Here is a 142,090-nt window from a genome sequence, read left to right on the forward strand (position 1 = left end):
TTAGAATTTAGAGTTAAATAAGTTTTTGGTCCATTTAATTAAGTCCTAAAATTTTATTCAAACAATAGTCCTCATAATATTTTTCATCAACATTACCTCAAAAAAAAAAAAAAAAATTTCATCAACGTACTTAGTCGTCATTGACACCAAAATTCGATGATGGAAAATACTTGGATAACGATTGTTTGAAAAAAAAAAAGAGGATAGAAAATGAAAAACAATATTTGTATAGGGAAAAAATTATTTAACCTTATAATCTATGTGTCTAGAATCACTTTAATTAGCACGAATTGAAGACTTGAACTTTTCATTAACAACCAGTACCGTTTGATCAAAGTCAAAAAATTAAAAACTAATGAAATAAAATGAAAATCATAGCAGACTATATAGTTTTAGATGTAAACTAAACCAACACGAACATACATCTGTAAACTATGATAATTGAGAAACAAATTAAAGCATGATAGAGGTACACTAATTAACCTGATTTGGTGTCAATGCTCCATTGGATTTCATGGTTGAACTTGAAACAATAATCAAGAGGAGAAAACTATGTTAAAAATAAAGATGACAGATTTAAATTAGGACTAATTAGGGGACGGCACATTAAGTAGAGAACAAGAAAGGGAAATAAGACAATATGGGAATTGTTGGAGACTCCGAAACAAACTGTGGTTTATTATATAGAGAAGTGTAAACCAACAAACATAAAAACAAAAAGGGAAATGATAAAAGAAACTCATCCAATCTTAATTCGGCGGAACGACTTCGATATAGGAATTTGAGTTTTGGAGAATAGTTCTCTCGTTCTCTCTCACTATGTCTGCCATGAAGCCATCGTCATCATCGACAAATCTGTGGTGGAGGAGGATCGGAGCATGTCATCATATCTGGTCGGTGAGAGGACGAATGAGAGGATCGGAGCAAAGATTCAAAGGACCGGGGTGGAGGAGGACGGCGGTCACCAGATCGGGTAGGTGGAATAGCGATGGAGATTTAGAGGACCAGGGTGCAGGAAGAGGTCAGAACATAGTGAGAGAAAACTCTTCATCATACAACCTAGCTTGACACGGATTATTCGCAATCCGTTCCTTATTGCTAACTTGATTGAAAAATAAATGAATCAAGGAAACAAAAAAGACTCTTTTTTTACTTGAATGCTTTCCTAAGACTTTATATTTTAAAATCCCGATAGGAATTTTTCAATAAATAGCACTCGAGATTTTATTCTTCTGTATGGGAGCCCATTGGTGATTTTCAGAGAACACCAAATGGGTTATATCATTGCATGGTGGATCAGTAAATTTTTGGGCCGAGCTGGATTTGAACCAGCGTAGACATATTGCCAACGAATTTACAGTCCGTCCCCATTAACCGCTCGGGCATCGACCCAGGAAGAATCAATTTTAGTCTTTATTGATAATCCTTGATCAATTTCCTTTTGTAGTACCCTACCCCCAGGGGAAGTCGAATCCCCGTTGCCTCCTTGAAAGAGAGATGTCCTAAACCACTAGACGATGGGGGCATACTTGCCCGACCTCCATTCTACTATGTTCATACATAGTATGAACAGTTTTTTGAAATTGTCAATATAATGATATGATTCGATCAGAAGGATCTTTCAGAATTCCTTAAAATTTAGATTTCGAAATTGTTCATTCCAATCACCAATCTATAAAACTATAAAAAAATAATAATCTACTCTTAAAAAAGAATGTGAAAGAAAACAAAAGAAAGAGAGAATCCTTTCAGGGAATGATTGATTTTCTGGAACAGGCGCGGCATTAACACCTCATTTCTTTCACTTTCATTCAGTGTTAAGAAGATTGAATTAGTGGGTACATGTATCAATGAAATGAATTTTGTGTTATGATGAAGATGATTTCAATTCGAATCGGTTTTGAAAAAATCCATTCCATTGATATTTTTCAAATCCAATATCAAAAAATCCTTTTTTTAACTATACTTACTAGGTAAATCCAATTTATTGTTCGTTAAAAAGTTGCTATGTAAAAAAAAAAGATCTATTCTATATATATAATTTATATATAATTTGAGTATATGCAGTAACAAATAGATGTACTAAACTCATATCCATATTGGATGGTTCCTTATTCGGGAATTGACTCAAATGGAGCCCCTTTAACTCAGTGGTAGAGTAACGCCATGGTAAGGCGTAAGTCATCGGTTCAAATCCGATAAGGGGCTTTTTTGTCAAAAAATGACAACAGTAGTATTCCGATTTGAAGGAAGAATAGAGATATTCTTGATATTTGTAAGAAGTTTCTCTTTGTAAAAAAAACTAAGGAATAGTTGAATTTCATTAAAAAATCGAGTTTTTATTCTATTAAATTATTGTTATCATTCGAATGAATTCGAATAGAGTAAACTCATTCTAGTTAGAAAGTGAAAGAGTATTCTTTTCTATATATATTAGACTGTGATATTTCCTTTAATTATAAGATATTCCTATCCTATTTTCTATTATTCCAATCAAAAAATGGGAAAGATTCTAAAAAAAAGTAAGTGGACCTAACCTATTGAATCATAACTATATCCACTATTCTGATATTCAAATTGGATAGAAATGAAATTCGAACAGTGGATCTTTTTTGTTTTTAATATCTCTTTAGTTCGGACTCCGCAAGAATCTGTCAATATTTCGGATTAAATCTTATTGTTCCTAGGAATAAATTGATACTCCTCTTCTCCACGCAGAAGGGTTTATTCTAAGTTCCAACATATAAGTCATTTTACTTTAAAAATATCTTTATTTCCGAATACAAGAAAAGATCAAATTAAATTTCTATTATTTCTTTAAGATATAAGATATCTATAAAAAAAATAGAAAAATCCATCAAATCATGACTTCGAGTATCAAATATTTAATTTTCATATCTATGCATACTAAATTTTTAAAGCAATTAATGGACGAAACTTTCACTTAGAATCTATTATTTTTAATAAAACTCCATACAATATTAAAAAATCTGATAGATAGATAAAATAGATAGATAAAAAAATATTCGAATTTCTTACCTCGATCTGCAAAAAAGGTATACTTTGTAATTTTTTTAATCTGAACGAAAGAAAAATACAACTAAAGAGGACAATAAAAGAAATTAAAGTAAAATAGAAAGTAAAAATAGGATTCTATAGTAGTTTCCTAGACATACAAATTAGAAGAATATATTGGGAAACGGCAAACAATTGATTAGTGATTGGGATACCAAAAGAATTCCCGCTCAGGAAGTTAGGGTTTAGGCAAAAGGAGCATGCATTGTGAACTTTAGTATTATACTAGACTTTCCACCCGTGCTGCCGCACGGGTCATATACATTGTAGATATAGTAGACAAAAACAAATCTCAATGCATATCAAAGAGAATGAAATATGTGGTCCCAAATATATGTAGATGTTGGAATTCGAACCTCAGACACCACGCTTATTCACCAAAAAAATATTAATTTTTATCAATCGTGTGTTACTTCATTCTTTTGTTAAAATTATATGTCAATATTATATTATTGGTATGTTACTTCATATTTTTCTTCTTTTTTTTGAAAAAATGTTACTTCATTCTTTTGTAAAAATTATATGTTAATGTTATATTATGTACCTAAAAATAGTTCATTCGTAACCTCAACATGTAAAATGTTTTATTTAAATAATTTTCCTTTTATCGAATATTTGGCCTTTACCGTAAATGATACCCTTTAACTGTTTGTTGAAATGTTTCTTCCACCTGTTTATATAGATTGCAAAATTCAGGTGCATTTTGTGGTAAATATTTAACAAAGAGAGTTCAGTTCTAATTTGGATGAAAAGTGTAATATTAACAAAAAAAATGTTGTTATAATCTTTCAAAACCCTTTTATTCCAATAGGGCGATTTGTTTTGTTGAAGAAATAGGGCGATTTGTTTTGAAGAAATAGGGGAAATAAAGCGATGCCGATTTGCTTTGTTCATGAAAATAGGAGATTAGGTGTGAGCATTAGCGTTGTTCATGAAAATAGAAGATTAGGTGTGAGCATTAGGGTTAAAACGGTAAAATTATGCAACAGGGTTTAGGTTAAAATTAGGGCTCATGAAAATATGAGATTAGGTGTGAGCATTAGGGTTGTTCATGAAAATATAAGATTAGGTGTGAGCATTAGGGTTAAAACGGTAAAATTATGCAACAGGGTTTAGGTTAAAATTAGGGCTCATGAAAATATGAGATTAGGTGTGAGCATTAGGGTTGTTCATGAAAATATAAGATTAGGTGTGAGCATTAGGGTTAAAACGGTAAAATTATGCAATAGGATTTAGGTTAAAATTAGGGCTTACGGGTTACCTTTAATATATAAGAAGATTAGGTGAGAGCAATAGGATTGTTCATGAAAATAGGAGATTAGGTGTGAACATTAGGGTTAAAACAGTAAAATTATGCAATAGGGTTTAGGTTAAAATTAAGGCTTACATGTTAACTTTAATATATAAGAAGATTGTTCATGAAAATAGGAGATTAGGTGTGAACATTAGGGTTAAAACAGTAAAATTATGCAATAGGGTTTAGGTTAAAATTAGGGCTTACTTGTTAACTTTAATATATAAGAAGATAAGAAGATTAGGAGAGAGCATTAGGATTGTTCATGAAAATAGGAGATTAGGTGTTAACATTAGGGTTAAAACAGTAAAATTATGCAATAGGGTTTAGGTTTAAATTAGGGCTTACATGTTAACTTTAATATATAAGAAGATTGTTCATGAAAATAGGAGATTATGTGTGAACATTAGGGTTAAAACAGTAAAATTATGCAATAGGGTTTAGGTTAAAATTAGGACTTACTTGTTAACTTTAATATATAAGAAGATATTAAGACTAGAACGCTGACCCGTGCGCTGCACGAGTCTTTTTTGCTTATAGATGAACACGCACCGCACATGATTAAATTGATCAATGTCTTCACGAAATGGTTATATTAACATATTTTATGCAATTTCCTAATAGTTGATGTGCAAATATCGAGGGCAACAACTTTAGTGACTCCAAATCTTTAAATATTATTAACTTCATAATATTTTTTTTAGGAAAAGATACTTGCATTATAAATTTGTACCAGAAGTACCCTAAATTGAAAGAACAAATCTAATGTTAATTGATTTAAGTATTAATATTAGTTCCAATGGAAATATGGTGATAGAACTACTTTTCAATAATTTTTCAATATCCATCGTAAGCAATGGAGATTTTTTCATGTTTCGTTACCTAACTGCCTATGATGGTCATTGCTACATTGGTAGAATGAAGCAAGAGCAATACAAAATGAGCATAGTGAGGTGTGCAAATTGCCAAAAAAATATACAGAGGTCCTAAATAAAAAATATGAAACTGAACCACACCTATCATTATGAGGTGTCGGCCACTATTATTAGTTATTACCCTTAAAATGAAAACACACCAGCAAAAAAAATTCAAGGCATTGGAGTAAACAAAAAAAAAATCAAGGCATTGGTGTATTAACCATCATTTCTACTTAACCATCACATTTCTGTCAGCAGAATTTTCGATCAAATCAACTTGCTGCAGATGACTGATACATTCATATAAGACCAATGGCCTATTATGAAACGTCAAAGGATGTCCATAAACTGGATACTTAAAACAAAACACACAAATGGTTGAAAAAGAAATATAAAGAGGGAAAATACCGTTCAAATTACTTGTTTACCACGTGAATTAATGTGTGTGGGAAATAAATAGTTGTATGACCCAATATTCTATCCCTTATACTGATAGCTGAAATTCATTGGAAATTCCCAATTAATTAGGCGTGAGCATATACCATTTTCCAATTAAACAAAAATAATAATTCCATTTTTTACTTTTCCTTCGTCATTTTTTTTCCAGCATTTGAAGCTCAACCGTTTGTATATATCACTTCCAACAAAATAGGGAATAAACAACCATAAAAGCTCAACCGTTTGGATTTATACGCAGTAAAATCATTTATAAAATGTCTGTTTAAATGTTTGTGAGGTACTGAACCGGTTCTTTTCTTATATCCATTTGTAACTACATATGCATGTTAGGAATATAATAAGTTAATAACCATGCAATAACCAAATATGTTGGCTTCCTTTATCCATTATATATCTTGAACAATGCAGACATAACAGTCTTTTTTGAAAACATCCAATATAACATAAGCCTTGATGATTAAAGATATCATCACAACGAACTTCAGTGAACTAACACATCATAAGACAAAAGACAAACAATCATTTTCAATCTTTATAACTTTCTACTTAACATTTAGTGCAAATCATTCAACAACATAATCCTCTCCATAGAGAAAGACCCATTTTAAGAAGAGGTAGTGTTGTGATTTTTTTATTGTAGCCAAATTATTTGTCAAAGGCAATTGTACCAGCATCTTCAGCTGGCTGTCTTCACTCTAGCCACATTAAAAATTTTGTACATCAAGTCCTGACAAAGAAATGAAAGCAACCATGAATTAGTCATTATCCATTAATAGTTTCAAAATTAAAATCATGAGTATGACAACCACATACCTCATCACACCATTAGTAGGAGGCCCACAATCACATTAAGGTGTAGCATAATACACTATTTAACTTCGACCTTAAAAGGAAGGTCTTATCATCAGCCAAAATTCAAAATGTAGCAAAATCAATTTGTGTCAAAAATATCTAAAAACGAAAAGGTAGCATATTATTTTTAAAATGTTTCAAATTCTCAATGAACTTGAGGAATTGAAGAAAAAGTTGTTATTAAATAGGTACCTTAGAACTACATTCACGACATGCTCATATCAATTGCAGGCACTATACACAACTGGAAAAGAAAACGTCCTTTCCATGACTAACTTGAAAAGAAAAAAATATGTATTTTTGTCAATAATATTTGATCTTATCCAGTTTAGTTCACATTGGGGAGGAGCTGGAGAGCCATAGAGATGAGGCGAAATGGCCTCAAAAAGTCATTCATTAAAACTAAAACTCAATGAGAGATTTGAGATCACTGAAACTACTTATAGAAAATCTATAGGAAAAATCAATATTTTAAAAATAAACAGAGGAAGAAATTAGAGGAGAATATCTTCACGGACCTTTACAACCGCATACCAATAAAAAAAATGTAAAATTAATCAAATCAAACAAACATGCTTTGCACATAACATGGATCTCTTCTAGGCAAATAATATCTACCTACATATCCAAATAAACATTCAGAAAAAAGAAAAAAGAAAGTTGCTAAAAAAGTTTAAGAAGAAGTATGAAAGGACACTTACCGAGAGAGATACATTTGCTAGCAAATTCGTACGTAAAGAGGGGACGGAGAGGTTGGCAGACTTGGAAGTAGAAGAAGAGAGAAGGGTTTGCTTCATTGTAATTGTTTCTTGTTTAGAAACCACATATTTACAGATGGTTAAGTGCTTGATAGTGGACGTTGGAAACAGAAAAAACATCAATATGCATGGAGGAGGCTAAATGGCTCACGCCATTTAATGTACCAAGGGAAGATGGAAAGCCATTGGAAAAGGCATTAAGTTTAATGGGGGAATTTTGAAAATGCATCGTGTGATGTGTTGTGTGATAGCAAAGAGAAGAGCATTAAGTGTAGATAATCAATGGCTCACAACGAATGGTGCCTAAATGATCAGCATCCAATGGCTTAGAAAAGTGGAGGGAAAATATTAGGTTAAAAATTAGGGTTTCTAATAGCTTGACCAAACAAGCTTTAGTAAGAAAGATTAGGAGAATGCTAACCAATGCTCGAAGAACAATGTTTAAACATCCAAAATAAGTAAGTTTTTATGAAAAAGTTGTGTAATCATTACTTTATCAAAAGTAATATCTTATATTTTCAATGCAAAATTTCTATTTGTAGATTCCTTAACTATTGCCCCGAGGGCACTGGTTAGCAAGACCCTAGCAGATAAGCACCTACATTTTAGTTTTTCTGCTCTTTTCATTTTGTTAACGTGAATTATGAACGTTGTTTTTTATGAAATTTTGATCTGATTAGAAGTATATTTATATATGTTGTGATTTTTACAATTATAGTCTAGGTTTTTTTTTTCAATGACGTCAACGATATAGCAAATATAACATAAGTTCTTTATATATTTTTAGGCTGAATTTCTCTCTTGGTCCCTTAATTATATATTTTTTTTGTATCGCTTTGGTCCCATAATTAAATTTTGGTCCGTTTAAGTCCTTTAAGTTCATCTCTGTTTCACATTATAGTCCCTTCCGTTAAAGGGTTAACATCAAATGTCTAAAGTGGACCAACATTATAGGTGGTCGGTCGTCTACCATAAACCTCATTGATTTTTTAATCTTAACCGTTTGATATATTTGTTGCAAAATAAACCATTGGATCTTGAAGATCTATAATAAATAATAGTGCACTCTAACCACCTAATATTTTTTCTCTTTGTTCATCGTTTTCTTTCCTCTTCACCATCACCTTCATCACAAAAAAATGGCCAAAAAAAAATATCATCAACCCAGAAAAAATAAAAAATCAAATCTTCATTAATCTTAATTTCAATTTCCTTCAACTCACTCAACACGTTTTAATATCAATTTCAAGTTTTCTCTTCGTTCTCATTCTCTAGCTTCATCCAAATCATGCACTTCTCTAAATCGTCAGAGCTCAATCCCTTTGAATCCATTTGTGTTTTTTTATTTGGTTTTGAAGATTATGGTTGATTTGCCCATTTTTAGTAAATCTGAAGGAAAAAAAACTAAGAAATTAATGGGTTTCAAATTTTGGTTGATTTGGTTTATGTTTTGAAATAAAGAGAAAGTCTTGCTTGAGCACAAACCCAAATGAAAATATTTGAAGACACACATAAGCAAGAAAAAATTAAAGAAAAATAAAATTATAATATATCAATTGATGTGATTAAATACTTTTTATTTAATTTTGTTAGTTTTATGTGAGTATGTGCCTAAAATTGAGGTGTTGGTGGGTATGTGCCCAACCAAGACTTTCTCTGAAATAAAAGTGATGTTTTTTTAGTGGAAAAATTAATTATGGATTTTTTTATGAGAGGATGATGATGATGCCAAAATTGTTGTTGTTGCAGAAATTTTAAGTTTTCTTTTATGAGTTATTTCATGAGGATGAAGATGACTTATGTGATTTTTATATGAGAGGATGATGATGATGTTGAAGTTGTTGTTGTTTGTTGTTGCTGCTACTATTTGATATTGTTGTTGTATGAGAGGATTTATGGGTTAATTCATGATGATGATGATGATGTTAAAATTGTTGTTGTTGTTTCTTAATTTTGTTGATGTTGGTGTTGTTGTTCTTCCTATTTTTCCAGAAATGGATGAATGAGATGCAAGATTGATATGGAGAAGATGAAGAAAATAAATTCAATTTTCAGCCAATACTAAAATGACACGTGTACATTAGTTAATAATTTTTTCACAAAGCTAACAGAATAAACTAAAATGTGTAACAGAGATGAACTTAAGGGACTTAAGGAGATCAAAAATGAATTATGGGACCAAAACGATACCAAAAGAAATGGTCAAGGGACCAAAAGAACAATTTAGCCTATTTTTTACAAACGGATTGTCCTATGTCGTCTATCTTACTAAGGGGAAAGAATAATGTTTATAATGCAACACTCACTAAAGTTAACCATAGATATAAGCTCAGGAATACCATATGCGCCACATGTTTATATGTTCAATTCAGATTCACTAGGTATCTCACACTCCTTAGGATTCCTAATGCCATTATGACTTTTGCATATAAAAATTAAGTAAATCTCAAAACATAACCGAATAAAAGAGTTGAATTAAATTGATCTAACAAACAAAGAGAGGTTCATCTTAGGACTATACCCAATTAGAGTTTAGCTATGTATGGTAATGATGTAAGACTTTTGTACATCCTATTTTTATCTACATGTAAGTATTTAGTATTGTCTCCACATAGACTAGTGCATATCATAAAATGTTCAACATCAATTATCGTCTTAAGTTTATGGTTAAGTGTTTGTTTGTTTAAAAACTAATCTAACTAATTTACATTAAATAAAATAGATACGAGATAGTGCATATAACGATTAGGGTTAGAGTTCGTCAACCAAGCGTTAATTATATATTCTTATGACCACATAAACGGATTCTAGCTTTTACTCGATATTATCACAATCACTCGACAACATTATTCATGTCTAAATAATGACGTGAAATCGATTATATCGTTTAATCCACGATTTCTCAATCTATTAAACGATCCAATAGCATTAAGTTCATGATATTCAAAGTGATTATCAAAACCTACACCCTATGTCTAGAAAACAAGCTTTGATATATGATTATTCTAACCCTAGATTCAAAAAGTACCTTTCAATATCATTTCAAATCATACATCAACATAAAACACAAGAATAATATCAATATCAAGTAAAAATTGCTAGAACCATATATTTAAGGATCAAAACGAGTACATATTAGCTTGATCAAAAACCAATAAACCCAAGAGGGTAGATTTAGCTACATATTTTCATAGTAGCCTTGCAAAAGACGAAGAAAATATGAAGATTGTAAGACAAGATCTTTGATTTCTCTATCAATCTTGTGAAAATCCACTTCTAACACTCTTGCTTTGTGTTTCTGTCTCTAAAATGCCCTCTCTCTCTCTCTCTCTCTCTCTCTCTCTAATATATCAAAAAATATCCAAAGTTCTCCACAAAATGAGAGAAAAAAGGTATTTATTGGAGTCTAAAAAGTGACAACTCGCTTAGTGAGTTGCATCTTGCTGTGGCGAGTTTTCTTGCTGCACCACAGGAATGATGCCACATAGCCTTCTCCTTAAGCTGCCTTAACTCAACTCGCTTTGGCGAGTTGAACTTGCTATGGCTAGTTGGCCTTTAAAAATCAGGACTTTCTGGAGTTTTCTCGTTTCTTGCTCACTTTGGACTCACTGTGGCGAGTTGGCTTGTTGTGAACTCGCTTTTGGCATGTTGAGGGCGTGAAGATCTGGAACTTTCTGCCATTTTCTCGCTCTGGCGAGTTGATCTTTGCATTTTATGATTTCTTGGGTCCTTGCTTGTATTTTCCTGCACAATTGGGTAGAGTAAGGCACATAAAGCATAATTGGGATTTATTCATCAAATTGTAGCTTTTCCATGGATATCTTGCAAAACAAGTAACCAAAGTGCCTAAATTAGCGCTTAAAATATATCACTTTCTAACACTTATCAAACTCTCGTCAACTTAGCTATTTGTTTGTCCTCAAAGAAAAGATTCAAAAAGGAAATTAACAAGGATTTATAGACAAGGTTTTGAGTACATGCAAAATAGTTCAAAGTTTTAAAAATTTCTTAGATGCATGATTCAAATGTGAATGCGCGGGCAAATATGAGGTTTCCCACTAATCCAGACATATACTATGAATGTGAAACAAGTCCTAAACACAAAATTTACATCACACAGTTCAAGTTACGAAGATGATTATCTATGAACCACACCTAACACACTTTTTTGTAAGTAGATGAAACAAAGTATAATCATTGAGTGAGGGTAATGAACACACATCCAACAATCCTGCTAACATCCTGATCAAGTTATGTGTTCATCCAAATATCATCTCAAAAAACATAAAAGCATGGATCAAAAGGTCTTTCTAGGGTTATAACCTGGCTCGGATACAAAAGAAAGGACATATGTGAGATAATTGAATTCAAATGGTCAAGCATAGAGAATTATTCTTTCTATTTACAATCATAAAATAAATTTACACGATTCCCCTCAATTTCTTTGCAAACCCTTTGTGATAATCAATTAATACACTAATCTTGGCAACTTATTCTATTTTTGATTTTTCTTTTTTTTCTTCTTTTTCTCTTTTTCTTTTCTTTTTCACATGTACATTTTTTTCGTTTTTTTTTCTTTCTTTATAATTCATTGTTGTCGGATCAAAATTACAATTTACTATGTTACTTGACACAATAGTTAAAGAGCTATGATAACTGGACACAAAATTAATGACACAATATAGACACCATGTACAACACTGTTCAAAAATACCAATTGTTTTTTCTTCTCTCTTCCCTGCAACTATTTGTCCTCTCACATCTTTGGGCAACTCTTTCTCCTCTGCAAATCTTTCTCACATGAGGTCTCTCTCAAACCCGAATTCACCGGCCACTGGCATTCCACTCGTTGTCCGGTGACCGGCGTCCCACCGTAGCCATGTCTCTCTTCGACCACATACAACTCGATCCAGCCATCGCAAGATCTATCACCACCGCCATACCACCACACTGTGTCACCACCACCACGCCTATCTGATCTCATCGCCTTCTGGCATCAGCAGCGCCGTTCTCAGTTCTCACCACCATAACCACCAATTCATCCTTCTCCGACGAACTTACAAACAACCACCAATTCTTCTTCCACTTGAATCTCAACCGCCATACCTCCTCCTCCTTCTCGGATTCCACAACCATCATCATGCCTTCTTATTCTCCGGTGATTTGGGTCGTCGCCGGTGTGTGACAGAGAGAGGAGAAGAACGATAAGGTTAGGGGAAAGAAGAGAGAAGAGGTACACATGCATAAGGAAGGGATGATTTTACAAAATTGTCCTTGCACTTTAAAGGGAATAAAAAAAAATACCATTGGTGTCGTATTTGTGTCTCAAAATCTGTGTTTGTTTATCATTATTGATAGTTAAACCTCCCTTTCTCCCCCAACTTATACAAAACAACACCCTAATTGAATGTTTTCCGATCCTAGTGCTTTGTGATGATATTTTCAGGTAACAACAATAAACATTGAAAGATTGTAAGTATATAGATTTCTCGTTAACTGTTCAAAATGTTTTGAGTAGGAGCAACATCATATGATGAGTCTAGTTTAGGGTTTATGGGAAGTTTCCTTCTTCATTATAAAGTATTATTTTATTAATTGTAAACCCCTTTTACACAAAGAACAAAATGTAAATTTTCACTTTAATTCCTTTACACTTTTATGTAAAGTTATGTTAGACCACATTTTAAATTTAGTTCTTTCCCATATCTTCTATCTTCTATGAAAAACAATGATAAGAATATATACTTGAATATTATGACAATACATTTTTAAGACTGCTGTCATATAAATTGAAAGACATGAGAAACTTAAATCATATGTTGAATTAAATTATACACTATAAAGTACATATATTATGACATATAAATAAAGTTACATGCATATAGCTAACATAATTGTTTTAAACTAAATTTTTATGCCAACAAGTACTCACAAAAATCATCAATGCACATCAAAATTAGAGGATATGATATCTCCGGACAATCATTATCAAATTTACAAGGAATGGTAGCTGCATTGTCAAATAAGAAGAATAGAGTGTTACTAACATGTCATAGAATATTATGGTGTAAAAATGATGATGGTGTAAAAATTGACATACTTTTGGTATTTGTTGTACTAGTTTCAACAAGAAATAGAAAAAGAAAGGTGATCAAAGCATAAAGAAACATGATAATTTGAGCCTTTTTTTTTTTTTTTTTTTTTTTGTATTTTGTGTATAATAAACATAATATTTTTGGATGGCTTTATAAGTAAAATTCCAAGCTTTGGTAATTTCAATTAAATAGTTTTTAAGACTTAGGAGTTTCAAAAAGTCGTTGATAAAATTAAAATTAATGTTAAGTGTCTCTACTCAAATATGTCGCGTGTGTCCTTTTAGCTCATTCAAGTGGTCACATAACCTTAGTAATGATCATAGGAAAAATATCCCAAAGGAGAAACAAAAATAATTAATGATGAAAACTAACGGTACAAAAATGCCACACCCATTTATTTATAAATTAAAAATATCATATTATTAATAAAAATCATATTAATAAAATTAAAGGTTATACATCTAATAGAATTAAGAGTGGACGTAATGAAATAAAAAATATATAGCATTTGAAACAACTTTAAGTATTAAAAGTTGCGATTTTGACTCCCTAAAAAAACAATTATTTTACCACTTAATTTTACCAAATCTTGCAAAACTGCTGAGAAGACGCCACATGTCTCAAAACAGGAGTCAAAATTGCAACTTTTTGTAAAGATAACAGGCTAAAAGAACTTATTTTCCTAAAGATAGAGTACCAAAGAAGCATATTTCTCTAAAGTTAGAGGGTCAAAAAAGCATATTTCTCTAAAGATAGAGGACAAATTTTTTTTTTTTTAATCAGGGGATCAAAATCGCAACGTTTTAAAATATAAAAGGGAGAAACTGCATTTAACCCTAAAGATCACTCATCCATAAGTTGCTCCTCGTAAACTATGGTTAACAATGGAGTTTGATTCATTTATATATGCATCTTTAGGGGAGTCTTATTTTTAGCCCTTATTTTTTCCCAAAAAAAATCAACAAGTTGCAAGCATATAGATAACAAACAAAATCAAAACTGGTGCGGTTTAACTATGAATACAATGAGATTTTTTTTAAAAGGACAAGCACAAGATGTATAAAAAGAACAAAAAGACAGATACTTGAAATCATCATGAATGTTTAGGTCCTAGTAAGACCATTGTCATATCCATCTTTCTTGGTGAATTGAGTTTGCAAGGTTTGTTGAGCAGTTTTTTCAGAATCTCTTTCAATCACCAACTGTTAAAAAGTGACTCAAAATTAAAGTTTGGGAAGCTATCAAAATCGTAGTATGATTTTTTACCAGGATTGACACTTTCCATTCTGGAAAAATCGTAGTACGATCTGGAAAATCGTAGTACAATTTTTTATCTGAATTGACACTTCCCATTCTGGAAAAATCATAGTACGATCTGGAAAATCGTAGTACGATTTTACGCTGATGCATAAAAATAAAACGTATTTTCTGCGTGAGATTTGTTCCAATTTTTTAGGGATTTCTTTTACTATAAATATAGATCTTGTATCAGATAAAACCTTGAGATAGAGGGGGGCTGAAAACAAGGGTTTAGAAACAAACAACAAACTAGGGTTTTAGAGAGATTTCTCTAAGCGGGAGAAACTAGGGTTGTTGTTGATTCACCTTGGGAAACACTATTAGGATTGAGTATCTTGGTCATGGGAAAAGATTGGAACTTTGGGTAGAATTAGGTTTGGAGACTTATTCTTGTAACCCACTGATATCTCTTTTGTAAAGTTACTCATCATTATAGTGGAACGGAGGGCTGCTCTCTCCCCCATACTAGGTCAGTTTTGGACCGAACTAGGTAAACAAATTTCGTATGCTCTCTCTTTCTCTCACTGTTTTTTACTTTTGCTTGTGTTTATAACTTCCATACACTTTGTTTTGGTTGCTCGGTTATTACTTGCTCCACACATCAAGTAGTTTATTGGTGTGATTTTCATCGAATTCACAACACCAATTACATCTCATGAGCTTCAAGAGATGATTGAAATTCTTCAATCTTAAATGTCTTCACATCTTTAACTTTTTGCATGGCCACAAGTATGAAATCAAATTTAAAAGTAAGGGATCTCATGATCTTACCCACCATTTATTGATCTGTCACTTCTTCTCCATAAGCCTTCATCTGATTCACTACAAATCGCAACTTGGAGAAGTAATCACTGATTCTTTGATCATTCTCCATCAACATCAACTCATACTTCCTTCTTAGTGACTGAAGCTTCACTTGCTTCACATTATCACTACCTTCATAGTATTTTGCTAAGATATCCCAAGCTTTCTTGGATCTTGTGATCTTTGAAATCTTCTCAAAGTGACTTGAATCAACATTCCGTTGAATGTAGAACAAAGCCTTGCAATATTTTTTCCTTTCAAATCCTTGAAAGTAGCTCTCTACACATATGTAGGATTTGCACCAAGATCTTCATATTCATTCTCCACCGATTCAAGAACATCTTGTGCTCCAAAGAGTGTCTTCATCAATGCACTCCATCTTTTCCAATTGTTTCCATCTAGTGCCAGCAGATTTGATAGAACCAAACCTCCATTGGTACCCATGATTCCTACACAAGAAACTCTGAATTTTTACACACTTCACTCTGTATTTCCCATAAAATCACCCCTCACAAGTTCACCCGTGTTAATTCCCTGAATCTGAACCAGGCTCTAGATGCCAATTATTAGTGCATAAGTTGTTTCTTGCTTTGCAAGCAATCACATATTTGAAAGATTAATGGAGGAAGAAGAAGATGAAAGTAGTTAGAGGATGTTACAGAGAGAGAATAGAGTATTGGAAAGTTGTTATTGTTTCATTGATTGACGAATAGAGAAACTACAAAGTATTTATATACATAACTTAGAGAGCAAATCTTATGTAACTAACTAACGGACTTATCCAATTGTAAAGTTAAACAAAATTAACTCTACTAAACATGATTATTGGATTAATAACAAACTAATACATTCCACGATCAAGAAAGTAAAAGGTGAGATGATTTTTTTTTGTTGTTGAAATAAATAGATCAGCTATCATTAGATGTTAAGGGTAAAATAGTGCCTCTCACTGATATTCTTCCCCACTTGCCAAAATGAAATGAAAGAAAGAAACCCAGATCCTTATGGGAGGGAAGCTTGGACAAACTAAAGGAAAAAGGAAGGGGACTTTGTCTATTTTATCCCTTTAATAATTAGGGAAATGTTAACGAGTGCCCCAGAACACTCTTTAAGATCTTTAAATGGTGATTTTGTATGAAAATATGTGTAATCAATGTTTTGGAAATCGAATTATTTGACTTTTTTATGAAATAATTTATTCTTTTAGAATCCTTAAAAAGTGCCCAAAAAACACTCGTTAACAAAACCCTAATAATTAACCAAGTTTATCACCAAATTTACACTTAAATAATTTCCCCTCTGGATATTATTTGCAGAACATTTTTTATTTTTATTTTCAAAAATAGAGGCATAGCAAAGAACTATGACCTCAAAATATATTAAACCAAAAAGAAGCAAGCGGACTAGGCCAAGACCTTCTAAAAAAGATTGGAACCTATAGCTTGGAGAACCAAGCTTATCGCTAACAAGGCCGGCTCAAGGAGGCTGCCACTAAAACAAGAGCTTTAGGCCTCCAAATTTTTTAGGCCTAACATTAGGCCCCTAAATTTTTTCCGATTTGAATATATTTTCTTGAGTTGGTCTCAAAGGTAGCATTTTTTTTTGAGTGGTGATAGGTAAACCACCTTAGGTGGCAAACCATCCTATACACCTTCCAATATGTAAAAAATAATATAAAATACTCTTAAAAAGTGCCAACAAAAAAAAAAAAAAAAAAATAGATTTCATTTCTCTGTCACTTCTCTCTATCTCACCACCACAACCTCTAGACTCCTTAACCACCACCACTCCCTCTTGGCTTACCCAATATGATGAAAAACGGTGGTAGTTTGGTGATTAATTTTCAATACAGTGCTACAGTTGAAAAAAAGCCTCTTGGTTTGGTCTTGGATAGACAACAATGTCAACTGTGTCGAAAACCATACCAAACTCAGCAACCTTTTCACCTTATCACACTCATAAAACCACTTCCAATTACACAAAAAATCTCATCACCGCTTATCTTCTTCAAACAACCTCGTACAATATGTCTTCTGCATTCCACTGTCTGTGTCTTTTCATCTTTCACCAACACCACTCACAACGTAACCCAAAACCAAAATGAAAAAAAAATAACAAATTCTGCCAAATGGGTGATCTCAAAAATGCTATTGAATTACTCACAAAGTCAAAAAGTTATTAACTTGGGTTGAATAGTTACTGTTCCGTTTTGCAGATTTGTGCTGAGAAGAAATCTTTGGAAGATGGGAAAAGGGTTCATTCTGTTATTACTTCTAATGGAATGCCAATTGATGAAGCTTTAGGGGCGAAATTGGTTTTCATGTATGTGAATTCTGGTGATTTGGTTCAAGGGAGAAGAATATTTGATGAGATTATGAATGATAAGGTTTTTCTTTGGAATCTTTTGATGTCTGAATATGCAAAGATTGATAATTTTAGAGAAAGTGTGAGTTTTTTTTGTTGGAGTTGAGAGTGCACATAATCTATTTGATGAATTGAATGAACGATACGTTGGTTCGTGACGGAGGTGGTGGTGGCCGACGAGAAAGAAAGAGGGAGTGGTGGTGGTTAAGGAGTGTGGAGGTTGTGGTGGTGAGATAGAGAAGTGAGAGAAATCTGGTTGGAGATGAAAAGAGAGTTGTTGTGAGATGAAATTCCTAAAATATCCCTTGCCACATCAGCAGTGGTATAAAAGGGTGTACCAAAAGGGTGGTCTATGTATCTTTTTCCTTTTTTTTTTTTTTTTTTTTTTTTTGTGTGTGTGTTAATCTTTCAGTTCAATGTTTAAACGTTGACCGTAAGTGATACCTGTATTTACTGTTCGACATGCCTCAAATAAAATTACACATTTAAGATTCTTAATTTTTATATATTTTTGTTAACTTATTTAAATGGCCTCAGTTCAAATTCTCTTTAGATCTACATATGCAGTGGGTCGGCCCTGATCACTAATATACAAAGCATTCAAGAACAAAGGAACACTAAGCCAAATAGTAAAGGAGTGTAAGTTTAATCCAACATTTGCCAACTTGTCAGCACATTGATTTCTCTCCTCGTAAATATGAGTAACCATTAAATTCATGCTAATAGTGAGCAGTTTGCAGTTTTCCCACCTGTTTCTTACACTGCAAGGAATGATTGCAGAAGACTTGGAAGCATGAACCACATGAGATGAATCCGTCTCAATCCAAAGATTTCTTCATTGATATTGAGCAGCTATTTCAATTTCTCTCAAAGCTCCATTACACTATTAAAAAACAAAAATTAGTGAGGGAAAACATGAAACCCCTCTCTAATTCCGTCACTAAATTTGCGACCAAAGAATTTATGAGAAATTTTATTTTTTCCATCAATAATTTCCCTCGCTAATTTTACTTTTTCTAATAGTGATTTAGCTCAGCAATAAGATGCATTCACACCATTCAATTGTTCAACAAAGCAACATAAAAAGTCAGCATTGTGATTTCTAAAGAGACCTCTACATGAGGATGACATGGAGGTAGCAGCTCCATTTGTGTTACATTTAATCCAGGAAGCAATCGAACATATACCAATTATAGGTAGAGTATTAAACTCCTGTTTAAATTCCTAAGAAATTTTGATTTTGTTGAATGATAAAACAACAGATGATTTTACCCTATTTAACAAACACATAAATTATACTGGAATTTTTCTACGAAACTTTCATATATATATATATTCCACACTAAACACTTAGATAGAACATATCTAACTCACGTTATATATGTCCTCCTTTCAAAGTTTCAGGTTCCATATTCATTTATTTTTTCACAAAAAGAAAAACATAAAAAAAATATACAAATTCTAAACGACTAGACAATAAATTGACAAATCCATACTAATTAACGTATATTACGTGCCTTACATAAATAATCCAATATGTCAATTTTTTATTTCATTTTTAACCGACCTCTTTTTTTTTTAAGGAACTAAATTAATTCATTCAATCGACATCAGAGAAAATTGAACACTTGAAGAAGATCACACTCTCAAATCTTAAGTCAATACAACTAAACCGACTCAAATGAATTTTTAACCGACCTCATTATCTTCAAACTTAATGAAGACTGTTCAGTAATAGGAAAATATCTCTTTGTGAAATTTCAACCTATTGGTAGTTTGGTATGTTTCATTCATTCCATAGTTGTGATTCATTCTTTATGATGTTTGTTCCTCTCATCGTTGTTTACTGTATTCAACTCATTGATTCTAAGAACTTCACTAGTTGCAAAGTGGGAAATAAAAGATAAAAGAAAATAACAAATAACATTGGAATTTCACCAATTCCGTATTACATTTCTTCGCCATCAACTAAGAGTACAAAATCCATAACAATATTGTCCGTAAAAATAGAAAAATAAAAATAAAAATTATTAGATGCTATCATAAACTCACATACATAAAGTGGAGGTCGAGGTTTGAACTCCAATCATAACATCCGACCTAACAATTTCGACATTTTTATCAGTTGACGGCTTATCTAACTTTATAGAGTAATATTATGAGAACATCTCTCAATCACATATACATTGGGCAGTCCAGGGAGGGGGAAAAACTAATATATAAACACACTTTGGTTTAAGAGGAAACATGCACATATATTTTGGACAATCGGAATCTTGAAAGCATTTAATAACCGCTGCAAAGAAAAAAGAGGATAAATGTATGATACTAAAATGGATAAAATATTATGGAGTAACTAACTAAGAGAAAAAAAGATAAAAACGCGTACCATTAACGTTCATTGTAACAAGAAGTAGACAAAGGAAAATAATCATAACATAAATAAGCATGACTACTTCAGTCGTATTTTCTAACCTTTGCATCTATAAAATATTCTATGGTTTTGTCACTTAATAACATATAAAGCCATCGTAAATTAATAAATAAAATATAAAGTCTATCTCCTCCTAACATACCTTAATTATTTTTAGCGCTTATGGATTTAAAAAAATATTAAATATGTTTTTGGTCCCTACATTTTACGCGATTTTGAGAATAATACCTACATTTTAATAAATGTTTCTAAAATCCCTACATTTTATCTCCATTAATGCAACTGGTCCATGCCGTCTCTATTTGCCACATAAGAAAACATAATGCTGCCGTGACAATATTTTTATTTTATTTTATATTCCTTGTAAAAATTATAACCGGGTTTGAACCAAATGGTTTGATTTGACCCGGTTCAAATGGGTTTGACCCGTGTTCATCGGCGGATTTAGAAGAGTTGAGACAAGAAGAAACTACGAATCGGGTTTGGGTTTTACGGAAGTGAGTAAAGGTGAGAAGGATTGTGATGAGATCGCCATTAGAGGAAGAAGACAACAGTGAGTAGGGCGGAGGACAATGGTGGTGGTGGGGCGACGGAGGGTTGACGATTTGAGAGAATAGAGAGGTCTGTCGAGAGAGAAGAAAAAAGAGAAAGATGAAATAGAGAATAATGGTGATATGAAATTATTAAAATGCCCCTGCCATTTGCCACACAAACATCCCGTTAGAAATTTGACAGCAAGGACTATTTACACTAACAGAGAAAAAATGTAGGGATTTTAAAAACATTTATTGAAATGTAGGGACTATTCTCAAAATCGTATAAAATTTAGGGACCAATAACATATTTAACTAAAAAAAAAAAAACTAAAATTAGAATCATTATTAAATATCTTTTAAGCACATAGAAGTGTTGCATTTGTCCCTTTATCACACTTAGTCAATATGTGACATAAAAACTTAGCCATCATAATTCATTATTATTTTTACTAATGTTATGTAATTTTATAACCTTTCATGAGAGAAGAGGGGTAATCATAAAAAAGAAGAATACTATAGTTGGTGATTTCGTTGGACCTGTTAAGATGGTTTGATGGATGAGATCCATTGCGTAGATGGATTGAGCTTTACATTGCCTGATGTGAGTTCTTCTCCATCGAATAGGGATGAGGTACATGTCGTGCTCAGACGCCTAATTCAATAAGAGGTTCAATGGAGAATGTGGCTATATTATAGGCAAAAAATGTCATACCTAACCCAAGACTAAGCATAGGTATATATAATGGATAAGTAAGGTTTTGGCTGTCAAACCTTCACCTGGACAACTCTTCTTGAGGGGACAGGTGTGATTGGGGTGGTATGTAGCATGATCTCCGGATTGGTAGGGCAAGATCTATTGGTCCGGACCATAATCCAGTGGGATTTAGGGTTTATCCATCATATGGTGTCACTTGCTTTTGCGGTTCGAGTCGGACCTGAACCTAAGCTATAGGTCGAGGGAGCCATATTGTAGACAAAAGTCTCTCAGATGACCTATCTTTTGGGATGAGGGTCTTGCCGATCTTTGTGGGTTTGGATTTTATGGAGTATATGGTGTCTCCCAAAACACTATTAGTATTCAAGGGTGGAAAGATTAAGTGCAAGTATACATTGTCCAAGTTATAATATAAAAAGATATCGATCCCACGGGAATTGAGGAAGTATAACTTCCTATTAGCTTTCAAATAGAAAACTTGTTTAAAAGAAAATAAAATAATTCATTTGTGACAACTGTAAAATAAAGATAAAGGTTTGGAAAAACAATTAAAAAAACTTAGAAATTCTTAAAGATAAAAGTGTGGTTTAAACAAAGAATCAGTAATGACATAGCTTTGCTGCGATCTACAAAGCTATAACTTTCTATGGATTCCTGGAAACCTGATAACCACTAGGAGGTGTTTCACTCATTCTTAATGTTAAGCACGTGGAGTCATCCTATCAGAGTACACTCACATAATCTTAACACGCAACATTGGTAGGTTAGGTCATCACCATTTTCCACCGAAGCAGTACATGTTGAGCCTTTTGCCTATGACAAGAGTCCTAGTTAGATCTCAACGCTTATAGGCTCTTCTAAGATCAAGTACTCGTGCAAAACAATCTCTCTTGTTCATGTCGCCTTTCGATTCATAAGGACATAACTCACATCAAACAAAAATTTGCCATTCCCATACTCTTTTGGTCTTAAAGAACTATAACATCAAAAGTAAAAGAGATCAAGTTTCACTTTTAAAGGTTTTGAGTTACAACAAATTGTTTGAAAGAAGCATAAAGATGCAGCTTTATAAATCCTGAGAAAAGAATATCATCATCTCATCATGTCTAAACCACAAGAAGAGGTTTAGCTCATAATGAGCTTAATCACAAAGATGAAGGTGAAATGTAATATAGATGAAAACATGAAAAGCTAAATTAGTAGATAAAATATAGCTAGCAAGAGAATACAATTCAATAAGGAAGTAGGTGAGCTTGAAGCATAACCCAAATAATCCTAACTCTAAATCACTAAGAACTACCACTCATGCCCATCTATGGAGAAGATGACATGGAGTGAGAGCTATAGTGCTGCTAACCGTAGCTGGAACTTGTCCACTCAATTCACAATCTAAAATTTCGGCCCCCCTAGTATTACCATGTGGTTGTCCTTTTATAGTAGAAGGCCAACAACTACAAGTTGTACCCTTTAGTCATTTCCCATATGAGTTGTCCTTGTCTTATCTCATAAGCGTCAAACATATTCTTTTATTGCTTGTACTGTCAAACATTGGTGCCAGCCCACAAAACTTACTCGTTAAGCAATGATAAGAAGGGCCCCATGAGTTCCTATATCATTAGCAATGCATCTTCCTCATAAAACACTATAAATGGTCAGACCACCCTCATTGCCTTGGGGCTGATACCTCAACTATCCACCAGAAGATGCGTTATCACAACAACGAAGGTAAAGTCATGACGATATGTAGAGATATGGAGGTAGCGATAAACTGATGTCTACCAAGTATGGCACATTTAAAGGTTGCAGATATTGTTGGAACAAAGACTGCATGTAGCGTTCCATATACGCTAGAAGATTTAGGCTCAGCATAGCTCGACATCATAAACGAGTCGAAGCTAATTGACAAGGTTGACGATGGGTTCCCATTCGAGGCAAGAAAATATACCTGAATGAAAACTTTAATAATAGAATCCAACAAATAAGTTGGGGTTCATCTTGGAACCCTGATAAAGAGGTTTAGTTACTCGTGGCAACAAACATCATAACACATAAAATAGAAAAAATACCCTATAGAGAACAAGAAGAGGAAGCAATCTTGCCATCCAACTCTGATGCTTAACACTTTCCTTGAACCGTCAACTTTTTGAATGAAAAATAATGAGTGCAAGCGTATCTATTTATATTAAATGATTTCTTAGGGTTTAAGAGAAGAAAATTGAGAATTTTGCACCGATCTAGCTTGAGAAACAAATGTCGCCTACACAGTGTAAATGGTTCAAGAGGAAATGGGAAATTGCCTCATGCGCAAATGGCGCATGGTTAGGCGCAAATGGCGCATGAGGCAGTCCCTGAGGTGCAAAATCTTGAGTATTCATCTCGTTTTCGATCATTCTTCTGTTTGAAAACTCCTAGAAACTTGAAATGAATTTTCTTCACTTTGTATTATCTTAAAAAACCTTATAAGAACCATTGACTTCAATATTCATATCTTGATCCTTCACGTGATGACTTGATTTGTCGATTTACAAGATTCTCACTACAAAACACTCAAAACACCTTTAATATCAAAACACTCATATCTAGGATAAAAGTGAATTACAACGACTCGTGTGAAAAAAAATACAATATGTTCCTCAAACCATTGACAACTCCTCTATTCTCATCTTTTTGTCTTCAAATGCAAATAAAAGTACTAAAAACATAACAAAAAATGTCATATGATGCTCTGTCAACAAGTAGTACTAAGGAGGAGGACTCTATGTTAATTGGTGGGTGCTCAGAGGGGACAAGTTTGGAAAAGTGAGCATTCGACTAATGGAGAATTTCAAGTAACTAGATTTTAAGTTAACTTTTTATGAAAGTTTCAATGTATGTTTCAGTAAGACTCAAGGAGAAACTTGATGCAGTTGGTAAGTGTCAAGCGAGATATATATTTGGAAGTAGTGGTTAACTTGAGTAGTGGGACTACATGATCGAGCTAGAAACTTAGGATGAATGTAAGATCGAATATTTATAGAATTAGTGATGATTTCTGTGTTATTTGGGATATGGTAAGTGTAGAACTTGATTTGAAAAAAGACTTTGAGATTTTTATGTTTTAGTAAGAGTGTTTTGAAGAGATTATCAAATAAACTTTAGGATTGACACTGGAATTATTTGCATGTGATAAGAAAACTGAGTTCTATCGCACATGTAGAGTCTGCATTCTTGGGCTAATTGTGCATTGTAAAATCTTGTATATGGAATGCTTATCTTGATGCCATTTACCATACCATGTATGTTTTCTCGATGTATTTTTCTATGTATGTTGTTGAGTCTTATATGTTTACTTTCTTTACTTGGAAATGGGCATTAATATAAATGATATTACTATGAGAAATGGATATTCATACACTTTTTTTATGTTCTATAAAGCGTATGAGTTAATTCAAAAACACATTATATGAATACAATTTATAAAATGTGACATTTGATTCAGATCTTTGTTTTAGAAAATCTTTCGAAAGAAATATTATGCTACTCTAATTTGAAACTAAATGTGATAATTTAGTGTAAGACTTTTTATTTATTTAAAAAAATACATTCGCGCTGATAAAAATCAGGATGTTACATTAGAATTTTAGTTGAGAAAGGTTATGTATGTAGGAGGTTTTATTTTCACTACTATGATGCATATATATGTTCTGCTCGAAGTGTAATATTTTGAAGAAAAAACACTTGTTCTGTTAAAAACTGATGTGTTACAATGCATCTCCTAAGGCAACAAAGCCAAATTCTAATTTGAGATTAAACCTTAATTCTTTTCCAATGGATATTGATCCAAACCTCTCTCTATCATGTATAATTGAATGATAAATGATATTTGAACATCCATTTAGTGACAACTTTTGCAACTTTCTCTCTCATATTCATATTATTTTTTACTTTATCTCTCTATTGCTATGATTTCCGTGTCAATACCACTTTTTTCTTTGTAAAGTATGGTTGTCAAATAAGTTGTCACCAAATTGGTTGTTCAAATATCACTCCTCTAATTGAATATATGATAGATTGTAAATGAACGAAGTGACAAGTGACGCTATAAGAGTAAGGAGGTGTATTGAATCATGATTCTAAGGGATTCAATCAAGACTCTTTCAAATTTAAAAAAAAGTCTTGTGTTATTCAATCAAGATTCTTTGTCATTTAAAAAAAGTCTTGTGGTATTCAATCAAAACTCTTAATCACTTAAAAAAAGTCTAATGGTATTCAAAATCATTCAAATTTCGAAGGATTGTTTAATAAATCAGATTTTAATGGATTTTGTGGAATTTTCTAGTGAAATTTTAGCATGAAAAAGTCTTTCATGAAAACATGAGATTTCTTGGGATTGTTTTTTTCTTTTAAAGATTTTACTATATATATATATATATATATATATATGATGAAAATGGAGTTGAGCTACAATACTTGTTTAAATAATGGTTTATATAATAAATTAATATTATTTTGATGTAATTAAATAATAATATTCCCTAATTAATTATAAATTATAATAATTATTTAATGAAATATAATCAATATTCTTTGAATTTTCTTCGACTAATAAATTTTTTCCAAATTAGTTTTAAATTATTTTATTTGTTCACATTCAATAATAAATATTTTCAAACTACAAAAAAGTTTATATCTTTTTATAGGCTAAAAATTTATTTAAGAATTCTATTTATAAGATAAAATTTATTTAATATCTATTTTTATTATACGTCATAAATTTATAATAGATATTCCATTTTATAACAAATATGACTTAAAAGGGTAATGTCTCGGATTGGGCTAAGGCCCATTTCACCTAGATTTGAGTTCAATCCACACCTGAAGAGCAGGCGAGACGATATGATGGATATGTCCAAAATTCCACCAGATAATGCTCTTAACCAATAGATCTTGGTTGTCCAGTCTGGATCCAATGCCAGAGGACCACTTTGATGGTCACACCTATCCCAATATGGACATGCTGCTGCCAGTTTTTATTTTTTAGGGTTTTTTTCTGAATCGTATTTGGGATAAGTGGCTGCCTCCATTACGAGCAATTCAAGCAAACTGCAACACCAGTAGCACATCGAAACCGAAAACAATGTTTTTGTCATAAAAAAAACCCGAAAACAATGTTGAATTGAAAGAAGAAAAAAAACTACTAGATTGAGTAGCGTGTAATAAGACATTTCTATTTAAATTTCTATTATTTTGGCTGAAATGGATTGAAAAGTGCCTTCTGGATAAAACATTTTGAATCAATAGGAAACAAAAATCAAATCTGGAAACAAGAAATTAGAAACACGAGGACCAAAGAACTAAATGGAATCAACATGAAACATATCCAGAATAAAAGAAAATCCATCAAGATAGAAATCGAAAACTTAGCACAAATGATTAAAAAAATCACAAGTCAGAGTTTTAAGAAACCAGAAGACACAAAAGCAACAAAAAAAAAAAGGAATGAAACCATAAAATACCAAAATGATGAAGATGCGATCACAAAACAAAATTGTGTAATCAGTCACAAATCGGTAGTTTGAAGAAAGTCACCGATCATCGAAGAGATTTGACAAAACTCCTGAAATGGGAGAGAAGATGCAACAAAAAGAACGTTTTGAATAAGAAGGAAACAAAAATTGGAAACAAGAGGACAAAAAGAACAAAGATTCTACCCTAATTAAAGAGTGTTAGAAAAATCACTTATAAAATTTCTACCTACTTTGTTTAAGCAGTAGAATTGAGTGGATATGAGAGGATTTTGAAGGGTTTACAATGCATTTGATGGGTTTGGGAAGGGTACTGAATGGGTCTAGGGTTTCGATGGAGAAGAATAAATATATATAAATATAAATAGAAGAAATAAAAGACAGAAAGATGGAGGGAATTTTCTAAAAAAAAGAGGGAAATTAATATGTAAGTGCGCCCAAATTGAGTGTGAGCTGGAAAAAAATGTAAATAATGTTGCACATACACGGTAAAATAATAGGTTTAATATCTATACTATATATAAAAAAATAACCTCTTTCATCTCTTTCGGGCTATCTTTTTCTCTTTTAAAAAATACTTTCAATTTTCAATACGAATAACACATGTAACAAATAGATAAGAATAAATTTAAATATAAAAAAAAAATATAACAACACGACATGAATATATATATAACAAAATCTTTAATACTATGGAAAGTTCTATTTCTTAGGTGGTGGACAAGATCAAGTCAGTAACCTTTAGGTGGTTGAAGGTGAAACTCGTTATTCTTCCCTTCAATTATCATGGTTTGTGGCTCAGTCCGTTTACCATCCTCGGTATAGGCTAATATTCGTTTTCTTTCTTTTTGTTATTGTTTTTAAAATTTTCATTACATGGAGTTGCATCACACAACCTAACCTAAAACCTTTCAAATACATTCCTTCACAAATTGCTCAGATCGAACAACAATGAAGTGGAAGAGAAACTCATTCAAATCCTCACAACAGAGATGGTTTCTTCCATAGAAACAATCGCAGATTTACAATTACCAAACGAGTGTTGGGAATCAATATTAAAATTTCTCATCTGCGACAACAACCAATACCTTGAACCTCTCTCTGCTGTCTCAAAATAGTTCCTCTCTATCACTAACCGTCTTCGATTTTCTCTCACAATCTCTGATGCAACCCTACCATTCCTCCCTCGCCGATTTGACAGGTTCCCAAACCTAACCTCCCTCCATTTCACGCACTTCACCGGCCGGTAGGTTCATGTTCATGTTCCTCCTCCGACACATCTTTATATTTGGAGGATAGCACCTCTTCCGACACATCTTTATATTTGGAAGATAGCATAGTGAACATGTGGCATAAGGGGAGTGGGGGGAAATGATTTAGTAATTATATGGAGTATATTAGTGGAACAGACTTGAAGAAGGTATAAGACATTATAAATTAGGTATTGGAGGTTCAACTATGTAAACATGTGTTGATTTTACTTTGTTGTATGATTAGTCCAATTGTATCATATATAATTAATATTCTTATCCTTCAAGAATGCATCGGAATGCATTATTTTTTTTAATAACAAAATCGATTTCCTGTGCCTTTTGCTACGGAAGTACCTGCGGATTTAATACGGGCAGATAGCTCCTCGAGCACTGACCGCATGCTTCCTGCGGATCCTAAAATTCTAAGGAAACAATTACCCACGAAGGTGTTACCTGGGAACCAAATTCCTTGGCAAATTCCGTAGGAAACGTGTTTACTGTGGAATTTTCAGTGAAACCCGCAGGAAATTCCCAGGAAAATCGAGAGTTTCTAGTAGTGACATCAACTCTCTTCTCTGCCAAATCTCCACTTGCCTATTGAAACTGAAATACCTTAAATTCTCCATCCAATCCACCATTCCCGCAGAGGGGTTACGAGTTTTTTCGAAATATATTACAACCGTGACCTCTCTCACATTTTCCAATATTGATTTTCTTCATAAATACGACATGTTTATGATATCGAAGAGGTAGACGAAAATAATGAAAAACAATCACTCCATCTCTCCTACCAACCCATCATTCCCGCAAAAGGGTTACTGGCTCTCTCCAGAAAGATTACAACTGTAACCTCTCTCACATGTTACAACATTAAATCTAAATCTATCTATAGCAGTGACATGATGCTTGTATCCAATTGTTTTCCTAATTTGCAACACTTGTCATAAAATACGTAAAGAAGCTATCTATCAAATTTTAAGGAGATGTTGTAAACTAAGGCATTAAAACTTAGCCTACTGTTCAAAAATAAAACTGCGTAGAATGAACTTTGATGTTCCAAATTTAGAGGTGTTGAACTTGTCACATACAAGTGTTGATGATGAATCACTCAAATTGTTATGTCAAAATTGACTACTGGTACGTGTAGATTTATGTGGATATGATCTTCTTTGTTGGTTTGCATCGGAAAGATAACAATTTAACTGTCAAAATTGAATTATTGATTATTGATTATCCCTTCCATTGTGTTAGAGACCTGACAATATTATTGATCTGATATGTGATAACATAATTTAGCATATATCACTTAATTCAAAATATGGTATCAGAAAACTATTAAAGAGACTACTACGAAATTTGGTAGAAGAATGTCTAAAGTGTAAGACACTACAAAAATTCAGATAAACTGAGATTTTGCCAAAATAAAATTGTTTTAGAATCTCAAAAGTATCTATAGTCACCACGAACTATGTATCCTTAAGGCACTTTAAAAGTCTCACTATATTTTTATGCCTTATTGATCAAAGGGTTTATCCTTAAGAATGGACTGTTGAAACTACAAATTTTGTCATAAACATCTATCTCTGAGGGAAAGATATTTCGCATAAAAATCGAATATTAGTACTGTACAACATATACAAATTGAGTTTAGATATAGCCGCAGAGATTAGTCCTTTACAACGTGACAAATCACAGTTTGAAATTTCGAATATTTCTTAAGAGAAGCGCATATGTTTAATGTTTGACAACTCATTTTAACGAAAAGATTGCTTCTGGTGTGAATAAACCTATAAGCTTGCCTGTATAAATAATCTTCTAAGAGTTTAATGTTCCTAAAGAGAAAAGCAAAGTATGAGAGGATCTATCATATAACTTAACTATAAGACTCAAAAGTATACTCATTCTCATTATAGGCCTATTGTGTTTCTTATCACAGTCAACTAAGTTGCATAATCCTCAGAGCTATCCAAAATTCTTGATTTCATCATTATTGAAATATTTCCCAATTTATCTATCTTTACTTCTTTGCAAGGTAGTTTGAGGACTTAGGAAAACAAATTACAAAACAGGTGACCTATTAGTTTGCTGAAAATGGCAGAGCAGATCCCATCGGTAAGATTTTTGAAATGGTACGATGAACCAAGTTTCGTTAAATTAATAGGGAATTAAACAAATCATTGATAACTTAACAGATGCATGTGGCCATCCTATAGGCATGAAGTACGACAATATAAGGCAACAGAATCCTTAATTGAATTCATATGTAAAAGTATATTAGGCTAAGTGGAAGGAAGGCAGTGTTAGAAAGTTCAACAAAATAAGACTGCTCAATCAGTAACAACTAAAAAAAAATTTCCCGATCGAACAACAATAAAGCGGAAGAGAAACTCACTGAAATCTTTACAACAAATGGTTTCTCCCACAGAAAATATCGCAGATTTACAATTTCCAGACGAGTGTTGGGAATAGATATTCAAATTTCTCATCCACGACAACCACCACTACGTTGAACCTTCTCTGCTGTCTCAAAACAGTTCCTCTCTATGACTAACCGTCTTCGATTTTCTCTCACAATCTCCAATTCAACCTTCCCATTCCTCCCTCGCCTATTTGACAGGTTCCCAAACCTCACCTCCCTCCATTTCACCCACTTCTGCGGTGACCTCAACTCTCTTCTCTACCAAATCTACACTTGCGCATTGAAACTCAAATCCCTTATATTCTCCAACCAATCCACTATTCCCACAGAGGGGTTACGAGTTTTGTCCAAATACATTACAACTGTGACATCTCTCACATTTTCCAACATTGATTTTCTTCATAAAAATGACATGGTTATGATATTGATTTGTTTCCCTTTCCTTGAAGAACTTGATCATAGTAACCCTAAAAATAATGGCAATTTTGCAGCAAACTCTATGCTTTTGGAGCTTCCTAAGCTCCGTAGGGTTAATCTCTCTGATCATCACTATGCAAATGGCTCGTTGCTTTTGCACTTGTATAAAAATTGTGTGTTTCTTCAAGAGATTGTGATGTTGAACACTTACTATTTAACCGACAATGAAATTACTTCTGCTATTTGTGAGAGACCTGGATTGAGGTCTATCTCCATAACTAGAATGACGTTTGGAAATCTCAACATCTTTATTGAGTCGTTGGTGAATTTGACGGGCTTAACTTCTCTTGATTTATCATATTCGTTTATCCCAGATGAATTGCTTTCATATGTTGCAGAGAAAGCTCTTCCTATTAGGAAACTCTTCCTCCAGGGATACTTTGGCTATACTTATTTTGGAATCTTTAACTTATTGTCAAAGTGTCAATTTATTCAATATTTGGATCTTCAAAATGCTAAGTTTATGAATGATTGGAATGTCATTGAGTTGTCTTTGTTTCTTGGTGATTTGTTGTCTATAAACATTAGTAAATGTGATAGCCCTCACAAATTTATCCTTGTTTTCTCTCCTTAAGAACTGTGCTAAACTAAGTGACGTCAAAATGGAATACACAACTATTGGGAAGATGAGCATAGAGAATTCGTATACCTTGAAGGATTTTGATGTATACTGTTGAGAAATGACTCAAAATTAGTGTGCGCTGGAATTAAGTCTGAAATCGTGACACGATTTTGGCACTATGACACGATTTCGTCACGATTTTGAGGCAGTGTGGGTGTGTTTCTGCAAGCTAAATCATGACAGGATTTAGGAAATCCTGACACGATTTTGACAGATCTAAATATTGAAGATATGAATCTTGGAGAATTAAAAAAGGGAACTCTTGGGAAAGGGTTGGTTCCCTTTTGGGAAGATTCATGGGGTTGCGAAACACATTAGTGGTGAATCATTTGTGAGCAATTTGGGTGTGTCTTGTGAAACCAAAAGAGAAGATCCTTAAGAAATCGAAGTTAAGGGTTGGTTCTCTTTTGGGGGTTAGATTATAGAGTTGGGAAACAATTGTAAATACCTTGGGAGAGTGAAAATCAATGAGTGTCTTGTTCATAGGTGAGATTGGAAAAAAGAGTAGAAATTATGGTTTGTTCTTTGTGAACTTTTTGAAGCTAATTTCTTGTAACCCTTTTGTATCTCTTTGTAAAGAACTCATTTATAGTGGATTGGAGAGATCAATCTCTCCCAAGAGTAGGTCATTGTTGGACCGAACTAGGTGAACAATTTCTTGGTGTTGTCATCTATTTTTTCTCTACTCTCTTTATCTTGTTTAGTCTTTGGTCCGATTGTGGTTTTGCTATGCACTTAGTTTCTAGATTAGATCTAGATTGATTGTTGTTGTTGTTGCTTGTGGTTATTTTTTGTTACCGGTTGTCATTGATACTTGCTCCATGAATCTAAATTTCATTTGCGTGAAGCTTGGATTTTGACCTAATTCACAACATATACCCTCAATTGAAGTCTCTCTGTTTAGCTAACAACCCATGGTTGAGGGATGAAGACATCAATATGTTTGCTTCTGTTTTCCCCCAATTTACAACTCTTATATTTGAGCTCTTTCTATGCAATATCTAACGAAGGTATTGGTCAAGTTTTAAAGAAAAGTAGTAAGATTAGACATTTGAACTTTGCCCACTGTTCAAGACTGAAGCAACTTATAATGAACCTTAAAGTTTCCACCCTGGTGGTGTTGAACTTGTTGCATACTAGAATTTGTGACAAATCACTCTACATGATCTCAACGAGTTGCTTTGGGTTACTGCATCTTGACTTGGGACATTGCTATAATGTGACAGAGAATGGAGTCATGCAAATTGTAGAAAACTGCACACAACTGAGAGAGATAAATTTGCAGGGTTGTTGTAAAGTGGTTGCTGATGTTTTCGTTGCGGAAATTTTTCTTGCGTCATGGATGCCTTGTGTGCTAGTATGTTGGAAGTGATCTGCTAAAAATATAAAACGATGTAATGTGTATTTACTCATTAGTAGCATGGGTTTTTTTGTACTTTCTGCAGCACAAAGCTCTTATTAATGCCTGTATCTTTAACAAAAATAAGTATTTTTGTGTTAATATCTTACCAAGCCAACCATAAATTTTATATTTTTTTATTGTGCTTGTTATGAAATTATCCTTTGGTCGATATTTTGATTGTGGAATGTTATTGACTAAATATATTTCTTTTCTACTTTGATCACAGTACTTTATTGATAAAAACGAATTTTGTTCTTTATCTTCACGGTACTAATAATCCAACATAATAAATAGAATTTGTTACCCTTTCTTCCTAAACCTAACCCTCCAAGTTCTAAACCCTAAACCCTAAACAAATCGTGTATTCAATATGAAAACAAGAAACTCTCTCAATTCTGAACAACCACAACAATTATCGCTTTCTCAATCAAAATCAGCTGCAGCGATTGCAACAAAAGATCTATATTTACCTGATGAGTGTTGGGAATGTGTCATCAGATTCCTCGACAACGACGACAACCACAGCAACAGCTCCTTAAAGTCTTTCTCTGCCGTCTCAAAGCAGTTCCTCTCCATCACCAACCGTCTTCGATACTCAATAACTATCCGTCACCCAACCCGGATTTGCCCCAGTGGACTCTTCCAAAGATTCCCTAACCTCACCTCTCTCCGCCTCACTCACTACTATGGTGGTGACATATTTTGTTGGCTTTCCTCCATAGCCTTTTCTATTAGAATAAAAAACACACAAACAAATAATAGTGCAGACAATTCTAATTCCTTTGTTGTTAGTACTCAATTAAAGTCTCTCCATTTGATTTCGAGTACATGGTTACAAGATGAAAGCATCAAAAGGATTGCTTCCGTTTTCCCCAATTTGCAATTGCTTGATTTGAGTTTTTGCTATAACATATCTGAAGAAGGTATTTTCCAAGTCTTAAGGACATGTTCCGAGATTACGCATTTGAACTTAACCAGTTGTTTAGGAAGGAAGCTGCGCCGAATGAACTTTGAAGTTCCCAAACTAGAAGTGTTGAACTTGTCATATACAAATGTTGATGATGAAACACTCTCCGTAATCTCAAAGTGTTGCCGTGGGCTTTTGCAACTCTCACTGGAATGGTGCTTTTTTGTCACAGAGATGGGAGTGAAGCATGTGGTAGAAAAATGCACACAACTAAGAGAGATCGATTTGAAATATTGTCTTCAAGTGCATTGTGATGTTCTTGCCTCATTGATATTTTCAAGGCCATCATTGAGAAAGTTTACAACTCCAGATCGTTATCGTTTCAACAACAAGGAGATGGAACTCTTATCACGTCAAGGTTGCATTGTTTGCTAGTATTCTAAATTGTATTGTTTTTCATCACTTTGCCTCATTAGTAGCATCTATTTTGTTTTGCATACTTTTGTAGCATAGTTTTCTCTGCTCTCACTTTTGAGTTTTCCATAGGTCCTACCAACTTTCAAAAACTAACTTATGTTATCTTTTTTGAACAAAAGTTATAATAATTAACTTATATACTTTCCGTTCCTACTTTTTCCTGGTCATAATATGTAAGTGCACACTCAAGCGGGCTTAATACATCGGCTGCCATTATGCTCATGTGGTAGATACAAATTATTTGTGTAACTGTAAGGGTGTCACGTTGTAGTGGTACGGGGAGTTAGGATAGAGAGATATGTGGAATTTTGGTTTGCATCATAATATAATATAAGGATTATATATTTCACTTAAGACTAAGGGTTTATTGACCTGTTTTCGTATATGCAAGATAATTTTCTGGTTTTATAAGTGGATGTCCGTTGTTAATTCTATCGGCAACATCAGGGTGTTAAAATAAATTGATGGTTTGCCAATGTAGGCATGATGGTTTGCCATGTATTGTTCGTTTTTGCATCACCTGCAGATATATTACTGTTAGGATTAGCTTTAGTGTATAGGTTGGATTCTATATGGAGCCCTATGTTATCGGTTTTTGAGAACTCTTGTCCTTGTAATTGTTTTGACAGTTTGGGTGTCTAGCTCATGATAATGTAGTCCCTTTGCAATTGTACTGTTGGGATTTTATATGAGTATACTATATTAGAGAAGTGGGATACATGAACAATGCATTTTATGGATCAACGAGTCCAAAACGAGAGCATCACTTGTTGTTGGTTGATTCTGATTATTGGTGTTTCTCATTTTACTATTATTGTCTGCACTTATTTCGTGCTAGTGCTGACAATTGGTCCAGCATTGTTGATACTGTAATTGTATGTTATTAGATGTTTTTCATAATTCGGTACTTCAATATCTCTTAGGTTGGTTATTGACTTAATTAACTTCCTCTCATCATTTCCAAGATTATTATTCATTGTTCAGATCAATTTCTGGTAGCAGAGGGAAATTAATTGTTTTTAAACTCCAAGTTTCATGAGATCTTGTCACCACCATACAAAAAAGAAGTTCTTAGTATTAAACATGATATGCATTAGTCCAATTGTTCTAATGTCACAAGCATATGAAAAGTTATCAGTATTAAACATAATCTATCTCACTATAAGCTCGAGAAATCTCTAATCTCTAGTACACATTATATGAAAGTAATAGCATTTCTAGATCTTAGGCATAGGCATTCCTATTCTAAACATGCGTATTGTTTCTGGTAGCAGAAGAAAAACCATCCCACGTCGTTGGCTGATAAAAAGAAACCACTACACAAGGTTGAACCATAGCAGACCGGTTGACTTCTGGTTTCGTCTGGTTTTACTTGTTTTTAGGCTGATTTTCTGCCGTAGTGTTTATTGGTACTATCTGAACTGGATGTAGATCCGGTTTCTGATTCAGCCAGTTGAATCGGCAGATCTGATCAGGAGTTGATTATATTATGGAGTAGTAATGACTTGGTGAAAATTTTTGTACGTCCTTTAGTCTAAAATGTCAATGTGATATAGTCAATGGGTGATTGATCAGTGCTTTAAGTTGACGATGAAGCACTTTATGCAATCCCAAAAAGTTGTCGTGGGCTTTTGCAATTGTTACGACGTCATATAGAAGGGCGTGAAGCAAGTTGTATAAAACTGCACATAAGAGTGATCAATTTAAGTTGATTAATAAACTAATCGTCATCAAATGCATTCAGATGAAGTTCTATTAATATAACCCAATGTTTTCATCTCTGTATACAGCACCATTTAAAGATTCTGCAACAATTTTACTTTTTATGCTCTCAATGCTTAAATGCATGGTATCATATTAATGTCTAGTTACAACCTCACAATAAAAACTGTAATTGTGAAAGTTAATTTAGAAGGAAATGTTGTTGCAAAAATTGGTTGAATTTCATTTCATAATGCTTAACATGTGTAGTCATGTATAAACAGTTGAAACAAATCATTGAAATTATAAACTGTGAATATATTAACTTCTAAAATTTTCCAAATAGACAAAAACAAAGTCCAACATCAACTCATTCCGATAGAGTTATAAGGTCTAATGATAACCACCTCCACAGGATGAAAAAGAATTAAAATTGTAAGAACGAAACACCAAATTAGTCCTTAAGATTATAAATTCCGATCATTTTTTTATTGAAGTAGATTCCAATCATTTTAATCTCCAAAATTTGCAAATAAACAAAAATATACACAAGGCAAAATACGTCAGTTATTTGTGTATGACAGATGAAGGAAAATAACCGATGATTTAATTTTGTAGGTACTAATTTGGTGAAACTAAAATTATATAAAACTCCAACTATCACTATGCATCATTGCCATCGTCATCGCTGGAGCGATCACTGTCGTTGTCAATATCACTGTAAATGTCAATGTCACTATCATTATTGCTGTCACTGCCGCTGTCGCTGTCTGCCTCATCCATCGAAATCATGTCTTTCGTGATCACCTCTTCAAGAAGCTTACAGTTCTTGAAGAGATACGTAATGAATTGGCGATATTCTTTGATGCAATTACCAGATAAATTAATCTTGCGGAGTTTGGGAAGTGCCAGGGGTTCACGATCATCATCATCATCTGGTATAAAATCGTATTGACTAATATTCATGGGATAACTGAGGTCAAGTTCTTCTAGTAAAGGGAAACAATCAGCAATGAAGAAGAGATCACTCTTTAGCATACAAATCATTCTGGAACAAGTGAGAGAGGTCAAATTTTTCATCTTTTTGGACAAAACTACCAACACATCTGCATCAAGGTCACCTTTGTTGGAAATATTGAGCGATTTGATGCCTAATGGGAAATATTCATTGTGGCCAAGAAGCAAGTTTACGTTTCTAGCTTTCGAGAGGTCGAGGGATCTAAGGTTGGGGAACCTTTGGAAGAGGCGGTCAAGGAAAGGGATTGTTTCATCAGAGATTGCGATGGAAAATTGGAGACGGTTGGTGATGGAGAGAAATTGTTTGGAGACAATGGAGAGAGGTTCCAAGTAGCAGTTGGTGTCACCGTCGTTGAGGAATTTGAAGATGATCTCCCATATCTCATCTGGTAAATATGGACAAGCTGCTGCCAGTTTTCGTTCTTTAGGGTTTTTTTCTGCATTGGATTTGGAATATGCGGCTGCCTCCATTACAAGCTATTCAAGCAAACTACAACACCAGTACAAAAATGATAAGGATCAGAACAAAAGGGATTAATATATATATATATATATATAGATAATTTGGGATACAATACAACATAGGTTTTCGAGAGCCTGTCTCTGCACAGTTCCGACTCTTCCTAATTCCACCCATTTTTCTATTCTGGTTTTCTTCTTTTTATACTACAATTATCGCTCGTTCTTAAGAGATACAATTAATCATAATGGTTGTGACTTTTCCTATTGGTAACCGCAGACAGAACTGATGTTGTTTGGCTTTAAGGGTTGTGTCCTTTCTCCACCAGTTGTACCTTCCTGGGTCGCCCTTCTTGGCCCCGCTGGATGCGTCTCTACACCAAGGGTCATGCCTCTTTGATTCACATCTCTTAACCCTGCCCCACTTGGGTGGGTCGTGACTGTTGGATGACTTGCACCCCTTGGGTGTTGAGTGCCCTGTTGGTGGCGGTTCACTCGCTGCCTGCGGGTGTAAACCTTTGGTGATACTAACACCATGCACAATATTATTATTTTAATTATTTTTGAATAAACCATGCACATTATTATTTAAAAAAGACAAATTAGAAAATACGAGTAGTAGCCATATATATGGAGCTAAAAATCAAAGCAATAGGCCAAAATATAGAACAAATTCAGAATGATGGCAACTATCTATTTTCCCTTTGGCATAGATCAAGTATTATAAGAAAGGGTTAATAAAAATGTGTTTTCTATAGGGAAACTCTTGACAAGCTTCGGATTCGATGTGTTTTGGCTTACAAACAAATCCTTACTGATAATTAAAGAAAAATTCTGTAAATCAATACATATATTTGCACGAACAAACATTCACTACAAGATAAATAAATATGCATATGCTCAAACGTGAAAACACAAAAGGTTGAGAATAAACTTCTCATTCCTATGTCTGTAAGAATGCAATATGCCAAAAACTTAACATGTGTAGTCATGTATAAACAGTTGAAACAAATCATTGAAATTATAAACTGTGACGATTTTAAGATTATAAATTCCGATCATTTTAATCTCCAAAATTTGCAAATAGACAAAAATATACCAAAATTTTACAATTGAAAGAAAATAACCGATGTTTTACAATTGTAGGTACTAATCTGATGAAACTAAAATTTTATAAAACTCAAACTATCACTATGCATCATCGCCATTGTCATCGCTAGAGCGATCGTTGTCATTGTCACTATCACTATCCTTATAACTATCACTATTCACCATCACTTTAACTTTGATTGTCACTATCATTGTCACTTTCAATATCACTATCGCTGTCACTGCTGCCGTCGCTATCTGCCTCATCCATGAAAATCAAGTCATTCATGATGACCTCTACAAGAAGGTTACAGTTCTTGAACAGATACTTAATAAATTGGCGATATTTTTTTATGCGGTTACCAGATAAATTAATCTTGCGGAGTTTGGGAAGTGCCAAGAGTTTACGATCATGATCATCATCATCTAGTTTAAAATCGTATTTAGTAAAATTCATCGGATAACTGAGGTCAAGTTCTTCTAGTAAAGGGCAACAATCTGCAATAAAGAAGAGATCACTCTTTTGAATACTAAACATTCCGGAACAAATGAGAGAGGTCAAATTTTTCATCTGTTTGGACAAAAGTACCATCACATCTCCATGAATGCCACCTTTGTTGGAAAAATTGAGAGATTTGATGCCTAAAGGGAAATCTTCAGTGCGGCAAAGAAGCAAGTTTAGGTTTCTAGCTTTCGAGAGGTCGAGGGATCTAAGGTTGGGGAACCTTTTGAATAGGCGGTCAAGGAAAGGGATTTTTTCATCTGAGACTGCGATGGAGAATAGGAGACGGTTGGTGATGGAGAGAAATTGTTTGGAGACAATGGAGAGAGGTTTTAAATAGCAGTTGGTGACGCCGTCGTTGAGGAATTTGAAGATGATCTCCCATAACTCATCAGGTAAATATGGACATGCTGCTGCCAGTTTTCGTTTTTTAGGGTTTTTTTCTGCATTGGAATTGGAATATGCGGCTGCCTCCATTACGAGCAATTCAAGCAAAATGCAAACGAAAAGAGATGCATGACCTTCACCACATCCTGAAACAGCACATCAAAACCTCAATAAAAAGGTCAAAACCAAAAACAATGCTGAATAGAAAGAAAAAAAGTCTCTTATTGTGGCTGAAATGTATTGAAAAGTGCCTTCTGAATGAAACTTTTTGAATCAATAGGAAACGAAAATCAAATCTGTAAACAAAAAATTAGAAACACTATGACCAACGAACTAAATGGAATCAACAATAACCAGAAAAACAAAATCATAACAATCAAGACAGAAATCGCAAATTCTGCACAAAAGGAATCACAAGCCAGAGTTTAATGAAACCAGAAGGCACAAAAAAAAAAAGGAATAAAACCATAACATACGAGAAAGATGAAGATGCTATCACAAAACAAAATTTTGTTATCAATCGAAAAACTGCAGTTTGAAGGAAGCCTCGGAGCATCGAAGAGATTTGACTAAAATCCTGAAATGGGAGAGAAGATGCAACAAAAAGAACATTTGGAATGAGAAGGAAACAAAAATTGGAAACACGAGAACAAATAGAACACAAGTGATAAAAAAAAAAAATCAATGATAAAAGTTCTTCCTACCTTGTTTAAGCAGCAAAGATGAGTTGATTTGAGAGGATTTGCGATGTGTTTGGTGGGTTTGGGAAGGGTTCTGAATGGGTCTAGGGTTTTGATGGAGAAGAATAAATAAATATAAATAGAAGAAATAAAAGAAAGAAAGATGGAGGGAATTTTCTAAAAAAAGAGGGAAATCAAAATGTGTGCGCCCCAAATTGAGTGTGAGCTGGAAAAAATAATGTAAATAATGGTGTATGATGTAGTTTGAAACGATTTTGATGAAAAAAGTGATTTAATCCAAAATAAATTGTGTTCGGTTTGGATTCCTTCAACAAAAAAAAAAATTGGTTCAGTTTGGATAAACATTTTAAAATTTAAATAAGTTTTTAGATATCCAAAAATCAACATGTAAACATTTTTAATAGTAATAATATTACACATACACAGTAAAATATACAGGTTATAATGGCGATCAAGAAAAACCACCTTAACAAAATATATAGTATCTCTCAAAAAAAAAAAAATATAGTAGTAATTCAAGTGTTTTTGTATTGTTGTGGTTATCCACAACCAAGGCAACACATTACTCTTTTAATTTGGAAGTAGTATTATGCACCTACAACTCAACTTTCTGAATCCTACTCTTTATCATAACAATTAGTTGTGTTAAAAAAAATTATATAACGAGGACTGGAACCCACATCAGTAATGTGGGTCGCCTAGTGGTATTGACTTGAGACATTGAAGTGTACTCCTCTCATGTTTGATCTCTCCGATTCCAACTTCGATGGTCTAATTTGACTTAAAAAAAAGTTTGTCTTTTGCTCTTGTGATAATATGCTATGAATGCTAACTAGCATGTGCGACAATGATTCCCTTTTCGATCAAACGATTACATTGTGAAATAGACTTTGTTTCTCATCCATGGGTTCCTTGCCTACTTCAAAGAGTGTGTTGAATGAAACACTACTACCTAAGAAGACATGAAAAATAAAGGAAAGGATAAATGTAAATGTTTGCTTGAATAATCTTTTGCTTGAATGTAAATGTTTGCTTAAAGTAAGTAACTACACCATAAGTCGAGCTACAACCCAAAACAACTTTGTAAGCAAAGTGATTTACTTCCATATCACTCATCCACTCCTTCATAGACCTAGTTAATTGACCTAAAATAAATAAAAAAGTATCAAACCCTATCTTTGATTTTTTTTTACAAGCTATAGCAGAAAAAGCTTAGCCTGTAACAAAAAAAATAATACAGTTAGCCCTAGAAAACATATTATGGCATGTCCAACAATTTTTCTTTTCTGAAAAAAGAAAAAATGAGGCTTTTAAATTTTTTTTTGTGCTAACCCTTCAATTTCTAGAGGAATGGGTCCTAGTAATCTGAAGTTTGAAAGGAAAAAAGTAACGTCTAGTCAATAATTGTTTCGAATTAAACTCGAGTTCTCTCGAACAATTCGTTATAATGGAACTCATTTACCACTAGATCTCAACTACTTGGGTTGATGAGGCTTTTAAATGAACCTTTATATTACATCGTGAAAAAAAATGAACCTTCATAATAAAATATTTTATTTGTATTCGTTGATGGGACGATTTAAGGGACATTTTGTAAAGTTTTCATATGGAGTCATATTATTTTGTTTCTTCCCTACACCAATATAAATTCTTAGGTGTTTTTGATGTATTTTATTGAAAAAACATGTAGTTTGGCAAAGAAAGAAACCTTGTGACGAACTAGCGGAAAGACATGGAATAAAGTTCAAGAGTCCTCTTAAGGCATTCTAAGTTGAGGAAATTCTATCTCGAGTCCCAAAACAAGTTTGAAGGAAGAAAGTATCTCAAGTTCCGTCAAATAGCAACATTTTCCTGTTTTGCTTATACTTTGCTTGTTGATCTTAGTATTTTGTTAGTCGCCATCAAGTGTTGCAATTAATTTTATTTTAATTAAAGTGCACTTTTCCCCTCTTAACTTTCAAAAACTTGCAATTTTGGCCCCGTAAGTACAAAAACTACAATTTTGACCCCTTAAGATTTAGCCCATTTGCATCTTTGGTCATTTTGATCAATTTTGACTTATTCAACGCCTACGTGGCAGGCCACGTGTGTAATTAATTAATTAAAAAATTAAAAAAACTAAAAAATCTATTTTTAAATTAAATAAATTAAAAAAAATTAAAAAATCAGAAAAAATATTTATTTAACAACCCATTCAATCTCCCTTCTTTCTCTCTACTAACCCCAGCCACCAACACCACCTTCCAATGGCTTCTTCTTTTCAACAACCTATTCCAGATTCACCAACTCAAGAGCCTAATTTCATTTTCATTATCAAATCTCCTTTCAATTGGGTGTGAAATGAGAATGAATCATGTTCATTTACCTCAAAGTTTAATGAGAAAATTTGCAATTCCCTTTGCATATGGAGAGAGGGAACATATAAAACATCACTCTTTTTGTTTGAAGAAGCTAAAATGAAATCTATTTAAAACACTAAGAATCCTAGCATGCAGAAGGAATGCTAGGCTAGGAGACTTAAAAAGCATCATACAGAAGAAAAGTGTGATGTATATATGCGGAACACCCAAACAAACACCCATGTACAAATAGAAACTTTTACAAACAAACCAAAAACACTCTCCACTGAGAGCCCTCGAAACCAATAAAAACTAAACACCAAACCAATAAGTCATCTCCAAAAACCAAAGTCTAAACACCTTAAACAAGCCACGTCGTCTAACATCCATGTATTTGAAAACCTCATCAACAACAAACTCATAGAAGAAAACTAACAAAAATCATAACCACCACTAGCCACCACAAGCACCACAATCAACCCCAAAACTACCATTGACCACCACAAAAACTATCATTAATCCTCACCAAAAACCAGCACCAGCCACCACGAGCATCACCACCAAAACCCAAAATCAGCCACCACGACCATCACCACCAAAACATCACTCTATTCTTTTTCAAACACCAATTATAATCTAGCTCTATTAAGCAAGCTACCGGAAATTAAGTGGGAACATATGAAACATCACTCAAAGATAATATTTTTCCTGAAGTAAGTTAAGGAGAATTTTCCTTTACCAAGCACTAAAGGTGTAGCATAAATTCTAATGGAGACACACTCTCCATCAACACATCCTCAATCTAGTGGCGCATAAATGTTTAAATGCACTGGTATCTAGAATCCAGTCCGCTTTGTTGTCGACCAGTTTGATTCGACTACCACCATATCTACCCCTTCTTCAATTTTTGCTTGATTTGCTTTGAGGTGTAAATGGTGCAACATGCTTCTAGTTATAGTTTTGTTGTCATTGTTTCGTGTAAAACTGGTATGTTTTGTGGTATATATTATCGCAGACAAAGCAAGAGATTGTTCTCCTTTGAATCTCGTTATCACCTTTCTTGAGACCAATATGAGTATTATGTTGTTCATTTTTCATGATATTTTTTCCCTTTGCCATTGGACGTGTTTTTATCAACAAATTCAACAACATTAACATTAACTAAAATTTTCAGAAAAAGAAACATGCTTATCTTTAGGTCAAATCTCTCTTCTTGTGTTTGAGTTGGTTGCAGTAGTCACCGTATGATAGTGGAAATTTCTCAAGAAACACATTAGCATGTAGTACCTTAGACATCTTCATTCCTTCATTTAGCACATCACCAACTAGATTCTCATATCCATGAATCTTATCACCGCGACAATGTGCTTATTACACACCATTTGAAAATGCAGCCAATTTCATACCACATACTTCTTCTTTACAACATTAATAGCGAACAAATTTAACAAATTGTTTTCCATGAGCCAACAAATGACCCCTGGATATTTTTTTGTCCCTTTCATATTTCTTCTTAGCTTCTTTAATAGCTTTATTGGTTGTCGACGATGGTGTGACTGTATATGTAGCGGTAGTGGTAGGAGTAGATGATTCACGGGAGTCAACATCATCAGCAACAGAAGGCTCTTCATATTCCACAAAATCAACTTCTAAGGCTTCAAATAGAATCAATATTTTTTATTACCACCTTTAAAATTTTGTGCCATCAAGAGGTTCCAATTTTGACATATTTTGAATGATCTTCGGTACATTCATAGTAATCTTTGTGAAGTACTTTAATTAATGTAAAAAATAACAAATTCGGATTCATATTGTTAATAATTGAGAAGAATATAGTACGAAGCAAAAACCATAGAATTTGTTGTGTCGTGGAAAACCAATTCCCTATTGTTCCCCAAGGTTAACACAACAAACCTAGGAGCATGTACACTCGCGCCCTTAGGCTATGAGAACCATAGAACCATTGCGCAGATTATTGAGAAGGAAGGCAATGATTTTTTTTGAAGGATGAAGGAAGGCAATGATGAAAAGGATGACTTTTAACAAACACCAAAAACACATCACCCTTTACTGAAACAACCCCAACAAGGGTAGGAATGATCATACTTTTTGCAAGTATAAAATTTACCATGGTCATGATTCAGAGAATAAATTAATCATTCAAGCGAGAGTTCTTTCAATCACTAAATATATTTTATTCAAAATTGTTGTGTTTTTGTGACTTTTCTGAAAATGGTTCAAACGAGTGGAATTATGACAGTTTTCATTCTAGTATCGGTATGACACCGTTTGAGGCTTTGTATGATCGGGATGTAGAACGTCGTTGTGTTGGTATGAGTCAGGTGAAAGTGTTTTGTTAGGTCCAGAAGTTGTGCAAGAGACTACGGAAAAGGTTAAGATGATTCAAGAGAAGATGAAGGCGTCTCAAAGTAGGCAGAAGAGTTGTCATGATAAGAGGAGGAAGGACATTGAGTTTCAAGTTGGTGATCATGTGTTTTTGAGGGTGAATCATGTGACTGGTGTTGGACGTGCTTTGAAGTGTCGAAAGTTGACTCCTCGTTTTGTTGGACCGTTGGAGATTATGGAGAAGGTTGGGGTTGTAGCGTATCGGATTGCGTTACCACCGTCTTTGTCGAATCCTCATGATGTGTTTCATGTGTCTCAGTTGCGGAAGTATGTGTATGATGTGTCTCATGTGATTCAAGTGGATGATTTGGAAGTAAGGGATAATTTGACCGTTGAGACTTGACCAGTTAAGATTGAGGATTGTGAAGTGAAGCATTTGCGTGGCAAGGAGATTGTTTTGGTGAAAGTGATTTGGGTTAGACCAACTGGTGAGAGTGCCACTTGGGAATCGAAGAGTATGATGAAGGTTTCGTACCCGGAGTTATTTCCTTCAGGTAATTTTCGAGGGCGAAAATTCTTTTAGCGGGGAGAGTTGTAACAACCCGATTTTCACTATAATTATTTTAATATGTGTTTATATGTGCTTGTGTGTGATTATTTATCATTGGGTGCATTTTAATGGGTTTTAGTACAAAAAGGGTAATTTGGTCATTTTGTGAGTAAGGGTAAATTAGTAATTTTATGGTGGGGGTTATTTTGTAGTGTTTCAAGTGAGAACCATTATTTTACTAAGTTACTAGTGTGGTAATTAGTTTTGAGCCGGTAAGTGATCGTTGTTATTATTTTACCGTTAAGTGAGTAGAAACATTTTTGAATTAGTGAATGAGTGAGTTAAGTCCACTAAGGCAATAAGGGTTAAGCCCATTTGAGAGGAGCCTATATAAGTTCTAGTCTTTAGAGAAAAATAGGTTTTCATTCATTTCATAAAATTTGAGAGAGGTAGAGAGAGAAAGTTCAAGATAAGGAGCAAAAGGGTTAGAAGGGATAAAACTTGAAGAACCAAGAGGTGATAGAGATTCTAGGAGCTAAATTGAAGCTTTTGCTAGGATTATTGCTTATTGAGGTAAGGGGGTTAGATTTCAATCATAATCTCTAAGTTGTAGCTTCTTCCCTATTTCAATGCATAAGTGCTTATTTGAGATAAGTGATTATTGTGACTTAATTGTTGAAATTGGTGCTCTAGTTGTAGTGATATGTTTGGGTATGTTAATTTGTTGTTAATTGAATTGTTAATGATGAAATTGCATGTTATATATATATATATATATAGTATACTTTGTGTTTGTCTCAAAATTGATGAAGAATGTTATTCTTGTTGTTGGATTGTTGATGAATCCATGTTTAATTGATGTTGTTGTTGTTGTTGATTTATGTCATGAGTGTTCCATTTTATGAAGTTGTTGTTTTAAGAGTTTTGATGTAAATGGGTCATTCATGGTGGATTATGATTCTTGATGAATTAAGGTGAAATGTTGGTGTTGTTGTGTTGATATAAGTTTAATGAACTTCTGTTTTTGGTTATAAGATTTGGTTGTGAAAAGTTTTGGGAAGAAACTTGGGTTTTTGTATGAAGGGCTAGTTAAGTGATTTTGGAAACTAAGTTATTTTGAAATGGAAAATGATGTTTCAAGTGTTTTAAGTGGTGGTTACAAGGGGTTCAATAATGGGTTAAATTTTGGAAATGATTGGGAAGTATTGGGGTTTGATTAAGTGACTTAAAAACAATTATTTGAGAAAATTCTTATTTGAAGGTTGATTTCTGCATAGTCTGCTACTGTCAAAATCATGACGATCTTACAAATCATGAGGCGATTTTGACAGAAACAACAAATTTTCTGCATAGTCTGATGCTGTCGAAATCATGAAGCGATTTTGACAGCAACATCAAATTTTCTGCTCAGTCTGATGCTGTCATAATCATGAAGCAATTTTGACAGCTTAGAAACCTTAAAAATGCATTTTCTTCTTCAATCCAATTGTTTCCAAACTTCAAAACTAAAAGTATTAGGAGTTTAATTAAGAGGTTTAAGAGTATTTAACCTATGTCTTGTTAAATCTAACTTGGTTTTGTTTTGAAAATGAATTGGTTTTGCAATATGGTAAAATGATACAAACTTGTCATAACTTTGTGATTTTGATGATTTTGTCGTAGTCGGCCGGTGATACGCACATGTATATTCAACTATACTCATATGTGATCTAAGCTTATACATAGTTGAGGTCCTAGAGTTTATTTACTTGATTTTGGTTCAATTGTCTCAATTATTTTAAAGTTGTAATTTGAGAGACGAACTTTGTCGAAAATAATCTTTAACACCAAATACTTGGCAAATCTTTTGTGTATAGTTTGTTATGATTATATGAAGATATGTGAATGATTGTTAGGTTTTGAATATGATGTTTATCATAAAGTGTTGTATTTTCTCTTTTACTTGGATTGTGAGAAAGTATATGGAGTTGTTGAACTATATGATATAGTTGATGTTGAATAATGCATCTATGTTAATTGATGAAGATATTATTGGTGAATACATATATGTTGATTGGTTATGATATTTGTGAATACATATATGTTAATTGATTGTGATAATGTCGGTGAATGCATATATGTTAAGTAATGGCGATTTGTTGATGATTGCATATATGCTAAATGTTTGGTGATAATTATTTGATGAATGAATTGTGACAAACATGTTTATGTTTTGTTGTTGGTTGAATATGTTAAATGTTGATTGTTGGTGGTGAATAAACACATGCTAATTTGATAGTGATATTGTTGGTGAATGCATGTATGCAAATTGAAGGTGATATAGGTATTATATCCAATGGTGTTTGTGAATGTGTTGTTGAATATATGTATTGGTGTTAAGTCATATATTCATGTATACATGTCGGTGATGTTTTTGTTGCATCACGAGTTGACGACATTGTTGTAGTTGATAGATTTTATATCCGTGTTGATGATGTTTTTGTTGCATCGCGAGTTGACGACTTTGTCGTAGTTGATGGTATCGTGTACATGTAGAAGTCGCGTTTAGGTGCATAACATATCTTGGCATGAGTCATAGTTGTGTTTGTGATTGGTGTTTGATGTGATATATGGCCTATGTAATGGAGACTTGATGAATTTGTACATTGGTGAAATTTGTTGAATGTTGTGACCTATGTGGAATGGTGTATATACACATTGGTGGACTTTGTTGATGATTGAAAATAATTGAGCTATGCTCTAATTGCATGCCTTACTCGTTTGTGGTTATACACTTGGTTAATCAATTTGATGATAATATTTTGATAATAATGATGAGGTGAGAATTGCATATGTATGTATATGACTTAGTGATTCCTTTGATGATGATGATTGCTTGCTTATAACTTTGAAATGATGAATTGCATTTGTTGCGTTAAGTATGCTAAATGAAGAATAAGGTTACTAATCCTTTCATTGATTGATGTTGATAATGATGAGTTTATGTCGATGACTTGATTAGAGATTGAATATGCTTGCTATGCTATGTTAGTAATATGATAGCTTGAGGTCTATGGAATGGGGGATAATAATCATCTGATGCTAGTATTCTACAAGGGATTGTTATATATATATATATATATATATATATATATATATATATGTGTGTGTGTGTGTGTGTTGTCATGCATGAAATCCTAGAATGCTTATGTTTGTTTATGTTGATTATGATTGATGTGAAGGTTACCACCAATGGTTTCGACCGCCTACCTGTCTGTATGGATGGGTAGACGAAGTGCAGGATTAGTTTGCTTTTGGTGAGTTGCTTGGTGATTGCTTGGATAGCGGAAGCTATCTCCGTTATCGTATCTTGGAGTCTTAGATTAGGCTCTGATTAGGATGTTGGTCTTATGTCTTTGTTGGATTTATTTATTATTGAGATTTTACCCACATGTCGGTACTTGGAGAATTTATATGATGATGTATTTTGATCTCATGACATGTATACTTTGGAGATGTATGATTTATATACATTGCGACTGTTGAGGACTTTTATATATGCATGTTGTTTTGATTTTTAATGAAGACGTAGCGTCTATTTCTTGGATAAATGTTTTATTCGCGTGTTTTATCGCTTTAATAGAAATATGGCGTTACAGTTACTATGTATAATCTCTTCATTTCACATATCACAGCAGCACATCGTCTTCACACTCAAACACCCAATACAACATCATCATATATATGCATATGGAATCTCCTAACGACCTATATGATTGTGGTACCAGTCATACTCATCATTTTCCAGAGTTATGTTACTAAATTTTTCTCATCATAGTTTGCAAGATGTATGTTATTGGACTTCTCCATCAGTCATGCACTCTATCAATCTTAGGCTCTATATGAAAGCATAGAAATAAATTCGACAAGTAACACAAGTATACACATATTAATGCAAGACTCCCACTAAAATGCACGACTCTAATGCAAGGACATAAATCATCATCATATTTATCATCATCATATATCACTCTCGTCATCGTTATATATACACACATCTCTCTCATCATCATTATATACATCACTCTCATCATCATCATAGATAAACATCATCACTCTCATCATTATAAGGAGATTATGATTAGCTTCCTCAATTACTCGGAAAAGCACCTACTTCATGTCCCCTATTATAATCGTTTTACACCCCTTTTATCAAATCGTGTGTCTTTAAACTCATCATGTACCTACACAATTTGCTCTATTAAACTAAATAAACTTGATATATTTTCTCACTGTTATTATCATCCCCGACCTTACCCAATGGTTTAACTCCTACTCACAACATAACCCACTTCATCATTTACTCGTCACCCTAAACAAGATAAGTTCTCGTCATTACTCGCCATTCACAAACATCATTTATTACATCATTCATCATTCATCATCACCATTCAACAATTATGATCTTCGTATAGATCTTCATCGTACGACAGTAACTTCTCATCATTAATCAACATCTTATGCAAGCATATGTACAAATCACATTTCTTTATTATTCATTACTGCATTTTAGAATAGACTCCTATCATTCATTCTCTCCATTACTACATCTTTCATCCTGATAGTATACCCTCTTCTCCATTCTAATATAAATGTTTACCTCTTTATTAATATTCCTTATAACGTCTTCCATATTATCTCTCACTTTCTATGGCCAAGCCACCTTGACATCATTAGATTCTCACAAGCTACTATCTTCAGTTCATATTTAAGCTTGTTATTATTCTGGGGTGATCATTTCTATTTATATACCTAAACTCACTCCCTCATTTAGTTATATAGCTTAGTGTCCTTACTCGTACCTTTCACGATAACAACTTTCTTAAACTCTCTATTATTTTCTAGGATTGTTTTAAGGCTCATTGAAAAGATTATGTTGAAGTTCAATGAAAAAATGCATCATGAACTAGGTGCTGTAATTTGATCATAACTCGAGTTTTGGATGTTGAAAAGAGGTCACACCAAATCCAATGGAAAGCTAACTTCCATTTCTACAACTTTCATGTTCACGCCAAGACCTAGTTCGGGAGAGAAATAGGTGAAAAGCACCCAAAGTTGGGCACTGGGCGTCAGGAACTGACACCTGAGGTGCCAGCTCTCGAGTTGTGGGCACTAGGCGCCCTTAGTGCAGCGCAGTGCTGCGACGATTCTTGATCCTACGTTTTTGAACTATGAAATTGCTTCTAAGTTGCCCAAAACTCCCATTTTTAGAGCCCTCATGATCCCAAACTGATATGAAACAATACCTAGGATTACCATATCATCCCAACACTAATTTCTCACAGAATTTACCTAATTGCATCATTCTTCACATGGTTAAAGACTCTAATTTCGATTACACTAACTTTGTTCTTTTTGAATTTTGATTCCTCAATCATAAACATAACCCTCAACAACATTTCATACTACTTCTCAATCATCATCAATATTTCATTTTCTAAACAACAAAACAATACTCAAGCACAAGAAACATCAATAATAATATTAATCAAAACTTCACCTATTAAATATCATTGAATTAATTAAAAATTGAAAGTTGGGGTGTTACAGACACGTTTAGAATCAGGTGTGTCATGGTGTCTTACATTCATTTGATAGTTATATGACATCTGTTCGACAACTAAGACAAGCGTTCCAAATCAATTTATTTTTTCCTTTGTATCGACACTCCTTAAAACGTTGTTTGATGGATATGTGACAGTCGTAAAACACGTGTTGCATAACTCATATAAGTGTCCCAAATTTATTTATATTTTTTCTTTGGTTTAAAACTCCTTGAAAACATCTCTGACACATCTAAAGAGGTTAAAGATGTGTTGAAACAATGTTGATTTATGAGAGGTTAAAGACATTAAATTTTGATTACAACTTTTTTAGCTTTTTCTAAAAGAAAAGAGAAATGATATTTGAACATGAATTTTGTGACAACGTTCTCTCTTCTACTCACATTATTTTTTTACTTTATCTCTCTATTACTTTGATTTTTGTGCAAATACCTACTTTTTCTTTGTAAATTATGGTTGTTACATAAGTTATCAATCAAATGGTTGTTCAAATAACATTCCTCTTTCTAAAATGGATAGACAAATAAAGGTCAAATAAGACATTTTCAGGCTCATATGCATTTGAAAGTTGAAAAATTACAAAATAAACTTGAAATCGATGAAGATAACATAATGAAAAAGAACCATAAATGATATTTTGAAAAATGTTTGTATTTTCAATTGAAGTCCATCAACTTCTAATTGCTCTTCCATTACTTGTTTCTCTGAATAAGCTATCGATCTTGAAGGTGAGAAAAACACAAGAAAATGAAGGTTTGAGTTATTTTTAACGTTTTTGCAACTCTTTAAAAATACAGATATAAGTGAAAAGTAAAAAGATAATGGAAAGAGACAACACACAATTTATCTTGGTGCACCATACAACCCGGGATTACTAACGATCCTCTTGCACTTCCAATGATTTTTTTTTTACTACAATCAAATCTTGATTACAACAATACCACAAAGACAACTTTGTCCTAGATTTCCTTGTCTCAACCTATAGGACTACCTAATTTCAAACTAGAGATATAAAATAAGTTGTTTACAAAACATAATGCTTACACAAACTCTAGGAGTAGTAAACATATTGAAACTCAATACATTTAAAGTGTAACCTCACAGTTGTTTCTTTTTCTTTTGTTAGACAAGGTATGTAATATAAACAAGTATGTATGTAATTACAATAGTATATAAGAACAGGTTAGACATGAATATGCTTGAGCGTCGTGCGTATCGTTGCCGTAACCTTCTTCAATCGAACTTGGTCCTTTATATAGAGATGAAGTAGATGATCGTTGATGAAGAAATCCTTGTCTTAGAATACCTAAATGAATGTTGAGATATCTTGAAGATTTTGAGGTCAATGCTTCAGTCATTCAATTCCATCAATGATTATCTTAAAGGAGTTTGATTATGTTGCATAAGTCATAATAAATTGTCCTTCTTTGAGATACTAGCCTTTGCATACACCAATTATGAATTACTTGAATCAGATGCTTGGTACAGAAGATCCTACTCCAGAGAATTGTACATCAACATTGACTTCCACAGTTGACCTTAGTCTTGTGTAGAACTTCTTCTTTATCTATGACAGATAGATCATCAAGGTATCTAGCTTCCAACATACTTAGTGTAATGTATAGCACAAGTACAAAGCTTTGACCGATGGTGCTGAACTTTGACTTCATATCCAAAGTTGCAACTTGGTCTAGATCTTTGACTTGGTGCAAAAACAATACTTCACATGTATTTAGAATTTCCAACACACTTAAACGCATATCTAACGTGTATGCAGTCACTAAACAAAATACCAAACCTTGAGACTACTAGATAAACAAGTGATCTTATCATATCTCTATATTCCTTTGTACCTACCTTGTTAGTGGTTTCTTCTTTAACAAGTGAACAGGTTGGATGCGTTGGTGTTAGCATTTTTTTTTCAATCCACAATATCAATTATCTTCATGTGTTTTTCTTAATATTTTGTTTGATGTATGCAAACTCTGTCTGCACATTTAGATTCCAAAAGAGAACTTGAATTCTCCCATCCTATCATTTGGTCTAATTTGAAATATTGGATTATTTTTTTGTAGAAAATTGAGGCTTAATTGAAGTGAATTCAAAATGAACAAGCCGAAAAATTAAAGGGGAATTAGTCACTTTAATCCTTAAATGAGAAATAAGTCGTCACTTTAATCCTTGAATGCAAAGAAATTGCAAAACAGTCCCTAAATATAGACTTTGTTAATCAATTTTAGGGACTAAAATGACTAACAAATTCTACATTCAAGGACTAAATTGACTAACGGAGTCTACATTCAAAAACTGTTTTGCGATATATTTTCATTCAGAAACCAAAATGACGATTCATTTCTTGTTCAAAAACTAAAATGACTGATCTCCTAAAATAAAAGTAACAAATGCATGCGGTTGTACTACCACATGTAAATTTGAATATAAAAACACAATGAAATGATTACAGCTACACAAAGTAATAATGAAATCGAACCAATAGAAGCGCGAACCAATAAAAGCGCGAACCAAATCACACCCTCCCCGGTTTATGGTTTTGATTCTTAAAAAAAATATAATATAAAGTCTAAAGTATAGTATTGAATAATGCAAACTTGGTGGGGTGGGGGCTGCTATGTATATAATTCATGTCCTTATTATGTAACACCCCTTTCCTCTTTTTTTCTATCTTTTGCTTTCTCTTCCCTCCCAATTTTCTCTCTCTCTCTCTCTGACCTAATTGTCTCTCTTCTATTCACATCACCACTCATCTCCAAAAACACACCAACCACTACCTTGAGAAGAAGATCCTTCTAAATTTAGTATCTTTTTTTCATATTTTCCAACCCCATCACCTAGATCTCTATAGACTTCATTGTTTGACCAAAAAAAAAAACACTTGGGAAGTTTTTTCATAGCTAGCTAACCCTAGAGGATAATATTTTGCAATAGTAAGATCATCATCATCAAGGAAACTCAACATGACTCCAATTAATTTGGCAGGACAATTTGGTGACACAACTTACACCAAAGTTTTTGTTGGAGGATTGGCTTGGGAAACTCAAAAAGAGACTATGAAGAAGTATTTTGAGCAATTTGGTGAGATCTTGGAAGCTGTTGTTATCACTGACAAAGCCACTGGAAGATCCAAAGGCTATGGATTTGTATGTCTATCTTCTCTCTATATTTTAATTTCTTTATCATTATCATGTTTTAATTCTATATATTAGAAGGATTGATCTTTGGTGCCGGGTCTCAAACCGAGTTTCTCGAGGTTGAAGAGAGATACTCTCAACCAAGTAACTTCTCGGGAGACAGGATTGATCTAAATGATCAAGTTTATGTATGATTGATTTTTATAAATAAAAATAATCCTTATTCGAAGTTATAAATGATTAAATCTCAATGAATCGTGGTAGCAAAACAACTCAAACACTTGCAATACACATGTATATTTAAGTCATTTGCAAAGAAATGAAGCATATAGTAATCCAAGTTTAGTTTCTTTCACTAGCAAACTATATCTTATCTCAATTTTCTATACTTTATCTACCATTTTGTATTTTTTTTGTTTTTGGACAAATCCATTCTTGTATATATTGAAGTTGAAAATTTGTTTGTTTCCAATTTAGGTCACTTTTCGTGAACCTGATGCTGCTATGAGAGCTTGTGTGGATGCTGCTCCAATAATTGATGGTAGAAGAGCTAACTGCAACCTTGCTTCTTTGGGTGTCCAAAGATCTAAGCCTTCAACACCAAAACATGGTAATATTGTATAAAAAAATATTTATTATAGATTAATTTCTATGCGCTGAAAATATATCTAAATGTTAAGATATGATTGAATGCATGTATAAAAAAATATATGCCCAATTAATAAACTCATCTTATCTGATTGAGTTTATATATAATTAAATTATTCTATATTGTTATTGATATGATGTATAAGATCTCAAAGAAAAGTTACATTAAATCTTTTCATTTTCTAGTTAATCACTATTAAAAGATGCTCTAACATTTATCAACTCATTCTTGTTCACATATTCTCCACGTACAAGCTTAATGTTAATGGATATTCCTTTTGCAAATTATTATTATTTGTGTTTGAGTGAAACTCAAATCACACTGTGAAAATATTCTTTGATGAGAAAGCAAGACACACAGCTAAGTGGCAGCTAAGCTTGAATATTCTTCCAGAGTGGAAAGTTATGCTATGTTTTTTTCCATGTGTAAAGAGTTTCAATATTTCATGCATGTTTTTGGGAAACAAATTAAATGAAACAAGTGTCCCTAAGAAGTATCGAAAAAAAAAAAGCAGTCTACTCTATTGCTTTTATTCCCTTTAGTGAATTTTTTGTTTTTTTAACTTACATTTATCCTAAACTATATTTTGTTATATATATATATTTAACTTCAAACTCTTCCTAGTTCTTAAAATACTACTAGAAAAAAGTTGAATCATCAACAATAATTCATATAAGAAAAAATTATATTGATATCTATATTGAAGGTCTCTAAAGACATACACAATGAAAAAATAATTTTTTTTTTTAATGATAATTTTATTAATAACCAAATCCTTAAAAAGACGAACGGAGACCAACAAGATAGAAATCAAATCCTTATTAAAACAATGTATTTTGTATTTTTATATTATTTAAAGAGTATAACAGTAAAATCCACATGCATATTAGGGGTCTTAACATGCATCATCCTATCTCATCTAAGTTTTGCTCTTGTTTTTTTGTGGGGTGTTTCTTTGATTTTGTTATCGCTTGACCTGAATACTTCATGTATTCAAATTTAACTTCAAACTCTTCCTAGTCCTAATAACACTACTAGAAAAAGTTGAATCATTAACAATATAAGAAAAAATTATATTGATATCTACAATGAGCATCTCTAAAGACATAGACACAATGAAAAACGAATTTTATATTTTTTATATTTTTTTCAGCAACAAAATTTTATTAATACCAAATCACTGCATGAGACGAACAAAGACCGATAAGTCGAAAACCAACTATGTATTTTGTATTTTATGTTATTTTAATATGCATCCTATAACATTTCAAAAAGTAGCTTTTTATCATGTGAAATATTGAATGGTAGTATTGATTAATTTTGTTGTGTAATGATGAAAATTTGTAGGAGGAGGAGGAAGGAACATTAGGGTAATGGGTTCTTTCCAGACAGGATTTGGAGGAGTGGGATCAGCTTTTCCTTCAGCTGCAACCTTCCCTCATTATGCCATCCAGCAAGGGATACCTTATAATGTTTATGGGTATGAATATGCTTCTTGAACACTATAGTACTCTTTTTTTTTCCTCTCTTTCTCTCTTTTCTATATCACAATATTTACATTTGTACTTTAAGGTTGGATTGAATAGCACGTGCAATGCCAACTCATAAAACAACAAAACCATTCAATATAATTTAATATGCTAGCTAGGTCTATCACTAACACCAAGCAAGCATGCCTTGCCAGTTCATATGTAGTATTCTTTTTAAATAAATAAAACAAATACACCTGATTTCACATGGCCCCTTTATGTAACTTTTTCATCAACCTTACACATATTTCTCTATATGAACAAATAGAAAGAAAGAAACATATTTGTAAATGAGAGATGATTTTATATACCACTTTTGCTACTTAATAGTTTCACATGGGTTATTGTTAAAAACAAATAAATCTTTCACATGCGTTTGTACTTGTATTTCATACTTTCAAACTTGTTATTCATTGGTTGGTTTTTTTTGAAAACCTTGTTTTAATCTATATGATAGGGAGATAAAATTGGAGATAAATAAATAAAAGATTTAACTATTTATGCAAAATTATTTACACTTACATTTTTAATATTCTGTTGTTTCTCATTATTTTTAAAAAAATAGCACTCTCTTTAGTGAGAAAAAAAAATTAATATTACTTTCTTTAGTTTGTAATATAAGAAAATAAAATGGTTTTTTTAAGGGATAAGAAAATAAAATATTATAGTTTGTTTTATAAAGTAGGGTTAATGGTGCTTTACCCCCTGTAATATAGGTCTTTTTTGTTTTCCCCCCTGTAAAATATTTTTTTTGATTTACCCCCCTGTAAAATATTTTTTTTTGGAATACCCCCCTAATAGGTCATAGAAAAACGACTTTATTTTTTTTTTTTAGAATTTTTTTCGTTTTTTTTATGACCTATTAGGGGGGTATTCCAAAAAAAATATATTTTACAGGGGGTAAATAAAAAAAAATATTTTACAGGAGGAAAAACAAAAAATGACCTATATTACAGGGGTAAAGCACCATTAACCCTATAAAGTATAACTAAATTACTCAATTAATTTTACCCTATTTAATAATATTATTCCTCAAATATATTTGACTATTTAAGTTTCATAAAATATTTCTTCAAGAAAAAGTTTCATAAAATATTTCCCCAAAAAAAAAATCATAAAATATCTATACTATTAAATAAGTTTTTTTTCGTGGTGGTCGGGGGTTCAAACTTCAGACCTTACATATATTATACATTGTCTCTATCAACTGGCTGACGAAGATACTATTAAATAAGTTTATAAGAATGCATGTTATATCTTGTTTTTCTATACGTGCCGTTATATCAAAGAGAATCATAGACATAAATAATTTCTCATGTTTTTTACTTACATAAGAATAATTGTTTTTTGGCCTGCTTAATTAGACACTACTATGTATATTCACATTGAATTCTTCCTTTCTCTTTTTTCATTGTTTGAACACTATTTTCAGGTACTCTTCTTACTCACCGGATTACAGTTACCCTACGGTATGTACTTTTAACTTTTACTTTCTCTTGTCTGTTCTATATATACCTTTTACTTAGGATGCGTTTTGAAGCTTAACTTTTACGACACATTGCTTTTGATCGATCTTCCATGAAAATTCCAACTACTCTCTTTTAAATAATTAATCCTATAACAAATTAAAAATAAAAAAATTGTCTCAGATGAATTCAATATAAGTCAATTTATCTTTTTTGAGACTATGTCAAATTTTTTATTTGTCAAGTAGTTTAGTGATTAAAAATTAACTTTTTTAATGTTAATAAGTGGACTATGACAATTTATCTATAGTATAATTACTAAATTCACTAATCATGAAAGACTAAATAAAATAAATATCACCTAGACTTGCACCTACGTGAAAGATTTGTGATCTTTTATTTTCGCGATCATAATCAATTTGATTATCACTCTCAACCTAATTTTAGTATAAGTTCTAGAATTAATTTATGTGGTAGGGTTGAAAAAGAGAATAAGAAAATATCTACGCCTCCAACTTTGAAAATACCATTTGATTAATTTAAATTTCATGAAGTTATATTCATTAAATGTATTTTAAATAATTTTTACTTTTTAAAATTTTGATCAATTCTACTACATTTAATGGGATTATTTCCAAAATAGTTTTAATTAATTTTTACTTTTACAAGTTTCAGTTTTTTATTTTTCTTGACTACACAAATTTCAGTTGCCATACCAAATGATATTATTCATGAAATACTTTTTTTTAAAACAATCAATATTAGTATGTTAATATTTAATTGGTTAGTATTTGTTGGATTTGAGAATTAAACCTCAAACCACCTTTATTAATCCACCCCTTAACCCATTCATAAAATGCTTTTTTTTTTCCGGGATAAAATACTTCTATTTAACTAATTTGTATTTTATTTTTCAATAATATCTTTTATATTTATGAAACAAATTTTTGTAAAACCAAGAGTGTCAATAAAGTGATTCGAATTATTTTCATCTTAGCCATAGATTCTGGGAAAAATAGTTGTGCATGAAGGATATTCAATTTTCATTAAAAATTAAAAAAAACTGTTTTGTCAAAAAAATATATTTACTTTCAGAATATAATTAAGAAACTAAATAAGATTTATTATTTGAAAGAAGAGTTAATTTATTTTATATTTTAAAAATGAAATATTATGATAAAATAATGAATGAATAAATAAATTTATTTAAAAAATAATTAAATGGATAAATCCTATTTTAAATAAAAATAATTAACGACTTATATTAAAAGAATATTATATCTTACTTTTTTTTAAAGAGAAAATTCTATTTTTCCCAATTTGGGGGTATGTCAAAATCATAAGATATAGATGATGGCCCACAAATATAGGTATCTAAGGGGGTACAGTAGTAAATTTCTTTCAACTTTGCTTATGAATGTGGGCACCAACTTTTTTCACTACAGCTCATTATTGTACCCTACAGAATGTGGGGGTGAACGTGGTAAGTCGGTGACCTTAACAGTACTATTGCTGCATATAATTGATGATTCCATAGAAACAACAAATGATTGTGGATTGCACTAGTCAAAGTTTTCTTTCACTCCTTTGTTCTATTTCTTTCCACTTTTTAGAAAGGAAAAAACACAGTGATGTTTGTGGTCCATTTAAACTTTCACGGTCTTCTATGCATTCAAAGCCCCCCAAAATTATTTAATCTAATCCACTGCTTGATATAGTGGTCCTTAAAATATTGTTTTCATATCTACTTATAATCAAATTCATAATATATGAAAAATACAATACAAAAGTTTCCATTGGATCCTATTGTTGTAGAATTGATATTATATCTAACTACTTTTATAGCTGCAAGACAATTATGGCCAAACATATATACAAAAAAATAATATGGCCATTGATCGATATTGTTAATATATATCATTTTGGTTTGTGCAAAAAAAAATATTTACATGTATAAAGTTATGATGAAAACCACTCTAATTTTTTTTTCGTTAATTGTTTTTCCTTGTTATGCTTGATTTTAAACAAAATAGTAATTTTATGACTTTTTCAATGTGCAAAAATGACTACTAGTATATTTGAAATTATAATTAAAATTAAAATTAAGACATGGTTAGCTTTCTTTGTTATGGTCAAAGCAAATAATCTACATCCGAGAATTTCATTTTGTTGTAATTCTATTTCTTTTAAATGTAAATGAAATTTTGTTATATAGTACATAAAAGTTAAAGTTATTGATTATGTTAATGTTAATTATAACTAAATTTATATATAAAAAACTATTTTTGTGATTAGAGTAATGATATTCACCTTTGATGTGGGAAATAATAAAAATGCCTTTCAAAAAAAAAAAATGTGGTTGTAATGTAATGAAAAATGCAGAGCTACTATGGTATGTACGGTGGGGCAACAGCACAGTATCCTGTTTATGGAAATGGACCAGCTGGAGGGATGATGACTGGTGGTGCAGCAGCAGCAGCCTACTACCCATATCTTCAATATGGCGAAGGAACCGGCGGCGCAACTACCGGCGGCTACACTTCTGGCCAAGGTTATGGTGTTAACTACCCACCTCAAGTGTTTCAATATTCTCCAATTGCTTCAACTGGTGGGTATGCTCAGCACTATGGAACACCCATTTCTCTTGCACCTTCTCCTGCTGCCTTACCATCAGGTTTCTACTTCTTACTATACTCTCATTATCATGGTTTTAAATTAGGGTTACAATTATATTGCACGATTATTGACCAAACTATACTTGCGCACAAATTCACATTTTCTTCCACCGCTATTTGATAAATGTAGTCAAATCTTGACAGTTGGACTGAGGTGCAATTTAAGTTCAACTATCAAGATTTGGCTTGATCGTTGGACTGAAGTGCAATTTAAATTCAACTATTGAGATTTGACCTGATCGTTGAACTGCGGTGCAATTTAAGTTCAATACCATTTAAGTTCAACTATTGAGATTTGACTTGATAAGTTGAATAAGCACATAGTTTATCTGATTATGCAATTTGGTGATATGTATTAATGAGGTGCTAATATTGTGACAGTGTGTTTTGCTGTGCCACAGGCGTGACAATGGCTCTACAAGCTCCTATTCCTCATCGTTAGAGACTCATATCATGATCTCAAAAAATTCTAGCTGTGTCAAAACTTCCCAAGTTATTGCTTCTTGAAGTCTCTAGTATCATCAATCAACCTTTGGTCTAACCATGGTGTTTCTCTCATCACACACACACACACTCACTTTCACTAACACCAAAGAAAAAAAGCCCATCATTGGAATTTGGGCTTTTCCACTCATCATTATCATAGGCCCCCCATAGGGGCCCAAAGGTTTCCTCTCTATATAATTTGGAGAGTCATACTCATCATGCATTACCCCCCCTCCCCATTTTTTTTGTTCAAGAAAAAAAAGTTGCATTGGTTCCTTGAAAGGTACCAAAAAGATGTGTAATCACCAACAAAAGCTATAGGAAATAGCTAAGTTGGAAAAATGAATGGGAAAACTTAGCCCTTGGAAAGGCTAAGTAAAAAAAATCATCTTGTTAATTAACTTTGACCCATGAAGGGTAAAGTGAAAGTAATAAAGATTGGTTTTTCAAAAATTGTAAATTGAAGAATCTCACAAATAGGTAGCATTATAAAAAATTAAGCTAGTTTTGGAAAAACAAAATTGCTAATCACACCTCTCTGGATGAAGAGGAAAGTTTAGCAATCATGGACATTGGATGTCCCACCTTTTTTGTATGGTAACATCTAGATATATAGCCTTAGTCTTTAGTGTTAATTAGGATAAGTCATGTTTATCAAATTAATTTTCATAAAAAAGGGTTTAACCAACAAACCAAAATTAGTCATCTTCCCTTTGGGTAAGGGGAGAAAAAATACTAACTAAGTTTTTTTTTATGTAAATTCATTGTGGCTAAACTAAGGTAGTTTAAGCCCAATTTAGTTATTTTTAGGAGGGAAAGTAATTTTTTTACACTCCCAATTAGCATATGTAGTACATGTCATCATCATTTTGAGAACTACATTAATGGAATGTGTAGAACTCAAAACAAAAACAAAAAAACACTTGCATGTAACCTTGGGAGATATTTGGGTTCCCTTGGTTACTTCACTTTGCTCACCAACCATGGTTAGGACATAGGTGAATTAATGAGAATCTCATCATCACTCTTTTCTTTGTCTCTCTCTCTCTCTTTCCATTTCACAATCTCTTCCCTTTATTTAATCTCTCTCTCTATGGCAACTTTTAAATTGAGATGGACCATCATACTCTATTAATTTTATGTTTAAGTCTATATGTTATTTGGATTGTAATTAGGAAATCTAAAGTAGGAGGATCAATTCATTCTCTGCTGGATGAGAATGGATTTGCTACTTTTCTACCATGCCTTTAATTTCTTGTATTATGTTTATGTCAATCAATATGTGTTCAAGAAGTTAATGTTTTCAAGCAATGTTAGCTTTGTTATATCCCAATCGATGATATCTTACAATATTATTATAAAGTCTATTTTTAAAATTAAAAATATATATATATTGGAAGGGTGTTGGAATTAATTTATTAAATCATCAAAGAAAACATTTTTTTTCACACAGCAAAAACTTATTATTTCAAAATTTTACGATAACTACAAAATGTGATTTTCTTTTATAGAGACCAAAAACGAAATTCTAAATATTTATTAAAATTATTTACTTAATTAACCATTTTTTATTATATTCATATATCAGCATTATTTTCTGAATACTTGTGTTAGGTTACATGAATGGTACGTTATCTTCTATTTGTTTTAACTTTTTCTTTGTTCTCATCCATATTATATTACTTTATCATTTTATTTTTTTTAGCAAACTGTATAATTCTTTTGCTTTATAACTTCATTATGAATATGCTCTCATCTATCTGTTTTGTCTTATATGTAATACATTCATGTTTTCTATCATTCTGCAATTGTAAACCCGTCTTGTTTGTTTTGATCCATGTGCAATTGATTTTCTTATTATGTAAACCTATGTTATCAAATAACTTTCAACCAGTGACGGAGCCAAAAAAATTTTTCGGTGGACCATAAAAACAAACTCTTGATAATAAACACTAAGCAAAAAATTATTTATAGAAAAATTAAACTACATAACTTACAAAATTAAAATAATTCTTTATATGATCTAACCGACTTTTTGATATAAAGGACACAATCCAACCAACTTAAAATCATCATTAACTAACTTATATTCGAAACCTCCATCCCATCTTATTTCTTAACCTAGTATCCAGACACCCACCGAAAAGGAACCATAATTGGCGGCACGTGGGTAAGCATACGGAGGATATTTTATGGGATCTAGCAGGTTTTGGCGAGGCAGGGTTGATCGTGACTAGGGGCGGACCCACCGTATGGTTGAGTGTGGCTATAGTCACACCAGATTATCACCTAACTTTTTTTTTTTTAATATACTAGATTCAAAATATTAGTTATATATATATAATATATGTCGCCGGAATAACATGTTCGGTTGTGTGTCCTAGCGGCAACAAGTCTTTAAGTAAGTGGCGCGTATGTGATTCAACTCGTATTAAAATTACAATTTATCATAAAGATGGGTTGTTGGGAATCGAACTTGAACCATTTGGTGAAATGGATACGCCCGAAGACATCATAACCTCACTTTTTTAATATATATATATAATATTATAATTTGCATCATAGTTTTTGGGTCCGCCTCTGACCGTGACGATGGTATTTAAAAAAAACATTATATATATGTAAAAATTACTTAGAACAACGTCACATAATACAACGAACAACACAACAACGTACTTAGACAAAAGAATCACGAAGATAAAAAAAAAAAAACATAAATTTATGTAAAAATCACTTATTTAAAACTTTTACAAAAACATTTATACAGTGTCAATGTAGATTTTATTGCACAGATGTGCTCACTAGATAATCAATTCTTGGACAACTTTCTTGACGATTGGTCGTGCTTTACACATTGCTTCTAATGGAATAAGCTTTTCCATGACAACCCCTGTACTATTTTCTGCCATATCTATTTCTTCATCATTTAATCGTTTCCATTCAAAACACTGAATCAACAATGCCAAACTCAACCACATTGTACGATATGCCAAACCTATTCCAGGACAAGCCCTTCTTCCAAAACCAAATGCAATTAACTTATTTACCTCACCTTCTTTTTCAAATCTCTCTGGATTAAAACATGCAGCATTATTCCAAGTTTCATCGTCTCTTTGAATGGCCCATGCATTAATCAAAACTATAGTGTCACGTGGAATAGTATAACCTTCGATATTACATTCATCCGAAGAAAAACGAGGTAATAGTAATGGAGCAGGAGAGTATAATCTTAGTGTCTCGTAGATAATGTTTTGAATGTATGGAAGATTTGAAATGTCTGACTCATCTACCAAACGATCATTGCCTATTTTGGTGTATAATTCATCCTTTGCTTTTTTTAATATCTCTGGGTTATTTAATAAAGCAGACATTGCCCACTCTAGAGTCGTAACTATTGTGTCTGTTCCACCAAGGAATGTTCCCTGCAATACAATGAAGTAAAATATTGATTTTATAACCAACTAATTAGGTTAAAGTGATTAATGAACTCGCAAATGATGAATTGTTTGGGAGAATTTAAAATTAATTTTTGAATAAAACAATTTTTTATTAAATTTTGTTTATTTCACAGCCGAACTCTAAATTATTAGGTTTCCTGAAATGTTGGATTAACAAAAAAAAATTGATTTTATTCAACAATTGCAAACATTTGAAATATTATATAGGCTAAAATATGGTTTTGGTCCCTGCAAATATGACTCGTTTAAGTTTTAGTCCCTGTAAAAAAAATTTGTTGTTTTTCTGTCCTTGCAAAATATTTTACTTTTCAAAAGTAAAATATTTTGCAGGGACCTTTTTAAAAATCAAAAGATTTTGCAGAGACTATCTTTCTAATAAATGAGTTCAGTCATCGTGTGCCACGAGTGCAAATCATCACAAAAGTGGGGTCAGAGACCAAAACCAAAACGAAACATATTTGCAGGAACCAAAAACAACAAATAAAAATTACAGGGACCAAAACCAAAACGAGACATATTTGCAGGGACCAAAACCATATTTTAGCCTAGTATTATATATTTTTCAAAAAAAACACTTTTTAATAGTCTTGTTTAAGACAATCTCTCCGATTTGTCTTAAATGAAAAATTAAAACAAGAAGAAATCTTGACTACAGAAGAGTTCTTTTAACATTTTTTCTAATGTTTTTTATTTACATTGTTTTTATGAAGGCTTAAATATGTAGTTTGTAACCAAAAAAAAATGTAGTTAGTTCTTGTAATTTAGTGAGTGTTTAGTTTTCGCCATGTATCTTTTTTTTTTTAAAAAAAAACAATCCCTAAAAGATCAAATATTTTTGGTTTTAGTCCTTGACGTTAAAAGTATGTTAAAAACGCATGATGTGGTTTAATGTGGCATTTGAAGCACTTTCTTTGAACAATGTTGATAAACTTAAAACTAGATACAATAAGCTATTAAGATTCAAAGAGCAAATATTTTCTTTTGTTGTTTTTTTTCTAAATCTTTAATGTTTTTTTTTTTCAAAATCATTAACATTAAAAGTTAATTTGGTGTTGGAGGTTGAAGGGAAGGAGATGGATGAGGAGTATTTGTATTGTAGGAGATTGTGAAAATTTTTTAATTTGTGCTATGTATTTGGAGGGTTAGGATCCTCTCCATTTATGTGTTTCTCCATTTCTTCAATTTGGAGAGATAAAGACACATAAAATCTTGAAAAAAGTAAAATATAATTAATGATGGTGGGACCCACCATCTAATTTTTGTGTCTATCTCTCTCCAACTTGCAAAACTCCATTTATTTTGCCAAATGGAGAGGATCTTCACCCGTATTTGGAAGTATTTCAATGGTTTATTAGATTGAATAGGATGATCCTAAATCTCTGGGTTCAAATTTTTTTTTACATTGAAGACGTTGATGTTAATTTTGTGGATTCAAAGTTTTTGTTTATGAAATTGTTCTAAATTGAAAGCTAAGAATTTTGTTGGAGCGGAGTTAGAAACTAATGATGAAGACATGTTTAGAAAAATTGGTGGATATTGGTAAGAAGAATAGTGGAAGGCATGAGATGAAGATTAAGATGAAAGGAGAGAGAAGACGAAGATGAAGATTTTGTAGATTTCGAATGTTTTAGATTTGGTCCTTTTGTCAATTTTCATTTTTTTGGTTTTGGTCCCTTTTACTTATTGACTCATCATCTCCTTTGCCACGTGTCCTTCGCACAAATTCTACCTTTTCTATAATCACTACAAACCCTTCCCAAATCATTTTTTGAGAGTTATTATTGAATTGAACATTTATTTTGAATTGAGATTGGATTTAGAGTTGTTTTTGAATTTAGTGTGAATGGTTCAATTGAGACAGAAAGGGGCTGAGTTGTAGGAGAGGGAGAGGGAGAGAGAGAGGGGTTGGTGAGGAGAGTAGAATTGAAGTTGCAGAGATGATACGAGTGAAATGAAAGGTGAGAGTGGAAATAGATGGGTTGTGGGTAGGGATGGGAATAGGTCAGGCCGGCCTACCATGGGCCTATGCCTAGCCTACGATAGGTCAGGCCATGCCAGACTTTTTTCTAAATAGAGATGGCCTGGGCTTTTTTAGAAGCCTATTTAACAAAAAGGTCAGGCCACATGCCATTCAAAAAGCCTCTTCGGCCTATTAGGCCGGCCTATTTAAGTAATTTTGAACAATATTATTTATTATTATATTATATCTTGTATTTTGAATTAAAATAAAAATTTGTTAACATTTAGAGTGATTTAAGCTTATTAGTATACATTAATTTTTTTTGCATATTTAAATGTATTATTATAAATTAGAATTTTTTTCCTTAAAAGCTTGTGTTGATTATCAAAAGAGAGTTTAATCTAACTGAGCTATTAGTTCTCTAGACTATTTAAACTTCAATCGCATTGTTTATTTAAAGATGTTCATATGAAATAGGCTTTTAAACAGGCTAGAAGGCCGTATCAGGCTTTAAGAATGCCAGGCTCAGGCCTAAAAAGTAAGCCTATGACAGACCGCAGGTTAGGCTTAGGTCTTAAAAAAAATTGGCAGGCCAGGTTTAGGCCTTGCAAAGCCTAGTTCACCCTAGCCTATTCCTATCCCTAGTTGGGGGAGAAAGTGGGTTGTTTAATTGTGGTCACGGTTGTGGTGGTAGTGGTGGTAGTGGTGGTGGTAACGGTAACGGTGGTAGTGTTGGATTTTTTCCTAAGTTATATTCTTTTATTTTTTTGGATTTTTTTCTTTAAGTTGATGAATATGGTATGAAGTTTATATGAAGATCAATAAGGAGAAGAAATGTAAGGTAGAAGATGAAGAAAAGGAAAGAAAAATTATGTATTGATGGTTCACTATTAGATTAAATGACCTTGCATGATTCAATGGTCTATTTTATTTTAAAATGATCAAAGGATTAAAATCAAATTTGGATCACGTATAATGTTGATCCACCTTAAATATTTTGAGTTAAAATTAACATAATGGGACTAAATTGATAAACATAGATGAAATTAAAGGACTAAAACAAAACTTTTATTAATTAAGGACCAAAATGAACTCATAAATTAATTACAGGATCAGCCAATTTTTGTTTTCATTAAGTCAAAACTTACATTAATTCTTTTTGACAAAAAAGCATTTAGCAAAGTCACTGTTCAAGAATCATTATGATTGAGTAAGATTGGTCGACTATATGTCAAACTGGAATCCAAATCCAAATCCAAATAGCAGACATAATTATTTTTTTAAAATAAATTACTCAAAAATTGAACAATCGAGTTATTTTTGACAAAATTGAATAATTGAGTTGTTAATGACAAAATTGAATAATTGAGTTGTTAATGACAAAATTGAATAATTGAGATTTTATTTTTTTTAGCAATTGAATAATTGAGTTGTTAATTACCTGAATAAGCCCTTTGATAATCTCATCAGAGTAATACTCAGGTTGAGATTTCTGCAAAGTCAATAGATGTTGTATCATTGTATTTTCATTGTGCTTCCCACTTTTAATCTCTTCAACAATTCCTTGCAAAAACAAATCACCTCTCTTCCCAATATCCTTCATCTTCTTAACCATACCATCAAAATCAAACAACCTAAGTAAAGGAACAAAATCTCCCTTATTATTCGCCCCGAACAACGGCATCATCTCCGATACCATCTCTTTAAACTTTTTAAATTCCGCGGCATCACCAACAACCATTGCCGTCATATTATCAAACATCATATCGGTTAGCCTCGTCCTTAGCTCAACTCGTGTAAACCCATCACACGAGTCGCGGACTAGATTTGTTATAAGCTTCAACGTCCCTTTCCTTCGTGTTTCTCTGAAGGAGTTGAGACGTTGCGTTGAGAGGATGTCGAGGGTGATGATTTTACGAAGGTTACGCCAATGGTCTCCGTAAGGGGCGGAGTCTAAGCTAGTGTAATTGTAGAAAAGATATTTTCCGGTGAGGAAATGAGGTCGGTTTGATAAAACAACGTCGTGTTTGGCTAAGCATTGTTGAAGTAGGGCTTGGGAGGAGATAACAACAACACGACGTGACCCGAACCATAAAGAGAAGATGTTGCCGTATTTTTGTGAAAGGTTGTGAAGGGAACGGTGGAGTGGGAGGTTGATGTAGTGGAGGTGTCCTATTAAGGGAAGAGTTATTGATGGACTTGGTGGAAGGTTTTTAAACTTTCTTCTTTGTAGTAAAAGTTTCAAGGTAAAAATGAAACTAAGGGAAAGGAGGGAATAATATAACAAAGGAGACATGATGTATTATCGTGTATTTAGATGAGTTTGGAGATGCATAAGCTTTTATAGTGATAGTGAAAATAAAAATTGAGCTGAAATTTTAAACTAGTGGAGATGAAAGAGACTGATTACCAACAAAAGAAAATTAATCAACCGAAATAGAAAGTCAGATATGTCGTAGTTGTTGTTGTTGCGAGACTGGGATATAATTTACAATATTAAATAGAGTGATGGCATGTCCCGTATGGTAGAGACCATATATATCCTATTTTTTTCGTATTTAAAATGTGTCAATTTTAGTCACTAACCTACTTGATCAAAAATAAAAAATAGAATGATGTTATTTTTTTTGTTAAGGAGGAATGCTATGGACAAACTCTCTAACAAACTCCTTTAAACACTCTCATTCATTGGTCCACGTCACCACCTTTTAAAAATCACTTGACTGGAAACTGGCTTGGCAGGTTATCAAACTTTTAATCTGAAAAGGGAAAACTGTTCCGATAAACTTCCCCACCCCACCAGCCCCAGAGTCAATGAACTTCTTCGTTCCCACCCCACTATCAACACCTCTTTAACATTTCTTTTAAAATTTTGATGATCAATTCCATTTCATTTACTAGAGATTGTGCTTGAGTACGAAAGGCCACCATTAATTTTTTGGATGACGCCAAAAGGTTCAAACCAATTGCAACTTCCAATTACTCAATGATTATTGTCAAGTCGAGTGAAATCATAAGAATGGCATATGATGTTTATCTATACAAAACAGTTTGTACATTGATTCTTTGGCAAGATCAGAAATTGAATATTATGTATGGCATTCTTTACTAAATCTGTCAAACAAAATCACAAAGGGGTTTCAGATCCAGAGGTGTAGCATAAAATTAAAAATAAAACTAGTTATTATCTTGTTGAGATAAGATGTGAAGAAAAATGGGTTAAAAGAGTCAAGGGAGATAAGAGGTAGAAGAAATAGATAAGCAATTTTTAGATCTTTGCTGTAAAAAAACTAGAGGACATGTTCTGTGTTTTCTTGCAACATGTGAAACTAGTTATTAGGTAGAATGTTTAAAAGATATGGTGACGTGGACCAATGGTTGAGGGAGTGTTCAAAAGAGTGTGTTAGAGAGTTTGTCCTTAGCATTCCTCGTTAACATAATATTTCGTTATTTTTATTGAAAGGAACATAATATTTCTTTATTAAATACAACTCTTATATTTAAATACCTTAAATTTACACTACCAAAAAAAGATACCCTTAAGTTTTATAAATTTATTCAATATCTTATTTTATCTCCATCTCTTTCTTTCTTCCTATTACATCAACAATATATTATATTTTCTTCAAATAAGTATCAACATATCACATCTATTATATCACTCCTTTTATCTCTATATCTTTTAAAGTGTAGATAGATTGAGTGTCTACCCCTCAAAAAAAAAAGTTTTAGATGTTTACCAATCTTTTCCCTTAAAATATTTTGTTGCGACTATTTTAGAATAAACTAATTATTTTTTTTACGATTTTTAATAAAATAATTAACAATATATTAGCCACAAATTATTTCACCACAAGAGAGCTGCAGCAACCGCCACGTACCACATTTAAACCTGAACAAGGTCCATCTACTCTCATATTACTTTCACGTAGCAATGTATTTTATTAAGTGGATTAGGGACAATAAATGATGGTAGCAATGTTCACACCACATATTTCTACCTAAATATGTCTCACGTAGTTCTGGTACACAAACGGCATTGAAAATAATTTATGTTGCATAATTGCAATGTGCATAAATGTGATTCATACATCTGATGTGACTTATGTGAGATATAATGCAGAGAAGGTTCCAGCAATGTCCAATTTTGCGGCAGTTGCCGATCACATTCCGATGCGACAGCTCCTTAGACAAATCTTAGACCATCCCCAATGGTTTATGCCGTTCAACATCCACATTTTCGATTCCCAACACTCCACATCATTTTCTCTCTCTTATTCAACACTCATTCAACTTTTATCTTTTTCAATGGTTTTTCATTCAACACTCTACCTCACCATTTTTTATTTTTTATTCTTATTTAATTTTTATTTTTATAATTACATAAAATTACGATTATAATTAAATTAAAATAATACAATTAACTATATTTTTTATTATTTTTGGAAAAACAAAATTTTGTAAAATAATTTATTTTTATTTTCTTAATTTAAAATGCAAGTACAACAAACTAAGCACGCGGCACACAAATAACTTAAAATGCAATACAAAAAATTAAGCATACAGCACACAAGTAATTTATTTAGTACGTACAAATCATCTTCAATCACGATACATTCCAAACTTTGTCCATATGTGTTTCACTAGATCTGCTTGCAATTCATGATGAACATCTGGATCACGCAACTCGGATCTAGCACGCACATGATTTGCAAATGCTGGTAGCACCTTGGTCGAGTATGGTTGCGATGTACTAGATCCACTTCCCCAGGTTGCTCAAAATCGGTCCAACGTTGAGCATATGTATCTCGTTTATCCTCAACAATCATATTATGTAATATGATGCATGACCTCATGATGATACCCAAATCGGCTATGTCCCACAAGCGAGCTGGTTCACGGATGATTTTAAATCGAGCTTGAAGCACTTCAAAAGCATGTTCGATGTCTTTCCGACATCCCTCTTGATGTTTTGCAAATAACTTATAGGGTTCACTTTGAGGAAGTCTAATTGATTTGACAAAAGTTGGATAAGAAGGGTAGATACCATCAGCTAGATAGTATGTCATATTATAGGGACGTTGATTCACAAAGTAATTCACCCTTGAAGCCTTTCCATGTTCCACATCATCAAACACTGGTGACCGGTCTAAAACGTTTATATCGTTCAACGTTCCCGAACATCCAAAAAAGGCATGCCAGATCCATAGATCATGAGATCCAAATCAAATGAACCAAGTCTCTATTTATAGAGAGAAAAAAAAAATAATGAATTTTGGTATTTTTTATTTATTTTTAAATTAATTTACAACGAAATAATTGAGGTCAAATTATTAAAATGATAAGAATCCGGACAACCAATTAAAACGCACCACGTGTCCCTATCTATCCAAAACGCGTTTTCTCTCTCTGCCTTCTGAACAGTCACACGCCCTGTCGGCACGTGTGATGCACACGCCCGTTTTCAAGCAATAGCAGCGTGCCGCGTGGCATGAGACAATATTCAATTGTGTTGAATGCATTCATCCTCTCTCTCTTCTATTCCCCAATTCAACAGCCATTAAACATACCATTGAAGACAAAAATCATGTTGAATGGCCCATTAAACACACCATTGGACATGGTCTTATGCAGTTCCTTAAACACAATTGTTACGGCTGGGTTGGAAGGTTGTAAGAATCGTCCTCACCGACGTAATCAAATTCCTACCGCAAGTTTTAGATCAGTTGGACTCATAGATTTATGGGATTAAATAGGTCAAACACCTAATTTGTTTTATTGATACGCACAACTGCATAAACTCTAATCACTCAACATAGATAAGACACAAGTAACACAAGGATAAGATCCAATTTACATGTAAGCATAAAAAGTAGTGGTAATAGTCGTAGTAATCAACAAAATTAGTATGCAATTAAATTCTAAACATACGTTTACTGTTTTATATCGAAAGAACAGTAGTCCATCAATTCTCCCAAAAACATCATATGATTGAACCAAACAGTGGTTGAACCATACAATCAGATAACTACAATCGAAGTCATTTCATTTCCTACTAGATGAGAGTAAACGATAAAATGGATCAAACTATACTGTAATGTTCTATATCATGAACCACACAGAGAACTAAAGATAAAACATATGGTGATCATGACAAAATGCTACCTTTTAAGTGGTAACTAACCATATGATCTTGTTTCAAAGTAACGGCAGCATAGGCTAAATGCCAAAAATATACAATGGCAGTTAATGTGACACAAAAAACCGCTTGTTTATGACGCTTCTTCATGATAAAGGTGCAGCCCCAACCCAAAGCGTGCACAAGCTCTTCGAAAAGCCATTGCTTCTGCCTTCTGTACAGGATCTCCATAATTTGTATCATCTGTTGAAGCAGTACCAGTTGATTCCCTAAATATCTAGAGAAATAAACGGTGTTTAGAGATGACTAAAACAGAATTGAAAATAATCTGTAGACAGAAAGAACAGGAGCTAACTAACAACTGAAGTCTGCTTGTTTCATTTTTCTGACTCAATCACCGTAGCTATATTATATCTACATCATGTTTAAATATCGATATCCAAAGACTTCAAAAGCAATAGCAAAAAGTTGAAATCAACAATGATTGTAAATAAACTCGAGAAAAAGATGCAAAAGCAATCTGCAGTCATATAAATGTAAATTTTGTTGAACTATAGAGCTTCTAAAGCTCTACTAGTCTAGCTCCACTGCCAAGAAAGCTGAACAACTCTTAACCTAGTTCATATACCAATTAGTCAAACATTTTCGCGTGTTTACAAGACTCCAAGGACATAGCTAGCTCAAGATTTCTTGGCATCTATTAATTTTTTTTCAGCAGTTTGACGTCTTGTAAATGTTCGTAGATTGAGCACATTGAACATTTAGTTCCTTAAAAGTCACTCAACTGACATGTATGCATGATGAACAAACTGAATTGTGTGTAGTTTATAATGTAGGGAAGATAGATTGGCTCAACTTTCCAGGATTCTGTTCTATATACTGATGGCTTGTGAAGGTATTGTTATTGTGTCTAGAAAGTGGAAGATATTCGATATATACTTGTCCTTTTAACCAACACAATACCAGGCAAAGGTTAACACTATCAAAAGGCAGTAAAATGTGAGAATCAAAGTATTGATGCAAATCAAAGATTCAATGTGTGTGATAGGTAAACCATCTAGTTTATTAATTGAGTTTAAAGATCTATTATGAAGTTTCGATCACCACAAACATCAAGTATAAGTAGTATTTTATTAGTGTATGTTTATATGGGCAATGGAAGAGGTAAATTGCGATGTCAAGTATAAAGATCACAGGCAGAAGCTATTTCAAGCAGCGTCTGCAGAACCAAAACTACATCGGTAGTTCTAACTGCTAAGTCAAATAAAACAGTAAATCAAGCTGAGCAGAACGTCAGAACTTGATGTCTCTATCGAAGAAAGAAAACATACAAGTTAAACTTCTTCTCCTAATATATAAAACCGAGAGCTGTGAAAAATTGCTTTTATACCCCAAGTACAGAATTTCTATTCATACCCCCTAGTAATTTGAAAATTGACAAAACTTAGGTGTATTTCCTCAAGTGATTCTCGTGTTTTCCTCCACTTAAAATACACATAATGACCCATGATTTCCTCAATCAATAATTTTCTCAAAGATTATTTTAACTGCTAAAGTGTATATTAAGATAAAAACAACACAAAAAACACCCAAAAACTATGCACCTAAGTTTAGTCATTTGAAAATTACAGTCAAGATGGTAGATACCGGTTAAAAATATAAAAAAAAAAATATATATATTGTTTATTGAAAGAAAACTCAATTACATTCTGATTCCCGAGAGACCTCTTCACAAGAATGCAAGGGTACCAGTACCAACACGAGTACTGATAACGGATTTGACAATTTTTTAGAAAACAAAGGTATGGTTACATCAATAAAAATATAAAAGATAAGAATTTTTTATTATAATATAACATGAAAGTTGTTCAAATGACAACAAAAACAATACAATAAAAATACAATATCTGCTCGACAACAAAACATCACAATAATAATAGAATATTGTTCGACAACTCAAAATCATAGCATGGCTATACAAATCACGCTCTAACCGTACCAATATCACAATAATTATCATTAACAACTCAATACATTCGACTCTATCCTCTCCAAAATCAAAGACAGACCTCTCTAATTTTCCTTTCATCTAATTTACAGGGAATGAGATTCCAACTAAGGGGGCTAGTGAACAAAAGACTGTCATTTAGTGAAGCGGTATAGAAGTAGAATGAATGAAGAATCCAGACCAATCTCATACCAAGACATATAAGTAGTAAATATAAAACAACACATGCATGATGTTGCTTTTTGAGACTGTAAAATGTTGGTGAGATTATTATAGATGGTTCATGAATAACATGTTAGCATATACTAGTAAAGATCTCAGACAAGACTATACAAATATGGGGGAAATGCAGAAAGCATAGATATGAAATACCACCAAGTGCATTAACGGAAAACTTTAAATAGATAGAAGATGCAAGTACCTCAGCATCAGTCCCATAAAGAGTAACTCGATAAACAACAGAAACAGATTTGGCATCAGCAGAATAGGCGATATTCCGAACCTCACCAGACCACTCTAGCATAAGAAAAACAAATAAGTAAATTTAACATTGAAACAAAAATAAAAAAATTAATCAAAAGGGTTACATGTACGTGTGTATATACCGGGAGCGTGTAAGTTCAAAACGCGGTTCACAGTATGCCTGCAATAATATTCATAATAACAAAGGGTTAAATATATTTAGTTTCTATAATTATCTCAAATTTTGTTTTCAATACACATGTACCCACTTTTTAGAGTCTATTTGGATTTGGATTGACTTATTTGAGTTTAGCTTTGTTTGGATAAACAGCTTAATTAAGCGTTTACAGCATGAGCATTTATCATATATGTACTTTTGTAAAAGTTGCTTCTATAACAAACATAAAATAAAGTCAAATTATTTTCATACAGCTTATGTCATAAGCTTTTTTCATAAGTCATTTCAAAGAGTACTTATATGATCCAAAGATAAACTCAAATAAGTCAATCCAAACATTTGGGTAAATAGTCAGTTTCGTCATTGAATGTGTTACGAGTAACCACAATAGTCTTCAATGTATCGAAATTTCAAAATAATCCTTGAATGCATTATGTTAGTCAAAATAGTCACTACAGTTAAAATGTTTCGTTAATAATGTCATATCAGGCCCTAACTATATTGACTAACATGATGCACAATCAGAGACTATTTTGGAATTTCGATACATTGAAGACTATTGTCGTTACTTGTAACACATTCAGTGACAAAAAGACTATTTACCCAATAATGATGACAATAATGTTACAAGAATACGAGGATAACAAAGTAGTTTATTAGGGTTAGGGTTAAGAAAAAGTACCAAGGAATGTATCGAATATGAAACCCATCTTTCTCAACACGAGTTTTAACAAGAGAATCAGGAACTTTCTTGTTCAGCTCTTTCAGTATTTCAGACAAAGGTCTACAGATTCCTGAGGTTGGTACATCGTCTGCCACTTTCTCAAAATCTGCTGCTGATGATGATGTTGTTTTTGCATGTTTTAACTTTGAATAACACCGATTTTGTTTCAGAAAATAGGACAAGGTTGTTCTTAGGTGGTTCTGTTTTAGGGCAGAAGAAAAAGACAGTGATGATGTTGCCATTTGAATTGAGTCAAATGAGTCGTTTGATTTCAGTTGTGGAGGTCAGGTGGGGTTATATAACTTTGTAATTTAATGGGCCTGGCTTTTTTGTACTCAATAAATAGGTGTAGCTATTAACACCCATACAAATTGGTTAAACACCTATGAAGCGCTAAAACGGACACCGGACACAACATTAACATATTAACATTGTTAATAATTTGTGAAAATGACATAATTGAATGTAACTGTATGTGTTGGTATTGTTTTGGTTTTCAGCACTGATATGTGTCGAACATCGGACAGCTTTCGATCAAAAGTGTCGGTACTACGGAGGTAGACACGTTTCCTTTTTTTTTTATTATCCAAAATGTCAAAAAAGGTAGTTTATGAGAAGCAGTGCTTTAAAATTTGAACCGGAGATTGAAAAGTGAGACTTTTGGATCATGGTTAAATCAACGTTGGAGTTGATCTAATTCAACTAAATTACAATTTAATCAAGGATGAACTAACGTGGGAATTGATGTTATTAACATAGATACATGAATGGATGATACGCAACAAAAGATAAAAAAAAAAAAAAAAAAAAAAACCTTCTACAACACTTCAAGAACCAACATGTTCCTACCTCGTAAATAAACTGAGTGTCGATGCGCTCCATTGCCGTATGTGTTAATCAACTTTTGGATACCTACCATGTAGTTCATATTTGCAGGGACCTCATTTTAATCAGATAGGCTCCCCCCACCCTATCTCGAATTCGGTTACTCCAAACATCTGGATAACCCTCGTAACAAATCGCGTTAAATCCTAAGAGGAAAGATAACAACAACCAAAAAGCTTAACACCCAGACACATACTATAAATAGGGGTCTCGTCCTCATGAATGATCACTCAATATATATCTCATTTACTCACTTTACTACCTACTAACATTTGAGCATCGGAGTGTCATTTGCATGCACACCTCCCACCACTTGAAAAATAAGCATATGACCCATCGCAATGAGTTCAACCAATTGAAAAAGGAGCACACCCCTTCTTAGGAGGTAAACCCCATATGTTCATACATAAACAAGGACTTTGAAAAAGGTATATCAACAATACAAAACTCTAGTGATCTTTGTAATAAAATATCAAATATTATATTTCACATCAATTTTGATACATTATCTGTTTCATAAAGGAAACAACAGTAATTACAACAATACATAGAAGATTAAGTTACATTTGAGCCAATTGTTGGATATTAATTGGATAAGCATCATTCTGGGGGCCATTAACAGCTCTCCAAGCAAATACATAAGTTGCAGACTGCGTTGGGTGAAAAGCATCCCAGAACACATATTGTGCTCTGTTTGCACATGGAAATTGCATTGGGAGACATGATATTTGGCCTCTATTCCTTCCAAGACCACAACAAGCTCTATCAATAACACTGAATGCTGCAACCACAACAAAAAATCACCATTATGAACACAAATCCATCGTCTTCGGTTGAATAAACAACTTAATTAAGCTCTTATAGCAAAAGATAAAATAAAATAAAATTGTTTATATTGGTTGTAAACTATGAAGCACGGATGCAGACACCTGACACGATACGGACACTGACACGCATTAACTGAGGAGTGTTCATGTTTCATAGGTCGTAAAGTAAAACTTTACTAATTGAATTCAATTTTATTATTAGTAGTATTAAATCTTACCATAGGCAGCAGGGTTATTAAGAATATCACCAAAGACACCATAAGTGTTTCCATATACAAACTTGGCATCAGAATGGTCTCTGTTGAACTGCTCCACCATTGATCTGAGTCCTCCATTGTAAGTTCCAACCATCTGATTTACTGAATCCACACACCTTCCTGGTGGGGCAAATCCATTAGCTCTTTGATTAGGAATGCAACCAAGTGGTCCAACTCCTGCTAAGAAGAACTTCCTTAATCCCAGGCTGTATAGTGCCTTCAATACAACATATAAATTAATTAATTACACTTAGATGTCAACATGTTTGATTAGGAATATTAATCTTCATTTTAATCCTACATATCACTCTTTTTTCCCCGGTAGATAGACGAAATGACAATAGTAATTAAAAACTAACATACCAGTGGATGAGCCAAGAGCCGAAGACGGATTACTCTCTTATACTTAATTCTTAAAGTATATGAAAATAATAAACAGTCCGTAGAATATATGAAAATTTGTCCGGATCGTATACTTTAGAAATTACTTATTATTTTCGCATATTTTAGGTAGGACTATCCATGGTTGGGTTTGGGAAGGAAGATCGAACCGAAATGAACTGTTACAACATTTTGGTGTAACTTAACCAAACCCATAATAGTTCGTCCTGAACCAAATTGAACTGATGTTAAAATTTGATGGAACAGAACAATTATGTGTTTTCAAATAGTAACTACTTTTTTTCGTCCTTAATTTTCTACAAAGATAGATGCGGTTTTATTTTCCTTATCAAAAATAAAAAACAACAACTACCTTTGTAAAAAATTAAATTATACATTCTTGAACTGAACTATTTCTATGAAACTATTGAATGTTGCATTTTTCAAACCAAAGTTAAAGGCACACATTTTGAGCATTAATCGATTTTGGCCTATAAAAAAAACCAAACCGAAAAGAATTAAACCGTGAAGGATAAGTCAGTTCATGTTCGGTCCTTCACGGTTCTTTTCAATATGGTTTAGCAATTGATTTCAATTTTTTGTTTTTCTTTATCAAACTTAATATAAGGGACTAAATTGAAAGTTTACTCCACAAATTAACCTTTAGCAAAATAATTACCAGAATTTGTCGCCCAAAGGTATTGAGAAGAAGATTGCCAAATTGAGGGACAGAATAATTTCTACTAGTGCCATAATATTCAGGTCGGAGGTAATTATTTATATAATCATTACTTCCAGTCACCACAATCACTATTGACTTAGCTAAGAATTGACTCAATGCAGTTTCATTCATCATTTTCTTATATTGATTCAATGTTCTCTCAAAGTTCTGGAGTTGCCGGCTCATGCTATGCCTATCCCCCTGCATCACATCATTGAAGTTTTAATTAGAATTTTATAAGTAATAAATAAAAGACAAATCATGCTAACTTGTGTCCTTATGACACATATTAAGGTTTCTGTAAAGATTAGTATTTATTGAAAAATATTAAATTTCAATCTTGTGAAGATGCATAATTTTTATCTTTGAAATCTTAACTTGTGTCCTAAGGGCACAAGTTAGCATTTCCCATAAAAGATTGCACAATCAATTTATAAAAATTAAAAAAAAAGTGAAAATAAAAATCTAATAGAAATTTTTTAAAAGGGGTTGCATTCAGGGTGGCCGTGAACATGGGCAGAAGGGGCGGCCGTCCAAAGCACCATTTTTTTATGCATCAAAATTATTATTTTTGCTTAGTAATTAGTAGTATATATATGTATTTATTTTTAACTCAATTTTATTAATTCAATGAAAAATATTTTATTTAGACAACCTTGTTTATGATTCGTCTCAGATATCAAAAGTCTTAGGACCGACTCTGGTTGCACTCAACATTTGATTCATGGAACAAGAACATACTATCAATTTAATAGTAGGATTCTATTTAATGCCATAATATAAACTTGAGAATAATTGAGAAAGTGTGTAAAGTACATAGTGTCTCCCTGAATCATCAAGAATGCCACCAGAACCTGATGCATAATTGACTCCATTAAGTAATTTGTTCTCTGTACTAGTAGGGTCTAAAAAAGGTGGAGGAGAAGGAACACCCAACATATCACCTGTAAAATTAAAATAAATTATATACAAGAGAAAATAAAAAGAATCAAGATTAATATATTTTATAAACTAAAAATAGATTGAAAACAAAAATTTAAAATAATAAAAATCTGGAGTTTTTTTTTTTTTGTCAAGTAACCTAATGGCTAGAGCTCACACATTTTAATATGGAGAGTGGGAAGTCCGGAGTTCGAACCCCGGCCTCCTGCATATAATATGCAATATCCCTACCAACTGAGTTAAGTTCACAGGGATAAAATCTGGTGTATTTAAACCAAAAGAATATTAAAAATAAAAATAAAAAAGTAATGAGATAATTTACCAATGAAATCAATGAGGGATTTCCCATTAGAAAATCTCCCTGTAGGTCTACCATTGTAATCAATACCATATGGATAGAAATTTGATTTTGCAAAAGTACTTAGGAAATTGTTGTTACCAACTTCCACAAGTGAATCTCCAAAAACAAACATACCAGGAACCTTTTGTGAGTTCACTTTAACCACCATATTAAAACATTGCAAAACTAGAACTAGAAGCACCATATATTCAGATACACCCTTCATTTGAATTGTCTAAAAAATAATTAAGCAAAATATAATGTAAAAGTTTGAGTTGGAATAATTTGGACCAAACATCATATATATATATATATATATATATATATATATAAGGTGGTGAATTTGCTTACATCATTGTCTAAGAATGCAAGCCAAACCCATCATTTTACATGTTTTTACTTGCCTTGCCTTTCCTTGTGATTTTTCGTGATGCTTGTAACCTCACTTTTTCCATGTTTTCATTTTCTTTTTTTGGTTATGACGTGAGTTTTAGTGTGTCATAACCTCAATTTCCATGCATTAGTCGTAATTATTCCATGAATTCATGTAAATAGGGATAACCGAAAGTGATTTTCCCAATTTTGGTTAAAAGAAAGAGTTTGGGAAATCTTGTGGACATTAGTTGATCTTTTGTGAGAAATATTCAATCTTACTACATGCGTGTCTTTTAATGTTGTTTTGAACAAATTAAAAAAGATTAATAAAATAAAATAAAAATCAAATACACACTTACTTTTCTTATATAAAAAAATACACTTACTTTTCATTGGCTCAATCCCTCTTTTACATTATCTATTCATTAATAATCGATAAAATAATTTTGGCTTCTTAAAAAAAAATTTGACAAACACGTACACCTTCGGTCACTATTATAAGTAAAAATTTAAATTTTAAATTCATACAATTAATGATGTATCCATATACATCATTTAATGAATGAATCTAAAATGATCATTTTTACTTATAACAGTGACCCGAGAGTGTAAGAGTATAATTGACGAGAAAAGTAGTTAATGAAATTTGAAAAATGACATATGAAATTGATTAATTTGAACACTAAAAAGAACGACTCTGCCGAAAGTATGATTGATACATGAAAAAGGATTAAATGATCCATTTTTGTTTCCATGCCTACCATGTATCTTTTTATGTAAGCTAAAAAATTTAATAAAATTAAAGATTACATGATTTCATGTAATTGAGTAGGCAAAACCAATCTGTGCGATCATGATTTCTCTTCCAAGAGTGTATTTGGATAAGGAATGTTTTGAGGGAAAGTAATGTTTTGAGAAATTCAACTATTTTAAAGTGAATTCTGTTGTTTGAAAAAAAGGGAAAAATTTATAGAAGTCTTAATATTTTCTAGAAAGAAAAAAAAAGGTGGGAGAGGTGCAATACAAGGACTTCCCAGGAGGTCACCCATCCTAGTACTACTCTCGCTAGAATCCGGTGCATCAGTGCTTGTATGATCGCACCTAAGAGTAATACACTCTTATTGTATATATGTGTTTGTTTGTTGCGAAAAATATAAAACTTCGACAATTAAGAAAAAAAATAAAAATATATAGAAGTCTTACTATTTTCTAGAAGAAGAAAAAAAGGGAAAAATTTATAGAAGTGTTAATATTTTCCAGAAGAAGAATAAAAGGGAAAAATTTATAGAAGTCTTAATATTTTCGAGAAAGAAAAACATGGATGGGAGAGGTGCAACACAAGGACTTCCCAAAAGGTCACCCATCCTAGAACTACTCTCGCCCAAGCACGCTTAACTACGGAGTTCTGATGAAATCTGGTGCATTAGTGCTGGTACGATCACACCTGAGAGTAATACGCTCTAATTATATATATGTGTTTGTTCGTTGCGAAAAATATAAAACTTCGACAGTTAACAAAAGAATAAAAACATATAGAAGTCTTACTATTTTCTAGAAGAAGAAAAAAAGGGAAAAATTTATAGAAGTGTTAATATTTTCTAGAAAGAAAACAAAAGGTGGGAGACATCAACACAATGACTTCCCAGGAGGTCACCCATCATAGTACTACTCTCGCCCTAGCACGCTTAACTGTGGAGTTCTGATGGGATCCGGTGCATCAGTGCTGGTATAAACGAACCTGAGAGTAATACGCTCTAATTGTATATATGTGTTTGTTCGTTGCGAAAAATATAAAACTTCAACAATTAACAAAAAAATAAAAACATATAGAAGTCTTACTATTTTCTAGAAGAAGAAAAAAAGGGAAAAATTTATAGAAGTCTTAATGTTTTCTAGAAAGAAAACAAAGGATGGGAGAGGTGCAACACAAGGACTTCCCAAGAGGTCACCCATCATAGTACTACTCTCGCCCTAGCACGCTTAACTGCAGAGTTCTGATGGGATCCGGTGCATCAGTGCTGGTATGAACGCACCTGAGAGTAATATGCTCTAATTGTATATATGTGTTTGTTCGTTGCGAAAAATATAAAACTTCAACAATTAACAAAAAAATAAAAACATATAGAAGTCTTACTATTTTCTAGAAGAAGAAAAAAAGGGAAAAATTTATAGAAGTGTTAATATTTTCTAGAAAGAAAACAAAAGGTGGGAGACAGCAACACAATGACTTCCTAGGAGGTCACCCATCATAGTACTACTCTCGCCCTAGCACCCTTAACTGCGGAGTTCTGATGGGATCTGGTGCATCAGTGCTGGTATGAACGCACCTGAGAGTAATACGCTCTAATTGTATATATGTGTTTGTTCGTTGCGAAAAATATAAAACTTCAACAATTAACAAAAAAATAAAAACATATAGAAGTCTTACTATTTTCTAGAAGAAGAAAAAAAGGGAAAAATTTATAGAAGTGTTAATATTTTCTAGAAAGAAAACAAAAGGTGGGAGACAGCAACACAATGACTTCCCAGGAGGTCACCCATCATAGTACTACTCTCGCCCTAGCACACTTAACTGTGGAGTTCTTATGGGATCCGGTGCATCAGTGCTGGTATGAACGCACCTGAGAGTAATATGCTCTAATTGTATATATGTGTTTGTTCGTTGCGAAAAATATAAAACTTCAACAATTAACAAAAAAAATAAAAAGATATACAAGTCTTACTATTTTCTAGAAGAAGAAAAAAAGGGAAAAATTTATAGAAGTGTTAATTTTTTTCTAAAAGAAGAAAAAAATTAAAAAATTTATAGAAGTCTTAATATTTTCTAGAAAGAAAAAAAATGGAGGGAGAGGTGCAACTAAAGGACTTCCTAGGAGGTCACCCGTCCTAGTATTATTCTCGCCAAAGTACGCTTAAGTGCGGAGTTCTAATGGGATCCGGTGCATTAGTGTTGGTATGATTGCTGATGACATTCTGTCATTACTCTTTTAGTAGACATTTTTCATGTAATTTTAGGGGTTATTTATTGTAATTCATGGAGTTGCAAGCTACAAAAGAAGAAGAAATTGAAGTTTGCAAGATTGGAAATCGGCCACCGATTTTTGCTGCAATTTTGAGCTTTGGCATCGTGAAAAATCGGCCACCGATTTGGTACTTTCTGGGCACGCGTTCTGTTGAAATCGGCCACCGATTTTGACCTGCTTATAAATATAAAGAGGCGTTTTCAGATTAGGGGTTCACGAATTTTGAGACCTAAAGGCATATTTTGGAGCAGAGACTTGGAGATCTGGTGGGAAACCATCAAAACTAAGAGTAAATCATCCGTCACATGTATGAATCCTTTTTCTTATGTTAGTTAGCTTCTACTTTAGCTATGAGTAACTAATTCTTTTGTGGTTAATTTCTGAGATGAATCTGATGTAACCCTATTGGAACCCAAATTTGTTGAACTCCTTTGAACATCAATGAAAGTTTAGTTTTTATTCATATTACCTTGTGTTTAATGCCTTATGTATGTTTATGATAGACTATTAACCCTAGCTTTATGAATATGCATATTGATCATAGAAATTGAATGACCACTAACCCTGGCTTTTAATTCTTAATTAGGTAATAGGTTTAACCTAAGTAATCAAGCTAGAGATAGATCATTATTAGGTTATGATATAGGGATTAACGTTCGTTTAATACCTCCAATGGTTTCGAATTCACTTAAGAGATTAAGGGGTTGTCACTTGCGGGGAGAATTGTAGGTCAAGAGATTGGGTAGAATTACTAAGTTAATCCGTCGTGAAACTAAATAATCATTGATTGTATTTAGGAGTGCAAATTACCATAGGCGAGCTTCGGAAGATTCCAAGGACTTAACCATACTTCTAGAAACCAAATCTTTATTGTTTTTAATCAGTTTATGTTACTAAATCAACTCAACTGCCTAGGGCACCAATATAAATTTATACATCCTTTTTAATAATGAAATTGCTAAGTAGAAGTTAAATACAGTCCTCGTGGAAACGATCTTTTTTATTACTTCGATCGAATTTGGTTCACTTGCCAAATATCTATCAATCGCACCTGAAAGTAATACACTCTAATTGTATATATGTGTTTGTTCGTTGCGAAAAATATAAAACTTCGACAATTAACAAAAAAATAAAAACATATAGAAGTCTTACTATTTTCTAGAAGAAGAAAAAAAGGAAAAAATTTATAGAAGTGTTAATTTTTTCTAGAAGAAGAAAAAAAGGAAAAAAATTATAGAAGTCTTAATATTTTCTAGAAAGAAAAAAAACGGTGGGAGAGGTGCAATACAAGGACTTCCCAGGAGGTCACCCATCCTAGTACTACTCTCGCCCAAGCATGATGGGATCCGGTGCATTAGTGTTGGTATGATCGCACCTAAAAGTAATACGCTCTAATTGTATATATGAGTTTGTTCGTTGCGAAGAATATAAAACTTCGACAATTAACAAAAAAATAAAAACATATAGAAGTCTTACTATTTTCTAGAAGAAGAAAAAAAGGGAAAAATTTATAGAAGTGTTAATTTTTTTCTAGAAGAAGAAAAAAAGGAAAAAACTTATAGAAGTCTTAATATTTTCTAGAAAGAAAACAAAGGGTGGGAGAGGTTCAATACAAGGACTACCCAGGAGGTCATCCATCCTAGTACTACTCTCGCCCAAGCACGCTTAACTGCGGAGTTCTGATGGGATCCGGTGCATTAGTGCTGGTATGATCGCACCTGAATGTAATACGCTCTAATTGTATATATGTGTTTGTTCGTTTCGAAAAATATAAAACTTCGACAGTTAACAAAAAAATAAAAACATATGGAAGTCTTACTATTTTCTAGTAGAAGAAAAAAGGGAAAAATTTATAGAAGTGTTAATTTTTTCTAGAACAAGAAAAAAAGGAAAAAATTTATAGAAGTCTTAATATTTTCTAGAAAGAAAAAAAATGGTGGGAGATGTGCAATACAAGGACTTCCTAGGAGGTCACCCATCCTAGTACTACTCTCGCCCAAGCATGATGGGATCCTGTGCATTAGTGTTGGTATTATCGTACCTAAAAGTAATACGCTCTAATTGTATATATGTGTTTGTTCGTTGCGAAAAATATAAAACATATATACAATTAACAAAAAAATAAAAACATATAGAAGTCTTACTATTTTCTAGAAGAAGAAAAAAAGGGAAAAATTTATAGAAGTGTTAATTTTTTTCTAGAAGAAGAAAAAAAGGAAAAAACTTATAGAAGTCTTAATATTTTCTAGAAAGAAAACAAAGGGTGGGAGAGGTTCAGCACAAGGACTACCCAGGAGATCATCCATCCTAGTACTACTCTCGCCCAAACACGCTTAACTGCGGCGTTCTGATGGGATCCGGTGCATTAGTGCTGGTATGATTGCGCCTGAATGTAATACGCTCTAATTGTATATATGTGTTTGTTCATTTCGAAAAATATAAAACTTCGACAGTTAACAAAAAAATAAAAACATATAGAAGTCTTACTATTTTCTAGAAGAAGAAAAAAGGAAAAATTTTATAGAAGTGTTAATATTTTCTAGAAGAAGAAAAAAAGGGAAAAATTTATAGAAGTCTTAATATTTTCTAGAAAGAAAACAAAGGGTGGGAGAGGTTAAACACAAGGACTTTCCAGGAGGTCATCCATCCTAGTACTACTCCCGCCCAAGCACGCTTAACTGTGGAGTTTTGATGGGATCTGGTGCATTAGTGCTAGTATGATCGCACCTGAATGTAATACGTTGTAATTGTATATATGTGTTTGTTCGTTGCGAAAAATATAAAATTTCGACAGTTAACAAAAAAGTAAAAACATATAGAAGTCTTACTATTTTCTAGAAGAAGAAAAAAGGAAAAAATTTATAGAAGTGTTAATATTTTCTAGAAGAAGAAAAAAGGGAAAAATTTATAGAAGTCTTAATATTTTCTAGAAAGAAAACAAAGGGTGGGAGAGGTTAAACACAAGGACTTTCCAGGAGGTCATCCATCCTAGTACTACTCTCGCCCAAGCACGCTTAACTGCGGAGTTCTGATGGGATCCGGTGCATTAGTGCTGGTATGATCGCACCTGAATGTAATACGCTCTAATTGTATATATGTGTTTGTTCGTTTCGAAAAATATAAAACTTCGACAGTTAACAAAAAAATAAAAACATATAGAAGTCTTACTATTTTCTAGTAGAAGAAAAAAGGGAAAAATTTATAGAAGTGTTAATTTTTTCTAGAACAAGAAAAAAAGGAAAAAATTTATAGAAGTCTTAATATTTTCTAGAAAGAAAAAAAATGGTGGGAGATGTGCAATACAAGGACTTCCTAGGACGTCACCCATCCTAGTACTACTCTCGCCCAAGCATGATGGGATCCTGTGCATTAGTGTTGGTATTATCGCACCTGAAAGTAATACGCTCTAATTGTATATATGTGTTTGTTCGTTGCGAAAAATATAAAACTTCGACAATTAACAAAAAAATAAAAACATATAGAAGTCTTACTATTTTCTAGAAGAAGAAAAAAAGGGAAAAATTTATAGAAGTGTTAATTTTTTTCTAGACGAAGAAAAAAAGGAAAAAATGTATAGAAGTCTTAATATTTTCTAGAAAGAAAACAAAGGGTGGGAGAGGTTCAACACAAGGACTACCCAGGAGATCATCCATCCTAGTACTACTCTCGCCCAAGCACGCTTAACTGCGGAGTTCTGATGGGATCCGGTGCATTAGTGCTGGTATGATCGCACCTGAATGTAATACGCTCTAATTGTATATATGTGTTTGTTCGTTGCGAAAAATATAAAACTTCGACAATTAACAAAAAAATAAAAACATATAGATGTCTTACTCTTTTCTAGAAGAAGAAAATAAGGGAAAAATTTATAGAAGTGTTAATTTTTTTCTAGAAGAAGAAAAAAAGGGAAAAATTTATAGAAGTCTTAATATTTTCTAGAAAGAAAACAAAGGGTGGGAGAGGTTAAACACAAGGACTTCCCAGGAGTCATCCATCCTAGTACTACTCCCGCCCAAGCACGCTTAACTGCGGAGTTCTGATGGGATCCGGTGCATTAGTGCTGGTATGATCGCACCTGAATGTATTTTATTTTTTTTAGCCAAAAAAGAGGAGCAGCAAAGAACCACTACCTCAAAACTTCATAAACTTAACAAAGAGAGAAAACACAAAAATGGAGGGGAACATAAGGCCAAACCTCCTAACCAGAGGATACCCTAAAGTTGGGCATCCCAAGTCTATCATGAATTACAAAGTTGTTTATGAAATCAGGCATGTTCAACCAAATTGTGACTCCTTCTATATCTAAACCTTTTGAAGCCAACTTATCTGCACACCTATTATCTTCTCTATAAATATGAGTTATAACAAAATTCATTCTACAAAGAAGTTTCCTGCAGTTTATCCATCTGTTTCTTAACCTACAAGGTATCATAGACATTTTTTTAAAAGCCATAACAACCAAAGCTGAGTCAGATTCAATCCATATGTTCCTCCAATTTCTCTGGTAAGCTATTTCCACTACTCTCATGATAGCTGCAAGCTCAGGCTGATATGCACTCCCACCTCCCAAGTTTTTAGCAAAGCAAGAAAGGAAGTTAGCATTTTGGTCCCTGAAAACTCCTCCACATGATGAAGAGGTTGCCGTAGAAGCCCCATCAGTGTTGAATTTTATCCACCCTACAATTGGGGGATACTAGATAATCTCCTTAATGCAAGTTGGTTTTGGGGGATGAACCAAAACATTGAATTTCTTTAATATGATGAGGTCCCTAACTGAAGAATTAGAAGATTTGTTGGTGTAGTTTCCAGATAGGTTCACAGCAGTTATAATGTTATTGATTGCTAGCTGCCAGTGAGGTGATCTATTGTGAAACCTGCGTTGGTTTCTATTATACCAGATGGTGGATATTATATTGACTATAGTGGCCTGATTCACTACTTTACATTGAGGGGACCACCCTCTGTCACACACAGACCAAATGTCAGGAATGGATTGAAAATGAAGCGATGAATCAAGAACAGATGCAAACCAACACCAGATTCTAAAAGCAAAGCAACATTCAAAGAAAAGATGAAAAGATGTTTCGACATGAGTACCACATAATGAGCACATTGATGGGAGTTGGCATCCTCTTTGCTGGAGTTTTTCATCTGTTGGAACTTTATCATGAATTAGTCTCCAAGTAAGGATGGATTTTGATGGTGGTATATCTTTGCTCCAGATGAGTTTGGCCCAGTTATGAGTATTTACAGGTTGGTTCTTGAAGGCATATGAGTCACGCATCATCAAGTCTCCATTAGAGTTGTGATTCCAAATCAGTTTGTCTTCTTTGTCCTCCATTGGAATAGTAACTTTCTCAGCAAGCAACTTCAGCGCAGGGTAATGAACCAGAATTGTTTGAGGTATATGCCATCTGAAGTTTTGAATGTAGTCATGAACAAACTGAGGATATTCTCTATATATGTCTTGATTAACGTTAAGGGTTTCATGCAGAGGTTCCCCACACCAAGCATCTTCCCAGAACTTAATCAATCTCCCATTACCAAGCAGCCATTTAGAGTTATCCATGACAATTGGAAATTCATTTAGAGTTACCTGAATGTAATACGCTCTAATTGTATATATGTGTTTGTTCGTTGCGAAAAATATAAAACTTCGACAATTAACAAAAAAATAAAAACATAGAACAGTCTTACTCTTTTCTAGAAGAAGAAAATAAGGAAAAAATTTATAGAAGTGTTAATTTTTTTCTAGAAGAAGAAAAAAATGAAAAAAATTATAGAAGTCATAATATTTTCTAGAAAGAAAAAAAATGGTGGGAGAGGTGCAACAAAAGGACTTCCCCCTAGAGGTCACCCATCCTAGTACTACTCTCGTCCAAGCACGCTTAATTGCGGAGTTCTAATGGGATCGGTGCATTAGTGTTGGTATGATCACACCTGAAAGTAATACACTCTAATTGTATATATGTGTTTGTTCGTTGCGAAAAATATAAAACAACGACAATTAACAAAAAAATAAAAACATATAGAAGTCTTACTATTTTCTAGAAGAAGAAAAAAAGGGAAAAATTTATAGAAGTGTTAATTTTTTCTAGAAAAAGAAAAAAAGGAAAAAATTTATAGAAGTCTTAATATTTTCTAGAAAGAAAAAAAATGGTGGGAGAGGTGCAATACAAGGACTTCCCAGGTGGTCACCCATCCTAGTACTACTCTCGCCCAAGCACGCTTAACTGCGGAGTTCTGATGGGATCCGGTGCATTAGTGCTGGTATGATCGCACCTGAATGTAATACGCTCTAATTGTATATATGTGTTTGTTCGCTGCAAAAAATATAAAACTTCGACAGTTAAGAAAAAAATATAAACATATAGAAGTCTTACTATTTTCTAGAAGAAGGAAAAAGGTAAAAATTTATAGAAGTGTTAATATTTTCTAGAAGAAGAAAAAAAAGGAAAAAATTTATAGACGTCTTAATATTTTCTAGAAAGAAAACAAAGTTATTTTCATGATAAAAAGCAAGCTATGACCACTCAATTCAACACCATACTATCAGAAGTTAATCAAAGTTACAATCTTAGTTTGGTTAAAGGGTCTCCGGCTATGCTTGATTATAATGTGGCCAAATTGTTTAACATACCCTTCAAAGTTAAGAGAATCACTCCTATTAATGGAACTTCTTGGAAGCCTCGAAGTGTTGGAGTTTTTAAACTTAATTGTGATGGTTCTTCAATTGGCAGTCAACCTTGTGGTTCAATAGGTATTGTTATCAGAGACTTATATTCCAATTTTCTTGGGGCTATCTGCAGCAACATTGGTCATGCAACACCTGTTGAGGCTGAGTTCAGTGCCTGCATGCTTGCCATTGAAAGAGCTCAACACATGGGTCTTACTAATATATGCTTAGAAACTGATTCTTTGCAAGTGGTTAACGCTTTCAGGACTAAGATGGGGGCTCCTTGGAAGATGACAGCCAGATGGTTCAATTGCTTAAAGTTTTGCTCTGGCATTATTTGTTCTTTTGTTCACATTCCTAGAGAAGGAAACATGGTAGCTGATGTTATAGCCAAAAATGGACAGGGTCTATCTCTCTATTCCACACAGTGGTGGTCTTTCCCACCATCTTTCATTAATTCTCTTCTCCTAAGAGACAGTCATGGACTTTCTTTTTCTAGATTACCTTGATTTTTCTTGTCCTCCTTGTTGGTTTTAGGAGGATCTTGTATTGTTTGTTTGTGTTGGCTTTGCTTTTTTGATTTGGTTTCAGGGTTTCTTTTGGGGGTTCTTTGTATTGCTTGTTTTCTTTGTTCTGATGCTTTGGTGATTGTATTCGGTTCAGCCCTCTCGTGATCTTTTATATAATCTAGCTTTATCAAATAAAATAAAAAAACAAAGGGTGGGAGAGGTTAAACACAAGGACTTCCCAGGAGGACACCCATCATAGTACTACTCTCGCCCAAGCACGCTTAACTGCGGAGTTCTGATGGGATCCGGTGCATTAGTGCTGATATGGTCGCACCTGAAAGTAATACGCCCTAATTGTATATATGTGTTTGTTCGTTGCGAAAAATAAAAAACTTCGACAATTAACAAAAAAATAAAAACATATAGAAGCCTTACTATTTTCTAGAAGAAGAAAAAAAGGGAAAAATTTATAGAAGTGTTAATTTTTTCTAGAAGAAGGAAAAAAGGAAAATATTTATAGAAGTCTTAATATTTTCAAGAAGGAAAAAAAAATGGTGGGAGAGGTGCAACACAAGGACTTCCCAGGAGGTCACCCATCCTAGTACTACTCTCGCCCAAGAATGATGGGATCCAGTGCATTAGTGTTGGTATGATCGCACCTGAAAGTAATACACTCTAATTGTATATATGTGTTTGTTCGTTGCGAAAAATATAAAACTTCGACAATTAACAAAAAAATAAAAACATATAAAAGTCTTACTTTTTTCTAGAAGAAGAAAAAAAGGGAAAAATTTATAGAAGTGTTAATTTTTTCTAGAAGAAGAAAAAAAGGAAAAAATTTATAGAAGTCTTAATATTTTCTAGAAAGAAAACAAAGCGTGGGAGAGGTTCAACACAAGGACTTCCCAGGAGGTCATCCATCAAAGTACTACTCTCGCCCAAGAACGCTTAACTGCGGAGTTCTAATGGGATCCGGTGCATTAGTGTTGGTATGATCGCACCTGAACGTAATACGCTCTAGTTGTATATATGTGTTTGTTCGTTGCGAAAAATATAAAACTTTGACAGTTAACAAAAAAATAAAAACATATAGAAGTCTTACTATTTTCTAGAAGAAGAAAAAAGGGAAAAATTTATAGAAGTGTTAATCTTTTCTAGAAGAAGGAAAAAAGGGAAAATTTTTATAGAAGTCTTAATATTTTCTAGAAAGAAAACAAAGGTATTTTCATGATAAAAAGCAAGCTATGACCACTCAATTCAACACCATACTGTCAGAAGTTAATCAAAGTTACAATCTTAGTTTGGTTAAAGGGTCTCCGGCTATGCTAGAGTATTATGTGGCCAAATTGTTTAACATACCCTTCAAAGTTAAGAGAATCACTCCTATTCATGGAACTTCTTGGAAGCCTCCAAGTGTTGGAGTTTTAAAACTTAATTGTGATGGTTCTTCAATTGGCAGTCAACCTTGTGGTTCAATTGGTATTGTTATCAGAGACTCAGATTCCAATTTTCTTGGGGCTATCTGCAGCAACACTGGTCATGCAACACCTCTTGAGGCTGAGTTCAGTGCCTGCATGCTTGCCATTGAAAGAGCTCAACACATGGGTCTTACTAATATATGCTTAGAAACTGATTCTTTGCAAGTGGTTAATGCTTTCAGGACTAAGATGGGGGCTCCTTGGAAGATGAGAGCCAGATGGTTCAATTGCTTAAAGTTTTGCTCTGGCATTATTTGTTCTTTTGTTCACATTCCTAGAGAAGGAAACATGGTAGCTGATGCTATAGCCAAAAATGGACAGGGTCTATCTCTCTATTCCACACAGTGGTGGTCTTTCCCACCATCCTTCATTAATTCTCTTCTCTTAAGAGACAGTCTTGGACTTTCTTTTTCTAGATTAGCTTGATTTTTCTTGTCCTCCTTGTTGGTTTTAGGAGGATCTTGTATTGTTTGTTTGTGTTGGCTTTGCTTTTTTGATTTGGTTTCAGGGTTTCTCTTGGGGGTTCTTTGTATTGCTTGTATTCTTTGTTCTGATGCTTTGGTGATTGTATTCGGTTCAGCCCTCTCCTGATCTTTTATAAAATCAAGCTTTATCAAAAAAAAAGAAAGAAAACAAAGGGTGGGAGAGGTTAAACACAAGGACTTCCCAGGAGGTCACCCATCCTAGTACTACTCTCGCCCAAGCACGCTTAACTGCAGAGTTCTAATGGGATCCGGTGCATTAGTGCTGATATGATCGCACCTGAAAGTAATACGCTCTAATTGTATATATGTGTTTGTTCGTTGCGAAAAATATAAAGCTTCGACAATTAACAAAAAAATAAAAACATATAAAAGTCTTACTTTTTTCTAGAAGAAGAAAAAAAGGGAAAAATTTATAGAAGTGTTAATTTTTTCTAGAAGATGAAAAAAAGGAAAAAATTTATAGAACTCTTAATATTTTCTAGAAAACAAAGCGTGGGAGAGGTGCAACACAAGGACTTTCCAGGAGGTCACCCATCCTAGTACTACTCTCGCCCAAGAACGCTTAACTGCGGAGTTCTAATGGGATCCGATGCATTAGTGCTGGTATGATTGCACCTGAACGTAATACGCTCTAATTGTATATATGTGTTTGTTCGTTGCGAAAAATATAAAACTTCGACAGTTAACAAAAAAATAAAAACATATAGAAGTCTTACTATTTTCTAGAAGAAGAAAAAAGGGAAAAATTTATAGAAGTGTTAATATTTTCTAGAAGAAGAAAAAAAGGGAAAAATTTATAGAAGTCTTAATATTTTCTAGAAAGAAAACAAAGGTATTTTCATGATAAAAAGCAAGCTATGACCACTCAATTCAACACCATACTGTCAGAAGTTAATCAAAGTTACAATCTTAGTTTGGTTAAAGGGTCTCCGGCTATGCTAGAGTATTATGTGGCCAAATTGTTTAACATACCCTTCAGAGTTAAGAGAATCACTCCTATTCATGGAACTTCTTGGAAGCCTCCAAGTGTTGGAGTTTTAAAACTTTATTGTGATGGTTCTTCAATTGGCAGTCAACCTTGTGGTTCAATTGGTATTGTTATCAGAGACTCAGATTCCAATTTTCTTGGGGCTATCTGCAGCAACATTGGTCATGCAACACCTCTTGAGGCTGAGTTCAGTGCCTGCATGCTTGCCATTGAAAGAGCTCAACACATGGGTCTTACTAATATATGCTTAGAAACTGATTCTTTGCAAGTGGTTAATGCTTTCAGGACTAAGATGGGGGCTCCTTGGAAGATGAGAGCCAGATGGTTCAATTGCTTAAAGTTTTGCTCTGGCATTATTTGTTCTTTTGTTCACATTCCTAGAGAAGGAAACATGGTAGCTGATGCTATAGCCAAAAATGGACAGGGTCTGTCTCTCTATTCCACACAGTGGTGGTCTTTCCCACCATCCTTCATTAATTCTCTTCTCTTAAGAGACAGTCTTGGACTTTCTTTTTCTAGATTAGCTTGATTTTTCTTGTCCTCCTTGTTGGTTTTAGGAGGATCTTGTATTGTTTGTTTGTGTTGGCTTTGCTTTTTTGATTTGGTTTCAGGGTTTCTTTTGGGGGTTCTTTGTATTGCTTGTTTTCTTTGTTCTGATGCTCTGGTGATTGTATTCGGTTCAGCCTTCTCCTGATCTTTTATATAATCTAGCTTTATCAAATAAAATAAAAAAACAAAGGGTGGGAGAGGTTAAACACAAGGACTTCCCAGGAGGTCACCCATCCTAGTACTACTCTCGCCCAAGCACGCTTAACTGCAGAGTTCTGATGGGATCCGGTGCATTAGTGCTGATATGATCGCACCTGAAAGTAATACGCTCTAATTGTATATACGTGTTTGTTCGTTGCGAAAAATAAAAAACTTCGACAATTAACAAAAAAATAAAAACATATAGAAGCCTTACTATTTTCTAGAAGAAGAAAAAAAGGAAAAAATTTGTAGAAGTGTTAATTTTTTCTAGAAGAAGGAAAAAAGGAAAATATTTATAGAAGTCTTATATTTTCAAGAAAGAAAAAAAAATGGTGGGAGAGGTGCAACACAAGGACTTCCCAGGAGGTCACCCATCCTAGTCCTACTCTCGCCCAAGAATGATGGGATCCAGTGCATTAGTGTTGGTATGATCGCACCTGAAAGTAATACACTCTAATTGTATATATGTGTTTGTTCGTTGCGAAAAATATAAAACTTCGACAATTAACAAAAAAATAAAAACATATAAAAGTCTTACTTTTTTCTAGAAGAAGAAAAAAAGGGAAAAATTTATAGAAGTGTTAATTTTTTCTAGAAGAAGAAAAAAAGGAAAATTTTTATAGAAGTCTTAATATTTTCTAGAAAGAAAACAAAGCGTTGGAGAGGTTCAACACAAGGACTTCCCAGGAGGTCATCCATCCAAGTACTACTCTCGCCCAAGAACGCTTAACTGCGGAGTTCTAATGGGATCCGGTGCATTAGTGCTGATATGATCGCACCTGAACGTAATACGTTCTAGTTGTATATATGTGTTTATTCGTTGCGAAAAATATAAAACTTTGACAGTTAACAAAAAAATAAAAACATATAGAAGTCCTACTATTTTCTAGAAGAATAAAAAAGGGAAAAATTTATAGAAGTGTTAATCTTTTCTAGAAGAAGAAAAAAAGGGAAAAATTTATAGAAGTCTTAACATTTTCTAGAAAGAAAACAAAGGTATTTTCATGATAAAAAGCAAGCTATGACCACTCAATTCAACACCATACTGTCAGAAGTTAATCAAAGTTACAATCTTAGTTTGGTTAAAGGGTCTCCGGATAAGCTAGAGTATTAAGTGGCCAAATTGTTTAACATACCCTTCAAAGTTAAGAGAATCACTCCTATTCATGGAACTTCTTGGAAGCCTCCAAGTGTTGGAGTTTTAAAACTTAATTGTGATGGTTCTTCAATTGGCAGTCAACCTTGTGGTTCCATTGGTATTGTTATCATAGACTCAGATTCCAATTTTCTTGGGGCTATCTGCAGCAACATTGGTCATGCAACACCTGTTGAGGCTGAGTTCAGTGCCTGCATGCTTGCCATTGAAAGAGCTCAACACATGGGTCTTACTAATATATGCTTAGAAACTGATTCTTTGCAAGTGGTTAATGCTTTCAGGACTAAGATGGGGGCTCCTTGGAAGATGAGAGCCAGATGGTTCAATTGCTTAAAGTTTTGCTATGGCATTATTTGTTCTTTTGTTCACATTCCTAGAGAAGGAAACATGGTAGCTGATGCTATAGCCAAAAATGGACAGGGTCTATCTCTCTATTCCACACAATGGTGGTCTTCCCCACCATCCTTCATTAATTCTCTTCTCTTAAGAGACAGTCTTGGTCTTTCTTTTTCTAGATTAGCTTGATTTTTCTTGTCCTCCTTGTTGGTTTTAGGAGGATCTTGTATTGTTTGTTTGTGTTGGCTTTGCTTTTTTGATTTAGTTTCAGGGTTTCTTTTGGGGGTTCTTTGTATTGCTTGTATTCTTTGTTCTGATGCTTTGGTGATTGTATTCGGTTCAGCCCTCTCCTGATCTTTTATATAATCTAGCTTTATAAAAAAAAAAAAAAAACAAAGGGTGGGAGAGGTTAAACACAAGGACTTCCAAGGAGGTCACCCATCCTAGTACTACTCTCGTCCAAGCACGCGTAACTGCGGAGTTCTGATGGGATCCGGTGCATTAGTGCTGATATGATCGCACCTGAAAGTAATACGCTCTAATTGTATATATGTGTTTGTTCGTTGCGAAAAATATAAAACTTCGACAATTAACAAAAAAATAAAAACATATAGAAGTCTTACTATTTTCTAGAAGAAGAAAAAAAGGGAAAAATTTATAGAAGTGTTAATTTTTTCTAGAAGAAGGAAAAAAGGAAAATATTTATAGAAGTCTTAATATTTTCAAGAAAGAAAAAAAAAATGGTGGGAGAGGTGCAACACAAGGACTTCCCAGGAGGTCACCCATCCTAGTACTACTCTCGCCCAAGAATGATGGGATCCAGTGCATTAGTGTTGGTATGATCGCACATGAAAGTAATACGCTCTAATTGTATATATGTGTTTGTTCGTTGCGAAAAATATAAAACTTCGACAATTAACAAATAAATAAAAACATATAACAGTCTTACTTTTTTCTAGAAGAAGAAAAAAAGGCAAAAATTTATAGAAGTGTTAATTTTTTCTAGAAGATGAAAAAAAGGAAAAAATTTATAGAAGTCTTAATATTTTCTAGAAAACAAAGCGTGAGAGAGGTGCAACACAAGGACTTTCCAGGAGGTCACCCATCCTGGTACTACTCTCGCCCAAGCACGCTTAACTGCGGAGTTCTGATTGGATCCGGTGCATTAGTACTTGTATGATCGCACTTGAAAATCATACTCTCTAATTGCATATATGTGTTTGTTCGTTGCGAAAAATATAAAACTTCGACAATTAACAAAAAATAAAAACATATAGAAGTCTTACTATTTTCTAGAAGAAGAAAAAAAGGGAAAAATTTATAGAAGTATTAATTTTTTCTACAAGAAGGAAAAAAAGAAAAATATTTATAGAAGTCTTAATATTTTCTAGAAAGAAAAAAAATGGTGGGAGAGGTGCAACAAAAGGACCTCCCAGGAGGCCACCCATCCTAGTACTACTCTCGCCCAAGCACGCTTAATTGCTGAGTTCTGATGGGATCCGGTGCATTAGTGCTGGTATGATCGCACCTGAAAGTAATACGCTCAAATTGTATATATGTGTTTGTTCGTTGCGAAAAATATAAAGCTTCGACAATTAACAAAAAAATAAAAACATATAGAAGTCTTACTATTTTCTAGAAAAAGAAAAAAAGGGAAAAATTTATAGAACTGTTAATTTTTTCTAGAAGAAGTAAAAAACGGAAAATCTTTATAGACGTCTTAATATTTTCTAGAAAGAAAAAAAAATGGTGGGAGAGGTGCAACACAAGGACTTCCTAGGAGGACACCCATCCTTGTACTACTCTCGCCCAAGCACGCTTAATTGCTGAGTTCTGATGGGATCCGGTGCATTAGTGCTGGTATGATCGCACCTGAAAGTAATACGCTCTAAATGTATATATGTGTTTGTTCGTTGCGAAAAATATAAAGCTTCGACAATTAACAAAAAAATAAAAACATATAGAATTCTTACTATTTTCTAGAAGAAGAAAAAAAGGAAAAAATTTATAGAAGTGTTAATTTTTCTAGAAGAAGGAAAAAAAGGAAAATATTTATAGAAGTCTTAATATTTTCTAGAAAGAAAAAAAATGGTGGGAGAGGTGCGACACAAGGACTTCCCAGGAGGACGATGGCAATGGGTACCCAATGGGTAGGGTACTACAGTGCCCGTCCCCATACCCGCATTTATAAAAAATACCCGTACCCGTGCCCGTACCCTCGTGGGCAACAACTTTAGTCCCCTTCCCATACCCTATGGGTACCTCAGTGCCCATACCCGCATCCATTACCCGCACTTTAACTATGAAAAAAAAAATATCACAAATGAAATAAAACTACGATCCCAATTTTTTAAAATTAACTCATAAAATAATATGAATCGTGGTATTTAGTCAAATAGAAAACATCCAAAATATCCCTAAAAAATTATACACCGGCATAATGGAGTTGTTATTGTATTAAGCAGTTGTTTGGTTTAAGTTTAGGTTTAAGCTGAAATAGCTAAATAAATTAATTAATTATACATAAAAAAAATAATAATAATTTATGATATATTATATAAATATGTATATGCGGGTTGCGGGTCTGGGTAATATAGTACCCTTACCCGTGCCCGTACCCATTTAATTTTGTGGGTATTACCCGTACCCAAGTCCAGATCCATAAAAGCGGGTTTTTACCCTACCCATTGTGGATATTTTTTGTGGGTATCCATTGGATCTGGGTCCAATTGCCGTCCCTAGAGGACACCCATCCTAGTACTACTCTCGCCCAAGCACGCTTAATTGCTGAGTTCTGATGGGATCTGGTGCATTAGTGCTGATATGATCGCACCTGAAAGCAATACGCTCTTATTGTATATATGTGTTTGTTTGTTGCGAAAAATATAAAGCTTCGACAATTAACAAAAAAATAAAAACATATAGAAGTCTTACTAATTTCTAGAAGAAGAAAAAAAGGGTAAAATTTATAGAAGTGTTAATATTTTCTAGAAGAAGGAAAAAAATGAAAATATTTATAGAAGTCTTAATATTTTCTAGAAAGAAAAAAAATGGTGGGAGAGGTGCAACACAAGGACTTCTCAGGAGGACACCCATCCTCGTACTACTCTCGCCCAAGCACGGTTAATTGCTGAGTTCTGATGGAATCCGGTGCATTAGTGCTGGTATGATCACACCTGAAAGTAATACGCTCTAAATGTATATATGTGTTTGTTCGTTGCGAAAAATATAAAGCTTCGACAATTAACAAAAAATAAAAACATATAGAATTCTTACTATTTGCTAGAAGAAGAAAAAAAGGGAAAAATTTATAGAAGTGTTAATTTTTTCTAGAAGAAGGAAAAAAAGGAAAATATTTATAGAAGTCTTAATATTTTCTAGAAAGAAAAAAAATGGTGGGAGAGGTGCAACAAAAGGACCTCCCAGGAGGCCACCCATCCTAGTACTACTCTCGCCCAAGCACGCTTAATTGCTGAGTTCTGATGGGATCCGGTGCATTAGTGCTGGTATGATCGCACCTGAAAGTAATACGCTCAAATTGTATATATGTGTTTGTTCGTTGCGAAAAATATAAAGTTTCGACAATTAACAAAAAAATAAAAACATATAGAAGTCTTACTATTTTCTAGAAAAAGAAAAAAAGGGAAAAATTTATAGAACTGTTAATTTTCTCTAGAAGAAGTAAAAAAAGGAAAATCTTTATAGACGTCTTAATATTTTCTAGAAAGAAAAAAAAATGGTGGGAGAGGTGCAACACAAGGACTTCCTAGGAGGACACCCATCCTTGTACTACTCTCGCCCAAGCACGCTTAATTGCTGAGTTCTGATGGGCTCCGGTGCATTAGTGCTGGTATGATCGCACCTGAAAGTAATACGCTCTAAATGTATATATGTGTTTGTTCGTTGCGAAAAATATAAAGCTTCGACAATTAACAAAAAAATAAAAACATATAGAATTCTTACTATTTTCTAGAAGAAGAAAAAAGGAAAAAATTTATAGAAGTGTTAATTTTTTCTAGAAGAAGGAAAAAAAGGAAAATATTTATAGAAGTCTTAATATTTTCTAGAAAGAAAAAAAATGGTGGGAGAGGTGCGACACAAGGACTTCCCAGGAGGACGATGGCAATGGGTACCCAATGGGTAGGGTACTACAGTGCCCGTCCCCATACCCGCATTTATAAAAAATACCCGTACCCGTGCCCGTACCCTCGTGGGCAACAACTTTAGTCCCTTCCCCATACCCTATGGGTACCTCAGTGCCCATACCCGCATCCATTACCCGCACTTTAACTATGAAAAAAAAAATCACAAATGAAATAAAACTACGATCCCAATTTTTTAAAATTAACTCATAAAATAATATGAATCGTGGTATTTAGTCAAATAGAAAACATCCAAAATATCCCTAAAAAATTATACACCGGCATAATGGAGTTGTTATTGTATTAAGCAGTTGTTTGGTTTAAGTTTAGGTTTAAGCTGAAATAGCTAAATAAATTAATTAATTATACATAAAAAAAAAATAATAATTTATGATATATTATATAAATATGTATATGCGGGTTGCGGGTCTGGGTAATATAGTACCCTTACCCGTGCCCGTACCCATTTAATTTTGTGGGTATTACCCGTACCCGTGTCCAGATCCATAAAAGCGGGTTTTTACCCTACCCATTGTGGATATTTTTTGTGGGTATCCATTGGATCTGGGTCCAATTGCCATCCCTAGAGGACACCCATCCTAGTACTACTCTCGCCCAAGCACGCTTAATTGCTGAGTTCTGATGGGATCTGGTGCATTAGTGCTGATATGATCGCACCTGAAAGCAATACGCTCTTATTGTATATATGTGTTTGTTTGTTGCGAAAAATATAAAGCTTCGACAATTAACAAAAAAATAAAAACATATAGAAGTCTTACTAATTTCTAGAAGAAGAAAAAAAGGGTAAAATTTATAGAAGTGTTAATATTTTCTAGAAGAAGGAAAAAAATGAAAATATTTATAGAAGTCTTAATATTTTCTAGAAAGAAAAAAAAATGGTGGGAGAGGTGCAACACAAGGACTTCTCAGGAGGACACCCATCCTCGTACTACTCTCGCCCAAGCACGGTTAATTGCTGAGTTCTGATGGAATCCGGTGCATTAGTGCTGGTATGATCACACCTGAAAGTAATACGCTCTAAATGTATATATGTGTTTGTTCGTTGCGAAAAATATAAAGCTTCGACAATTAACAAAAAAATAAAAACATATAGAATTCTTACTATTTGCTAGAAGAAGAAAAAAAGGGAAAAATTTATAGAAGTGTTAATTTTTTCTAGAAGAAGGAAAAAAAGGAAAATATTTATAGAAGTCTTAATATTTTCTAGAAAGAAAAAAAATGGTGGGAGAGGTGCAACAAAAGGACCTCCCAGGAGGCCACCCATCCTAGTACTACTCTCGCCCAAGCACGCTTAATTGCTGAGTTCTGATGGGATCCGGTGCATTAGTGCTGGTATGATCGCACCTGAAAGTAATACGCTCAAATTGTATATATGTGTTTGTTCGTTGCGAAAAATATAAAGTTTCGACAATTAACAAAAAAATAAAAACATATAGAAGTCTTACTATTTTCTAGAAAAAGAAAAAAAGGGAAAAATTTATAGAACTGTTAATTTTCTCTAGAAGAAGTAAAAAAAGGAAAATCTTTATAGACGTCTTAATATTTTCTAGAAAGAAAAAAAAATGGTGGGAGAGGTGCAACACAAGGACTTCCTAGGAGGACACCCATCCTTGTACTACTCTCGCCCAAGCACGCTTAATTGCTGAGTTCTGATGGGCTCCGGTGCATTAGTGCTGGTATGATCGCACCTGAAAGTAATACGCTCTAAATGTATATATGTGTTTGTTCGTTGCGAAAAATATAAAGCTTCGACAATTAACAAAAAAATAAAAACATATAGAATTCTTACTATTTTCTAGAAGAAGAAAAAAAGGAAAAAATTTATAGAAGTGTTAATTTTTTCTAGAAGAAGGAAAAAAAGGAAAATATTTATAGAAGTCTTAATATTTTCTAGAAAGAAAAAAAATGGTGGGAGAGGTGCGACACAAGGACTTCCCAGGAGGACGATGGCAATGGGTACCCAATGGGTAGGGTACTACAGTGCCCGTCCCCATACCCGCATTTATAAAAAATACCCGTACCCGTGCCCGTACCCTCGTGGGCAACAACTTTAGTCCCCTTCCCCATACCCTATGGGTACCTCAGTGCCCATACCCGCATCCATTACCCGCACTTTAACTATGAAAAAAAAAAATCACAAATGAAATAAAACTACGATCCCAATTTTTTAAAATTAACTCATAAAATAATATGAATCGTGGTATTTAGTCAAATAGAAAACATCCAAAATATCCCTAAAAAATTATACACCGGCATAATGGAGTTGTTATTGTATTAAGCAGTTGTTTGGTTTAAGTTTAGGTTTAAGCTGAAATAGCTAAATAAATTAATTAATTATACATAAAAAAAAAATAATAATTTATGATATATTATATAAATATGTATATGCGGGTTGCGGGTCTGGGTAATATAGTACCCTTACCCGTGCCCGTACCCATTTAATTTTGTGGGTATTACCCGTACCCGTGTCCAGATCCATAAAAGCGGGTTTTTACCCTACCCATTGTGGATATTTTTTGTGGGTATCCATTGGATCTGGGTCCAATTGCCATCCCTAGAGGACACCCATCCTAGTACTACTCTCGCCCAAGCACGCTTAATTGCTGAGTTCTGATGGGATCTGGTGCATTAGTGCTGATATGATCGCACCTGAAAGCAATACGCTCTTATTGTATATATGTGTTTGTTTGTTGCGAAAAATATAAAGCTTCGACAATTAACAAAAAAATAAAAACATATAGAAGTCTTACTAATTTCTAGAAGAAGAAAAAAAGGGTAAAATTTATAGAAGTGTTAATATTTTCTAGAAGAAGGAAAAAAATGAAAATATTTATAGAAGTCTTAATATTTTCTAGAAAGAAAAAAAAATGGTGGGAGAGGTGCAACACAAGGACTTCTCAGGAGGACACCCATCCTCGTACTACTCTCGCCCAAGCACGGTTAATTGCTGAGTTCTGATGGAATCCGGTGCATTAGTGCTGGTATGATCACACCTGAAAGTAATACGCTCTAAATGTATATATGTGTTTGTTCGTTGCGAAAAATATAAAGCTTCGACAATTAACAAAAAAATAAAAACATATAGAATTCTTACTATTTGCTAGAAGAAGAAAAAAAGGGAAAAATTTATAGAAGTGTTAATTTTTTCTAGAAGAAGGAAAAAAAGGAAAATATTTATAGAAGTCTTAATATTTTCTAGAAAGAAAAAAAATGTGGGGAGAGGTGCAACACAAGAACTTCCCAGGAGGTCACCCATCCTAGAACTACTCTCGCCCAAGCACAATTAACTGCGGAGTTCTGATGGGATCCGGTGCATTAGTGCTGGTATGATCGCACCTATAAGTAATACGCTTTAATTGTATATATGTGTTTGTTCGTTGCGAAAAATATAAAACTTCGACAATTAACAAAAAAATAAAAACATATAGAAGTCTTACTATTTTCTAGAAGAAGAAAAAAAGGGAAAAATTTATAGAAGTGTTAATTTTTTGTAGCAGAAGGAAAAAAAGGAAAATATTTATAGAAGTCTTAATATTTTCTAGAAAGAAAAAAAATGGTGGGAGAGGTGCAACACAAGGACTTCCCAGGAGGTCATCCATCCTAGTACTACTCTCGCCCAAGCACAATTAACTGCGGAGTTCTGATGGGATCCGGTGCATTAGTGATGGTATGATCACACCTGAAAGTAATACGCTCTAATTGTATATATGTGTTTGTTCGTTGCGAAAAATATAAAGCTTCGACAATTAACAAAAAAATAAAAATATATAGAAGTCTTACTATTTTCTAGAAGAAGAAAAAAAGGGAAAAATTTATAGAAGTGTTAATTTTTTCTAGAAGAAGGAAAAAAAGGAAAATATTTATAGAAGTCTTAATATTTTCTAGAAAGAAAAAAAAATGGTGGGAGAGGTGCAACACAAGGACTTCCCAGGAGGTCACCCATCCTAGTACTACTCTCGCCCAAGCACGAAATCTTCTGGTCAGAAACGCCATCTCTTCCGCATCTGAACCACTGTTTGATTCTCCATCAGGATTCTTTTCTTAGGATTCAACATCTTGAATAGCTTCAACATATTATCCTTTAGATTCCATAGCAATGGATCTGGACTTCTTAGAAGATTAATCTCCAATAAGCTATATCACATGAATTTTGAGAGAACTTATCAGATTCTTCAGGCTTAGCTTGTTCAAATCCTTTGCTTCCTGAATGGTTGTAACCTTTGATCTGAACCTAGCAGGAAGATTCCGAAGAATCTTTTTGACATGGTCAGGAATAGTATAAATTTTATTCTGAACCTGAAGGACAAATACAAGAGTCTGAAACCTTGAATACATGGTTTCAATATCTTCATCCTCCCTCATTTTAAAAAGATCATATTGATGAACCAATTGGTTAGCATTATCTTGCTTCCCTTGTTGGTTTACTTCATATGTAGAACACGATAACTAAAATATGACTTTATCAGTAGATTTGTCAATAATCTTGGTTTACTCTGAATAAGGCAAAGCTTCCACCAGAATACCACAGACTCTATGATGCTTCATGCATATCTTCCTCTGAGCCTCAATCGGTTTCTTCTTATCCACCACCATACCTTATGAGTCCACAACAAATCCCACACCATCTTCAATGATGTCCAACAACTCATCATCAACTCCTATGATGTGGATGTGCATTGCTTTTCCACCATGAGAACTAAGTAGCATATCCATTGAAAGATGGAGGTCTTACAAAATAATTGTTATTCTATGAGGTAGAAGTATTATTGTTGTAATCATACTATACTTGAGCACCATGAGTGCTAAAACCAGAACTAACGCTGAGGTTAGGTTCAGAAGATGAGAAAAACACGGGGGGGGGGGGGGGGGGGGGGGGGGGGGGGGGGGGGGGGGGGAAGAAAGACACAACAATTGTAATGGTTCCTCTCACAAACCTAGAGCAGTTCAGTCCTCTTGTACTCCCAATGGATTTTCACTATAATTACTAAGGTTACAAATGCTCAAGCACATAAGCAAAATACTTCAAAATGCTCAAAACACACAAGCAAGAGACTTGAAAATGCTAAAAGACTTCTTATAATCTAGCTTAATCAAATAAAGATTGTTCAGTTTTACACTTTATATACAATCAAAGGTGTAAACAATTACAAAACAAAGTAAGACTCTTAAGACTTTAAAATTTCTAAGATATGAAATTCTTAAGTGTTTATATGCTTTTCAATTTGGCAGAGTAATGAAACTTGTAAATATTGCAGAGTCTTGCTCATTTCTTGAAGTCTTAAGCTCCTTATATAGAGAAGGAAATAAGAGACGTTGGAGAACTGTCAACGCATAAATTAGAGTTTTTGAGAAGCTTGATCATGAACGTTGGAATATTTCTTGATTTGGTTAATGTTGTTGGAACGACATTTGAAATTCCTTTGCTTCAAAAGGAATTATCTGTTCAATCCAATTGTCTTTGAAGTTCTTTTTCTGTTTCTGCACATGGTTACAAGAAGACAAAGTGTACTATCTGATTTTGATGATGGCATCTTCAGAGGACGACAAGTCTGAAATGTCCTTTAGAGCATCTCCAATGGGGGTCCTTACTTAACAAGGACCAGTCCCCGTTAAGGACCCTTCATTGAAGGAAGAAAAAATTAGTCCTCGTTATGGAACGAGCAACTATATAAGGACTCTCTCTCTCCTGAGTAATGAACGGGTCCCAAGTATAAAAAAGTAATATAATGTGTACTACTTGGTCCCACTTGCATATAGGAGTAATAAAATGTGTACTACTTGGTCCCACTTGTAAAAAGGAATAATATGTAAATTATTTTTGTTTAATGATGTAAAGATAGTGAGACATATTTAAGTATTTTTCATTGGAGTCCTTATTAGTGTATTGTCATTGGAGTCATTGAGTCTTTTAATAAGTACTTTTATTAAAAAAATTATAAATAAGTGATTTGTCACGTGGGGTCCATTTAAGGATTCCTTATTAGGGAACTACCATTGTGGATGCTCTCAGAGACTTCATATTTCATAATCCAGAGTCTGGTGTTCTTCATATTCTGTTTCAGAACTTTAGCTTCTCTTTCAATTCCAATTGCTCTTGTATACGTTCTTCCATAACCAAAACTTGATTTTACTTTATAAGTTTAGTCTATGATCATGCACATTTGAAGATATATTAGCATATATTAACATTTTAATATCTATTATCATCAAAACTTCATAAACATTGTATAAACCCATTTTGTTCAACAATTTATTTAAGGAGGGCCACCCCTAGTTATTGTTGTTTTGTAGCATTAATGGATACAACAGGACAAGGTCATGAGTAAATCCTGCAAATCTGGGAAGGAAGGACAATTATAAGTACGTACTTTGTAGTTTCTGAATTTTGACTAAGATGTTTTATAGTCCACACGTTTTGAAGTAATCACTAATTGCCCATACCTTCGCTGCCATGCATCAATCTATTAAAATATTCGTATAGTGTTATTCGTATTACTATTTCTCAACTCAATTTGATGGTGTTTTTATTACTTCAAATCAAAAACCAGCTGGCTTAACGCGTTTATGATGACGATTCGCACATTACTCATTTATGTGTCTTTTTTTCTTATCCACTAGTAATATTCTACTGCACATACTTGCTACAAAACAAAACCAAAAAAATAATAAAATTTCGAAAATTTTCAATGAAATGGTAAGATTTTGTTAATTTCTCCTTTTCTTTTCTAGATACATGATAAAGATTTGATGAATAATATTTGTTTTTTTTTATTTGGAGTTTGAATCTCAAACCTTGCATATATTATGCATTGTTCATACCAATTGAACTAAGTTTATGAGGACACTAAAAATCTGAATCCTTCGCATACATTATGCATTGTTCATACCGATTGAACTAAGCTCACGAGGACATAAATAACATTAGTTTATTGAGAAATAATAATTTTCAACATTTTAAGAAATAAATTCGTACAATTTTCAATACATAATTTTTATTTTTGCTATTTTTTCTAGTGTACTATTTTTTATATATTAACATATGCGGTAAGAACACGTGTTATATTTTTTTTTTTATAATAGTCTCTTAAATATTTAACTGTAGAAGAGAAATATGTATAAACATGAGACAATAAATAGTTAATGGGGCGTATCAGTTATGATTTTAAATAACTTGTTTTTTTTTTGAAGGAAGGAAAAAAGACTTGTTTACCATGAATTTTTTTTAGGGTATTCAATCAAGACTATTTATAACTTAATTTTTTATTTTTGTGATATTCAATCAAATATTTTTGTAATTTAAAAAAAAAAATCATGTGGTATTCAATCAAAACTCCTTGTAACTTATAAAAGGTCTCGTGATATTCAAAAACATTTTAATTTTGAGAGATTGTTTTTCTTTTTAGAGAATTTTTTTTGAGAGATTGTTTAATAAGTTGAATTTTGGTGGATTTTGTGGGAATATTTAGTGAATTTTCAGCATAAAAAAATCTTACATTAAAACACAAGATTTCTATTTCTTTTAAGATTTTACCCCCCCTCACCTCCCTCCCTCCCTCTCTCTCACTTAAAAAAACACAAATAAAAGAGTGAATATTGAAAATATTGTGAAATCATAAAGTCATTTACAATCTTATAAATCCATAAAGTCATTTCAAATCATTTAAACAGATATAAATCTTTTAAAATCCAAATCGTAAATCTTCATAGTCTTTTAAAATCTTAAATGTCATTAAAATCTTGTAAAATCTTTAAAATCGAAAATATTTTTTTAAACAAAAATGTTTTTTAAAATCCTAATCCAATATATTTGGACCGTCAATATATTTCTAAGGGCTAGAATACCCTCTAGAAAGTCTTAGGCACTCTCCCGAAATGCTCCGGAATAGGCGCGCCCTTCCAGAGGCGCCACCTCAACAAGCTTCTAGAAGCATCTAGAGCTTAGTGATGACACTAGGTCATACATCATTTTGTTACAGTTTTTATGTAGTTTTAGTCAAGTTCAGGTGATTATGCATGAGTCAGAAGCTGAAAAATGACTGTTTTGTAATTCTGAAGATGAGAAAAATCGTACTCCGATTTGGTGACATCGTAGTACGATTTTGAAGCTGAAGTTTGACATGTTGTCTCGTAAAAAATCGGAGTCCGATTTCCCAAAAATCGGGCTACGATTTGAAGACGCTTCTGTGCTAGATTTGTGTTGAGTGGGCCATCGTGCTCCGATCTGGAGCATCGGAGTAAGATTTTAGCGTTTATGGGAAATGTCCTATAAAAAGGAAGTCGATTTATGAAGGAAGGGTTCAAAATTTTGGAGAGAAAATCATACTTTTGGAGCTGGATCACTGAGCAAAAGGTGGGAGACCATCAAAACTCATAGCCGGTTATCAATTTCATGTAATGAATTCTTCTTTATCATTAGTTATTTATGCTTTAGCCATGAGTAACTAAATCCTTTGTGATTAGGTCAAGAGATGATTTTGTACTAGCTCATGTGGATGTAACCTGATACTCTTACGTTTATGAATGTCAATATAGTTTATTCAGTGTATCTTGTTCTTAATGCTTTTATGATTCTGACCCAATATAATTGATTCAAGAGATTATATGACTATTAACCGTAGTGTGTAACTCGAATATATTTATGTTGTTCAATCTAACAGACAATCTAGGAATAGAGCGTTGTTAGGTTGTTATAATTGAATTAACGGACTTAATATCCTTTGACGATTATAGGTTCACCTAAGGAATTAGGGAATTATGATTAGATAAGCGGACTTAGGATCAAGGGATTGACCTAAGTTAATGTGTTAATTCGTCGTTTACTTTGTGACATTCGTAGACATCAGAAACAGGTTGCTAATGAGTGAAGTGCATATGAATGGAAGGACCTAGTCATCTCTCTAAACTATATCTAAAACCAACGTTACTTTCGTCATTTTAATTACAATTGCACACAAAACCAATTTTGACTAAGGCAACCCCCAATTTAATTACATCTTAATGTTAATGTTCTTGTTAAGTAGAGATTAAAACAGTCCCTGAGGAAACAAATTATTTTATTACTCGATTCAAATTAGTACACTTGCTAATTTTTTATCACTTAGTAAAAAGACTTAAGGCGCAGCTTACTTGGGGCTTAAGCCACGAGAAAACAAGCCCACAGAGGGCTATAAATACACCTCTTGAGAGCATTCTAAAAACATCTCATAAACAGTCTAAACCTAAGATTCTATTATTGTACTCACTGCAAGTACAGTTGGCGCTGTCTGTGGGAATCGAACCCATGAACTTTGTACAAGGCTCTAACTTGGTGAATTCTACTATCAAGCGAGCCTAAAACGTCAACCTTGTACAAGGCTCTGACTTGGCGAATTCTACAATCAAGCAAGCCTAAAACGTCAATCTTGTACAAGGCTTTGACTTGGCGAATTCTACAATCAAACATCAAACAAGCCTAAAACGTCAACCTTGTACAAGGCTCTAACTTGGCGAATTCTACAATCAAGCGAGCCTAAAACGTCAACCTTGTACAAAGCTCTAACTGGGCGAATTCTACAATCAAACGAGATGGCTCATACAAACAAATAAACTTTCAAGACCATATATAGTAAAACGAAAAGACCAGAATTAGAAAAATTCAAAAAGCCGACATTCATATCGAGATACTAAGGTAAAATTGATAAGGTTACAAGTAAAATACTAGGGTGTCATTCAAGGCTTCTAGAAACATCAAGAATACTCTGAAAGTATCCTATACGATCGACCTTACAGATTCATCACTTCGCCTTGTCCCAAGACGCGTGCTTGGGGGCAGTGGACCGTCAATATATTCCTAAGGGCTCAAATACCCTCTATAAAGGCTTAGGCGCCCTCTGAAAAAGCTCCTGAGACCTAGGCGCGCCCTTCTAGAGGCGCCGCCTCAACTAGCTTCTAGAAGCATCTAGAGCTTAGTAAAAAAACTTAAAACCCAACTTGCTTGGGGCTTAAGTCACAAGAAAACAAGTCCACGGGGGCTATAAATACACCTCTTGAGAGCATTCTCAAGACATCTCATAAACAATATAGACCCTAGATTTTATTATTGTACTCAGTGCAAGTGCAATATTATCTAGAAAACAATAAATTTTATTAAAAATAACAAGTTTGTTAAAAAGATTGTAATATAGAAAAATAAAAAAATAAAAATTGTATTGTATATGTAAATAATCCAAAAACGGGAATAAAAAAGAAAGGAGAGGGTTTTATTTATTTATTTATTTTTGAATGGAGGGAGTAATCTTTGCAATTCTACATATTATTTAGCAAACAAACCTCTAAAAAAATATCTGTCAAAAAAAAAAACCTCTAAAAAATATATTTAGTAAACAAAATATACAAACAGCTGTATTTTTACTTTTTATTGGATTCGAATTTGCCAATTTGCAATGCAAATAAGAGAAATCAGAAAACTCGTTGCAAAAGCGTGCGACCTTGTCATTTGTCATGCTTATGATCATGTGACCGTGACTCTCACGACCCAAGGGTAAAAAATTAGCTGGTTTTTCTCTTTGATTTGGGAATATTCTTTTTAATGATAAATATTAGGTCAAATGCATTTAAAGGTCCTTTAAGTTTTTCGTTTTTCCCAAAGTCGTCCTTTAAGTTTCAAAAGTCACAAACAAGTCCTTTAAGTTTCAAAAGTCTCAAACAAGTCCTTTTAGTTTTTGAATCGTTTCAAACAAGTCCTTTTAAAGGATGATTTAGATGAAGGCAACAAAGAGCATTATCCACCATTTGTCATGCCTAAAAAGATGATTAATTTTAAGTGGGTGTTAGGAGCCAGATTTGGTACCAAAAATGAGTTCAAGGAAGCAATTACCAACTATGCTATCTACAATAGGACTTGTTTGAAATGATTCAAAAACTAAAAGGACTTGTTTGGGACTTTTGAAGCTTAAAGGACGACTTTGGGAAAAATGAAAAACTTAAAGGACCTTTAGATGCATTTCACCTAAATATTAATATGCTAGTTGTCATGTTAGTATTTCTTTTACTTTGTTATGAGTTGAACTCCGACCTTTTAACCTCTTAACTCATTTGATCCTTTAACTAAGTCAAGTGAGCTATTCATTCCTCCGTTTTGGAAACATTTTAGTATCTTACTTTGTCTTAAAAATAATCGTACTAGAGGAAAATGTCAAGTGATAGAGTTGTTGTGTTTCTTTATAAAAAGAGAAATGATATTTGTACAATCATTTGGACTCTCTCTCATACTTTCATTGTATTCTTAAAAGAAGTTGTGGATAGACCTCTCTCTAGAAAAAAAAAACAGCTCTGCCTTCTCTCCACATCTCTCAAAACCCTAACAGCTACACCCCATCCATACCAAGTCCAAACTTTTCCTTCATCATGTAGCATTAACGCCCCCCCCCCCCCCTAATAGAGTTGTTGTGTTTCTTTATAAAAAGAGAAATGATATTTGTACAATCATTTGGACTCTCTCTCTCATACTTTCATTATATTCTTAAAAGAAGTTGTGGATAGACCTCTCTCTAGAAAAAAAAAAAAAACAGCTCTGCCTTCTCTCTACATCTCTCAAAACCCTAACAGCTACACCCCATCCATACCAAGTCCAAACTTTTCCTTCATCATGTAGCATTAACGCCCCCCCCCCCCCCCCCCCCCCCTAATAGAGTTGTTGTGTTTCTTTATAAAAAGAGAAATGATATTTGTACAATCATTTGGACTCTCTCTCTCATACTTTCATTATATTCTTAAAAGAAGTTGTGGATAGACCTCTCTCTAGAAAAAGAAAAAAAAAACAGCTCTGCCTTCTCTCCACATCTCTCAAAACCCTAACAGCTACACCCCATCCATACCAAGTCCAAACTTTTCCTTCATCATGTAGCATTAACGCCCCCCCCCCCCCCCCCCCCCCCCCCCCCCCAATAACATATATGAGTAGATGACATTGGATTAGAGTGGAATGTCAATTCAGTTGGGACATCCTTTAATTGTGTCATTTTGCTCTTGATTTAGCAACAAAAAAAAAAAATCATTGTATTCTTACTTTCTCTCTCCCTTTCTCTCTATATTATGTTTATTCCAAAAAGAAAAAAAAATTGTCTCGAAAGTTGGTACAAATACCATTACTCTTATATGATAAAGATGTTACATATTTTTTGTTGTGTGCAAGTGTGAGTTATAGGTCCCACATCAAATAGAAAAGTGAAGGTTCAATACTTTATAAGCGAAAGAACTCGCCTCAAGGTTTTGGATAAAAGTGTGGTGTTTCTCTCACTTGTGTGGTTGCTCGTGCGAAGATGTGGGGTGGTCCCTCAGGCTCCTCTCGTGAGCCAACAATGGTATCAGAGATGAGTTTCAACGAAGGTTCGACCAACTCCTCGTGTTGAATTGAAAGTCTTCCTGATAGAGTGTTCAGGCGGCAAGTTTCATTGTGAAGGAAGGCGGTACAAGTGCAAGTGTGTGCGGAAGAAAGAACTTCCACTTGAAAGATTAAGGTTGATCACTTTATAAGTGATAGGACCAATAACCTTGTTTTAGGTAAATGTGCGGTGTCTTCCCCGACATCGTGACCCGAATATTTTCTAGATAAAACTAAAAATGTCACATTTTGATAGTTAAAATAGTAGAAATACAATTTACCATCTGGATAAGAGTGTGTTCGGATATCATCAAGTTTGGGTTTATGTGAGAAAGAAAAGAAATCGAGTTACAAATTGATTGAGTTTTTGGTGCTCCTAATTTGTTTTTTTTAATATTGAAAGCATTTAAAAAAATTTATTTCATAATCTATATATATTGAATGGTTAATTTTCCTGTTGTATTGTATTAAATAATCTATGAATTCATAGAATAACAGTACCAAGTTAACTAGGATATTGAGTAAAATATTTATCAATATTTATTCAAAACCTAACTAATTTAACACTATCTTGATGAAAGGTACAAATATGGAAGTTTGCTCTTAAAAATGATTGTTAAGAAATTGCTAAGAACGGACTAAAAAGTTACTTGACAAAATTAACAGTAATTGTATTGTGTTAGTTAGTGTAACCTAACTTACTTGGCTTGATAAAGTGATAAACTTCCAACTAATTGACAAAACGGAGGATGGAATTTATGAGGAGACAAATCCTATTAAGCCTAGCTGATAAGCACATGTACTGTTAAAAGTTTGCATGGAACTAGAATCTACCTAAGTTAAGTGAACAATTAGGACACTTCTTTTGATTATAATCATTATTTACTAACATGCATGTTTACATGACAAGATTATCTGATCGTTGTTATTGGAATAGATCTTCAATTATATATTATTTATTTTTCAGGTACAAAATAAAAAAACTCCAATAGATTTTGATTAGTATCTTAAAATTATAATATAATGTTGTCTTATCATATTCATGAACAAAAATCTAGAGAAAACAAAAATCATTTCACAAGCATATTCTATTCATAAATTAGATTACGTGTTTAGAAGCCCTTAAAAAAATGATTGTTGCTTAAAAACTAAAATACACAGTCACCATTACCGAAAAGCCCAATTTTCATGGTTTTTGTACATTAATGAAACCACGTATTAGAGTTAAGGGCTTAAAATACTCCAATAGATTTTTGCTTAAAAACTTATTTTTATGGTTTTTGTACATTAATGCAATTAATATAATATGTTTAACGGAAATATTGTATTTTATCGACAATAAATTAATCTAAGTGGTAAGAGATTTGAGTTATTAAACACGGGATTATAAGTTTCCATGAGCTTAGCTCAATTGATAAAAACAATGGGTAATATATGCAAAGTTCGGGGTTCGACGCCGGACACCACCAAAAAAGAACAAGAGATTATAAGTTTAATCTCTAGCTCTTACATATGGAGAAAAATTGTTTGGGACACATAATCCACTTTGTATGTCCCATAAATTTTCTGACGAAGATAGATTATTGTTAAATGGTGGTAGAAACTTCGTATTAATAAAAAAAAAAAATGTAGTTTTCCTAAATCTATTTTATCAATTATTTTTTTAAAAAAATTCTAATTAATTACTTTGGTTAGAAAGGAGATTAGAATAAAAGGCATAGTAAAAAAATAGTTAATAGATAATTAGTATTTTAAAATGGTATGAATAAATAATGATACAAATTTGTTTTTCTAAAATGACTTATAACATGGATGGATTTGTTAAAGATTTAAAGGATGTCCTATAAAATGAGGCAAATTTCTCAAACGAGTCGTATTAGAATGCAATGTTTTTTTTTTTACACAAACAAAACGATATTCATTTATTCAAATTGAGAGTATATTAGATACAATAACATGTATGTTCAACATCGCTACAAACGTAAATGGTGAATCTGCGAACAAACTCACAACACCCAAGTAATAACATACAACAGTAAAATACCTACAAATAATATGATAAATTCTAAGTCGCCAAAATTCTCATGCTTCCGAATCTGTAACGTCGACGCTCAAATCTTTGATTGAATCTGTAACTGACTGAAGTTGATATTTCAATATGAACTAAACGAACACCGCAACAAGACGCAAAATCAAAAGCTGCACAAAACGATGAACAACACAACGCCACACTCAGACGACGAAATCACAAAAAACACAAAATAGAAAACTTGCTATGTGTGAAAACCACATATGTAAATTGAAAGAAAGGGGAAAAAGATGCAGATGGGTGATTCTATGTCAAAAATGACTTAATACCACCATTCCTCAATGAATGAAGAAGAAGAAAAACTTAAAAAGAAAATGTAATTTCTCTCACTAAAATAACTAGGACCGGCTTTTATAGAATAAAATGAAAATTAAAATCACATCTCAAATATACCACTACCTTTAAATGGTTTCTAGCAAAACACCTTTAAAAAAGAATTCTACAAATCTACCGTCCTTCTATCTCACATATAAGTTATTTAAGAAAAGTAGTTAACATTATAAAAATTATGATTTACTTTCTAAAATTAGGAGTCATTAATTTCATTAATAAAGTTTGAAAAAAAAAATCTTCGTTTACAAATCTACAATCCTTCTGATCTTATTATCTCTTTTATCATACACTATTTCAGATAATCTATTTATAAAGTTTTTAATATGGATGAAATAGCATATGATAAAAGATATAACAATAATCAAAAAAAGGAAAAAGATTATGTCAATAAAAACAAGAATTGCAAAAAGATAGTAGTAAATAATTAACTATGTATATGTTTGGAATAACGGTGCAAAGTTAAAAAAAACCATGTTTAACCAAAAGCTGGAATTTCCAGCTTCATAAAGTCACGGTAAAAGTGACATTGGAAAACGTACACCGTAAAAAATACGTGATACCAAACATAACTTATATCTCCTAAAAAATGATATATAAACAAAAGAAATTGATTACATTATAAAATGAAATAACTTTTCCTCAAAAAACTTCATATCATGGAATAAAAGAAATATGAAAAGAACTTAACAATTAATTTACCTTAAACTAAATTCTTTTTAAGACAAAAAAAATGACATCAGTTATTATAGATCCGGATGACTATGATATGTGCTTATTCAACATCATTTTCAAAGTAGAATCCAGTGGGATCCACCAAAATTTCCAGCTAGATCCAGTGCTACACAAACAGTTCACACTCTTTCACAAACCATATACACTCCATCTTAGTGTCTACATAAACCCCCACACACAACCTCAATATTCAACACCATTAAACCACAACACTCACAAAAATCTCATCACTCAATTTTCCTTTTTCTCATTTCTCATGTCCATCACAAAGGAATCTGAATCTCAATCTCAAGCAGAAGCTCGACCCGGCTCGATAACAAAACGAAGCTCGAGAAAAGGTGACTCCGTATTTCACGGAGTCAGGAAACGTAGCTGGGGACGCTACGTTTCTGAGATAAGGCTGCCAGGTCAGAAGACTCGAATATGGCTTGGATCATTCGAGTCAGCTGAAATGGCAGCCCGTGCTTATGACTCAGCAGCTTTTTTCTTGAAAGGAAATTCAGCTAGCCTTAATTTTCCTGAAGAAGTTGAGTTTCTACCACGTCCTCTTTCTTCTTCTAGGAGAGATATTCAATCTGCTGCTTCTAAAGCAGCTCATCAACGAAGCCACCACCATCAACAACAAGAAGAACAATTACGTGGAGTTACACCTTCTTCTTCTTCTTCAACAAGAATGAATGAAAATAATATTATCAATAATAGTGATGATAATATTATTAGTGGAAATAATAATGTTAATGATTTTTCCATTGAGATGATGGAATGGTGGAAAGAAGAAGAGTGTGTTTCGACGACGTCGTTTTGGGATGTGGAAGATGCTCCTCTAATGAGCCCAACAAGGGTGGGGTCCATTTTTGGAGATATGATGACATGGAACGAAGTGTTCAATTTCAATGATGATAATTCTTTAGTATATGTACCGTAGTTTCTTTCTTTTTATTTTATATTTTGTCGATGTTACTACAACTCTTGCAAGTTGCAAATTAGCAATTAGTTGTAAGAAAATGTATATAAAAAACTCTTGATAGTGAATACATCACTTTAGTAAACAATAATGTGAACACATCGCTGTCGTTTTCTTTTTCTTTTGCATCCTGTGATTCAGTTTTGTAGTCAAAATTTACTTGTTTCAAATCTCATGAAATTTAGTTTTGTAAGCGGAAATTTAGTTGGGGAAATGCACATCGTCCCACCTACCTATAGGGTATCAACAACTATAGTCACAGACAAGACAATGTGACTCAATTCACTGATTGAAAATTTCGCGAATACATAAAGAATCTGAAGATCAAACAACACTTCACTTATGTCGAGCCTCCCCAAACAAACGAGCAAGTTGAATCATCTAATCGAGTCATCTATCGAGGATTACAACGAAGATTATACGACGTGAAGGGAACTAGGTCGAGGAATCGCACAGTGTGTTATAGGCGTACCACACCACTCCTCATTCAACCACAGGAGAATCCCCTTTCTGCCTAACATATGGAAAGGAAATTGTCATACCTATCGAACTAGATATACTCAATTGGAGGATGACAACATCGACCGACTTCAAAACAAATGACGAAAATCTACAAGAAGATATGAGTTCGTCGAGGAAATCAAAAGCAAAGCAGTTTTAAAGGAAGCAACCATCAAACAAAATATATCTGCTCGCCATAGCAAAAAGTGGTAAAATGAGAATTTTAAGTAGGCGACTTCGACTAGACACCCGATTTTGTTAACACTGACCCATTACAGATCTGATGGACTTCTTCTTCGAATAGAGTTCGCTTCTCCTGAGCCACTTCAACTCTCTACCTTTTTTGGAGAGGTTCATCCATGTCAATCAACTGACGCTCAGAGGTACCAACCTGATTTATGGTTATGGCCTCCAAGATCGGGGAACTTCCTTCTGAGCCCGAGCCCATTATCAAGTTGGTCTAGTGGTTAAGATTCTTATTCTTGGAAGGAGGTGTCTTACTACATTCCTTCTTGGAGAGTTTCGCGAGCTTTTCTCACATGTTCGACAAGTTGGTTGCAAAATGAAAAGAAACGAAGTTAGTGAAAAACTAACGAACACATAATGAACAAAAAGATTAAGTTATAAAAAAAACATATACCTAACAAGGTCCTTGCCTATTCGGCTGTGGAACACCTCACAAGTTTGAGAGTATACATGTAAGGAGGTTACGTAAGAGGAACACCCTCAGAATCATAGAATGTCTCTTTCTTATTGTCCATAAGCGTATATGGAGACAGACTAAACGCATACATCCAAAGCTTGTCATAGTCTTCGGTCTCTCTAGCATTGAACTGCCTGTAACTATAGGTAAACCCCTTAGTACGACCATTGAAATGGTCCCCCGACTAGTAAATAGGGAACTATGGGATCTCCTTAGTGCAAACATTCAGTTGGACTGAGCATGATGGCTCCTTCACATTGTCCAAAGCCCTCATGTTATTGGGCGGATGGCGAAATACTTGTCTTTGAAGCCCCTAATAAAGTTGGTAAAAATATTAAAGAACTGGGTGTTTTGCTTAAGAGACACCCAAATTTTACCACCGTCATGATCCATCCCTCGTTGGAGATTTAAGACCAAAAAGAAGAAAGCAATATTCAGGTTGAGATTCAGGTTCCCTCACATCATCTCGAAGGCCATGATGAAGGCCATTAAATTTGGGTGGAAGTGTGAGGGAGCAAGTTTCAGCCACTTGAAAACTTCCTTCTGAAAATCCAAAAATGGCACTCTAAAGCCTATGTCCTTAAAGATGACGTCATACATTGGAATGTTCTCTTCGTATAGAGAACATATCTTGGGTTTAACGAAAGGGATCCTAACCTCCCAATCAACATTCCTTGCAGGATCTATGTCCATGAAGGGATGGTCCTCTGTATCTGAATCAACGTAGGTTGAAGGAGTATTCAACAATTCGTCTACTATCCACAATGTACTAACCTCTCCGACACAAATATGGGGCTATCTCCTCCTTGCCATATCAAAACCTAAACGTGAAAGAAGAAAAAATGAATTCCACATTCAAATCAAATCCATTTTCTATCACGGACCAGGTCGACAAGTCAAGAAATAATCCAAAATATTCCTCACGAATGACAAAGAAGCAGTGGTACCTTTCTACAAAGAAAGATTACGACATCAGAAACAAACCCCTTTATGCAGAAAATCAAACAATGATATGACGACTACCACCTCTTACGACAACGCTTGGTTTGATTGTAAATCATAAATCACCATCTAACACCCACGTTAAAGTAAACTACGGTGAAAGCCTAACAAGAATCAAAGACTATGTTAATTTACTGGGAAGTAGAAACAACCACTAGCAGAAGTGGTCGCTACACCATCACCACCCGCAAACCTAACAAAAGCCTAAATATTTCTAAAATGAAGGCAAAAAGACAATAAACAAGCATAACATTCAAAAAGTATAGAAGAAGAAAAAACTGTTAAAATGAACTTTATGAAAGCATGGAAAAATTGATGTTGTTGAGAAAAGGAAACAACAAAGGTTTGAAGAGAGAGTAAAAGTGTTGTGGAAGACCCTCCAAAATCTTTTATACCTCTCCATAAAAGTGTTCGAAAACTCAATTTATTTTTTCTATACAACATTTCACACATAGACTCCGCGCTTCCCAAAGAGAGAAACGATCAAGATTAAAGCTATGACCAATCCAACAGTCTGAACAGCCGATCCAACATATAACTAAACATTGAGATCAGTCTAACGATTAGGTGTCTCCTCGAAAACCAATGCTAAAATCCACTCAAAGGCCTTTGTAATCAAGTACAGTTTCTAGCATTTACATGTGGCAGTCAGTAACATAGGGTCATAACCCCCCTCCTCGAAGGAACTTACATTAAATATTAGATGTGACTAATAACTAGGGGTCATATCTCCTCCTCGAAGGAACGTACATTCAATATTAGACGTGAGGATAAAATCCCCACGATTAGAAGTTCCACACGAACTTGATATTCCTTGTAAGCATAATGCCTACTTTAACTTAAAAGTTCCACACAAACTGAATGCTCCTCACGAGTATGATACTTTATTATAAAAGTTCTAGAAAAACAAAATGCTTCTCGTGAGAACAATGCTCTTTCTTAAAAGTTCATTGGGAACTATAAACTCTGTCTGATCATAATGACAACTAAAAAACTCTTTGCGAGCACAAACATCTTTTGTTGACTCAAAGTTCCTTGCAAACTGAAAGCTTCTTGTGAGCTCAACGCTTCCTAACAAACTTAAATTTCTTTGTGAGCTAAAAACTCCTGGCAAGGTTGTGCCTACTTTACCAAAAGCTCCTTACGAGTGTAATCCTAGCCCCCATACGAAACATCAAACTGCTCGAAGTAATCAGTCTTCACTCTAGGAATGATGACTTGTGGGGGAACTGTTCTAAAGTGCTCAAAGGCCTACACTCTAAGTCCATGGCTCATAAATCCATAATGCTTGAAGGTTACAGATCCTGTCATCCATAATCTTCTAGCAACGACTCTCAGTCATAAACAACTTGAAACCTACACCTCGACTATATAAGGAGACATAAACCGTCTCCTAAGGGACGATCTATTCTATCTTTAACACCCTCTATTGCTTAAAACACTAACTTGAGCATCAGGGTTTCTGTTAGTACACCCTCTTTCGTCGTCCCAACATTCAACTAGAAGAAAGCTCACCACACCATACGCTATTATGCTGACCAGGTCATATCAAAATATTGATAAATTTAATATGCATCTTTTATTGAGTGAGTGTGATAATATTTTTTTATGAGTTTCGTTTGAGTGCAAACAAAGTTTTAAGTTGAGGAGTTGGTAAGTACCAAATTCATGTTATTTTACATATATATTCATGACAGTAATCAAGGATGAATCAATTAAGATACCCCTGCGATGTAGGACTAGTACGATGGAGAAGATGTTCCGACGAGTTTTACGTTGACGGTTATGGTGAGGGACGATGATACCTGCATAATAGACACATGCTCCACCGCTCAAGGTGGTATTTGCGAGAGAGAGAGAGAGAGAGAGAGAGAGAGAGAGAGAGAGAGAGAGAGAGGAAAGTAGTAAAATATTAGCTTAACGATTATGATTTTGTATGAAATGATTGTGCACCTGGTGTGACAGATTTGCCACACATATATAGTCATTAGGGATCAGTAATGACCGTTGGATGATAAGATTGTAAATGAGGTCTACTTGAGATACCGTTATGTGCCATGATGAGCCCATATTGATTTGTACGAGCGTTCTTGACAAGTGTTGTGCCTGTTTGTAGGTATTAAGTAGATGGGTCATTGTGGGGCCACTAATGGTTCATTATTCGACCATTGTGAACCCGAGGTCTAGCCTATAACACCAGATAAGCTACTATTACATATTTTCCTTCCATTTTATAGATCTTTGATGAGGAAATTAAAAAGACAGAAGTTTATGAATTATAGCTAATCTGCCAAGTGAGCAAAGTGAACCACAAGCGAGACAAGTCAAATAGTTTCAAAGGTTTATGGGAAGAAAAATTTGTTGGTGCGGGCTGAAAGTGAATATGAACAGAAAGTCTAGTTTTAAAAGATTGGAAGATTTACTGGGTAAGATGGAGAGAGGTCAAAACAAAAGCTTTTTGGAGAAGTTATACAAAGATGTAAGAGTAGATTTTCCAAGCGACCAACAATTCACGTAACAAGTCAAGGAAGTGTTGGTGACCATTTGGATGAGCTTTTTTTTTCCCTCAATCTGAATAAACCTCAGATTCGCAAGGCGAGCGTATTTTGCTATGTGAATTAGAACTTTTTTGGCTTGTATATAAATAGAAGTAAAAACATTTCAGAAAAAAGATTACAATCCTAAACTAATTTTTTAGAGAGAAAAACAAAGAGAAGTTTAGTTTCACCATTGGAGATTATTTGGAGCTTAGATTCAAGTCATGGATGCTTCTCTTCATCATCTTCTCTTTTGAATTAATTATATATTTTGGGAAAATAACCCCCTCCCCCCCCCCCCCCCTATATATATATATATACGGGGTTTGCTACAATAGACCCACTCATTTTTATGAAGGTCTATTTTAGCAACCTGCACCTTTTCACTTGGACACAAATGGCCACATTTTTGTTTTTTGAGGAAATTAAAACTGAAGGGTAAAACGGTAATTTCAATTAACTTTTAATTTTCCTTTTTTTCTTCCCCCAGAATTCTGAAGGTCACACGTTCTCGTCTCTTCTCCTTCTTCCTTATCTTCTTTGTTACGGTTTGCTCAAAGATTACCTTCCTTCCATGTTGTGCTTGCTTCCATTAACTTAAAATCAAATGCAACAATTCTTTTACAGAAGAAAAGGTATACCCCTTACTATTGTGTCTTAATTTAACAATTTTACTTTTCTTTTTCTTTGTTTAACAAAGGTGCTTTTGCTAATGTTTCACACAATAGCATCTTATATTGTTCGTGCCAATAACTAATTGTTTTAAATACTAGTTATTTTATATCATTCTGGCCAATAACTAGTTGCTTTTGCTATGCATTCATGTTACTATTGCTTTTTCTTTTGCTTTGTTTAATCTATATTGTGATTTTATTTCTTCTCTTTTTGGGTAATTTATAATTGTTCTTGCCAATGCTATTCAGGTTTAAATTGAGATAGTTATGTCATCGGAGGGAAGAAATAACGCCATTGATGGGTCCTTGGAATATGAAGATGATGAAATAATAGATTCTCTAACCACTGTACCAGAGCCACAACATGGACCTTTACCTCAAGCCAATCACATTGATGACGGTGTTCTTTATGAAGGAAAGGTATTTAACAGTGATGATGAGGCTTACAACTTTTACTGTTTGTTAGCGCGAAAAAATGGTTTTTCAATTAGACGTCATCATGTTTACAAATCTATTAAGAATCAGTTGGAAGATAATCCATTAGGTGTTTATAAAAGAGAGTTTGTTTGTTATCGTGCTGTTACTATTAGCGCAGACAAAGATCATGAAGTGGAAGGTAAAAGGAAACGGAAGTCGTCAAGATGTAGTTGTGGCGCTAAATTGTTGGCGAATATAACAACAATTAACTCTGAGAAAAAATGGGTGGTGAAATATTTTAATAATAATCATAACCATGAGTTATTAGATGATAAAGAGGTTAAATTTCTTCCTGCTTATCGAAGTATTCCAGCTATTGATCAAGATCGTATTCTTTTGTTGTGAAAAGCTGGTTGTTCTGTTAGTTTGATAATTAGAGTGCTTGAGTTAGAGAAAAACGTAGATGCAGGAAATCTTCCATTTTTGGATAAAGACATTAGAAATTTCATTCAATCTCAAAGTGGTATTGGTAAAGAATTTGATGCTTCAAATGTTCTCAAATTATGTAAAAGTCTTAAAGATGCAAATAATGCATTTGAGTATGAATTTTCAATCGATGAAAATAACAAATTGGAGCATATTATTTGGGCATTTGGTGATTCAGTTCAAGCGTATGAAGCCTTTGGAGATGTGATTGTTTTTGATACCACTTATCGAATAAATCGTTACGACATGCCGCTTGGAATTTTGGTTGGGGTCGATAATCATGGCAATTCCATTTTCTTTGGTTGTGTTCTATTGAAAAATGAGAAGATTCCTTCCTTTACATGGACTATAAAGGTACATGTCTATTTCTTTGAGGTTATCATTTCTCAAAAAAATTGAGTTTTTAGTAAGTTATTTTACAGTTTTTGTATTTTCAGACTTTTCTTCGTTTTGTCAAAGGAAAATATCCACAAATAATTCTTACAGATCAAGATCTTGCAATGAAAGAAGCTATTGCAATGGAATTACCAAACACAAAACATGCATTTTGCATATGGCATATCCTGGCAAAGTTACCAACTTGGTTTTCTCTTCCATTAGGGTCGAGATACGATGATTTTAAAGATGAGTTTTATCGATTATACCATTTATAATGTGAAGATGATTTTGAGAGGGAATGGAAATTGATGGTTGAATAGTTTTGTCTTAGCAAGGATAACCATATTGGCTAGCTCTATTCGCTTCGTCAATTTTGGACACTAGCTTATTTGAAGGACTTCTTTTTTGCTGGAATGACTACAACTGGACGTTCAGAATCTATAAATTCATATATAAAAAGATTCTTGGGAGCCAATACAAGTCTGACTGATTTCATAAATCAAGTAAGAAATTAATTGAGTTAATTGATTTTTCTCTAGTAAGATGCATAGAATTATTAGTTTTAATTTACTAATAATTAATATATTGTTGTGCAGGTTGGGGTTGCTGTTAACATTAGAAATCAAGCTGGAGAAGAAGCAAGAATGCGCCAAAAGTACCACAATCCTCGTATTAGAACGTGTTTTCTTATTGAGGAACATGTTGCATCTATTCTTACACCTTATGCCTTTAAGTTGATTCAACATGAGATTGAGTTGTCTACAAAATATGCGGCAACTAAAACTATCTTATTAGAACGTGTTTTAAGTACACAATCTTATTGAATGTTCATATTGAAAAATTGATTTTTTTTCCTTGTTCTTTGTTAGGAGGATGAAGGGTTGGAGAAAATCATCTTAATAGTGAGATATGTTGTTGCTACTGTTGCTGCTGTTGCACTTGCTGCTGCCATTTGTTGTTGCTGCAACGACTGTTTTTTTATTTTATTTGGGGGGGGGGGGGGGGGGGGGGGGGGGGGAGGGCTTTGTTGTTGCACTTGCTGCTGATGATTGTGGATTTATGTTTTGGCTTGTTGTTTAAGTGTTTTGACACTATGTAAGACCTGATTGTTTCACAACATTGAATTATGGTACTGTTATTATTAGTTTGATATTGAATTTACAATGTATAACTTCTCATTTTTAGTGGGGGGGGGGCTTTGTTGTTGTTGCTGCTGCTGCTGTTTGTTGTACTTGCTACTGATGATTGTGGATTTATGTTTTGACTTGTTGTTTAAGTGTTTTGACACTATGTAAGACCTGATTGTTTCACAACATTGAATTATGGTACTGTTATTATTAGTTTAATATTGAATTTACAATGTATAACTTCTCATTTTTAGTGTCACAATATAAACTCGGCTCTTTACACAAAAACAAGGATGGATAAAAGAAAGAGAAAAAAGCTCCACATCCAAATTTGTTTTCAGTGTCATGTATCAAATTTGAATATTGTCCGAAACACTAATCCATATGCAGAATTGCAGATTACATACTAAATTCAACTAAAAGTGGACTTAATCTCTATCAAAAAGACATTTTCTACATATGGAGATTGCATACTAAATTTAACTCAAGGCAAAATGGTTACTTTCCTTTTCTTTTGATAATATAAAATGGTTACTTGTGTTGTGAGTTTGCAAAAATCAAATGCTAACGATGAGAGACACTTTCTTACACAGTCGACAGTTGCAAATAATGGAACTGTCATGTATCTAAAACTGCACATGTATGCTTAGTTAACTGAAACATATAATACAGAAGAAACTGATATAACAATGTGCTGCCATCAATAGTTAACTTTATTTTTATTAATAAAAATTACAGGCATAAGCTATGCCAAATTACATGCATCATTTCAATAGCTAATATAGAATACATCATCAATACAAATAAACAGGTGCCGCATATCGACGGAACACCGAATACAAACAATACAAACACCCAAAACCACAAAACTCCAATAAGGTAGCCGAAACCAAAAACAACAATGGCCTTGCTAAATCCTCCAAACCCAGCCGAGCATAAAATTGCTTCAACACCAGCTCCCAGTACTCACAATACATTCTTGCGGAACACATGTATATAATTCCCAACCATGATAGTAATAACCAATATAGCTCTTCTTTCCAATTTTCTTTGTTGATATGTAGCACCTGAACTGAATCAAAATTCAACAAAAAAACCATTTGTAGAACCACTATTACTTACAAAATTCAAAATTGATAAAGTCGAAATCAAAAACAAAAATCCCAAATCAAAATAAAAATCATGACTAATTTCTGTGTTTTTGGGATTTAGGGTTTTAGCTATTTCTCAGTAAAACAGATATCGAAAACATGATTAAGAGAAGAGGTCGAATATAAATTAAGAAGATTCATGAGAAGCAAGCACAACATGGAAGGAAGGTAATCTTTGAGCAAAATGTAATTGAAATTACCGTTTTACCCTTCAATTTTAATTTCCTCAAAAAACAAAAATGTGGGCATTTGTGTCCAAGTGAAAAGGTGCAGGTTGCTAAAATAGACCTTCATGAAAATGAGTTGGTCTATTGTAGCAAACCCATATATATATATATATATATATATATATATATATATATCTTATGTTGGGATTATGTTTAGTTTGCTAGGATTTCAATGTAAACTATTGGTCTGGCCAGTGGCGGAGCCATGAATTTTACAGAGTTTGGGCAAAAAATTTATCGCAAATTCACATGTGACATAATATATAAATAATCATAAATCGAAATAAAAAAGATTCGTCATTTTATCAACAAAAGTACAATTTGAGATAAGAGAGATGAAATATAACCTACCAATAGTGTGCTAAATAAAATTAGGAGGTAAATGTCATTTTCGAGACCTCATTGAAATGAATGTTCGAATAATATCAACATCATCAAATGACTTGAATATCTCCTGTTCGGTGTAACATATCATCAAGTCATTGAACCACACATCGTTGATCTTGTTGCACAACATTCATATTCTCAATACTTGTTCTATCAACCAATTAAGTTCATCGGGCTCTGTCATGCTTTTAGCTTTTTAACAAATTGTAGAAAATATTTGTTTCCTTCCTATATGATTAACAAATGTGATTCAATTACTCATCAGCATTAATTAATATTTTAGCATTTAATTTGTTGAACAGTCCATAGATTAGATATTAGTTTAACACTTTAATTGGCAGTAAAAGAAGAAATTGAAACGGCTCATTAAATATAGTTGGAAAGAAAAGGTTCATGCTTGATAGTTGATACTAGTAATCACACATATAATGATGATTCACAATTTCACATGAAATTCCATATAATATAACAAGTTCTATTAACAGTTGAACACATGAAATTCCACCTCACACAGACTATGTACAAAATAACAAAAAGATGTGCAAAATAGAATGCTATGTAAATGATAAAGAACGTGTTTCTGCTCTGCGCGTGTGAGAAATTTCATGATTTTCCCAATATTATTTTTTTTAAGCGAGTTAATGAGATATTGGGTTGTGCCATATATAAGAAAGTATCGATTGAGCCCAAGCGAGTGTCTGGGGTCGCCGGATGGTGGAACCACCCATGGGTCTGGCTAATTATATGTAATCTTAATTTCATTATGTTTATAAATTATTTATGTTCTTAATGCTTTTTTCAATTTGCAATCCAAAAATGATATTTTGATTTAGAAAGTGTGAGTCATCGACTTTTTATTGAAGGGATCTGAAATAAATTCATTTGTGGATGTTAGTTGTTAGACACAGGGATATAAGTTTACGATCAACTAACCTGTTTGATCTTAATGCCATTGAACCAATTAAACGAGCGAGACATCAGAAGTTAATTGATATAATGGATCTCGCATCATTTTCCAGACATGGAAGCATACATTGAAGGACAAGTTAAAACATAATTAGAATTTAGAAAGAATATAACTGATAAGATTAATTGACTTTGTAATATACTTGAAGTATGAAAATTGATCATATAATAAAGAGCAATGCTAAGGACAAACTCTTTGTCACACTCTCATCTATTGCTCCACGTCACCATTATTTTAAAATCTTATACCAGTTACCAGTTATGCCTGTTTTACAAGAGTAAATAGTCAATTACCCCCCCCCCCCCCCCCCCCTCTGAAATTGTAAGTTTCGTCAATTACCCCCTGAAATTGCATAACCTTAATCAATTTACCCCCTCCTTCAAATTCTTTTGTTAGTCAACATCACGTTTTGCAAATACCCCCAAATTTGATTTTTTTTTTTTTCTTTCTTATACTTGACTCAAAAAATATTAAAACCACATCCAAGCATAAGATGTGCAAGAATGAAACAAGATAAGCATACATAAATTGTTTAGCTATCCATAAATAACAACAATGAGACACAAGAAATCTCCCAAAACCCAATAATATGTGAAATGAGTTTCTAATTTTGCTGAGAAACTAATGCATCTCAAATTCCAATCCAAAGTTAAAGCAAGATTTAGGAGACTATTGCTTAATCTAGAGGTATATTTATTTACTATTCATTTAATTCTTTCATATCCTCTATGATTTCAAAATAGTGGTTGATGTCACATGGTAATGAATTATATTGCTGAATGATAATAGTGTATTTTGTCACTTGATATAATTTTCATAATTAAATAAGTATTGCAAACTAAAACCATTAGAAACAATGTCATCTAATCATTGGTTAAAAAAAAATGTCATCTAATCTATTTATAAAACAAAGCATATAAATTTAAATATGCAGCTAAGAAGAAAAATATTATAATTATACATTTTTTATAAGGATATCAACCACTATGTTAATTGTTTGTCTTTAATATCTTTTGAGTCAAGTATAAAAAAAATATAAATTTTCAAGCTCGGGGGACATTTTGCACATAAGGGCAAAACTTCATAGGGGTATTTGCAAAATGTGATGTTAACTAATAGAAGAATTTGACAGAGGGGGTAATTGATTAACGTTGTGCAATTTCAAAGGAGTAATTGAAATTTTGTTAACGTCAGAGGGTGATGGACGAAACTTACAATTTCGAGGGTAATTGCCTATTTCGAGCATAAGATAGTGTAAAATGGTTGTTAAAATTACCACCACCGAACATTCATAGATTTCAATGTATAAAACTAGTATGCATTCAAAAACGCCATATCATGATTTAATGGTTCTTTAGAATGGACAAATTGTTCATGCCACAATGAAGGTCCAAGGAAAAGGGGTAGTCTAAAGAGTGTGCAATAAACGGTGACGATGATGATTTCATGGCAGATCGGCCATGGGAATCTTAGAGAAAAAGAAGCAACGATTGAATGGAAGAAAAAAAAATAGAAAATGTTATTGTCCTCCCACTTGTAGAACCGGTTACAAGGTAAAGGAGTTGAAAAAAGGGGTGATAGGAGTGTGTTTGAGAGTGTGAGAATAACATTTCTCTATAATATATAACTTGAGATTATTCTTGTTTTTGACCTACTATTTTTCCCTATTGACATAAAGTCCATAAAAGTGACTTAAATGTTGGTTTTTTCATGATATTTTATAGGCATGTCTAGGACGATAAAATATGACTTCTCACATAAAATTAAAATATTTCGACAATGGACATAATAATTATATTATAATTTTTGAGTTTGGACATGAATATATGGATACAATTGAGCATTTTTAAAATTTTCCATTTGTCCATTCAATTTAATTTGCATGTCGTGATCACCTTTTCTTTGCAAATTATGTTCGGTTGTCAAATCCCAAATCCACAACACTTGATCTCTTCTTCTGTTCTCTTCTTCCGCTGGTTGTAGCTTTCTAGGTCTTGGCCATCATGGCCTCGCCTCACCCAATCTGCCTGCACCTGTGGAAGTTCTTGCCTACAGATGCCACGACCAATGCCGTACACGGTACAACATCCAGGTCCAAAACGCACTTTCTATGAATTTTTATGGATACCGGCGAAAAGATTGTCCGTTTTTCCGATCTTTTTATTGCACTAACGTTTGAAAATTATAAACGGTGTATTTTTTATGAAATTTTGATTTTGATTAAAATTAAAAATATAAATGTTTGTTACTTTCAAGTTATAACAAACCAAACTAACCATAATTATCTAGTTCAATAGATCAACAATATAACAAAAAAAAAATATAATCTAATTATTTTTTTATGACACCAACAACAATTTTTATTATAGAAAAAGTTGTTTAAGGGTGTAATTTGGATAATGAAAAAGTAAATATAAATCTACTCATCTAGTTTGTTACACTTTTTAAATGATAAAGAAAGAAAAAAAAAACAGACAAATATATATTCATGTTTGTTATATTTGTTTTAATATTTAAATTTATTCTTATCTATTTGTTACATGTGTTATTTGTACTGAAAATTGAGGGTATTTTTGGAAAGAAAAATTCAGCCCAAAAGTGTTGAAAGGGGTAGTTTTCTTTATACATAGTATAGATATATATGCAAAATACCAACTCAAAAATTGATTTTTAAGTTGAGATTTTCGTTATTTTTTTTTATTTTTATAGTTTTTGACATTTAAAAAACTCAAAATTGATTTGTCACTTGTCAGAAAATTCTAATTTTATGTGATAGTTCATATTTTAATGTCCTAAACATGCTTGCAAGAAATCATGAAAAAATTCAACTCCAATGTAAGTTTTTTGAACTTTATGTCAACATGAAAAAATAGGAGGTCACAATAGGAAGAATTTCAAATTATAGGGTTAGAATCAATATTTTTTTAAGAGGTCATTTTTCATACTTCGTGTATATTAAATGATCAATTTGAACAATTAACTCTAAATTATTATTATTCTCATTTTTATTTAAAAGATATAAAAAGGAATAAATTCAACTAATCGAATAGTGACATGCAATTTCCCTAAAAAAAAAAATAGTGACACACAATTATCTTATGTATAAATTACTCGCCCCAACAACAATCTTTAGTGACACGTTTAAAGGGGGAAAAATGGACAATAAAATGTGCAAAATTGGTGTAAAATGATTGATTACTCTCTTTTTATGTCAAAGATATTAAAATTGTGATAACATACCATCTTATGTTATTTTAAGTATGTTTTACAATCATTTTAGTATAGATTTGAGTCAATAAAGAGGAGTTTTAGAGAATTTGCTCATTATTTAAGGGAAATTTTGTATTGTTTTCATATCGAGTCATGTAATTATAGTTCTTCACTAAACCAATCAATTCTTAGGTGTTTTGTAAGTATTCTATTGAAAAATCATGTTATTCGACAAATCAAGACATCTCATGAAGAATTGGGAACACATGGAATGAAGATTCAAGATGTCTCTAAAGACATTATAAGTTGGGGAAATTCTGTCTAAAGTCCCTAGAAAAAGTTGGAAGAAGAAATCACTCTAAAAGACGAAGGTAAATGCAAAAACGCACTAGGAGCTAAAGTCACGCTCCCGGGTGTACAAAACAATGAGAAAAATCATAGTATCCAACACACACACGCGACACACATGACCCCATGCGCATGGCACATACGACTGTGGAAAAAACAGCTAAATGATGTTTTTTCCATGTGGGTTTGGATAACAAGCCCATTTTCTCAACAAAACCTCAATTGAAAACTTGACTATAAATACAAGAGATTTCATTCACAAATTCTCATTCAGAACTTGACGGTTCAAGATGAAGACAAACGTTAGGAGCATCAACAAAGGAGTCTCCTCAACCTTTGTTCTTAGAGTATGTTTTATTTCTTTTGTAATTCGTCTTTAGTTACCATGAGTAACTAAATACCTATTGATAAAGTTCAAGCCTAACAGATAAACAACAAGTTGGTTTCAGTCGGATTGACCAAGTTCACGAAAAATGAAATGTATAGAAATATTTGCGAACCTTTTTTTTAAGTAACTTTTTTTTTTTTGAGAACTTTGTCAACTATAAAAAATTCTTAAATTAAAATTTAAAACACTTTAATAACCAAAGTCTCACTTTAAATTAAAATAACAACAACAACAAAAACAACAACAACGAGTGTGCAACAAAGTCTCGCACACCAATTGCATCAAAATACAAATAAATATTTTTTTTTCTAATCAAAATACAAGGTCAAAATATTGAAACTTCTAAAATAAAACACTGAAAAACGTGTTTCCATTTCTTATCTCTATGTGGTAACTTTGAGAACAAAAACTCTAACTAAACATATTTCTAATTTGGTTCGACTTTATATATGTACTTTTAAATCTATACTATGTATAAAAATAACTATCCCTTTCAGCACACTTTTTAGGTTGGAATTTTCTTTTCAAAAATACCCATAATTTTAATTTTAAATACAAATAACACATGTAACAAATAGATCTATACTATATATTAAAAAAACTACCCCTTTCAGCACACTTTTTACGTTGGAACTTTCTTTTCAAAAATACCCTTAATTTTTAATTTTAATTTTAAATACAAATAACACATGTAACAAATAGATAATAATAAATTTGTTTTAAGGAGAAAACTTACACACAATTCCTTAAGATCTGTTCTTATTGATAGCCAATTATAAAATAACATGTGGATTACTAATCCATGTCAGTAATTGTTCTTGTTAACCCTCTTTTACCTATGTTAACCACAAATCAAACTCACAAAAAATTAGCACAAAACAAAAACTTATGTTACTTTTTTATCAGCAGATTTTATGTTGTACATATGTGTTGTTCCCTTCAATACAACCGACAAAGATTGCCAAGTATTTTCATAACCGTTCCAAAAAAACAGCATTTCCATATTATTTTATTACTTCCACAAAAAATAACATTTCCATATTATTTCATTAATATAAGTTACTCTTCCTTAACCTTTGATCAATAATAACAAACGTCAGCAAAAAGTAATGGTAAATATTGGAGTTTAAATCCTCTAAAAAAAGATTAGTAACAAACGTGAGCAAAAAATAATGTTAAAGGTTGGACTTTAAATCCTTAAAAAAAGATTAGTAACAAACGTTAGTGATCATACCTGATCAAATGGTGGTTGTCGGTGCTTTGAATGTGGTTGTTTGAGTGGTGGTAGAATGCACCAAACGCTTGTAGGAACGGATGGGGGGTGTGTGTACCTGCAGACACTTCGACGCTCAAGTCAGTAGAGATCAGAGAGTGCGGGTTTAGAGGGAGAGATAGATTCTACCTTGGGGACTGTCGTGAGTCCCCTATTTATAGAGGTGGAGGGCTGCAGAGCCGTTGTAAACCTGGCTCTGGCGGTTACGAAATCGTAGGAAGTGTAACCGCCAGAGAGTTTATTGCAGGAACGTGCAGAGAGACGTTGTGGTTCGTTTGAACCAGTCTCTGTCGCTCCGTGCACCCCCATGTGTGGAAGGGGTGTGTTGCAAGTAATTTTGCTAAACGCGGTGTTTGGGCTGTGGATTGTATTAGGACTAAGTAAATGGGCCAAAGGTCCTTTTGGCCAGTCCAGAACAGTTAGCAAAAAATATTGTTAAAGATTGGACTTTAAATCCTCTAAAAAAAGAATTGGTGACAAACGTGAGCAAAAAATATTGTTCAAAATTGTACTTTAAATCCTCTAAAAAAAAATATTAGTAACAAACATGAGTAAAAAATAATGTTAAATATTGGACTTTAAATCCTCTAAAAAAAGATTAGTAACAAACATGAGTAAAAAACTAATAATGTTAAGGATTTGACTTTAAATACTCTAAAAAAAGATAATGACAAACGTGAGTAAAAAATAATGTTAAAGATTCGAAATTAAATCTTCTGAAAAAAAGATTAGTAACAAACGTGAGCAAAATATAATGTTAAAGATTGGACTTTAAATCCTTTAAAAAAAAGATTGGTTACAAACTTGAGCAAAAAATAATGTTAAAGATTGGACTTTAAATCCTCTAAAAAAAGATTATGAATCAAAATATTTTAGAAAAAGATTTGTTAGCACTATATTAAATATTAATTATCAACCAGTTTCAAGGAGAAGAACATAATTTGTTGTCATTTGACGAGGTTGAAGGGGATACTCATAGTTTATATCAACAGAAATTCCTACACTTAATTGTTCAAGGAAGTATCCCACCATATATTTTATAGGTAAAAAAAGGTGCACCTTTGATGTTGTTGCGAAACATAGACATGGCCTGTGTAATGGGACACGATTGTTATGTCGTGGTTTATTTAAGAATATGTTGGATGTGAAAATCCTAACAAGAAGCAATGCTGAAAAAAGAGCATTCTTGCCCAAAATTAAATTAAAAATAAATGTGAGTTCAAGACCTTCATTTGTGCTCAGTAGAAAACAGTTTCCCATTAGACTAAGTTTTGCTATTACCATAAATAAGTCACAAGGGCATACCATTCTCAATGTCAAAATCTATCTTCCACGACATGTTTTCAACCATGGTCAATTATATGTAGCTTTATCAAGAGGAGTTTCTCAAAATTCAACAAAAGTTCTCATTAAGGAAGGGAAAATAGAAGGAGAAGATGAAGACTTTACGAAAAATGTAGTTTTCAAAGATATTCTTTTATCGTAATCATAGCAATGTTTATTTTACATAACATATCATTTATACATTTATGTTATGATGTTACTGATTACTATTAAAATAAACAATAAATGATCATTATTTTATCTTAATTTTATATGCATGCAAACTAAAATATGTTGAGTTCAAAAATAATTTTGTTATATGCCTTGACAATATTTAGTTTATAAATCAATATATCAATAATTTTCATTAATATTTTAAAATTTAAAATTTTTAATCAAAATTATACAAACAAACATAATAAAAAAATCACATGCGTTAGTGCAGTATAGTGTTCATCTTTCCGCTAGTATTAATAAAGAAATAGAACATGTGTAACCGGGTTGGACATGCGAATGATCAGGTAGGAATCAATAATATATATTTAAGACGGTAAAAAAAAGTATTTAAAATCACTTCAATAATTTTGAAACCGAAAATTTCGGTCTATGTTTCCATCCAATCGATCCCAAAATCCTTTTGAAATTGGTAAATTGAAGGTTTGCATTAACATGTACAAAATTAGTTTAGGCAGCCAGCATATTTTAGTACACACGTAAATGGTGTTAGAGAGATTGCCAACACAAATAAAAGAACGAAGTTCATTTCTTGTTAATATCTAAATTTGTTGCATCATCAAAACCACATGATCAAACTGCCAATATCAATCAAAACACACCATATAGCTTTTAAATTAATGTCATATATAGAGTGACCTAGAAATAGGTACATTGTTAAAATTTACTGCCTAATGACGCCTACTATTCTTTAGTTTTAAGAATTTTCAGTCAAAATTGACATAATCCTTCAATCATTCAACAAATTATTTTTGGGTAACTATATACTTTCTCTTAGTCTATTATTCTGAATATGATTCTCTATTCATTGTTTCACATTTTTCTAACTTTGTAGTAGATTGATAACCCCTCAATAAGTACTTATTGTTCAATGCTTAAACTCTTAGGAATTAGTGGTAAGTAGGCTTGATTTAGTGATTACACATGTTTGGTTTGGGGGTAATTGGGAGTTGTTTGACTCTCTTTTTTATTTTTGTTAATATTCAGTTATCATCATAAGTGGGTTAGAATACTTACCGTATTCGGTAGCTGATCTACATGTTAATATGTATATACAAATTTCTCCTAAAGATTTAATTATTTTTGTTAATATTCAATTATCATCACAAGTGGGTTAGAATACTTACCGTATTTGGTGACTGATCTATATGTTAATGTGTATATACAAATTTCTCCCAAGGATTTAAATTTTTTAGTTGATATTCATTTATCATCACAAGTGGGTTAGAATACTTACCGTATTCGGTGTCTGATCTATATGTTAATGTGTATATACAAATTTCTCCCAAAAATTTAAATTTTTTTGTTAATATTCAATTATCATCATAAATGGGTTAGAATTCGGTGGCTGATCTATACGTTAATGTGTATGTACAAATTTCTTCCAATGATTTAATTTTTGTTGTTAATATTCAATTATCATCACAAGTGGGTTAGAATACTTACCGTATTAGTAGAAATTTGAACTCCGTATTTTGAGATTTAATTGTTTGTATTACTTTTCTTTTGGCATTTTTTAAGCAAGACAAGAATTTTCAAGTAAGCCAACGATTTCAGGCCAGTACTTCATATAATTAGTACTTCATGTATTTCATTTTCTTTTCTAAGTAATTGACAAAATACTGAAAAGGACATTAAAATTAGCATAATTGTTTGCTCTAAAGAAAGATAATCATGTTGCTTCACACTTTCATTGCTTCTTATTCTAAACATCTCATGTTATATGGCTCAAAATCGATGGCTATGATATGGCCACCTTGAAAATTGTATTAATCACATTCTTCCAAAACCAACAATTACTTGAAAAATACTCTCTCCATCCCAAAATGTAAATAAAAATTGGTCAACAAGAATGAATGTATTTGGTTTAAAAAAAATTTGAAAGAGAAAAAAAATTTGAAAGAGAAAAAAAATACATGTATTTTTAAAATAATTAAATTATTTTTTCTGTGTTTGTGGGATCAAATTGTGTGTCCAAATTCTTGCGATCTTGTAAGATTTCCACCAATTGCTTGCTTCACCAAACAAAGATCATGATACTTTTACTTAAAAAATTAACCCGATATTTTATTTTATTTTATAAAAAAAGTGTTAACAACTTGGTCACTTTTAATATCCTCATTTTTGTAATTATTTTATAAGTGCGAAGTATTCACCATTGTTTAACATAAATTGATCTCTTTTGAAAAATTTGTTGGATTACACAATATGAATCTCTCTTGAGAAACTTGCTTAAGATGTCGAGTCTATTACAATTCAAACCAATCACATGATAGTTTAGTGATATTCATGAGTTAAATCAAATTAATCGGTATGTCACGTTACTTATTCAATATGATCATTTCCAAAGTAGTAGGACCCACACGGATTTGTAAACATCGGAAAATGCGAACGTTAAAGAATGTGTTTATATCATTAATAAAGCTTCACTTTACTTTATTCATGCAACCTAACATGGTAAATTGAATGTGATTTTTCATGTGTGTGTCCATTTTTATTGTGTTTAAACCTATATATGCTATGCAATTTTTTTTATCTTGAGTGTCTTATTTTCTAACCTTTTCTTTTTACATGAAAATCATCCCTCAAGGCCAAATTTAAATACAAGGTGCTACCATCACAAAGGAAACTCATCCTTTGGCATTACATAGTCTCTTTGATGCAAGTGCCCCTTAGTGAGATCAAAAAGATGAGGGGAAAGCCAGCTTCAGCCAAAACCATTTTATTCCTATGCATTGCATGCTTTCTTGCTGGAACACTTTTCACTGGCCAAATGTGGACAAGCCCTTCCAGCCATGAAAGTACAACGCTACCGGTGGTCAGACATGACGGTGGTCACAAGCGGGTGAGTACACATAATTTGTTCGATTTAGCTTCTCTAAAGTGCGACACAATCATCTCTTAGCATGATTAAATAAGTAATTCTATTTGTTGATTCGAAATTATCATAGTTTTTATATACGGGTCACAATCTCAACAATTGACTTTCAGATCAATGGTTAAGTGAATCTTTTAATTTAATGAAGACAAAATCGATCTTTTTTTACTAGAAGCCGAAATCAATTTTTTCTTTACTAATCAATTTTGAACTCGTCATCTTTTAAAAAAAATATATTATAATTCAACAATTCATAGTTGTCATATATGGATCACAGTTTCAACAATTGATTTTCAGATCAATGGTTAAGTTAATCTCTTGCTTTAATGAAAACGAAATAGGTTTTTTTTACCGAAATCTGAAATCGAGCTTTTCTTTAGTAAAAGCCGAAATTCATTTTGAACACTTCTTTAGGAAGAAAAAAAATGTTTTTTTAGAGGAAATGAGAGGGTATGTTCAAATTCTTTTTTTGATGAATCTAAATGTCTCATGCTTATTTATTTTATTTTCTTCTTTCATGTAGAAAGTGATTGAAGATGGACCGGGTGATGTAATGGAGGAAGTCACCAAGACTCATCAAGCTATCAAGTAAGAAAAATATATATGATGAATTCTTGCATTGAATCTTTATTTAAATGTATTAATTGATAATCACTTGTGTGAATTAAATTGTTTGTTCACAAAATTAATAGGTCGTTAGATAGAGCAATTTCAACTTTGGGAATAGAATTGACAGCATCTAAGACAAGCCAAACTGGTGGGCAGGGGCAGCACTTGAGACAACATGCTTCTAACCATAGTATACAGAAAGCTTTTGTGGTGATTGGTATTAACACTGCCTTTAGCAGCAAAAAACGACGGGATTCGATACGCGAAACATGGTTGCCTAAAGGTATGTATATGGTACCCGTCAAGGGTTCCAAATTCCCGGCCGTCCAAAAAGCAAAATTCACTGGGGCCATTAGATTTGGACGGTTGTATTAAGATTAAACAGCTCATATTTTGATTTTATTGGATTGAATCAAAATAAATTCTAAATGTGAGTTGTTCGATATTAATCCATCCTACTTTATTTTATTCGTAGGAAATTCAAATCAAAGCTCGATAATATTTTTTTTTAGGGCATTGACGCCCAATATTTAGTTTCCCATATAATTGTGTCATAAAAGTTCATATTTTCTGACAAGAATGTCATAAAAGTCATCATAGAAATCTTGACTAATTGTCTGTTTTATGTTTATTGTTGTATCATTGAAAAAAAAAAACAATAAGGTTATGCAAGAAGTTTAAAGCAATTGGTTTCCAAATTCAAAGCCTACCCCAAACTTATAAGTCAATAATTTCTTTAAAAATTGAGATATTCCCTTGATATATTACTTTAGTAATTTTGAAGTATCTCAATTATCTAAATTTCATTATGTGGTTGTTATCTAGGACAAGTGGTTGGTGCAAAGTGTTTTACCCCCGGCCATATAGGTGATATATGGTTTACCCCCAGTAAAAAAAAATTGGAGATCTCCCTGTAATTTAAAGATTTGTTGGTTTTGGACCCTTAGTGCATATGACTGTGCATTTTCACTCATGTGGCAGGAGGTACACCAAATTTCTCCTATATGACATGGGGTAAAAGCCTATTAACCCATAAATTTCTACAGAGTCATATGCATCGAGGGTCCAAAACCAAATAATCTTTAAATTACAAATGGGGGGTCTCCAAACTTTGTTTTTTTACAGAGGGTAAACCAAATTTCACCTATATGACAGGGGGTAAAAGTTTATTAACCCTAAATCCTAAAATACAAAGTTTTATTTCTAATCATTAAAAAAAAAACTAATTCAAAAGAGTATAGTCTAACATCCCATTCCTTGGATAATTTTTTTTTTATTCCCATGACTAATTTTGTCAAAATATGCTAAAATTGAAAACAGGAGATAAGCTTAAGGAACTAGAAAAAGAGAAGGGAGTTGTTGTAAGGTTTATGATTGGGCATAGCACAACACCAGGAAGCATTCTTGACAAATCACTTGATGAAGAAGAAGCAGAACACAATGATTTCCTTAGGTTAGACCATGTTGAAGGCTACCATGAATTATCATCCAAGACAAGATTATTCTTTTCAACTGTTACTTCTATGTGGGATGCTGATTTTTATGTCAAGATTGATGATGATGTACATTTAAATCTTGGTAAGTCTTTTTAATCTTAGTAATTTAATTTGTAACTTCAATCACTCTGTTCTCCTCCCCGTTAACATTAGGAACTGTTAGTTGTTCTATAAGGCACAAACACTTTACAGATTAGGCATGTAATTACACTGAATTATGTGATTTTTTTAAATTGTATGTCAATGTTTATGTCGTGTCCGGTGTCCGCACATTAGTACTTGTTTGGATCTATTTGATGTAAAATTGGTTCTAGACACAAAAGTAATTTTAATATGTATGATGTTATTAGATATATTAGATTTAACTTTATCTTTAGAATTTCTGTACTCAAACTTAATTTTTACTCTTAATTTTTTTCGAAATCTATCATTCATGAATTTGTATCAAACAATAAATTATTTTGCATTCAACTTACTTTTAACTAAAATAAATTTTACAAAATCAATTCATTTAAGTGTTTGTTTGGATAACACTCCCAAATTACAATGAATCAAAAGTTGCAGATTTGGAATTTCTAAAAATTTCAGCGGAAAAGCATTAAAATTTCACCGTTGAACTAAACATACACTAAAATCAATGATGTCAAACCATGATGAAGAATTTTCTTTATTTACTTGATATTAAATATTATCAGTAAAAATTATATAACTCCTTTGTTTATAATGCAGGTATGCTAGTGAGTACACTTGCTAAGTATCGATCAAGACCTAGGGTTTACATCGGTTGCATGAAATCTGGCCCAGTTCTATATCAAAAGTGAGTTCTTTTCAAAAGAAAAAAAACAATTATTATCATAAATTAATTAAATAATTTTATACAAATTAGTGACTTTTAATTTATGTGGCAGAGGTGTAAAGTATCATGAGGCTGAGTATTGGAAGTTTGGAGAAGAAGGGAACAAATATTTCAGGCATGCCACAGGACAAATCTATGCCATCTCAAGGGATCTTGCTGACTATATATCTAGCAATTGGTAATTTCATATAATTAGTTTTTTTAACAAAATTAATTAATTAAAAATTAACTGATTATATTAGCTTATGAGCATCAAAAGCAATTTATATTAATTAACATATGAACATGAAATGCAATTAATTTTGCAGGCCAATATTGCACAGATATGCAAATGAAGATGTGTCTCTAGGAGCATGGTTATTGGGCTTAGAAGTTGAACATGTTGATGAACGTTCCATGTGTTGTGCTACACCCCCAGGTGATTTGTTACTCCTTGTTTCTTTGTTAATTCAACAATTATTTTGTACATTAATATTTTTTTATACTGTCTTTTATGAAAATTTGTTTCAGTGAAACTAAAATGTTATTCAAACCTTATAATCTACATTAATTTTAATTTTACAGAATTTCAAGAATGAAAAGACTAGGGGGGTACAATATATAAAAAGTTATTTTTTTCTTTGTTTTAAATATATAGAAAAGATTAAAAAACACTAACCGACGCATTCTTAACACACTTTTTCAACATACGTTTTTCAATCAATAATATAATATGTGTTGGGAATTGTAGTCAAAAAATGTGTCGGAAAGTGTGTATTAAAAAGTACTTCCTCCATTCATTTTCGATTGTCGGTTAGTAAGAATAAATTGATTCCGTTGATTTTTTTTCTCCTAAAATTCAATGTTACATGAACCATTTGTTTGTCAATTACACTCTTATTTTATCAATTATTTTACAAAAGATGGTAAATAAGTGAATGGTAAATATTGGCACTTAGATGTGGTGGTCGGACCCTATATTTTATCTGGGTATCGACTGACCTTTATTTTGTAAATATTTCATGACGGCTCTTTTTTTTGGTGAATGGTAAATAAAAGGTAAGAGTATATTTAAAATTTAAATATTAATTAAAACAATTTTGGTTTTATAGGTTTATTGTTTTTTCAAGCAGATTGTGAATGGAAGGCAAGGTCAGGAAACATGTGTGTGGCATCTTATGATTGGAAATGCAGTGGCATATGTAAGTCTGTGGAGAGAATGAAGGAAATTCACAATGCTTGTGGGGAAGGAGATGGAGCTGTTTGGAATGTTGAAATCTAATTCACAAAATTAGTTTGCTACTTTTGCATGAAGAAGCATTGAATTCTTCTTCCTTTTGTTATTTAGAGCAAGTTGTCACCGTTTGGTTTAGAGATAATATGTATTTGTTACCTTCATTTTGTTTGGCTTTTTAATTTCCAATGAAGTTTCCCTTCCTATATTGGTTTAGAGCAATTATGATAATTAACTACAAAATTTTAGATCTTTCAAGAAAAAACACTACAAAACTTTAGAGCAAATGTTCTTCAAAAAAAAAAAAGAAAAAAAACTTTAGACCATTGTCTACTTGGCAAATGAGATGGAGTGGCCATGACATGCCAGTTATGATGAGCGAAAGCCCAAGAGTATACAAGTAATTCTAGAAAATTGCTATTCTTCCGTACACTTTTGCTCATTCCCAAATGTTGTGACCAAAATACCTCCAATGTGACTTAAGTCTGTTCGATAACATCAACATGACTTAAATTACGTTGAGCCAACACGAGTAAAGTCACATAGACATAGGTATAAAGCCAACGTGACTTAAGTCACATTTGTTTTAGATAAGTTAAGTTTTCATCAATTTTGCACAAAGATGCTATTTTTTGTAGACCCCAAACATACAATATGTTATGTTTATTTTTTAAAGCATGTCATGTCTTAGAAA

The 142,090-nt window shown here is 32.9% G+C and overlaps 9 protein-coding genes, 1 long non-coding RNA gene, 30 other non-coding genes and 5 pseudogenes across 42 annotated transcripts; 6 read left to right on the forward strand and 39 right to left on the reverse strand.

Annotated features, from left to right (window-relative positions):
- Positions 1–1,308: 1,308 nt before the first annotated feature.
- On the reverse strand, positions 1,309–1,392 carry TRNAY-GUA (transfer RNA tyrosine (anticodon GUA)). The gene has a single exon. It is a non-coding gene; the product is annotated as a tRNA-Tyr (tRNA).
- Positions 1,393–2,136: 744 nt separating this feature from the next.
- On the forward strand, positions 2,137–2,208 carry TRNAT-GGU (transfer RNA threonine (anticodon GGU)). The gene has a single exon. It is a non-coding gene; the product is annotated as a tRNA-Thr (tRNA).
- Positions 2,209–19,821: 17,613 nt separating this feature from the next.
- LOC25494408 (uncharacterized) lies at positions 19,822–20,437 on the reverse strand. Its single transcript, XR_003011315.2, has 2 exons — positions 20,307–20,437; positions 19,822–20,213 (listed from the first exon to the last, which is right to left on the reverse strand). It is a non-coding gene; the product is annotated as an uncharacterized lncRNA (long non-coding RNA).
- A 10,753-nt stretch (positions 20,438–31,190) lies between these two features.
- On the forward strand, positions 31,191–31,829 carry LOC25494409 (uncharacterized). The gene has a single exon (XM_013599851.2). It carries the CDS (start codon positions 31,191–31,193, stop codon positions 31,827–31,829), a length of 639 nt encoding a protein of 212 aa, XP_013455305.2.
- Positions 31,830–33,649: 1,820 nt separating this feature from the next.
- LOC25494410 (F-box/LRR-repeat protein fbxl-1) lies at positions 33,650–34,621 on the forward strand. The gene has a single exon (XM_013599852.1). The coding sequence runs from the start codon at positions 33,650–33,652 to the stop codon at positions 34,619–34,621; it is 972 nt and encodes a 323-aa protein (XP_013455306.1).
- Positions 34,622–54,011: 19,390 nt separating this feature from the next.
- LOC11425753 (RNA-binding protein 24) lies at positions 54,012–62,636 on the forward strand. Of its 2 annotated transcripts, none has more exons than XM_003605598.3 (6): positions 54,012–54,515; positions 54,984–55,116; positions 56,503–56,635; positions 58,117–58,153; positions 60,533–60,824; positions 61,227–62,636. In XM_003605598.3, the coding sequence occupies exons 1-6, from the start codon at positions 54,333–54,335 to the stop codon at positions 61,265–61,267; spliced, it is 819 nt and encodes a 272-aa protein (XP_003605646.1). In that variant the 5' UTR covers positions 54,012–54,332; the 3' UTR covers positions 61,268–62,636. The 2 variants fall into 2 exon arrangements, with proteins under 2 accessions (XP_003605646.1, XP_003605647.1); XM_003605599.4 differs by having other exon boundaries at positions 54,013–54,515; positions 61,207–62,636.
- Positions 62,637–64,010: 1,374 nt separating this feature from the next.
- On the reverse strand, positions 64,011–69,075 carry LOC11425754 (isoflavone 2'-hydroxylase). Its single transcript, XM_003605601.4, has 2 exons — positions 68,171–69,075; positions 64,011–64,733 (listed from the first exon to the last, which is right to left on the reverse strand). The coding sequence occupies exons 1-2, from the start codon at positions 69,023–69,025 to the stop codon at positions 64,113–64,115; spliced, it is 1,476 nt and encodes a 491-aa protein (XP_003605649.2). The 5' UTR covers positions 69,026–69,075; the 3' UTR covers positions 64,011–64,112.
- A 3,533-nt stretch (positions 69,076–72,608) lies between these two features.
- LOC11421459 (DNA repair RAD52-like protein 1, mitochondrial) lies at positions 72,609–76,519 on the reverse strand. The gene is made up of 4 exons (XM_003605603.4): positions 76,199–76,519; positions 75,482–75,519; positions 75,298–75,392; positions 72,609–73,145 (listed from the first exon to the last, which is right to left on the reverse strand). Exons 1-4 carry the CDS (start codon positions 76,480–76,482, stop codon positions 73,002–73,004), a joined length of 561 nt encoding a protein of 186 aa, XP_003605651.1. The 5' UTR covers positions 76,483–76,519; the 3' UTR covers positions 72,609–73,001.
- Positions 76,520–77,597: 1,078 nt separating this feature from the next.
- On the reverse strand, positions 77,598–80,875 carry LOC25491816 (GDSL esterase/lipase At1g71250). The gene is made up of 5 exons (XM_013599853.3): positions 80,576–80,875; positions 80,128–80,255; positions 79,270–79,512; positions 78,171–78,426; positions 77,598–77,906 (listed from the first exon to the last, which is right to left on the reverse strand). The coding sequence occupies exons 1-5, from the start codon at positions 80,817–80,819 to the stop codon at positions 77,686–77,688; spliced, it is 1,092 nt and encodes a 363-aa protein (XP_013455307.3). The 5' UTR covers positions 80,820–80,875; the 3' UTR covers positions 77,598–77,685.
- Positions 80,876–82,295: 1,420 nt separating this feature from the next.
- Positions 82,296–82,414, reverse strand: LOC112421512 (5S ribosomal RNA). Its single transcript, XR_003011838.1, has one exon. It is a non-coding gene; the product is annotated as a 5S ribosomal RNA (ribosomal RNA).
- A 175-nt stretch (positions 82,415–82,589) lies between these two features.
- Positions 82,590–82,708, reverse strand: LOC112421555 (uncharacterized; annotated as a pseudogene).
- Positions 82,709–82,884: 176 nt separating this feature from the next.
- Positions 82,885–83,003, reverse strand: LOC112421529 (5S ribosomal RNA). Its single transcript, XR_003011855.1, has one exon. It is a non-coding gene; the product is annotated as a 5S ribosomal RNA (ribosomal RNA).
- A 175-nt stretch (positions 83,004–83,178) lies between these two features.
- On the reverse strand, positions 83,179–83,297 carry LOC112421552 (5S ribosomal RNA). The gene has a single exon (XR_003011877.1). It is a non-coding gene; the product is annotated as a 5S ribosomal RNA (ribosomal RNA).
- Positions 83,298–83,472: 175 nt separating this feature from the next.
- On the reverse strand, positions 83,473–83,591 carry LOC112421553 (5S ribosomal RNA). Its single transcript, XR_003011878.1, has one exon. It is a non-coding gene; the product is annotated as a 5S ribosomal RNA (ribosomal RNA).
- Positions 83,592–83,816: 225 nt separating this feature from the next.
- Positions 83,817–83,935, reverse strand: LOC112421561 (uncharacterized; annotated as a pseudogene).
- Positions 83,936–85,592: 1,657 nt separating this feature from the next.
- LOC112421563 (5S ribosomal RNA) lies at positions 85,593–85,711 on the reverse strand. Its single transcript, XR_003011881.1, has one exon. It is a non-coding gene; the product is annotated as a 5S ribosomal RNA (ribosomal RNA).
- Positions 85,712–86,260: 549 nt separating this feature from the next.
- Positions 86,261–86,379, reverse strand: LOC112421556 (uncharacterized; annotated as a pseudogene).
- Positions 86,380–86,601: 222 nt separating this feature from the next.
- On the reverse strand, positions 86,602–86,720 carry LOC112421557 (uncharacterized; annotated as a pseudogene).
- A 221-nt stretch (positions 86,721–86,941) lies between these two features.
- On the reverse strand, positions 86,942–87,060 carry LOC112421501 (5S ribosomal RNA). The gene has a single exon (XR_003011827.1). It is a non-coding gene; the product is annotated as a 5S ribosomal RNA (ribosomal RNA).
- Positions 87,061–87,607: 547 nt separating this feature from the next.
- LOC112421438 (5S ribosomal RNA) lies at positions 87,608–87,726 on the reverse strand. Its single transcript, XR_003011770.1, has one exon. It is a non-coding gene; the product is annotated as a 5S ribosomal RNA (ribosomal RNA).
- Positions 87,727–87,950: 224 nt separating this feature from the next.
- Positions 87,951–88,068, reverse strand: LOC112421548 (5S ribosomal RNA). Its single transcript, XR_003011873.1, has one exon. It is a non-coding gene; the product is annotated as a 5S ribosomal RNA (ribosomal RNA).
- A 616-nt stretch (positions 88,069–88,684) lies between these two features.
- LOC112420774 (uncharacterized) lies at positions 88,685–89,560 on the reverse strand. The gene has a single exon (XM_024780456.1). The coding sequence runs from the start codon at positions 89,558–89,560 to the stop codon at positions 88,685–88,687; it is 876 nt and encodes a 291-aa protein (XP_024636224.1).
- Positions 89,561–89,813: 253 nt separating this feature from the next.
- Positions 89,814–89,933, reverse strand: LOC112421558 (uncharacterized; annotated as a pseudogene).
- A 223-nt stretch (positions 89,934–90,156) lies between these two features.
- Positions 90,157–90,275, reverse strand: LOC112421423 (5S ribosomal RNA). Its single transcript, XR_003011756.1, has one exon. It is a non-coding gene; the product is annotated as a 5S ribosomal RNA (ribosomal RNA).
- A 1,118-nt stretch (positions 90,276–91,393) lies between these two features.
- LOC112421448 (5S ribosomal RNA) lies at positions 91,394–91,512 on the reverse strand. The gene has a single exon (XR_003011776.1). It is a non-coding gene; the product is annotated as a 5S ribosomal RNA (ribosomal RNA).
- A 548-nt stretch (positions 91,513–92,060) lies between these two features.
- Positions 92,061–92,179, reverse strand: LOC112421546 (5S ribosomal RNA). Its single transcript, XR_003011871.1, has one exon. It is a non-coding gene; the product is annotated as a 5S ribosomal RNA (ribosomal RNA).
- A 1,120-nt stretch (positions 92,180–93,299) lies between these two features.
- On the reverse strand, positions 93,300–93,418 carry LOC112421490 (5S ribosomal RNA). Its single transcript, XR_003011816.1, has one exon. It is a non-coding gene; the product is annotated as a 5S ribosomal RNA (ribosomal RNA).
- A 219-nt stretch (positions 93,419–93,637) lies between these two features.
- Positions 93,638–93,756, reverse strand: LOC112421562 (5S ribosomal RNA). The gene has a single exon (XR_003011880.1). It is a non-coding gene; the product is annotated as a 5S ribosomal RNA (ribosomal RNA).
- Positions 93,757–94,873: 1,117 nt separating this feature from the next.
- Positions 94,874–94,992, reverse strand: LOC112421457 (5S ribosomal RNA). Its single transcript, XR_003011787.1, has one exon. It is a non-coding gene; the product is annotated as a 5S ribosomal RNA (ribosomal RNA).
- A 547-nt stretch (positions 94,993–95,539) lies between these two features.
- Positions 95,540–95,658, reverse strand: LOC112421479 (5S ribosomal RNA). The gene has a single exon (XR_003011805.1). It is a non-coding gene; the product is annotated as a 5S ribosomal RNA (ribosomal RNA).
- Positions 95,659–96,774: 1,116 nt separating this feature from the next.
- LOC112421551 (5S ribosomal RNA) lies at positions 96,775–96,893 on the reverse strand. The gene has a single exon (XR_003011876.1). It is a non-coding gene; the product is annotated as a 5S ribosomal RNA (ribosomal RNA).
- A 545-nt stretch (positions 96,894–97,438) lies between these two features.
- LOC112421545 (5S ribosomal RNA) lies at positions 97,439–97,557 on the reverse strand. Its single transcript, XR_003011870.1, has one exon. It is a non-coding gene; the product is annotated as a 5S ribosomal RNA (ribosomal RNA).
- A 223-nt stretch (positions 97,558–97,780) lies between these two features.
- LOC112421523 (5S ribosomal RNA) lies at positions 97,781–97,899 on the reverse strand. Its single transcript, XR_003011849.1, has one exon. It is a non-coding gene; the product is annotated as a 5S ribosomal RNA (ribosomal RNA).
- A 225-nt stretch (positions 97,900–98,124) lies between these two features.
- Positions 98,125–98,243, reverse strand: LOC112421468 (5S ribosomal RNA). The gene has a single exon (XR_003011794.1). It is a non-coding gene; the product is annotated as a 5S ribosomal RNA (ribosomal RNA).
- A 1,185-nt stretch (positions 98,244–99,428) lies between these two features.
- LOC112421549 (5S ribosomal RNA) lies at positions 99,429–99,547 on the reverse strand. Its single transcript, XR_003011874.1, has one exon. It is a non-coding gene; the product is annotated as a 5S ribosomal RNA (ribosomal RNA).
- Positions 99,548–99,770: 223 nt separating this feature from the next.
- LOC112421535 (5S ribosomal RNA) lies at positions 99,771–99,889 on the reverse strand. Its single transcript, XR_003011861.1, has one exon. It is a non-coding gene; the product is annotated as a 5S ribosomal RNA (ribosomal RNA).
- A 225-nt stretch (positions 99,890–100,114) lies between these two features.
- On the reverse strand, positions 100,115–100,233 carry LOC112421547 (5S ribosomal RNA). The gene has a single exon (XR_003011872.1). It is a non-coding gene; the product is annotated as a 5S ribosomal RNA (ribosomal RNA).
- A 1,183-nt stretch (positions 100,234–101,416) lies between these two features.
- LOC120580333 (5S ribosomal RNA) lies at positions 101,417–101,535 on the reverse strand. The gene has a single exon (XR_005646057.1). It is a non-coding gene; the product is annotated as a 5S ribosomal RNA (ribosomal RNA).
- Positions 101,536–101,759: 224 nt separating this feature from the next.
- On the reverse strand, positions 101,760–101,878 carry LOC120580329 (5S ribosomal RNA). Its single transcript, XR_005646053.1, has one exon. It is a non-coding gene; the product is annotated as a 5S ribosomal RNA (ribosomal RNA).
- Positions 101,879–102,103: 225 nt separating this feature from the next.
- On the reverse strand, positions 102,104–102,222 carry LOC120580331 (5S ribosomal RNA). The gene has a single exon (XR_005646055.1). It is a non-coding gene; the product is annotated as a 5S ribosomal RNA (ribosomal RNA).
- A 1,186-nt stretch (positions 102,223–103,408) lies between these two features.
- On the reverse strand, positions 103,409–103,527 carry LOC112421550 (5S ribosomal RNA). Its single transcript, XR_003011875.1, has one exon. It is a non-coding gene; the product is annotated as a 5S ribosomal RNA (ribosomal RNA).
- Positions 103,528–103,751: 224 nt separating this feature from the next.
- LOC112421554 (5S ribosomal RNA) lies at positions 103,752–103,870 on the reverse strand. Its single transcript, XR_003011879.1, has one exon. It is a non-coding gene; the product is annotated as a 5S ribosomal RNA (ribosomal RNA).
- A 224-nt stretch (positions 103,871–104,094) lies between these two features.
- LOC112421427 (5S ribosomal RNA) lies at positions 104,095–104,213 on the reverse strand. Its single transcript, XR_003011759.1, has one exon. It is a non-coding gene; the product is annotated as a 5S ribosomal RNA (ribosomal RNA).
- Positions 104,214–116,194: 11,981 nt separating this feature from the next.
- Positions 116,195–117,110, forward strand: LOC11432913 (ethylene-responsive transcription factor ERF038). Its single transcript, XM_003605607.4, has one exon. It carries the CDS (start codon positions 116,304–116,306, stop codon positions 116,970–116,972), a length of 669 nt encoding a protein of 222 aa, XP_003605655.2. The 5' UTR covers positions 116,195–116,303; the 3' UTR covers positions 116,973–117,110.
- A 17,910-nt stretch (positions 117,111–135,020) lies between these two features.
- On the forward strand, positions 135,021–141,604 carry LOC11431850 (probable beta-1,3-galactosyltransferase 8). 2 transcript variants are annotated; one of them, XM_039833061.1, is made up of 9 exons: positions 135,021–135,100; positions 136,935–137,189; positions 137,746–137,810; positions 137,915–138,114; positions 139,152–139,409; positions 140,057–140,144; positions 140,236–140,361; positions 140,492–140,601; positions 141,275–141,604. In XM_039833061.1, the coding sequence occupies exons 2-9, from the start codon at positions 137,004–137,006 to the stop codon at positions 141,442–141,444; spliced, it is 1,203 nt and encodes a 400-aa protein (XP_039688995.1). In that variant the 5' UTR covers positions 135,021–135,100; positions 136,935–137,003; the 3' UTR covers positions 141,445–141,604. The 2 variants fall into 2 exon arrangements, with proteins under 2 accessions (XP_039688995.1, XP_003605659.3); XM_003605611.4 differs by having other exon boundaries at positions 141,296–141,604.
- The last annotated feature ends 486 nt before the right edge of the window (positions 141,605–142,090 follow it).

This window comes from Medicago truncatula, chromosome 4, assembly GCF_003473485.1.
Source record: "Medicago truncatula cultivar Jemalong A17 chromosome 4, MtrunA17r5.0-ANR, whole genome shotgun sequence".
NCBI classification, from domain to species: Eukaryota; Viridiplantae; Streptophyta; class Magnoliopsida; order Fabales; family Fabaceae; genus Medicago; species Medicago truncatula.

Bases quoted from the DNA above. Each gene is read 5' to 3' on its own strand.
- LOC25494409 (XM_013599851.2), top strand. From the start codon at position 31,191: ATGGTTATGATATTGATTTGTTTCCCTTTCCTTGAAGAACTTGATCAT.
- LOC25494410 (XM_013599852.1), top strand. From the start codon at position 33,650: ATGAAAACAAGAAACTCTCTCAATTCTGAACAACCACAACAATTATCG.
- LOC11425753 (XM_003605598.3), top strand. From the start codon at position 54,333: ATGACTCCAATTAATTTGGCAGGACAATTTGGTGACACAACTTACACC. The intron at 55,117-56,502 runs GTAATATTGTAT...GAAAATTTGTAG, and splicing joins GCCTTCAACACCAAAACATG to GAGGAGGAGGAAGGAACATT. The intron at 58,154-60,532 runs GTATGTACTTTT...TGAAAAATGCAG, and splicing joins CGGATTACAGTTACCCTACG to AGCTACTATGGTATGTACGG.
- LOC11425754 (XM_003605601.4), bottom strand. From the start codon at position 69,025: ATGTCTCCTTTGTTATATTATTCCCTCCTTTCCCTTAGTTTCATTTTT. The intron at 64,734-68,170 runs GTAATTAACAAC...ATTGTATTGCAG, and splicing joins TTATCAAAGGGCTTATTCAG to GGAACATTCCTTGGTGGAAC.
- LOC11421459 (XM_003605603.4), bottom strand. From the start codon at position 76,482: ATGGCAACATCATCACTGTCTTTTTCTTCTGCCCTAAAACAGAACCAC. The intron at 75,520-76,198 runs GTACTTTTTCTT...ATATTATTGCAG, and splicing joins CATATTCGATACATTCCTTG to GCATACTGTGAACCGCGTTT. The intron at 75,393-75,481 runs GTATATACACAC...TTCTTATGCTAG, and splicing joins TTTGAACTTACACGCTCCCG to AGTGGTCTGGTGAGGTTCGG.
- LOC25491816 (XM_013599853.3), bottom strand. From the start codon at position 80,819: ATGAAGGGTGTATCTGAATATATGGTGCTTCTAGTTCTAGTTTTGCAA. The intron at 78,427-79,269 runs GTAATTATTTTG...GTTGTATTGAAG, and splicing joins CCTTTGGGCGACAAATTCTG to GCACTATACAGCCTGGGATT. The intron at 77,907-78,170 runs GTAAGATTTAAT...TTGTGGTTGCAG, and splicing joins TAATAACCCTGCTGCCTATG to CATTCAGTGTTATTGATAGA.
- LOC112420774 (XM_024780456.1), bottom strand. From the start codon at position 89,560: ATGGATAACTCTAAATGGCTGCTTGGTAATGGGAGATTGATTAAGTTC.
- LOC11432913 (XM_003605607.4), top strand. From the start codon at position 116,304: ATGTCCATCACAAAGGAATCTGAATCTCAATCTCAAGCAGAAGCTCGA.
- LOC11431850 (XM_039833061.1), top strand. From the start codon at position 137,004: ATGCAAGTGCCCCTTAGTGAGATCAAAAAGATGAGGGGAAAGCCAGCT. The intron at 140,145-140,235 runs GTGAGTTCTTTT...TTTATGTGGCAG, and splicing joins GGCCCAGTTCTATATCAAAA to AGGTGTAAAGTATCATGAGG. The intron at 140,362-140,491 runs GTAATTTCATAT...TTAATTTTGCAG, and splicing joins GACTATATATCTAGCAATTG to GCCAATATTGCACAGATATG.